General features: G+C 42.3%; 5 protein-coding genes across 12 annotated transcripts; 3 read left to right on the top strand and 2 right to left on the bottom strand.

Annotated features, from left to right (window-relative positions):
* Positions 1–3,771: 3,771 nt before the first annotated feature.
* Positions 3,772–73,495, top strand: SMURF2 (SMAD specific E3 ubiquitin protein ligase 2). The gene is made up of 19 exons (XM_053375308.1): positions 3,772–4,400; positions 39,927–39,965; positions 40,975–41,083; positions 46,253–46,386; positions 46,596–46,661; positions 50,311–50,395; positions 51,512–51,595; positions 53,090–53,292; positions 55,781–55,865; positions 57,687–57,845; positions 60,926–61,133; positions 62,128–62,231; positions 66,651–66,765; positions 67,422–67,600; positions 68,201–68,338; positions 68,691–68,811; positions 71,186–71,387; positions 72,365–72,440; positions 72,929–73,495. Exons 1-19 carry the CDS (start codon positions 4,349–4,351, stop codon positions 73,026–73,028), a joined length of 2,259 nt encoding a protein of 752 aa, XP_053231283.1. The 5' UTR covers positions 3,772–4,348; the 3' UTR covers positions 73,029–73,495.
* A 4,820-nt stretch (positions 73,496–78,315) lies between these two features.
* CEP95 (centrosomal protein 95) lies at positions 78,316–105,826 on the bottom strand. 3 transcript variants are annotated; one of them, XM_053375307.1, is made up of 22 exons: positions 105,701–105,826; positions 102,199–102,327; positions 101,687–101,794; positions 99,060–99,173; positions 97,903–98,014; positions 97,192–97,307; positions 94,552–94,659; positions 93,908–94,113; positions 92,072–92,144; positions 90,330–90,418; positions 89,029–89,147; positions 88,322–88,457; positions 86,925–87,048; positions 85,098–85,279; positions 82,997–83,089; positions 82,588–82,738; positions 81,368–81,528; positions 80,607–80,681; positions 79,989–80,141; positions 79,081–79,227; positions 78,925–78,996; positions 78,316–78,709 (listed from the first exon to the last, which is right to left on the bottom strand). In XM_053375307.1, exons 1-22 carry the CDS (start codon positions 105,717–105,719, stop codon positions 78,530–78,532), a joined length of 2,667 nt encoding a protein of 888 aa, XP_053231282.1. In that variant the 5' UTR covers positions 105,720–105,826; the 3' UTR covers positions 78,316–78,529. The 3 variants fall into 3 exon arrangements, with proteins under 3 accessions (XP_053231282.1, XP_053231280.1, XP_053231281.1); XM_053375305.1 differs by lacking the exon at positions 105,701–105,826 and adding an exon at positions 104,315–104,387; XM_053375306.1 differs by lacking the exon at positions 105,701–105,826 and adding an exon at positions 104,315–104,387 and having other exon boundaries at positions 97,903–98,011.
* A 5,034-nt stretch (positions 105,827–110,860) lies between these two features.
* Positions 110,861–117,598, top strand: DDX5 (DEAD-box helicase 5). Of its 4 annotated transcripts, none has more exons than XM_053375317.1 (13): positions 110,861–111,015; positions 112,211–112,376; positions 112,496–112,592; positions 112,687–112,820; positions 112,907–112,972; positions 113,616–113,757; positions 113,882–114,042; positions 114,153–114,325; positions 114,463–114,573; positions 115,000–115,064; positions 115,160–115,219; positions 116,401–116,625; positions 116,931–117,598. In XM_053375317.1, exons 1-13 carry the CDS (start codon positions 110,984–110,986, stop codon positions 117,302–117,304), a joined length of 1,806 nt encoding a protein of 601 aa, XP_053231292.1. In that variant the 5' UTR covers positions 110,861–110,983; the 3' UTR covers positions 117,305–117,598. The 4 variants fall into 4 exon arrangements, with proteins under 4 accessions (XP_053231292.1, XP_053231291.1, XP_053231290.1 ...); XM_053375316.1 differs by having other exon boundaries at positions 110,866–110,991; positions 115,003–115,064; XM_053375315.1 differs by having other exon boundaries at positions 110,866–110,991.
* Positions 117,599–124,287: 6,689 nt separating this feature from the next.
* Positions 124,288–131,526, top strand: POLG2 (DNA polymerase gamma 2, accessory subunit). Of its 2 annotated transcripts, none has more exons than XR_008328741.1 (8): positions 124,288–124,994; positions 125,260–125,380; positions 125,532–125,637; positions 127,213–127,386; positions 127,913–128,053; positions 128,733–128,826; positions 129,404–129,504; positions 131,328–131,526. XR_008328741.1 is itself a non-coding variant. In XM_053375319.1 (8 exons), the coding sequence occupies exons 1-8, from the start codon at positions 124,397–124,399 to the stop codon at positions 131,491–131,493; spliced, it is 1,488 nt and encodes a 495-aa protein (XP_053231294.1). In that variant the 5' UTR covers positions 124,290–124,396; the 3' UTR covers positions 131,494–131,526. The 2 variants fall into 2 exon arrangements, 1 of the variants encoding a protein (XP_053231294.1); XM_053375319.1 differs by having other exon boundaries at positions 124,290–124,994; positions 128,733–128,813.
* On the bottom strand, positions 131,300–142,331 carry LOC128407231 (allergin-1-like). 2 transcript variants are annotated; one of them, XM_053375324.1, is made up of 8 exons: positions 142,261–142,331; positions 142,114–142,170; positions 139,660–139,974; positions 138,847–138,969; positions 136,414–136,497; positions 135,044–135,106; positions 133,050–133,109; positions 131,300–132,284 (listed from the first exon to the last, which is right to left on the bottom strand). In XM_053375324.1, the coding sequence occupies exons 1-7, from the start codon at positions 142,301–142,303 to the stop codon at positions 133,054–133,056; spliced, it is 741 nt and encodes a 246-aa protein (XP_053231299.1). In that variant the 5' UTR covers positions 142,304–142,331; the 3' UTR covers positions 131,300–132,284; positions 133,050–133,053. The 2 variants fall into 2 exon arrangements, with proteins under 2 accessions (XP_053231299.1, XP_053231300.1); XM_053375325.1 differs by lacking the exon at positions 138,847–138,969.
* Positions 142,332–142,788: the final 457 nt, after the last annotated feature.

Here is a 142,788-nt window from a genome sequence, read left to right as displayed (position 1 = left end):
ATATATGGACCTATGCTACAGGCAGAGTAATCCAATATGACAATACGAAATTATGCCATAGACAGATCACCACCATTTTTTACCAGTGTATAGAGGGAGATCTGCCTAACTCCCATCTCTATGAGCATAGCTGTCAACGTTTCCCTTTTTTAAAGGGAAATTCCCTTATTCCAAATAGGATTCCTCGCAAGAAAAGGGAAAAGTTAACAGCTATGTCTATGAGATGGGTAGGGCTTACACCACTTTCGAAAGCTACTCAGCTGACATAACTGTAGCATAGGATTGCTTCCCAACTTTATGAGCTAACAGCAAGAGCGTAACAATTGTTCAGAAATGGGAAGCCATCATTTAATTCTGAAATATAGCTCCTCAAAGAATGAGATACTAATGCACCTGAAAAGATATATTAAAAAATAACAATAACAATAATTTTATTATTTATACCCCGTCCATCTGGCTGGGTTTCCCCAGCCACTCTGAGCGGCTGCATGGCTTGGAAGACATGAAACTCATCAAAGGAAGTAGATGCAGCTAACTGGTCCATCTAGCATACTGTAGGACTGTTTATTTCAATGGCCAGAGGGTGTAGCAAAGACTTGATTTATACTAGCCTGTCACTTTAAGATCTCATTCTTCATTCCCTCCAAACAGGTCAGATTTATCCTTGAATATACTGAATAGGTTCTGCTTGGCAAAGGAAATGGAGTAATGGGAAGTAGTTAACACTGTAATCTTTCCCATCTTTCTGCTTCCAAGAGGTGTCAAAAAACATCTCTGCAACTGACTCCTGCTTGACTAGACACAAGCACTTGTCAATCAACTCACCTGGGTCAGAAACTCTTAATTTAAATGACTGTTTCCAAAAAGTAATTTGTCCCTCAAATGATGATCTGCTACAGGAGATCAGAAATCTGCCTGTAAGTAGCTGCAATAGGATCGTCTTCAACGGAACTGAAACATTTCCTCCCTTTTTAAAGTACAATTGTGCCTTTACCTTTGTCCTCCTTTCTTTTCATTCAAAATAGACTTCTTAAAATTGGTGTTTGGCTCATGGGTACATTTCTGCTAGCCTCAAAGGAAATGTTCCCTTCTAGTGCCTGGATTGACTTCGTTCATGCTACAGGTGTTTTTAGGTGGGGGTTTGGCAGTGAAAAGCAGGCTACACCAGCCTCTGAAGAGAGACAGGCAAGCTGGATATTCTGTTTTCTCATGTATTTGCCTTGGATCGCAGGAAAGAACTCTCCTCTGTTTGGCATGACTGGCCTACCTAAAGTGGAAGTTGGGGAAGAAAGGGAGCAAAATCTCCCCCTCCTTGCTTTATCAGCTTTGAGATCTAACTAGAGAAGGGTTAAACGTGGTACCAGGGCCAGTCCACCCAGTGGGCAGCAGGATCCCCAGAGGCAACAGATCCCAATGTAGATCTTTTACCTCCCTCCTCGTTTCTGATGTAGATCATCCCTCCTTCCCTGGCAGGGAGGGGAATGCCATTTCATGGTTCATCTCTGGTGCCAAAATGTCTTTGGTCAGCCCTGCCTGGTACCTCCTATATACAATGCACCGTGTGCCCTCTAGCACTGAGCTAAGGCTCCACCCCAACACCTTCTGAAGCACCTCATCCTTTGCCAGGCTCAGGTAAGTGACCTGCAGTTTGCCAGGTGAGAACAGTTCAACGGAAGCAGAGAACATGTGGTTCTACAGAGGTGCAGCTAGACTACAACTCCCATGACCCCTGACCACCGGCCCTGTTGGTTGTGAAGCAGGTAGGAGTTGGGAGTCCAACAGCATCTGGGAAACAAAGGATGAGCTGGTTAAAGTTTCAATGACCCACTGGGCAATGGACATAGGGCATGATATGGATTTAAACCTCTGGGAGAAACTTTGGAAGAACAATTTAAAATCTGCTGCATGCTACACATTGAAAGAGAATTATATGAAAATGATTCACAGGTGGTATTCAACCCCAAGTAGACTGGCTAATCAGAATCGGATTTGTGTTGGAAATGTAAAGAAATGGAGCTTAAAGAATACTGGGAAATGATTTATAATGAGATGAAAAAAATGTTTAAAGCTACCTTCCGGAAAAGACCGGAGGCATTTTTGTTAGGAATTGTTCAGACAGATGTTCCTAGGTGCCAGAAATCCTGCAATCCTGTGGACACCTGACTAGGATCAGGTAAGTACCACTTGTAAAAAGCGCATCAAAAGCTTTGGAATTCAGAGGAATCTTTATTTGCATCAGACACTAGCCACAGCAATAAAATAAAATACAACGTACTGAAGATAGAGGTAAAACTGGAGGTTTACATCAATAATCAAATAATAGATCAAAATAAAAACAACCACCCAATAACCCCCCCCAAATACCCCACATTTTAAAAGAGCATAGTATGTCAATCAAATCAACCAAAGGCCTGGTTAAAAATGAACGTTTTTGCCTGGCACCTAAAGTTGTATAATGAAGGCGCCAGGCGAATTTCCCTGGGGAAAGCACTCCACAGTGGGGAGCCACTGCAGAGAAGGCCCGTCCTTGTGTTGCCACCCTCTAGATCTCTTGAGGAGGCACGCGAAGAAGGGCCTCAGAAGATGACGTCAGGGTCCGGGTAGGTTCATATGGAAAGAGGTGGACCTTGAGATATTGTGGTCCTGAGCCGTTTAAGGCTTTATAGGTCAAAACCAGCACTTTGAACTGGGCCCCGAAACTCAATGGTAGCCGATATGCTCAAACTGTCTTGCTCCAGCGAGCAACCTGGCTGCCAGATTCTGCACTAGCTGAAGTTTCCAAATCATCTTCAGGGGCAGCCCTACATATAACGCATTATCATTGTGTTGCTTGATATTGTAGAGGGGCTGTCTGATGAACTAATGTGCTTTGCTGAAGCCCAGTGTGAAGAACTTGTGGCGGCGATAAACCAAGAAAGCAAAAGCTTTGGTGCCTGAAGCTTCTTCTTCTTCTTCCTTTGGTGATCACTTGTAGCCAAGCAAGATTGTTTTCCATGAACACGGTCTTAACGGTGTGTCCATAAGTGGAGGCCAATTCTGGATGTTCTCCAATTGGAGCGCTCGCAGGCGAGTGTTTCCCAATTGCTGGTGTTTATACTACATTTTTAAAAATTTACCTTGATCTGTAAACCCTTTTTGTTGACCACCAACATTATGCTTTCCATTCTTAAGTTCAGAATAGAGTAGCTGCCCTAGAAGACGATAATCAGACATCCGAACAACACAACCAGTCCAACGAAGTTGATGTTGAAGAATCATTGCTTTGACACTGGTGATATTTGCTTCTTCCAGTACCCTGGCATTAGTTCACCTGTTTTCCCCAGTGATACGTAATTTTTTTTGGAGACACCATTGATGCAATCTTTTGAGGAGTTGGCGTTTATAAGTGGTCCAAACATACAGTAAGCTTAGTAGCACGATAACTTTGTAAACGAGAATTTTGGTTTCCCTGTGAACATCCCGGTCCTTAAACACTCTGCGCTTCTGTCAGGACAAAACTGCGCTCGCCGATGCCAGATTTTGGCACTGGCCCTTGTGGAAAGGTAGGAGAAGCTATCAACACTTTCCAACTTTACACCACCATTGAGTTGGGTTTGTGGCACTGCAGAGGGCTTGTTGGTGCAGCTCTTTGGCTTTTTGGGGGGATGTCGAGGGACAGGCCCAGCTTTCCTAGGAAGCTTCTGCTGTTCCCCAAGTGGAGCGCTGGCAGATTGTTTCCCCATTGTGGGCGTTTATATGACATTTTTTGAGAGAGTCTTTAAGCTTCTTTTGTTGGACAGCCGGCATCACGGAGCTGGCCGTGCCTGGAGTTCTCGCAAAGCGCGCTGGGGGTCGGGCCCCCATCGATGTTCTTCCGCGCGGCCTCGGGAGGCTCCAGAACGAGGGGGCCTTTCACCGAAGGGCCGCCCGCGACGCCTCGCCGCCGCCGCCTTGAAAGGGGGGCCCTGTCGTTACTGCTGCTCCTCCACGAGGAGGCGAGGCCTGTGAGGAACTGGGCCTGAGGCGGCGAAGCGGGAGGGGGGGGGAGAGAGCGAAGCGGCCGGCCGGCCTTGGCGCGAGCGACTCCGCCGCTCCCCCCTCAGGCTTCTCCCCCGTCTGCCGCTTTGTTGTACTCGCCGCCTCAGCCTCGGGCGGGAAGGGAAGGGCAAGGCGGCTGCGCCTCCGCCTCCTGACGCTCATGGCGACAGTGGGCACATCCGGGCTTTTCTCCATTCGGCGTCGTGAGGCGCGTCCAGCCCGACTCCATTAGAGGCTCTCTCTCTTTCCCTTTCCCTCCCGCGCCGCCCCCGTCCCCGGCGGCAGGGAAGGAGGGTTACCGCCGGGCTCTCGGGAGGGATTCCCGGGGGTCATGTCCAACCAAGGGGCGAGGAGGAACGGGCCCGTCAAGCTGCGACTGACAGGTGAGAGGAGCCGTTGCGCGCGGCGGGGCGGGCGGGCAGGCAGGCGGCGCGCACGCTTCGCTCCCGATACACACGTTACGAGGAGGAGAGCGAGGCCCGAGGGGCCTCGTTTGCCTTGTGGGGTGGGGTATGGGGGGGGAAAGCGGGTCGGCTTTGACAATGGAAGGGCCACCCGAGAAGAAAGAGGCGTTGTGTGGGGGAAGAAGGGTGTTGCGAGGGGAATATAATTCACGTCTGTGGAGAAGCCGTTCGGAAGTTGCGGGACGCTGAAGAGGGCGGTGGGGGTGGGGAGAGAAAAGGGCCCCAGGTTTGGTGAGGAAAGGAGAGAGAATTTCGCCGTTTGTTTTCAAAAACAATAATAAGGGAAACGTGAGGTGTTTGTGTGTGTTTGTGTTTCAACCCACTGGCCGGGAGCCTCGAGGAGCGAGCTGCTTCCCCCACTGCCTTGTGTATGTGAGACTCTCTCGAAAGCTTCCAGGCCTCGGCAGAAAAGTAAGCTCTTCACCCCACGCTCCCACCCCGCGATCTCAGCTATCGTGAGTGGGGGGGTGAAGAGTTTGCCGAGGGGTGCGAGCTTCCAGGTGCAACGGTTGCTGCACACGACGCCCTGAAGGGACGCATCCTGCAAAGCGTCGGACTCTTCCGATAAAGCCAGTCTGAAACTCCAGGGCTCGAGCATCGTGAGAGGTTTTTCCTTTCTCTATCTCTCCAGCATCTGGATTGCTCAACCGGTTCGTTAGGATGTGAGGCCGCTTTGGGACGTGGGTTTAAGTGTAAGTTGTGAAGCAAGGGCAGGGTTAGAGAGAGTTTGATCCTTTTCCTCTGGCAGCTTAAACTTGAATGAGTCTCTGCCGCTTTGCGCCCTTGTTTTCGCCCTGCTGGAAATCCACTTCCGCAAAGGAAGGTTGTGTAAGGTTGTGCCTTGATGAGATGGAGAGGGCAAGAGCACGAACCTTTTGGGTATTTTCTTTCTTTCCAAAAGTGGATATATATATGTATGTGTTTGGGTCTCTAAAGAAGTCTGGAGATGGAAGGAAAGGCTTTTTGGAACAAGCTGGTTTGACTGGAATGTGCAATAGCTGTGGTTCTGTTTTGATGCTTATGCTACCATAGCGCAGAGCAAAAACGTGCTTTTAAGCTTTGCAAATCATATTTTTTCAAGTTTATTACTGTTACTATTACTATTATTAATTTTTACAAAGTAATTAAAAAAAGTGCCACCCCACACCCGAGACCATCCATCGTAACTACCCAGCCTCCCAACACATCAACACCTCTTGAGATGGTTTGACCCCTTTCCGTTTTAACAGTACAAATTCTACAAATACCTTCCATATCTCCTCAAAATAATTTCTCCTCATATTCTCTGTCTTAACCTTAATAGCACATCTTTGAAAATCTTCAGATGCCTTGCTTGGAAAATGTTTTGAGGCAGTTGTCTTGTAGGACTCCTACTTCAGTTTCTATTTCCACCTCACTTGTTAGGATTTAGGATTCATATCCATGCTTGTTTGTTACAGTAAAAAAAGACTTTTTTAAACAAAAAAGATATGTGTTTTTAAGCCAGTGTCTCGGGAAAATGATGATAGCACTTTCTTTCTACTGTATACTGTATTTCAGGTAAACCTTGTGAAATACGGTCGCTTACATAAAATATTTAAAAAGTAAGCATAAATTAAAACTAACAAAACACACATATGTATGCCCTGGATTAATTTTATATGAAAGTTAGATTGCATCTCCCCTCAGGGCAAGATTGTTTTCAGGTAGCACTATGATAGCTGTAAATCATTATTAAAAGCAGACCTGTACTCAGCCAGGCAGAGGTTGTTCTTACTAATAGCTTGTATTATCATCAACCATTTTTGAATGGTACCATCTTGCAGTCTCTATAATCTCTTGTGCATTTTACTAACATATACATTCTTGTTTGTGTGGCTCTAGTTCTAATTCTGCAAGAACATAATTGGGAAATTTCCAAAGTTGATATATGCATATTTATTGGGGGGGGGGACTTGTGGCCCTGCACATGTTGTTGGACTTCCATCAACCACAGCCAGCATAGCCCAATCGTCAGGGGTGATGGGAGCATCATTTGTTGTTGTTTAGTCGTTTAGTCATGTCCTACTCTTTGTGACCCCATAAACCAGAGCATGCCAGGCACTCCTGTCTTCCACTGCCTCCCGCAGTTTGGTCAAACTCATGTTAGTAGCTTCGAGAACACTGTCCAACCATCTCGTCCTCTGTCGTCCCCTTCTCCTTGTGCCCTCCATCTTTCCCAACATCAGGGTCTTTTCCAGGGAGTCTTCTCTTCTCATGAGGTGGCCAAAGTATTGGAGCCTCAGCTTCAGGATCTGTCCTTCCAGTGAGCACTTAGGGCTGATTTCCTTAAGAATGGATAGGTTTGATCTTCTTGCAGTCCATGGGACTTTCAAGAGTCTCCTCCAGTACCATAATTCAGAAGCATCAATTCTTTGGTGATCAGCCTTCTTTGTGGTCCATATGATGTCCAGCATCATATGCAGAGCCAAAGAAATCAGGTAAAGCTGCAGAAAGAAGTTTGGGCAAATGCACTTTGTGGAGCGCAACATCCTTGGTCTAAAACTTGGCTGAAGGACTGTTTTGCAGCTGGTATTGCCGCTGCTCTGGAGAAGGAACAGTGAAGTTCAACAAAGACTGGATTTACCAAAGACGTGCTTTACAATCTTTTTAAACCAGCAAGTGGATAGGTAGTCATTACGTCTGTCCCTTCCCCTTGCACATTTTCTAATGCTCTCAGATTTGTAATTTTGGAACTATAGTAGCTTGTCTCAGGGAAGGATTAATTAGTATTCAAAGTACATAACACTACTTAAGTATTAGAAAAAAATTATAGGTAATTGTAAAATTATAGACATCAAGCAGATACCCTATGACCTTTTAAAATGTGTGTTTTTTGGGGGGGTGTTATTGGGTTGTTCATTTTATTTTGATTATATATTTTGTGGTTTTATATTTTGATTTTGTTCTGTGAACTTCCCTGAGACCTCCAGGTATTGGGCAGTATATAAATTCAATGAATGAATGAATGAATGAATGCAGACAAAAACCCTTAATACCATTAAGATTAAATATTCTGTATTTTGGCTAACTTTAAATGTGCATGTCATGCATCACATTCTTTTTTGTAGGGAAGCTTTAAATGCATAAGGAAAGTTGCTATAGAAAAAATATTGTTAAGTATTTGAAAGTAAGTAATATTGAACTCAGTGGGACACCTAAGTAAACATGTATAGGAGTGGCTGAAAGTGGTTTTCTTAGGGTTTGCTTTAGAATATCTAAATCTCTTGTACTTTGTGGTTTTGATAATCCATTTTGGTATGAAACATACTTCAGGAACTTCTAAATGCTAAAACTTTATTGAGCTAAAGTTCTTCCTTGAGTGTGATTAGAAGTAGTTTACTATAAGAATGTTGACATATCTAGTTTTAGTGTTTTTAAATTTTATGAGGCTAGCAGTCTTCTGTTTTGGCTTCAACCTTTTTTTCTTGTCCTGGTTCAGTTCTGTAAGCAATATGTAGTATTTATTTATTTCACATTTATTATCTCGGTATTTGATAGTATAGACTGTGAAAACTGGATTGGAAAAACTGGATTCAATTAGCAGTTTTCAAGACGTAAACATTAAAAGTTTTAGATGGAAACATTGTTTTGACTGACTGGATAAATGACAGGATAGTGTTTGATGTGAGGCCAGGAACTGATTTGGAGCTAATACCCAACTTCTATGTCCATCTTGAGGAGCCAAATAAAATATTTAGCCTAGGCCTGATTTAGAAGAAAAGGTTGATTCTTTTGAGGCTTTAAGAATGTTCTGAGAAATGTTTGGCATACCTTTGCACTAAGTGTTTAACAGTTTATTTAGATCTCTGTTTTATAACCACTGTAGAGACATAACTTTGAATTTTACTGGATGTCCAGCTTATTCATAGTTCTGTATCTTTGTTCACTGTGTGTCTTATTTACTTGTCAAAACGTCAGTGTGCAGTCTACAACAAGTTGCCATGTGTTTGGCTGCTGACAATGCACCGATATATGAAAATAACACTAAGAATATTATTAGAATGAGAATAGGTTTCTGGTTGTGCACTATATTTCAAGCAGATCTGAACTTGCACTTTTACTACTGTTGATTTATGGGGATGGGTCACCATCTGCCTTCTGTAACTGGATGTTGAAAATGGGCTAGCTGTTTGAGAGGGCTATGTGCCCCCCACCCCCAAAAATTGACTACTGAATTAAGTTGGATATCCAAAATACTATGAAAAACTACGTTGTATATAATGTATTTTAGTTTTAAAACAGAGTTTTGCTTTGCTGCCTATACTGAAACTGCAGCATTCAGAAGTGTTTCATTGCAGATGAAAAGTAAGGCTGAAATCCTATTTAACTTGGTGGGATTTACTTATGCATAAGATTGTGCTGCATGTATCATGAAAATGCTCTAAATTGAGATAGCAGTAATTAAGTGTTTGGGATGGTAATTGTATGGTAAAGTATCAATCTGGATGAAATGTGCTGGTTAGATGTTTTGATGCTTTAGGTTTACACAGGTAAATACTGTGGATATTTTCCTTTCAATTCCAGTATGAATTCATGGGTCCATAAGGATGCTGACTCCTAACCTTAGCGGTGAAGTATTTGTGCTTTTTAAATAGATGTGGTGTATCATTAAGGACAACATCAGAACTATTGGATAGCCACTTAGTTAATGAGACTGTGCTGCTGCTGGTGAAGCTTTAGTATAATCATATTAGATTCTTAGTTCTCTTTTAAAGGCAACTGAAAGGGATTTTTTTTTATTGGGGAAGCAGATGCCATTGAGGAATATATCCTAATAAGGACTATATCACACATACTTCCATACTTCACGTGAAAAATCCTGACTTTTCCCATCCAGTAACATGTATGGACTATAATGTGAATGCAGACTTGACAGCAATTCCTGTGATTCTGTTGGCTAGAGAAAGAGCAGTTTCAAAAGTAGGACAGTCAGGATTGCTAAAGTGTAGAGTAAAATGTCTTCTCTAAACCTTCTTTTAGGTTCTTCTTCATTACATTATTTATAAACAACTAGTGTTTTCCCCCTTCTATAACTTTGTCTATACCATTTGTAATTTCATATCTTCTTTCTTTTTAAAAAAACCCATAGCATTTCTCTTTTCTCCCTCCAGGGACTTAAAAAAAACCCTTTAAAAATGAATTTCTAATATCAAACATTAAAAAAAAATACAACAAAATGAAGAAATAGAATAAATATATACCATGAGAACATTTTAACTCCAAAGGACTGGACCCCCAAATCAGTAAAGAACTCACCCCCTCAATCCAGACAGTGTAAGTAGATAGAGCAAGTGATTAGAAATTGAGACATATAAGGACCTGAAAGATTTGATGGGGAAATGATGGCACAAACATTAAAATAATAGAAGAAACAATATCATACTTACTTAAAATTATTATGCATTCCATATCCTAGCATAATATGGTGGGTTTTCCTTTTCCTTTTACAAATGTAATAAAACTATACCAATCTTTAATGCATTTATCTGATTTTGAAGAGTCATATACTCTGATTTCATGAATTAGTTTTTCCATATATTCTAAATAGCATAGGTAAATAGGTAATAGGTAAATACCATACCTTATGGTGCCACAAGGTTAAAGTAGTTCCCTTTAAATCTTGCCAGTACTTAGTGATTGTTATATGTTATATGCCAGTACTTAGTGATTTAATTTCCACGAAAAGAGCTGCAAAAAAGGGGGGAAGGAACAAAGAGTCAATGAATACTATGTAAAATTCAGTCAGTCCCTTTTTCTCAGCTGTCATTATCAGTTTCGGCTTCTTCATATTTGTCATCATATTTATTATGGATTTGTTGCCCAGATTGAAACAAGCAGTCTCTCATGAGCTTATATCCCTAGGAGAAATATGAAAACATAAAGCTTCTGATTTTTTTATTGTTAACCCAAAGACCCGAGACAATCTCAAAAGATTCCAGTTCCTTCTTAAAGGGGATGTTGTCAAAGGGTCTGTAACCAATAAGGCCAGGTCATCCTCACACAGATTTAATACGTGGGTTCATCTTATAATACTATTATACAAAATAATTTAACAAAATTAGTAAGCTTTATTGTTCTTAGAAACACCAAATTTTCAATAGCAATTGAAAGGTACCCTCCTTTTTCCAATTATAACTGATAGATATTATAATCACCAGAAAATTATGTTTCATTTATGTGACCAAAAAGAATGTGCAAGGGATCTACTGGGAGTTAATAGCCTGTAATGTCCCTGCTCCTGCCAACCTAGCAGTTCGAAAGTACGCCAAAGTGTGAGTAGATAAATAGGTACCGCTCCGACGGGAAGGTAAACAGCGTTTCTGTGCGCTGCTCTGGCCACGTGACCCGGAAGCTGTCTGCGGACAAACGCCGGCTCCCTAGGCCAATAAAGTGAGATGAGCGCCGCAACCCCAGAGTCGTCCGTGACTGGACCTAATGGTAAGGGGTCCCTTTACCTTAATGTATTCTATATGATCCACAATGATTTCAAAATGCATTTCTTTTAGGACAAACCCAATATATATTGAGAGTGGCTAACTTATGGCATTCAAATGTTGTTAGACTACAGCTTCCATACTCTCCAACCATTTGCCAACTAAATGTTGCTGTTTGTTTTCTATACTTTATATACCTTTCTTCTATTAGGAATGAGGAATCTGTGGCCGTCCAGATGCTTGATTCCATCTGTCCCAGCCATCCTGGCCAATGGTCAGGGATGACGAAAGCTGTAGTGCAACAACACCTGGAGGATCATAGCTTAGCCAGTCTTGTAATATATATTGATGAGATCCGCTCTGTCTGCTTGGCAGTGCCAACAAGTGTCCTTTGTTCCTGGGTATATTCTACTTGGTTTCAGTGGTGTTAGATACCATCTATAAAAGCTTTTATGGGAACTTTCCTTAAGGTAGGCTTGCCATATTTCAAACAGTGAAAATACACAGAAAAGTTGTTGAGCTTCTTTTGGCAAAGTTGTTGAGCAGTTTTTTAGGTATTTTTATGGAAAGTCACCAAAAACGGCACTGCTGATATGGGCTGCTATACATCCAAATTTTCCCAGACATTTTAACGATTTCTGCCCGGACACTACTGACGACTGCAGAATTCCAGATATGTCCGGGAAATCCCAGACATATAGCAACCTTACTTAAGGTTCATGCTTGAAGTCATTTGTGGGAATTTTATATACCTTTCCAGCTGCCTAGAGAAGTATTTATCTGTAGATCTCTCTCCAATTTAACTTCATAGGGATTTGGGTGCAGGTGTGACTCAAATAAGAGTTTACAATGCAATTCTCAAAATTCATTTATGTAGGGGGCAGTATTAGCCATGGCTGATGTTAATTTAGCCCTATGACTAAGCATAGTTGAGGTTGGCAAGGGAGGGAAGAATTTTCATGTTCATGCGGAGAGCAGCTAGCTGATATGATACCAGGGAAGAATAAGGTCAAAGACAGGAAATGCTTCCTCAGGAACTTCTGTTCCTATACCAGATTGGTTTTTGTTTTTGTTCACTGCTTAAGCGCTTTCTTGCAATCAAGTGGTATATAAATTTTGTAAAATAAAATAAAATGCTAAGCCAGTGTTTGTGTCCCATTTCTGCTCCTTTCTCACTGAACCTGCAACTGAAAAAACCCTTCCTTCCTTTGGAATCTTTGCCACCCTCTCCTTTCTATATTTTTTTCTGTCATGAATTAAGGATATCTCAGGGTGGATATCTCAGGAATTAAGGATATCTCAGGTTTAAACTGGTGATTGAAATCATGATTTAAATTACCCTGGAAAAAAAGAGATGCTTAAATTAGCAATTTAAGTCAACTTTCTGATTTTGAAAATCATAAAACAACTGCAACTTGCTAGTTCCTGGCCACCAGTATAAACCCAATTTATAAATAAATTTATAAATAAAAAACTAGCATACTATGGCTTGTGTTTGTTCATCAAATTAGGATTATAGATCAGGATTCCTGACATTACATCTGAACCAAGCTTAGATTCCTTACATTAAAATGCTATATTTGGATTAAACTGATGCAGGTTATGGTGTGAGTAAGTCCCTAAAGCAGCACTGTGTGTGGTATCTTTCTGCGAACTTGTGGACACAAATTGTAGTGCTGGTTTCATCCTCTAGTGCCATATATGGGCCAGTACATCTGAGATTGTTGCTAAAAGTCTTATTACTGAGGGTCTTATTTATATTCCAAGCAAGGAAAACAAAGGCCCTTGAGAGGAGTAAGACCTCACTAGCTCTCCTATGCCTGTGAAATTTGCTCATCTTTGCATATCTCTTAGAAATGTTGTCTTAAAAATTTTTTTTTGAACTGGCTGTTGGTGGCTGGGGTTTTAACATTTGTTATGCACATTCATGTGTTTGTTTTCAGAAATAGGACATGGTAGAAAACATGGCAACTAAAATCTTGTTTCCTACAGCAAAAAATGTGTGTGTGCGAAACAGTGTAGGAGTATTTCTAAGATGTGAGATGCATTTAGCAGGTGTTTGCTTTCTGGAGAAGTGGAAGAGTAAAAAAGACTTTGGATGGAAGAACAGGACTGGCTGAAAATATGTGCAACTGTGCCAAGGTGTTTGTGGACACAATTTAACTGTATAAGAAATGTGGCAGACTGCCATTGGGAATTACAGCCTTGTGTCAGATGCCCCATATCCCCCATAGTTTCCTTGTGTCCTGACACCATTACGTTTGTTTGCTGTTTTGCTCCACAGGAGTGTGGGTAATTCAAAGTGTAATGGTCATCTACAGTTATGCAGTCTTAAATCATTTCTGAGGTTAAAGTGACATGTGACATTTGTGGGAAAGCTAGGGATAAGTAACTCATGAATAAATATTGATAATGAATTAAACCTCTCCTTCTCCCATCCACATTTTCTGTGATTTTAGAATGATTGAGTTTTGATATTAAGTGTTTTAGTTAAATAGATATGTTGTTCAGAATGACATAATCTCCTCTCCCCCTTTGTACAATGTGAGTTGAAGTAAACCAGTAGATCACAGTGCTAATGATTGACTAAGCTGACTGAACAGATAGAGTATATTTCTTTATTTGCTGTATGTGTATAATATAGAGAGAGCAATAATTTATGGATAACACATAGAGTATGGTTCAGGAATTATCCTTGATTGTGCTAAGTGGGTCCAAAATGCTGGGGAATGTCTCCTGGTTCTTAAGGAGGAAAAAGCAGGTTTCTGAATACACTGCTGATCTCAGCTGATTGCTGTAGTTGCATTCCATTTTGTATACCGGTAGTTGTTAAAACATCTGTGCTTGTTGTAAAAGCACAAGTCGCCACAGTGAATATAGTAAGACTGCCGCAGTCTTTCAAACAGAATGAAAAAGGTTACTAAACAACTTATACTGTCTAGAAAGTAGCAAAAGTGACTTCAGACTTACTTTTGTGTCTGTTAATGTGTGGTAACTACAAAGTTAATAGTAGTTTCCTTTGCCTTAGCTCTCTAATTTCCTGTCCACCAGTATCAGTTGCTCTAAGCAGCCACTTCTTTTATTTTGAACAATATTATGTAATACTGTATGTATGATTTTCCTCCTTCTGTTTTATTTTGGTCTTGGAATAAAAGCTAGAAGCACCTTTTATCAGTGCCTAAAGTGCCTTTAATCAACTGCAGTTGGTATGACAGCTACAGTGCTTCCTGGACTGGGAAAGCTTGGCCACAGTAGTTCATGCGTTTGATTCTTCAAGACTGGTTCACTGCAGTGTACTCTATGTAGGACTTGCCTTGTGCTTGATCTGAAAGCTGCTGTCAGGGCAGAATCTCGGAGCACGTTTGCTGACAGTGAGATCTTTTAGAATAGAACATCTGTGCTCAGAGTCTTATACTGGTTCCTGATTTGCTACTGGACCAAGTTCAAGTTGTGACTATTAGTATATAAAACCCTTAACAGCTTGGGGCTAGTTTACCTTTGAGGTCGCCTTCCCCCATATGTACCCGCTTGACTGTTTCAATCTGTGGAACTGGCACTGTTACAAGGTGCCACATAATATTTATTCCACATTTGCAATAAATCAGTCTTTTAGTGTGAGAACACCTAGACTTCGGAACTCCCTGTCTATTGACATCAGTTTAAACAAACCTACTCAGGTATGTAGAATGCTAATGTGTATTTTAATCTATTTTTAGTTTGTCACTGATTATAGTTTTTTTGAATGCTTTAAATAGTTTTTTTAAACTGTTTTTCAAATTATATTTTATTATTTTCTAAAACGTATATGAACAATAAAACACAATTTAGCCTGCAGCATATGAAACATAACTGGATTTCATAAAGTTTACATTAGAGTTACAAAAATAGATGTCCAGATTTGATACAATGTGTCAGTGTCAAAGTCTATCTGGAGGTGAATGACTGTATCCTCAAAGTATTTCACTGAATGATCACAGTCATTCTTTGGGGGTACCAGAGGATTATCTGCCATTACTGGCCATTTTGTGATACAATAGGAGGTAAATTGTTTCAGTGCTTAAAATATTTGGGGGCATTGCTGAAATTGTTTCTGTGAATAACCCTAAAAATGTACCATATTTACTCGGATCTAATGCACAATTGAATCTAATGCGCACCTCAATTTTCAAAACCTTGAAACCAAATAATATTTGCTGGTGAATGTAAATGTGCCATTAAATCTAACACGTGCCCTAATTTTTGCGAAGTAGTTTGGCCAAAAGGTGCACATTACATTCGAGGAAATACGGTAATTTAATTTCAAGAGAATCAAGTTATTGGTTGGCTTCCATGGTTTTCTCAGTTGTCTATGTTTCAATTCTTAATAGAAAAATGCCTTTATTATTATTTTTATAACAAGATTTTTTTTATTTCCTTCAGTCTTGCATGCCTTACATTATTAACTTGAAAACACTTTACAGAGTGTCTATTACCGCATGGCTACAAATAAGAATAAACCACAATTCAGTTTCATTTTCCATAATTCATCAGGTTTGTTAAACCAGTTTCAGAAGCATAATTCAAAGCCTGCTTTTTTGCAACTGAAGTTTGTTTGAGATCACAGAAGCTTGTACACAGAACCCTAAACAGTGGTTGATTCCTATGTGTGAACAAGGCTAATTGATTTTACCAGACAGAGTTAAAGGAGCCTTTTCTATTTAAACGAAGAACCAGTTTGTTCAGTTCTCATTTATGAATATTTACCCTCTACTTATGTATTTTGTTTTCACCTCATAAAAATGTAGTCTTCCCAGTAACTATGAGGTATTGTTTCAACATATCAGTCATGGACATTTCTTTTTTGCTTGCTGCTTTGGATTTGTGGTAGCAGAGTAAAAGAGAAGCACTGGAAAGAAGACAATAGCATTGTTCAGCATACAGATTCCTGTATTCTCATATTTGATCTCTCAAACTGTCATGGGCGCTGTATCGGAATATTAAAAAAAACCCTATGTGTTGCATTCAATACTTCATGAATAGATTTCTGCTCACACAATAGGACTTCCCTTCTCCTGCAGCCTCCCCACCCCCCATAGGGTACCCAACAAGCCTTTTCCACTCATACAGTGGTAGCATTGGATACAACCCAGTTCCTTCATAGGTAGAATGTGCAAAATGAATGCAGTACATCAAAGAGATGCACGGTTGGTTGTAAGAATAAAATTATGTAAGTGATACTCAACTTAATTGTAACTTAACATGGTTTAGTAGCCAGATTTGCACCATCATTGAGGAAATATATGAAGTGGAAAATCTATTTTACATCAGCACTTTTCTTGAAGATTTGAACCACCATTATTTAAATTGATCCACTCTGTGTGTGGAGGACTCTGTGGATTGGTGTGGAGATTGTGCAGGTCAAAAAGCAGTTGGTGGGAGCCTCTGATAGACCTCAATCCCCTTCCACAATGAACCCTTCCATTTGTACAAGGGACCCTCTGGGTACAACCAAGAACGATAAGGCTAAATTGTTTCTTATTCTAGATTTCAATATTTTTAGGCAGTTGGGACAGAGGTAGAGGGTGTCTTGGAGGCTTTCAGGAAGATGTCTAGACAAGCTTTGCTAATAAAAATGGGCATTTCATTGTAGAACGATACCCCTTTAAAGTTGTTACCTTGAGCCTGATGTGGTGATGCAAAAAATGAATTTTGGTACTGCTTTGGCCTTACATGTTTTCTCACTCCCAAAGTTGGGCTGAATCCAAATGTTCCCTTCCTACAACAGAGGAAGAAATGTACTAATCAAAAGGCATTTAAGGGTATTTATTATTGGAGATGCAAAAATATAACTTGTGTTTCCAGCTTTCAAGACAAGCCATTTCATCAGTTATCCTTCTAGTGCACTTGCATGGCATGAATCAAGGTTCACATTTCCATATGTGTATTTGAGTTTAATCACAGCAATAGCTATCATTGCTTCTAAGTAGCTGGTTTATCCAAGGCCCTTAAGGTACAATGATGGGCCCTCTAAAAGTATCCAGATTGGAGTTAGGTCAGTAATACAGAAACAGGTTTAGTTTTGTGAAACAGACGCTAATGACTTGTAAAACCTAAGTGTTGCTACATGTTGGTTCTCTTTAAAGTATGACTTTGTAGATTTAGCTTAGTTATGTTTAAACAGATGGGCTGCCAAATTCCTTCAGTCTGTACAGAGTGTAATTTTTTAATGCTCTTTCTCCTCTCCTCTCCTCTCCTCTCCTACTCTCTAAGCTTCTGTCCACACACACAAAAATAAAGATGAACTATTCAGCTGACAAGAATAACCCTAAGAAACTCCGATTTTACACTTTTCTGTATAGCGCCGCCTTCAGAATTAGTGTCTTAAATCAGATACAGTCAATAAATTATTATTTTTTTTCTGTTGGGGAAAAGCTGGGATTTATTCAAATTTTTCAGACTAAGGAAAACTAGAGTACAATATTTGGAAAATGGCGAACTAGGATTATTCTAAAGTGCTTCTGTCACTTTAGCAGAAAGGGATGATTAATGATGTCTGATAAAACAGCACAAGGTCTGGTCTGTCAATTGGCAGTAGGAGTTTTTACTTAAAACCAGGTATACAGAAGTAGTTAACCTATAACAAGGATACAGGAAAAGCCTCACAAGTCAGCCATGTAGGCAGAAAGGATGCCAAATGGGAAATGATTCACCGTCTCCGAATGGGATGAGCAATGAGCAGAAACAGTTTAAATTTCAGACTTTGGGCTGGATTCAACTAACTGGTCCTGCTAGCGGAAGTTTGCATAAGAACTTCCGCTATTGCAGTGGGGTTTCCCCTGTCTCCTCTCCATGGGTGCCCCCCAAATTGGCTGGGGGGGGGTCAGGAGAACCTCCAAAACTGCATGCGAGGGGAGGAGAGGGGAGATCTATCAGGCAAGCAGAAATGCTTGTATTTCCCAAGCATTCGGCTTACTTCTATGTTGAATTTCTACCTTATCATTTAGTGCATTACTAACCAAATGCAGTGGTACCTCCGGTTGCGGATGGGATCTGTTCCGGAGGTACAGTTGGATCCTGAGGTTTCTGCAACCTGTGGACCGCTTCTGCGCATGCGCGTGGTGAAACCCAGTAAAATACTTCCAGGTTTGCTGCATATGCATCCCGAAGTTTACGTAACCAGAGTTACGACTGTATATGATAATGCCTGTATCCATCTTACCCTATGTCTCAGTGTGCCCTGTGCTTCAAAATTCTTAATGAAACATGGATGAAAGGCTAGTGTAGTAGCGGCAAAGAAATCAGTTTAGTTTGTGTGAGGTATATATTTTTACATTCAGAAGATGTTCGTGGCCTTTGTAAATTATGCATGTGGTGAAAACCACACAATATAACATGCCAGCTATTCAGATGACAATCAGACTCTCAGATTCATTGTTTCAGAATGTGGAATCTTCCTGAGTTTCAGTCATGTATGTGCATGCAACACATGCGTAGACAAGTGCACAAACCTTTAAGAGTGTGTGCATCTCAATCTTGCACATCTTTACTTGAAAAGAAGTTCTGCTTGTGAAGAAAGACCCTGATCTGCCCCACCATTTCTCTAAGGCAGCTTGTTGCATATGTCCTGCTAGCCTCTTCAAACACATGTTGGGGAAAGAGGGAGAGAATTAAGGCAAGCTTCATTCTACCCCCACCCCACTTGGAACCCCTTTTGCAATCTCTGCACCTTCCTCCTCATTTCAGTAGTTTCCTTCATCTTGTAATTCCCAGAAGGATCCTGGGCCGCCATTCTAGACTCACTTAACCCAAGAGGCTTAATCCCATTGAACTCAGTGAACAGAGGGACAGTTAAATCATTTTGGACTCTTGCCCTTGTGAGGGTCTTACGGGGGAGGCGGGCCCTGGACTTTTCACTTACTTCAATAGGTGGATGACCGCTGAGAAGCCCTCCTACTTATTCTGCTGAGGGGGGGGGGACACTTGGATTTCTGCCCCACCCTGAGAATATCACTGTCAGTGGAATTATGGAATTGTATAGCAGGAAGCATCCCCAAGGATCCCAACCCCCTTCAATGCAAGAATCTCAACAAATAGTCCCCCATCCTATTTGAAACCATACCTGAAACTGCTTAGCTTTGCAAATGTGCTAGCAGTTTTGTTGCTGCAGGAGGCAAGTATATCTAACAGGATTGCAGAATGAGGGAGAGCCTGCCTCCTATCTTTAGTTGCAATTTTAGGAAGAAGAAAAAAGCAGGGGAAGAAGAGAGTAAAAACAAAACGCCCCTGCCCTACAGTCTTGGTAATACATTTTTCTTGATGGAGGTGTTGATAGCCACTTCAAGCTACCCATTGCAAATTTTGCTATAACAGAGGTGTCCGAAATACTATCCTTTCCCTTCCCTTCTTCATGTTGAGAGAGGGAGAATTGTCAAGAAAGCCCCCCGCCCCCAAACAATGACAACAAAACATACAATACAGATGAATGTGCTTCACCTGCGGTTTGCTTTCTTGCAAATCCAGACATGGTTGGATACTGAAAAAGATGATTTAATCAATGAACTAAATACACAGAATTAAATGCTGCAGCTATGATCACCGAAATAAATTGTCTTCAGCACCACATTGTCTTGTATAAGGAAGTCAGTACTGATGAGCAGATTGTTAACTGGACAGCTTTAGATTTGCTTCGGTGGGTGTACAAGTGGAAGCTGCAAGAGAGTTTGACAAACTTTGTTAGACATTTCATTACTCAATTTTTGTGAGTAAACTAGAACAACTATATTGTAGTGAGTAGGGTAAAATTAGTGCGGTTTTGGAGCCACAGTGCTCTGGTTTATTTTGTATTCTGTTTTGACCTTTTGCCTGATTTTGATCTACCTTTTATTGTTAATAACATTTCCTGATTTGACCGCTGAAGGTTGTGTGATTTCCAAGTTCAGGGTTTTAGAATCCCCATGAACCTAGATGCTTGGAATTCATGCTACTGAAAGTTTAAGATTGGAGTTGTGAGATGAGCATGCTCTTCCGAGATCTGGGAGCAGGGGCATCTTACCCATAGAGGCTAGTGGCGTGGGGCGCCAGGGCGGCAAGTTCTGCAGGGTGCCAAGGCAGAGGCTGAACGCAGCACCTCCCGGCATCAGCTCGCCACCCTCGCCCGCCTCCACCATGTCGCGCCGAAGCAGCGCCGTGCCTGGAGCCTTCGTTTGCTGTGGCCACCGTGGCACGAAGCAGCCAGCTGAGCTGGGAAGTGCTGCGTCCAGCCTCCACCTCTTCCCCGCTGGAGGAGCCGCCCTCCAGCCGCTGTCCGCCTCCTCCAGATCCACCGGCAGCGCCGTCCTCCCTAATAAACTCTGGGAAAGGGGGGGGGGCGCTGGAGGGAGCTTTGCAGCATGGTGCCGGATATGCTTACGACGGCCCTGTCTGGGAGACACTTAGGGAGTGTGGACTGCTCTTCAAAATATGGCAATTCTAGACTGTAAGGGCAAGAATAATGGTAGAGGAGTATAAAATTCAGTGCAACAGTTGTGCTAGCAGAAACTTCCTGTTGCACAACAAGCATCAGGGCCACACAGCAGTCTGTTGCACAGCCAGCCATGAGAAGTATGCTGACTTCATGTGCATTCTTTTTTGGAAGTCATTCTGCTAGTATAGGTAGTACTAAGGGCACTATATTGAATTCCTCCCCCTCTGTGCAATGGGACGTATTCACAGGAAGGTGTGCTTAGTATTATACCATTAAATCTTCAGGATCTATTCTAGGAGATGCCATGTTCAGATAACTGATGGGCAAATCAGGGGTAACATGTCTTTTGCTGCTGCTGTGCCCAGCAGACCAGCTGACTGCAGCCAGGCAGGTGGAGATGCTAGGTGTCAAGTGTGGCGATGGACATCTCCATCCAGTTACAAAAGGCCAGTTGCAAAATGCGCCTGGCGCCTGGCTAATTTCGAACGCTTACCAGGAAATTGTTCTTCACAATGTCGGAATCAGGCCTTTAGTTGTTGTGGCACCCACCCTTTGGAATTTAATCCCTTTGAATATTAGGCATTTATGTTGTCTTTTGGGCACCTGCTGAAGACCTTCCCTTCCAACAAGCCTTTTAAGTTGTGGTCTTTCCCAGTCTGCATATGCGTTATAATTATTTTTAATAATTTTTTTAATTGTTTGTTAACCTTGGGCTTGTTGGGAGGAAGGGTGGGAGACAAATTTAATAAATAAATAAGTTAGCATTTTATTTGATTTGCAGCTGGTCATGGCACAAGGAAATGAACACTCACTCATACTCAGGAAGTTCAATTATAGAATCATAGACTTGGGGAGTTATTTCTAAGTGTCTGATTATGTAGTTACAAATCCATATGGCAGGTTGATTTTTGTGGGAAGGCATCTACAGTTATGTTGAACACAGAAAATATCAGACACGTGTTATAGACACACTCAGTGAGGAAAATGACAACATCCTTAGCTAATCTCAGACCTCTCACATTATTAGAAATAATCTCATATCTACATACATCAGGGTGTCTAGATGATGTGCATTTATCATGTTGCTTTAGTTGCTATATTCCTATAATTTAAAAGTTCTGTCAAAAGGTTTTCTCCAGTAATGTATAGTAAAGCAAAATGTATAATATATCCTTGTACTCTGAGGTTTTTTGCTTCAGGAAGAGGCAAACAAATAAGTGGGAAGGCACAATAATGTCTTACTGTGTCTTTGCTTCGCTTCTAGAAGAGAGAAAGGAGGAGAAAATAGGGGTCTGCTGCTTTCAGTAGCAGTCATGTGGCTTCCACATTCTTTTTTTCTCCCTTAGAGTAGTTACTAAGATCACAAACATGAAAATGGAACACTGAAGGTAGTGGATTTTTGTCTTTTGTGGAATTGAAGGAGGAAGAGGAAGGGAATCTGCAAAATTATAAACTTTGTTTTTTCTTAAAGAAAAGAGAACCTTGATCTTGGCAGGGAAATGGGAGGAAACTTTCCTATTCCTGAAGAATTTATCTGTAAATGTAAATATACACTGGTTAATATTTAAGCCATTTACCTTTTCACACAAGCTCTGTGAATCCATGCTATGTATTGCAAAGAGAGCATAGTTTCTAGAACTACTGCAGGTAGTCTCTTAAGCTTCTGTACCGCTATTATAAATATTTCAGTAAAATGTCATTAGTTGTATCCAGTAACAACTAGATTGCTAGGATTTTTTGTGTCTTTCTATTCAGGATCCAGCATAACCCGTCCAAATCTTATTGTCAAAAAGCTTTCTTTTTAAACTGTATATTAGAGTGTGCTTAAAAAAAAAAGGTGTAATCTCTCTCCTGGTTTTAAAACGTAACCCATGAGCAAGTCTTAGAGTGACATTTGATGTTAGTCGCCCTTGGAGTAGACCCACTAAGTAACAAGTCCATAAATTTCAATAGGCCAATTTTGAGTATGACTTAGTTGGATATTACCCTGAGAGTTGAAGGTATCTCTTGGGTCATATAAAATATGAATAGTATTTGAATTTTTGAAAGTCACTTCCATGCTAATCCTGGGAGGTAGCTATGTAATATTGTAAATAAGTTTTGAGAAACAAAAATGCAAAACAGTACAATTCAGTCCTGATTTCTGAGGGAGATGCAAAAAGATAAAATTCCTAAAACTCTTGTGTGAATGGGTCATCCCAATACGAGGCAGCACTGAAATTCTTTCTTAAAAGAATACAAACTTAATTCATTCCGGTGGTCCGTCCACAACCAGAAAAGTCTGTATCCAGAAGCGCTGCTTCTGCTCACATGTGCGACGTGATAGAGCGTTTCTGCATGCACACACGGTGTGAAACCTGGAAGTATACACTTCCAGGTTTGCCACGTTCACAACCCAAAGTTTACATATCCGGAGGGATACATAAGTAGAGGTACGACTGTATAATGGAGTCTAGATTTATTTATTTCTACATTTAGCCGTCTCCCCTAGAGATTTTCATTAAGGGGACAGAACGTTGTCTGTTTCATACACTTTCCTTACCATTATCCCAAAGATGCTGTCTTTTAGATCTTAAAACATCCTTTGAATGACTACAAGCAACCTCATTGTTCAGTGTAATATGAGAACCACTGTATTATATTCAGAATTTAAGGAATAGCACTGACACCTATGGGTGCCCACTTCTGCAAAGGATGGTAAATACCAGCTGCAATGCCCTATTGTCCAGAAGGTGTAAAATTGCTCTCAACTTAATTTTAAAAGTGAATTTGTTTAAGTATCCTGCCTTGTTACCATAATGCCCCCTGAGTGGCCTATAAATGATAGTTCCATCAATACTTAAAATTTCAAAAATGTTAAAACTGCTTAAAAAAAATTACAAAGCATAGTGGAGCAAGAAAAGAAGTAAAAAATTGAGTTCAGTCAACTACTCCGAAGCACTTGGGCATATGCAACCATATATTTCTGATAGTGAACTAATTGTTCAGAAGGAACCTGATTTGGAGAGAAAGTTCCATAAACAGGGTGCTGCCACTGAGATGACCCTGTCCTTTCTGGGCACCCCCTAATGTCTCTCCTCACTCAGTAGTTGTCTTTTTTTGTATATATTTTTTATATTTGCCACACTTTCTCTACTGAAAACTGAGGAATCAAACAGTAAGTTTCAAAATAACGTAAGTATCATGGCACTTTCAATGTTGTTTCTCTAGAAGAAAGAAGAGATGTGTAATGGAGAGGCCAATCTATCAGTTTCAAAAGCAATATTGTTGACTGCTATTTTGCTCCCAAAAGGCTGTTGCCTCCAAGTATAGTAGTTAGCTAGTTCAAATTCCCGCGACAGAGTGAGCTCCCATTGTTCTGTCCCAGCTCCTGCCAACCTAGCAGTTTGAAAGCATGCCATTGCAAGTAGATAAATAGGTACCGCTGCGGCGGGAAGGTAAACGGCATTTCCATGCGCTCTGGCTTCTGTTACAGTGTTCTGTTGTGCCACAAGCAGTTTAGTCCTGCTGGCCACATGACCCAGAAAGCTGTCTGCGGACAAATGCCAGCTCCCTCGGCCTGAAAGCGAGATGAGCACCACAACCCCATAGTCCACTTTGACTGGACTTAACCGTTCAGGGGTCCTTTACCTTACCTTACCTAGTTACCTAGTTGTCTAGTTTCCTTTAAGGAACTGAAAGGCTGAGACTATTTAAATAAAGTTTACCAATGGAGATTGAATATTATCTACACAAAAGGTAAGCAATTTCATTTGCTTAGGCAATCGGAGTTCAGTGTTCATTCTGAAAGATGCATTTTGTTGCCTTAGCTTATAGTTGTGATGGTTTTAGTAAGTGTCTTCTGATTAAATAAAATAAACATAATCCAATTTAAACAGTATGCGTAAGGTTAAATGGGAGCTAGCATGAGCAACACAACTCATCGCTTATTCAAACACATGGGTAGTTTGACAGATACTATGTATCTCACACTGCAGTTTTCCAAGAACCTAGAAGTTGTTGTTTAGTCGTTTAGTCGTGTCCGACTCTTCGTGACCCCATGGACCAGAGCACTCCTGTCTTCCACTGCCTCCCGCAGTTTGGTCAAACTCATGTTTGTAGCTTCGAGAACACTGTCCAACCATCTCGTCCTCTGTTGTCCCTTTCTCCTTGTGCCCTCCATCTTTCCCAGCATCAGGGTCTTTTCCAGGGAGTCTTCTCTTCTCATGAGGTGGCCAAAGTATTGGAGCCTCAGCTTCACGATCTGTCCTTCCAGTGAGCACTCAGGGCTGATTTCCTTAAGAATGGATACGTTTGATCTTCTTGCAGTCCATGGGACTCTCAAGAGTCTCCTCCAGCACCTAGAAGTAGCAATTAGTAATTTCTAGACGGGGGTCTTCAAACTTTTTGAACCGCAGGCCAGTTCACTGTCCCTCAGACACTGTTGGGGGCCAGACTATCGTTTGAAAAAAATATGAACAAATATTTAACTCACCTGCTTTTGAAGGTTTGTGGCCTTCCCATTCCCCAGCCTTATGGCAAAAACGCAGGGAGGCTTTGCTACAGCTGGCTGGAAGCATGTCCCATCTTTAGCTGGCACTGAATCCTCGAGATGCCTGTCTCTCCCTGGAGCCTTCCTGCAGAGGAGGAAGTTCGCCTCCCCACATGAGTGGTTGTGTGCTGCTTTCTGGCAGGTGAGCCATTTTTGGCAAACCCCCCCCCCAACAATCAAGCGGCCAATGCTGAAAATCGGTCATCCGCTGAAACGAAGCGCGAGCCCAAGATTGTAAGCGGCGATTAGCTGCTTGATTGTTGGGGGGGGATTCTGAAATCGCTCACCCACCTAAACACAGCACACAACCACTGACGGTGGGCATGAGGAGGAGGAGTCCAAGAGCGACCCTGCCAGGCGGCGCCCTATTGGTTGGCGCCAAAGCCCGTCAAACGCGTTGTGGTGCTCGGATTGGCTCTTTCCTTTTTTTTTTTAAAATAAATTTTTATTAATTTTCCAACACATATTAAATAACAATACAAGACAGTACAAAAACGAACACACATATAAACATGTATAATTTCTTAACCTTCTTTTCCTTAAACCTTCCTTCAGCGACTTCCCCATACCTCCTTTTTCTGCATCCTTGTTTTAAATTTTTCCAGCAACCTCTAATTTTATTTACTTATGGCACTTCCTTTAAATCCTTTTTCCCATGTCCAATTGTTTATCGCTGCAATTCTATTTTGCATTACTCAAAACATTTTAGCACTCATTAATTTTACAACAGTTCTTAAGGTAAACTTTAAATTTCTTCCAGTCTTCTTCCACCGTCTCTTTCCCTTGGTCTCGGATTCTGCCGGTCATCTCAGCCAGTCCCATGTAGTCGATCACCTTCGTCTGCCATTCTTCCAGTGTGGGTAGTTCTTGTGTCTTCCAGTACTTTGCTAAAAGTACTCTTGCTGCTGTTGTCGCATACATAAAAAACATCCTATCTTTCTTTGACACCAATTGGCCTACCATGCCCAAGAGAAAGGCCTCTGGTTTCTTCACAAAAGTGCATTTAAGCACCTTTTTCATTTCATTATAGATCCTTTCCCAGAAAGCCTTAATCCTTGGGCATGTCCACCAAAGGTGATAAAAAGTACCTTCAGTTTCATTACATTTCCAGCATTTGTTATTGGGCAAATGGTAAATTTTTGCAAGCTTGACTGGGGTCATGTACCACCTATAAATCATTTTCATAATATTCTCTCTTAAGGCATTACATGCCGTAAACTTTATACCGGTGGTCCATAACTGTTCCCAGTCTGCAAACATAATGTCATGTCCAATGTCCTGTGCCCATTTAATCATAGCTGATTTAACCATCTCATCCTGTGTGTTCCATTTCAACAGCAAGTTATACATTCTTGACAGATTCTTAGTACTGGGTTCCAAGAGCTCTGTTTCTAATTTCGACCTTTCCACCTGAAAGCCAATTTTCCTGTCCTGTTTAAAAACTTCATTTATCTGGTAATAATGGAGCCAATCTCTTACTTTGGACTTCAATTTCTCATAACTTTGCAATTTAACTTTTCCCTCCTCATACTCTATAATTTCCCAATATTTCGGCCATTTAGATTCCATGTTTAATTTTTTCACTTCCTTAGCTTCCATCGGTGACAACCACCTGGGTGTTTTGTTTTCCAACAAGTCTTTATATCTAATCCATACATTATATAGGGCTTTTCTAACAATATGATTTTTGAAACCTTGGTGGATCTTGACCTTGTCGTACCATATATATGCATGCCAGCCAAATCTATTATTAAACCCTTCCAAGTCCAAAATGTCTGTATTTTCAAGAAGCAGCCAATTTTTCAGCCAGCAAAAAGCCGCTGATTCATAGTACAGTTTTAAGTCCGGCAGGGCAAACCCCCCTCTTTCTTTTGCGTCAGTTAGTATCTTAAATTTTATTCTGGGCTTTTTGCCCTGCCAGACAAATCTAGATATATATTTTTGCCACCTCTTGAAACAATCCATTTTGTCCACAATCTGCAATGTTTGAAACAAAAATAACATTCTCGGCAAGACATTCATCTTAATAACAGCAATTCGGCCTAACAAGAAAAGTCTCAAACTTGACCATATTTCTAAATCTTTTTTCACTTCTGCCCAACATTTCTCATAGTTATCTTTAAATAGGTTCACATTCTTAGATGTCAGATTTATCCCCAGGTATTTCACCTTCTTTGCTATCAATAAACCAGTATCATTCTGGAATTTCTCTCTTTCTGCACTTGTTAAATTTTTATCCAATACTTTCGTTTTCTGTTTATTCAGCTTAAAGCCTGCTACTTGACCAAATACTTGTATTAACTCTAAAACTCTTCTCGTACTAGTGTCTGGCTCTTGTAAAGTTAAAACTAGATCATCTGCAATCGGATTGGCTCTTTCCATGTTAAACAGCGGCGGGTTCTGCAATGGCCGGGCAGGCTGGGTTCAAGACCCTGGCGGGTTAGATCTGGCCTGCGGACCGTACTTTGAGGACCCCTAGACCTCATGTAGTGCCTGCTCATGTTGCTTGATAGGCAAATATTCAGAAAGATTGCTTTGATATACTGGGATTTTGAATCTTTCAGCAGGCATGATGTATTCATATACACTAAACAGCAACAAGCAGTGGAAATTTCCTCTGTTTGCTGAATATCCTAGATTTTTTAAATGCTAAATAGGGGTTGACCTTACCTGGGATGTTGCTTGTGCCTTTTCCCCATGCTAGTCAAAAGTGCCAGCAAATTGTGCACAGGGGGAGTGAACTCTGGAGTGCGAAACCAACAACAATGGCATCAAATACTTGTGAAATCCTGTTCATATGAGGTGCTCTTTGGTTTCAGGATTTAAACACTTTACAGAGTTGCCATTGGTGGGGAAGCGGACATCTGAAAGAACTTTTAGAGACAAAGACTTTATTTCTCAAGTTTTTATAGAAGGTGCTTTCAAGTTTAATTTCCAGTGTTCTTTTTGACAACTGTATTAAATTAGCGAGCAGAACTAGTACAAAAATGACATGAATTCATCATTGATCGCATTGAAGAAATATGAATGTATTATGTCTCTGGGAATTCAGTGTGCATGTTTTCTTTTTCTTTTAATTTTGGCTTAGAAAGTAGAAAATGGGAGGAGGAGTGGAAAAGGAAGCCTTTTGTTTACTTCAAAACAATACTGTGAAGTAGACATGATGTTTAAAACAGGAGTCTAAACATGGCAAATGTAGGCAGACTGTGTCCACAAGTTACTCAGGAATCCTAAGTGCAGATTGCTGGAGTCTGATATTTCTTAAGGAAATTCAGATTTACTTTTAAGAGGAAATTTACCCCAGAATTTTATCACTGAATTAGAAGACTGGCATTGTTCATATGCGTCTATAAAAATACTGTAATTTACCAGTAACTGAAATTTGCTTGAAAGCTCTTCCGTCTTCCTCCCCTTTTTGGTGTCCTATGCAAAGTTTAAAATATTTATTTTTTTAAAAAATTATAAGCTTAATAATATACTTAAAAACACTCCATTATCAAGTGGTCACTGTTACACTTTGCAGTACCTTAGTAATATCATTTGATTTAGGTGCTGGAATGCTATAATGTTCAGAAAACAATTCTGATTTATTTAGGCCTGGATTTTTTTTAAAAAGTTACAATATGCTCTTGTAGTTAGGCAGTTCTGTGTAACTGCAAGTCACATTTTTATTTTGTATGAGATGAGCACCGCAACCCCAGAGTCGGTCACGACTGGACCTAATGGTCAGGGGTCCCTTTACCTTTACCTATGCACACTTGTGTAGGAACTTAAAGTACAAATAGAAATCTAATTAGATTATTTATTATTTAAAACTAGTCTTTGTTTGGTAATTTCAAATATTCCTAGAAATTGCTGCCCCTGACCTTGCCTGTGTCCCACCACTTCGTCCAGATACATACATAGCAACACTTGTCTCAGCAGGCTGGCTTCATGGCAGTGCCCTACTGTGCCAACAGCTCCTGAAATCCCACTCAGATTTATGTTTGGAGCATAATCCAGCCAGAGGAAAGATTTAAGCAGATGCTTAACTCTTTCACCTAAGCATCAGTGCTAACTAAGACTAGCTGGTAGCCTACAAACTTTACTATAGTTCCTATAAGGAAGTTTAATGTTTAGCGCATTGTTGTAGTATCCATACTGTCAACTTTTCTCTTTTCTTGTGAGGAATCCTATACAGAATAAGGGAATTTCCCTTTAAAAAAGGGAAAAGTTGGCAGCTATGGCAGTATGATTAGTTAAGAATAACATGCTTTTAACACACAATTACAAATATGGTAGTTGGGTGCATATGCTTTGTAGTTCCACATTAAATTAGCTCTTTTAGAGATTAGATGACTAGGCTGTATTGCAGGATGCAAGATCTTGTACTCAGGACCCGTTAAATACCCATTGGCAATCCAATGAGATGGAGATATGCATGAAAGTGTATCTTTTGACTTGGTTTTCCAAAGAACAACACTATACTACACAAGCTGTTTTTCCAACTCCCCTGACTTTGAACAGTGGTTTGCCTTGTGGCATGTAATGCCTTGGTGCTTGGGAGTTTCACTGATAGTGGATTTGCTGTGTTTCTATATCATGAGTTAGAAGATAGGTTAGAGGATGTTTACTCTGACACAGTAGGAGGTATTTTCAAAATTATACTTCTTACATTTTTAGGAATATCCTGTATTTAAATTAGAGCAATCGTGGGAGGAATATTATAAACTGGCAGAAATGAATCTGATACAAAAAAAGTCCCTAAGTAATTGAAAAGTGATTTGAATCTAGTAAACTTAATAGCGCTTTTTCACCTGCCCCTTCTGGAAGCAGCTCCAGCACCCATGGAAAAGGTGCTCCTAGGGGGCTGAGAGACCCTCTAGAGCAGTGGGGGCAAACCTATGGCACGCTGCGTGCCAGAGGGGGCACTCAAAGCCCTCCCTGTGGGCGCGTGCGCCGTCGCCCCAGCACAGAGCCTTCAGAAGGCGAGGGCAGCTCGTTGAGTCCTCAGCTCGACTTGTGTCTGAGTAGAAGCTCCTCGGGTGGGGTGTTGGGGGTGGGGGTGTGCAAAATGGAGCCACAACCTCCAGGGGGCACGTTTTCCCTTGGGGAGCCTCCGCTGTGAGTGGGGAGGGCTTAGCGCTATGCACGTGCTCAGAAGCGCGCTGCCGCGTTGGTGGGCTGCCATCAACCGTTTGGATCAGCCGTCTTCCTCCTCCTCCTGCTGTGAGGTTGAGGCTTTACACCAGAGGTCAGCAAACTTCTTCAGCAGGGGGCCCGGTCCACTGTCCCTCAGACCTTGTGGGGGGGCTGGACTTTATTTTGAAAAGAAAAAAAGAACGAATTCCTATACCCCACAAATAGCCCAGAGATGCATTTTAAATAAAATGACACATTCTACTCATGTACTCAGGCTGATTCCTGGACTGTCCGCGGGCCAGATTTAGAAGGCAATTGGGCCGGATCTGGCCCCCAGGCCTTAGTTTGCCTACCCATGCTTTACACACGCTCCATTTGGGGCCAATAGGAGTGGAGTCAGAAGTGGAGTGGAGGCTTTGCGCATCCCAGCTCAGCTGCCCAATCCCACTCCTTGCGTGCAAGCAGGAGCAGGGTGGGCATCTCTCAGCTGGGAAGTACTAAGCCTCCACTTTGAAGAGATTTCCCCACCCTGCTCCCGCTTGCTTGTAAGTAGGAGCTGGATCAGGCAGCTCAGCTGGGGAGCGCGAAGCCTCCACTTCTGACAGATCCCCGCTTCCACTCCTGCTTGCACGCAAGTAGGAGCTGGAGCGGGCAGCGCAGCTGAGGAGTGCCTGGCTGCTTTCAGGTGGTGCAGGGGCTCTCAGATGCAGCTTCTGGGCTGTCTCCACCTTCCCCAACCTCAGCAATTATTCAGCCTGGCTGCCTTCACGGGGTTGCAGGGGATCTGATGCGGAGGTGGGGGCTCCTTTAAACTTCTGTGTTGAGGGAAGTGCAGCCATGAACCCCTCAATGGAAAGTGTGACGGAGCCTGCACCACCCCAGCTGAGCAGCCCCAATCCAGCTCCTGTTCCCGTGCAAGCAGCAATGCTGCTCAGCAGAGCAGCCCGCAAGCCTGCAAGCAGGAGCAGGCTGGGGGGGGAACGGGGGGGTGGCGGCAACATCCCTTGTCTACTCGCTTGCTGCCCCAGCCCAGCCTTGCCTCTGGAGCTGGAGGAGGGGGTGGTTGCTGTTGTGGCTGCGGCGGCAGAGGCACCCAGCGCTGGAGGGCGGCAGGTGCCTGCTCACTTGTTGCTGGGCCCGTCTTCCCTCACTCTGAAAATGGAAGTTATACTCAGAACAAAGCACGTTCCGCTTCCGTAAAAAGTTGGAAAACCGGAACATTCATTTCCAGTTTGAAGTGTTTGGGTTCCAAATAGTTCGAGAACTAAGCTGTTCAAAAACCGAGGTACCGCTGTATCGCTCCACTCTCTCCCCACATGGATGTACCAACCTCCCCTTCTAAACTAAGGTCCTTCTAAGGTCCATCAGTAAGTCGATCCGGGTCGCTGGTAGAAGCACTTTTGTTCGGCGGCAGCCGCTTCTGCGCATGCGCGAATCGCAGCAAATCCGGTACAGTGGTACCTCAGGTTACAGATGCTTCGGGTTACAAACTCCACTAACCAGGAAGTGATTGTTCCAGGTTAAGAACTTTGCCCCAGGATAAGAACAGAAATTGTGTGCCAGCGGCGCAGCAGCAGCAGCAGCAAGAGGCCCCATTAGCGAAAGCGCGCCTCAGGTTAAGAACCGTTTCAGGTTAAGAACGGACCTCTGGAACGAATTAAGTTCTTAACCCGAGGTACCACTGTATTTACTTCTGGGTTTGCCGTGGTCGCAACTTGGATCGGGCCCAAGTAGGGGTGGTTGTAAGTAGAGGGTCTACTGTATTCAGGTTAAATTGCCGTGTTGGCACTTTGCAATAAATAAGTGGGTTTTGGGTTGCAGTTTGGGCACTCGGTCTCTAAAAGGTTTGCCATCACTGCTCTAGAGACTCTGTGATGTTACATAGTGGATGTAGCAGGAAAGGAGACTTGGTATAAAGTGGAGAACCCTCCCTTGAGCTGTCATTTCATTGGATTCAAGCCATTGCGTGAAGGGTGGGGAGCTGTTGCAGTTGGTAGACGGAACATTTCTCAACAAATTTAATTCACTTTTGCCACATGTTTTCTAGAAAGGAGAATATTAATGGCTAAAGTTTTATTGTCAAGTGTTTCCAGCTAGCTACAATTCCCTTTAGAAAGCTTGGTTCATATCATCTCTGGAATTGTGATGTGCTCTGGAAGGCAAATCACAGAAAAAATGTAAGTGGCTGTGTAGCTTGCCAGCAGTTCAGCAAAAACATAGGAATTTGGTTAGAAGTACTGAAAAAAAGCCTAGGGTATTCTCTGTGCTCTCTTCTGAAGTTTTTCTTCTTCTAAGAAACCTCTTCTATAAAGCCTGGTAAAATGTCGCAAACATTTAAACATGTATTATCAACGTGTTTAAATTGCCAGTGTTGCTCTTAGGTTTCAGAAGCATATTTTGAAATAGAGAATTTCCTATTTTTTTCCTCTCTTTTCTCTCCAGCGCACCCCCACCCCCTGCCCAAGTAGCTTCATTCCAATCAGCAGTGTAATTGGAATGCAACCACAGTCTGGAGGAGGAAAGGAAATTTTTGGCAAGAGGCAGCAGAGCAGTTGGGAGATTTATTCAGATTAAAGCATAGTCTATTCATTATCAGCGCAGCGCACATTAACAGCAGTGTAGCATTGTGTTTCTACAGCTGGGACCTATTTTTAATTATTATATTCCTTGCATAATGCATGCAAAACAGCTGGGAACCAATCAGCAAAAGCCATGGTAATGACTTTCAGTGAAAGATTATTTTGGATAGCCTAGGGATTTCCCACCCACCCCCCTCAAGCTTGTAGTGCAGAACTTGCCCTTTTTTGTCTTGTCCTCTTTCTTACCAATTTTAAAATGCATCCTTTGAGAAGCAAGAATAATGTTGTATTATTGAATCTTTTGTTTTATTTTGGTGGAGCTAATGATCGACTTCACAAAGATTCAGTTGTTTTCCTGCAGTGATGACATCAGAAAACTAGAGGATTAGAAAACAAATTTATCTTTGGACCAAGTTATTTTTTTCTGCTGTAATGTTGTTGTTTGCCAGCATGAAATTTGTTACTTTCAGACATTAGTAATAACAATAATGTAACAGTTCATAGATCAGCCTTATGTTTCAACAGTGGATAAGACTTAATGACTGTCTTTGATTTTTTTGTTTTAAAATGGTGTAAAATTATAAAAATGAAAACAGGATTATAAACATTTGTTCTATGTTAATTGATGTTAAGCATGTTAATTGTATGGAGTGTTGACACTAAAGACATTTTAATTTAAGGTCTTCTAAGTTATTTACGGTATATGGGCCTTTAAAAATTCCAAGTGCTCGGTTGCCCAGGTTTCTAAAACCATGATGCTGGTGCCTGCATATGTAAACATTTTCTCAGTTTGTTCCTTGAAATTGGATATATTTCTCCAGACATATTATTGATTACATTTCAGGGCTTTTTTATGCAGTGTTTTAGCATGGAAACTTTAGTAAGCGCTGCATAAGAAAATCTACAAGAAAAAGTATAATTTTAATAATGTTAGTTGCATTCCATTTTTAATGAAAAGAAGCTGTCACTCAAACTACCCCCAGAAAAGTGCTTCTCATTCAATTAAATGTTCACCAAAATATTCTTGCTTGGATTATTTCTGCTTCTGTAGACTTTTAGTTTTGAAAAATATTCAATGTCAAGTAAGCTGTTTGCCTGAGGCAAGTTGCAGTTACCCTGGATGGAAAACGGTAAATTCATGTAGGCAGTCATCATCTGAGCTTGGCCTTGAGGCTTAACTGTGTTTGTTTTTAACTTTGAACAAACCACACCTGTAAGCTATGGGTTTTTTGTTGTTAAATTTAACTGTGTTGTAGTGTTAGGGGTGAGTCTGGTCCTTGTGTTGTTCTAAGGGGGAAAGCATCGTGTGTCACCTCGGAAAGCAGATGAGTGCATGCATTTGCTTGTGGTATGTGGATTGGGCAAGTAGGGTGACTGTCTCCTGAACAATTATTTGCAAGGATTGAATTAAACATTAGAGTGTAGGGTAGACTCTACAGTGTACCTAACAAATTCCAAATTCTCAGTGGGAACGCAACTATTTAAATCCAGATACATGGGTTCCTTAAAATTGCAACCCCTCCCTCCCTTTTCCTTCTTTAATGGCATTGTACTTTCTGCCTCCAGCGATATTTGTTCAGATTGATTGTTCAGCATGTTGTTTATAGTCAGTAAGAACAGCAGTTTCAAAAATGGTTCCGCCTCTATCGACTTTTTTCTCTCTACTACCTGCCCCCTGATTTTGTGGTGCTTTGCAAGAAAGGAACATGCAGAACTACACCTGCAACAAATGTTGCTTAGAGAGAGCTTCTGTGCCCCCCGCCCCATAAACTAAAGCTTTACTTGATTATAGTAAAAAGGCTCATTTACTCGTTTTTTGTTCTGGTGCCCTTCTACAATTGGGAACAAAAGATAATAGTAATGTTGGTTTCTGGCAATTAATAATGAGTTCTCTTGCTTCCTCCAGTGTCTCAAAAAGGCACCTACATTAAAATTGTTTGTTTGTTCAAATGTTTGACAGCTCTAGCTTTTATGAATTTCCTTTTGGAAAGTTTGATTGTAGGATTCCTGGTGTGGAGGCAAGGGAAGACAATGGCACTCATTTTTTAAAGGCAAATGATTTTTAAAAAATTTCTAAGGACCTAAAAAAATATTGGGTACCTTCCCATTAATCTGGAGACACTGTAAATTGCCATAGCTGTAGATAGAATGTTGGGTAATGTGGACATGTGTTCTTTAAAAGTCAAGTTGGATGGAGTTTTCGTTTAGTCCTTGAGCATGAACCAGAAACAGAATGCCATATTTAGGATCCCAAAGGAATTTTCCTTGGGTCAAATTAAGGAGAATATGATTGCCTTCAGTGTGTAGTGTATGCCCTTGTTTGATTACGTCATCTGCAGTTCTGCTGGTATCTTTCTGTGGAACACCTACTCTGCTTGTGACATACTTAAGGTTAGGATTGTATAGACCCGGCTTGCCATAGAGGTTTAGACCTTGTACTCCTTACATGTTGTCACTTTATAATATGAACCAATCTCCAAAGAAAGTTCTATTAAAATATAGGGATTGGATTCAGAGACTCCCTGCGTGGAGTTCTGCTCACAGGATGTTTCTGCCACGTGTTTCTTCCCTCCCCACACCCCAATTATGAACAAAATGTGTGAAATTGCAATGTATACTTGTCAGGATTGTAGTAAATGTTTGGAATTAATATGCATATTTGGAATGAATAAGCAATATCTGTTCAGACTAGCAAGAATGAAAATATTTATTTGAGTGTGGGCGAGATGCTCTAAAAATACTGTTCCCTCTAAATGACTAGGAGAGGCTCCTAACACTACCAGATAATTTCTCTTCACTGTAAGATGCAAATGAAATTGTCGTTCATTGCCCACAACTCAAGGGGTATAACATTTTGTGTGTGTGTGTTCAGATCACTATGTTCCATGCACACAGTTGGCGGCACATAGCCCATTGGACAGTGTTGTTCTCTCCCCTTTCTTGACTCTTCATTGTTGACACACAACCCTCTCTCAACACTTTGAAGTGGGTGCTTGTTACCACCATTTTAGCATTGTGGGTGTATGTTTGTTTTTACGAGTTTCAAATTGGTGCACATGCACTGTTCTTAATTTTGTGTGTGTATTCCACCACAGTGCAATTGCACAGCTCTGAGAACTGGATGTTTTTACAAACCGTTTGTGGCAGAGGGCAAGAGGATTACAGTCTTACTTTCCAATAAACATTATTGCATTCAGACTTCAGGTCCTGAGTTTTTCTAGTAAGTTTCACCACCCAACTAGGAAACTTGCCCACTTGTTTTTTCTAGTCAGTTTCACACCACACCGTTCGTTAATATTGTTATTCCACTCTTACTATAATCTAAAAAAGAAAGGACAGGGAAGCAAGCAGTGCTGTGGGAGTTGAGGACAGCTCATACCAAGAGAAGAAGCAATCAATTAAACTTTTTGAGAGCCGAGATCCATAAGCAAAACATTGCAAAGGAGCCAAAAAAGCAAAGCTCTTTAGGGAAAGGACTTTCAGTAAAAGAAGCGAAATGGTTCTACAACTGGTTGATGGCAAGAAACCTGATGGCAATAAATAAAGGAAGGGCCTCACCAACACGTCATCCAATTTCCCCAGGGACCACTTCTCTCACCTTACCTCAGTTGTACATTTTTCTGTTTGCACCTGGAGAGAGATTGCTATGTTGCTCTTTCCCTCCATAATGGATTTTTCTGTGGTAAGAAAAAAGATGCAGCAGTGGGAAAATACAAGTTTTGTACAAATGGATCATAACAACTTGCTCCCTTTGGTGTAATTAAAAGAAGCAAACCATAGCAATTGGACAATAAGCATATTGTCTGGAAGCACTCTATGAAAACAATGACTGCAACCATAACTGAGGTCAAAGCCCTGGTCATTTTAATGGAATGATGCAAGTGTGTGGAGAAATGGGGCATGCGTTTGAGGAAGAATAAGAAAGAAGACAAAAATACATTTCGGATGTGTTAATATATTAGTTCTATATCTTCTTCTTTCTTCTTTCTTTGGTGATCACTTGTAGCCAAGTAAGATTGTCTTCCATGAACACAGTCTTAATGGTGTGTCCATAGGTGGCTGTGGATTCCAATTCTGGATCCACATGTCTTTTCACAGTGGGGTCATAGGTTTCTGGGCAGGAGTTGCTCATGGTGAGGGTTTTGCCAAATGTGCCTTCCTCTTTGCTTGTTTCTGCCTTTCATCCTGAGTTTGAGTGTCTTCAGACACCATTACACCTTTGGTAAAGGCTGTTCTCCAATTGGAGCGCTCGCAGGCCAGTGTTTCACAGTTGTCGTTGTTGTCATTTTTAAAGATTTGCCTTGAAGAGAGTCTTTAAACCTCTTTTGTTGACCATCAGCATTACGCTTTCCATTTTTAAGTTCAGTATAGCATAGTTGCTTTGGAAGACAATAATCAGGCATCCAAACAACATGACCAGTCCTGCGAAGTTGATGTTGAAGAATCGTTACTTCGACACTGGTGATTTTTGCTTCTTCCAGTACACTGGCATTAGTTCACCTGTCTTCCCAAATGATATGTAATTTTTTTGGGAGGCACCGTTGATGGAATCTTTAGAGGAGTTGGAGATGGCGTTTATAAGTGGTCTGTGTTCCACAAGCATACAGTAAGGTTGGTAGTACAATAATTTTGTAAACAAGCATTTTGGTTTCCCTGTGAATGTCCCAGTCCTCAAACACTCTAAACTTCAGTCAGGAGAAAGCTGTACTTGCAGAGCTCAGGCAGTGCTGGATTTTGGCATCTTTGTGGAAAGATAGCTGCCTAGGTAGGAGAAGTGATCAACATTTTCCAACATTACACCATTAAATTAGATTTGTGGCATTGCAGACGGGTTGTTTTGTGCTTGTTGGTGCAGCACTTTTGGTTTTTTGGATGTTGAGCAATAGACCAAGCCTTTTGTAAGCTTATGCAAAGATATTTAGGATGGCTTGGAGGTCATCCTCTGAGTGTGCGCACACTACGTTTTCATCAGCATATTGAAGCTCTGTGGTGGAAGTTATGGTCACCTTACTCTTTGCTTTCAGCCTACTCAAGTTAAAGAGCTTTCCATCTGTTTGATATACGATTTCTACCCCAGTGGGGAATCTCCCTTCGACAATGTGTAGGATCCTGGCAATGAAAATAATAGAGTTGGGGCGATAACACATCCCTGTTTATCACCTGATCCCACTGTGAATGGTTCTATATACTGGTACATCTTCACAGATCATGGTTTTCTATTATGCAAATGAGTTCAGATTTGTGGTGTTAAATTGCCTGGCTTGCTGGCTTAACACTAGTATGTCCTGTGTACTAAGGAAATAGTGTTTGCTATAAAATAAACAACTGGTGAACTTTTCTCCAAGTCACAATCATTCAACCTTCTCCCCCAATTGTCATTGCCATTATACATAGCCCTCTACCCAGTAGCATAAGCAAAAAGACAATTGTCTCTCTGAGGATCTTCATTTACGGTACATTTCATAAAGAGAAAAGCAAGAGAGGAGCGTGGTGTTAGTAGAAAGGAATGAAAATGAGGATGTGAGTTGGGGTTGATCCCTAGTCCTTAACTCAAATTTTATTTTAGCTGAAGTCTTCAAGGGAAAGGTGACTTTTGAGAAGGGACTTGAAGAAAGAACTATTCAAGGAGTGTAGCAGTGAGTTTCAGCAGAATAGATAGCGTCATCTAAGTGGGCAGGAGACACTGAATTGTCTAGAGGGTGGTAAAGTTGCAGGGACAATAATTATAGGCAAGAGCATAATTGGAAATAAGGATAGAGAGACCAATACTGGTTAAGGCTCTAGATAACTATGAATGTATAAACAATGCATTTTTGCTGGATCTGGAAGGGGATGAGAAACTGATGTCAAGATTTGGGAAAGACGATCACATGATCTGATCAGGAGAAGTTAGTTATTTTGTTAATAGAGTCTGTTTTGGGGTGTGGAGATAAAAGATCAGGGACAAGAAGGTTGCAGTAGTCAAGATAGCAGATATTTGAAGTATGAAGTAGATTTTTAGCTAAGAAGAGGGAGATGGAGTAACATAATTCAGGTAATATGCACAGAGAAGCAATAGGACTTGGTAGTGGATTGAATACTGAGAGCAAAGGAAAGGGAGAAATCAAAGATAAAGCCTGGGTTTCATGCTTGGTCAGCAAAATGGATGGTGACAATATCAGTTGATACGGGGAACAGTTGAAGAAATTACTTGGCACAGTTGAGTCTTGGATGCATAGAATTTGAGACAATGGTAATATCCATTCAGAAATGTTGGAAATCCTTCTAGGATTTGGTCAGGCTATATAAAGCATATTCTGAATTGAAATGTTCTGTTTAGGCATTGATTGACCTCTCCTCTGTGAGTTTATCTGGTCCCCTTTTAAAGCCATCTGAATCAGTGACCATCAATATATCTTTTGAGCATGAACTCCATAACACAAATAGAACACTATAATAATAAGCAGAAGCTTTTATTTTCAGGCGGTCTTTGCATGTGGGTGTCTTTAGAAAGTCTGTCTTCAAACATAAGTCATTTTTGGACAGATAGTGACATTTAGTACTAATTTGTTAGCTTCCACTGATGAAAATTGAACCACAACTACAAGATATACAGGATACATGTTAGTAGATTATATGTAGATAAACTATTTGTATTCCATCTGGTGTGCTCTGTGTTTTTATTTGCAAATGAAAACTGGGGATTTTTAAAAGATTTTTTTAAAAAACATGGTTTGTTTAAATCAGGAGATTCAGAATATGCAGGCCATATTTACATGTGGGTGGGACCAACCACCTGTCAATCACCTGACATCATAGGATACCAGGGGATTCAAAGTTCAGTCTGGAAGCAGGGAGAGGCTTATTTCCAATCTTAGCACTGTAGTTCCACAATATGGATTAACACCAGGTGTTTTCAGACTGTTACTGTCTGCTCTTTATTATTTAAGATTGCACCTAAAAATCTGATAAAATCTGACAAAAAGTCTGATAAAATCCTGTGAACATTTCTAATAAATCATATACAGATGTGGGCCTGGTGTGCATGTCACATTAAACCATAGGGTTTTTTATTTTTAAAAAACCTATGGTTTATTGTGAATGTTCAGAAATGAACCATAAGCCTAGGTTTGGATGTCCCAACAAGCCAGACTTCTTTTTGGTGGCATGGCAGTGGTAGGAACAGGGAATGAGAACTCTTTGCATTCACATTTAAGTCATAGTTTATAAATGTGGATTAACGTGATGTTTAGCAATACAGTACATGTGATTGTGTTGCTGTTCTTTTGTAAATGCTTTGTAGATAAATCTTCATAATGTGTTTTGTTTTTCTTACAGTTCTGTGTGCAAAAAACTTGGTGAAAAAAGATTTTTTCCGTAAGTAAATGTTTATGTATTTGTATCTGAATTCTGTTACACAAGGTTTGAATGTCTCTTTGCCTTGGCTACCATGTGGTAATCAGCCAGCTAAGTCAGAGAGCACTAATGTGATTTTAAATGCATGGCCACAATTTTTGTGGGAATCTAAGGTTCAAGGCAATGATCCAAAGGGCTATGCATGTTTATTGCACAAACAATGCACACAGTTGGGGTTTTTTTGTAGTATTGCCTTTTTAGAAGCTGTTATCTCAAAACATGAAAAGAACTCAGAAAGAAAGGTGGAAATTGTTAGGAGAGGAGCTGAACAGGGGGACAGCAGACTAGTGTGAAAAATGCTTTCATTCAGGCTTCCCTTTAGTAAATGTGGTGTGAGATCATGTAACAAGCCTTGGTTCTGGCTGTAGTCTCTTGTGTACTATGTAATATTTATAAATTTGTAAATTGTTATATACATTACTTAGTCTGTGGTTACATAATCAGGTGTATTGATTTTGGAACTATTGAAAGAGTCTTCCCATTCTTTGAAGTATTTTAGTGAGAACATTTGTAAAGAACCACTTTTCTTCTAGTATTTGGGATCATGACCTACTGTGTCTTGAGGCACCTATGCCACGAGTCCAAGCAAGCAAACTCTGAATGGCATGTGAGTTGTAATAAATAAGTAAATAGAAAGGCCAGGCTTATGGACTGCCTTATGGATTTTATTGTAGAAAAAGCACCAGGGGGTCTCTCTTTTTCCTTTTTTTCCAATGTTACATTTGGCAACAATGCTGAAAGGTTTGATGCCTTCAAGAAGAGAGATGACCGAGTATAGAAGCAAGCTGAAAGGCCTTCTTAAAATTCCTTGGATAATGTAAGAATACTAGTACTGTTCAGTGAAAAAGAGATACCTTGGAAGAATCAAAATATGTTATAAAAAGCCAATATTTGGCAGCCATTCATGATTAAGATGACCTAATTTAATTATACTCCCACCCTATTATGTATTTTTCCTCCCTTCTGACAGGGCTTCCTGATCCATTTGCTAAAGTGGTGGTTGACGGATCTGGCCAGTGCCATTCTACAGATACTGTGAAGAATACCCTTGATCCAAAGTGGAATCAGCATTATGACTTGTAGGTGTTGATAGGAGTGATCACAATATAGCTAGAATTTGAGCTGGGCATTGATTGATAGACTAGAAATGTATAGCATTAGGTAGCCCCTGATAATTTATCTGAGAGTTGGTAAATGTTTATTAGCTTTTAAAAGCTTTAAAAGCGCAGTAACTAGCTAGTTCTTTTGTGGTGCTTTTACATCTGTAGCTATCGAAGTGCTTAATGGACACGGTGAGTATCTTTATTCTTCTGACAATTGATGAACACAGGCATGGGATGAACAGCTGTGCTACCATACATACACATGAACGTGCACACACCTCTTTCTGGTCTCTCAGTTTATTTGTGCAGTATGTTACTGGCATAAAATTAGTTATGCTTTTATTGTAACATTCTCTTTCATACATACGTAAAATATTCTGCATCTACTTGCATTATAGCCCAAGAAGACTCAAGATCCTAGAAACAGGATTGCAGAGTTGGAAGGGACCATGACGGTCCCAACCGCCTGCAATGCAGGAATCTTTTTGCCCAGTGTGGGCCTCGAACCCACAACCTTGAGATTAAGAATCTCGTGCTTTACCAACTGAGCTGAACAGAAGGAAAATTGGTGAGGGAAATGCTAGACTGTATTCTGCACCACACAGGGGAATGCGAGGTCCAGGAGCAGTGAACAGGCTGAGTCCGGTAGTGGGTTAAACATGGCCACAACTTTATCGGTTACAACATATCAGAACTTTGCATGCATAGGGCAAAACTCCTCCTGTCGGACAGCCTGCCCACTGGCAGATGTTTCTTCCGTAGCCTGCCTGCAGGGGAAAGAGCCGCTGGGCACATAGAGTCTCGACTCACTGCAATGCAGACTGCTCTGGTTGGCCCCATCCACAACATGACTGTGTGGCAGCCAACCTCAGCCCTCTGAGTGAAGCTGTTGGCACCTGCAGCTTGGCACAAATCTATATCCCAGAAGTGGACTGTATAAGTCTCTCTCCAGTCTGCTCCTCAGGCCTCCTGTCAGACAGCTAGCCAAAGCCTCTGATTAGCCCCAACTGGGGTCAGGGGTCTGTCTGGTTGTCCCCTTATCTGCCTTGGTAGCTGATTCTGTAGAGCATAATACTCTTAATCTTAGGGTCATGAGTTCAAGTCTCATGTTGGGTAAAAGATTCCTGCATTGCAGGGAGTTGGACGAGATGACCTTTTTGTTCCCTTTGGACTCTACATTTCTATGATTCTCCATTTTCTCTGCAGACAGCATAAATGAGGCTAGCTGTGGCAATGACGTTGTCCAGGAAGTTCTGCTGTTTATACTTAAATAGTTGCAGCAGAGGGGCAAATGTTGCAGTTCCGTATTAGTCTGGGTTTGTGATTCCCTAGAGTCACAAGGCTTTAGTACAAGGTGACCCAACTTTTCATACCAAGTGGGCCACAAGAGTACCTTGACACTGAATGCACACTGCCTTGTCATCCAGTGGGAGCTGATGAAGTCAAAATTTGACACACCCACCCTCCCCTCTTGCTGCCTTCCCAAAGCGGGTTGAGCAATGCACCGGGCTTTTTGAAGGAGGCCCTAGGGCTGGGGCGGGGGGCGACAGATGTTACTGAGGGCCTCAGGGCTGTATGTTGGACCACCCTGGTTTACTAAGTGCTTGGGTCCCCAGCTCAAATGTTTGTATGTTGACAAATGTATGTTAACAGCATACATCGCTACGTCAGGACAAAAGTCCTGGGAGTAAGTCCAGTTGGATCTAATGGGCTTACTTCTGAGCAACCATGCATAGGACTTTGCTGATGATCTTTGCTTTTAAGTAACCTTACAGTAATTAAGGGTGTTGATGGAGCAAGGATGCAACCCCCCCCCCCAAAAAAAACCTGCCATGTCATTTAAATGTATTTATTTCAACATAACTTGGCCTTCTGTAACCTGATGAGCGTCAGCTGTTTCAGACTACAACTCCCATCAGCTGTGCACTGGATAGAGTTGATGGGAGTTGTAGTATAAAAATCAAATCTGGTGGGCAGCAGGTTGCAGAAGGCTCACGTAACTCTTGCAAGTTTCCGACTCTTTGTGGAGAACATATATTCAGTATTTCTTTTCATTCACAGAAGGCTAAAAAAATAACATAGTACAGATAATATGTAGTTTTCTGCCAAACATTGGCGATTAACCCAGAAATCTGTGATTATCTGCTGTACTATCCATTTCATACAGTAGATTCTGAAAGTATAATAATGTTTACCCTAACAACACACTGTTGCATGGGAATGCTGGTCTCTGACCTATGACACATTCATTGTTATAGGAAATAACTTGCTTGGCAGTCAGTGAACATTTCCCCCCTTATGGATACTGAAACTATGGCTGTGTACACAGTACACATTTAAACCACATAGTTTCCTACAAAGAAGTGTGGGAACTGTAGTTTGCCCCCAGAGTTATAATTCACAGCGCCCTCAACAAACTACAGATCCCAGGATTCTTTAGGGAAAGTAATGTGCTTTAAATGTGTGGTGTGTACACAGCCTAACTGTGAAATGGATTTGTTGTGATGTGAAACAATGTTTAAATTGTGTTGCATGTACTTGGATTTCTGTAAACTCTTTTAAATTATATTTTGACATTACAAGAGGCATGAAATTAATGTAATATCTAACTACGGTTTTGATGAGAGGGAACTGAAATAAAAAGATGATAGAATTAGTTCAGACTAGTTAGTGGAAAAATCTAGGAGCTCTTCCAGAATTATGTCCTCTTTTATGTCATCAACTTGAATGTCAACAAAATGTTGCCCATTTTTGTTAAGCACTCCTCTAATGCAATCTTCTTATTTCCCATTTATTGTATGTTTTATAGTTTTTCCAGTGCTTAAAGAATGGCATGCCTCTGTCTGTAGAATTTTCAAAAAAACAAGCATGACATTGGTTAGATCAATTTGATGTTGTAAATGGAGATGTCAAGGCAATAAAAAGCTTTTGTCAGAGAGGATTAAAAATCAGTTTCTGTTGGTTTCTTGCTCGCTACTGTAGATAGAAATATTGTTTCTATCCTGACAAGCAAAGTGGGCTTGTCCAACACAGATTTTTCATACTTAGTGGCTGCCTACATTTGGTTTCCCCCTCCCAAACAGAGTTCTGTCACAGATTTTTAGTTGGGTGTAGAACACAGTTGGTTAACCAGTTTGTTGAAAATCAGATCCAGTGAAACAAATATATTGATTTATTGTCTAGATTTGAAACTAGTTTCTGGGACACTGGCATTCATAACTTTGTCTTTGCTCACATACATGCTTCCATTATCCAAATTTATGTCAAAGATTAGAAGATGTGCAGCGTTAGATGGATAAATAATGAGAGAGTCAAGAGAATGATTGGTCTTAGCTGCTATTTGATACAATTTCTGGTTTTTCATTTTTTGTCGTTGTTTCGTTTCAGTTTGATTCAAAATAAAGATACATACTTTTATCAGCCTTCAAGTGAACAGTAGGCTAGACGAAAAGCTTTTTTTCCAAAAAGCTCAACGCAACCATAAAGGAAATGTTTTTCTTCCTCTGGAAAAACATTATTTACTTGGCAAGACGACTTTGCATTGATTCCTATGCTAAACACAGGGACTGTGTGTCCTTTAGCAATTCCTCAGTTTCTTTGAACCAGCTAGATCCAATAGGCATAGCAGCCTCTATCCTGAACAAACAAGACTTGCGCAGAACATTGTAATAGCTGAAAACGTAAATATATTTATAAAGTTATGTATTAAATACATTTACCATATGCCTTCATGTTATGAATTTTTTTAAGAGCACTGGAAAAGGCTTTACAGTGAGCACAGTTTTTATTTAGCGCCCTGTAACTTGTTATGGTTTTAAAGCAGGCGGACAGAATATGAAACAAGATCAGCTTCACTTTTCCTATTGCTTATCTGGCACTTTTGACTTCTGAATAGAAGTCAAAAGCGTATTTTTCGCTCTATAAGACGCACCAGACCACAAGACGCACCTAGTTTTTGGAAGAGGAAAACAAGAAAAAAAATATTCTGAATCTCAGAAGCCAGAACAGCAAGAGGGATCGCTGCGCAGTGAAAGCAGCAATCCCTCTTGCTGTTCTGGCTTCTGGGATAGCTGTGCAGGCTGCATTCGCTCCATAAGACGCACACACATTTCCCCTTACTTTTTAGGAGGGAAAAAGTGAGTCTTATAGAGCAAAAAATACGGTATATTGGAATAGTCATGGTGGATGAAATCAAAATATGACCTGTCAGAAAACTACATTAATCCCTGTTTATGTTGCTGACAACTAATAATTTATTGCCTCCCTCTTTGGGGAGGAATGGTGGGATTTAAATTAAATAACTAAATAAATAAAATTAAATAACTGAATAATACAAAGCTGTGCATTGCTTTTAATCTAAATATAACTAGAGTTCAATTTCACCCCCTGCTCAGTAGCACCGTTCCCTCCTGTGATTGTTTGCTGATTGTTATGCAAGCTGCCAACAGAAATCTTGGGCCTTTTTTTGCATGTAGGCCTTCAGATAGTGTGGAGCAGGGCGGGGGCAGCAGTGAGGTGGGAGGAAGTGTTCCCTGAACTTGAAAAAAAATTACCCTTGTAAGTCTTGGAAGGTACAACAGGGTTTTGGTCTGCCAGTCCTGACAGCTTCATTTATGGTTAGATAACTAAAGATATATTACAGCTCTGCGGGTGGGGGAAGTAGATAATTTAAATGGGTGAATGTAGGAGGATATGCTTTTAGTAAGTGGAATACTTGGATGTTTGTACTGACAGGGAATGTGTAATGGAAGAAGACTGCTAAACATCTCTCAGGGAGAACCATAATTCTTAAATTTTATATCCCCCCCAGGATTAAACACCCAATGATATACCAGCCATTTGCACTTAGACATACTGTCATTGTCTAGCCAAAGGACGACCGTGTTTGATTTACGCAAGACATTTTGAAAAGCTCTTTTGAAATTCCTTCGTGTAAAATCTGTTTTACAAATAAATTACTTGAGGAGCTTTTGCCAATCTGTAGCATGCAGTTCCTGTGAATCTGACCTCTTCTGCCAGGGGAAACCATGTTTACACTTCTTAGCTGCAAAAACACACTGAAGTAAAAAAAGAAAGTGTATTCCATAGACTGTCCAAAGAATGCAGTTAACAATTTGTGTTGCTCCAATTCTTGTCCTTTTTCAGATACATTGGGAAGTCAGATTCGATAACGATCAGTGTATGGAACCACAAGAAAATTCATAAAAAACAGGGAGCTGGTTTTCTGGGCTGCGTAAGACTTCTTTCCAATGCCATAAACCGCCTTAAAGACACTGGTTGTGAGTAGACCCTGCTTTGGAATGAGCTTTTTAGAATTTAAAATTTATTATTGTATAAAAGCAATTTTTTTATGAAAACAAGCATGCTTTCCCCTCATTTAATAAAGTACAGACATGTTTAGGCAAAGAATGATGCACGAAACTTTATAGTATATGCGGGTATTAAGTGATTGTCGTAGATTGTAAGCTGTGCTGTTTCCCCCCCATAGATCAGAGGTTGGATCTGTGCAAACTTGGGCCAAATGACAATGATACCGTTAGGGGACAGATTGTAGGTAAGTGCAGATTTGATTTTGCTAATTTGAATATGTGGTTTTAACACGTAGTTAAAATACCAAAGATTTTAGCATCTGAATTTGAAAAAGTGTGCACGCAGAGGCCCGTTCCCCCATTACTGACATGTGTTTGGGCTCCTGTGTAGAGAGCCTGCAATCTTGAGAGGCATGGGATTTGATGAATAACTACTCAATTTTGGCAGAAAATCCCACTTACATTGTGTGACGCAGCTGCCATAGCTACCAAACATGGGCAAAACTTTGGCAAGGCTGTCATGGTACAGACTTGGCTGTAGTTATGATTTTATTATATATTGCATTTATATCCTATCTTTTCCCCCTCCTCAGTTAATCCCCGTAACAAACCAGTGAGGTTAGGCTGAGTGGCAGTGACTGAACCGAGGTCACTCCTTGAGCTTCATGGCCAAGTGGGGAATTTGAACCCTGGGCTCCTAGGACCTAGTCCAACGCACTGACCACTATACCACACTGTGTCTTACTAGGTTGTTCCTGCCTCTTTTCCTCCTCCTGCATATGGGACACGTGAGGCAGGACAGCCTTTTGGAGAGCTGTACAGTACAAAGGTTTACAGTGTCCAAAAGAGGATCCTGGGAAAAAAATTGGAACATGCTGGGAATCACAAGATTGGACTCCAGTCTGTTTGGGGGCTTCTTGTTGGCATCTAATTGGCCTCTGTGAAAAGAGGATGCTGAGCTGTGGATCTGATCAAGCCGGTTCTAATATTGTTCTTAGAAATGGAGCATACTAAACCAGGTTGTATCCAGTATTCACAGAAGATTCTTTGATCCAGTGAAGTATTCCATGAACAAAAGCAGAAGTGCGGTATTTCTTCAGATTCTCCCGCAACCCCCTGTTTACGTCCCAAACTATTCTCAAGGGTTATCCAAGTCTCTGTAGCAGATTGTGGGGGGCGGGGAGTGGGGAGCGCAGAAGGAAAGAGGAATAATAGCCTCTCCCTGTTCTATTCATGAAAATGTCTGCTAGCTTAAATTACCTTCTGTGAATGGAAAGATGGCATTGGATGCAATCTTCTAAATCTGTGTATCATCTTCCTTGCATTTATGTTTGTGAACACTATCTTGATTTTCTTCACGGATAATAGAATGAACTCCATTGCGAGCCTTTCCTAACGTGTTACTATTACTACCTTTATTTGATTGGGAAAATGTCTAGCACCCATAGATTTTGCAATGATGATGTATCAGGCAGGGATTAAGGTTCTTTTCGGAGATTTAAAGTTCAACCTACTTTGAATGCTTTTGAAGCTTCATTAATTTTCAGTGGGAGAGAGATAAGCAGAGTACTATTTCCCCATTGAAACCAGTAGGCCTTAACATTGCTTAACTTGAGCTGGATCAAATCCATTATATTTCAGCCCTTGAAAACCTACCTGCTGCCTATGTGAGTGTTTTGTTTGAATAGGAACAGACAAAAGTTACGTTTGCAAATGTTGCTCTGGTGCTTTCAAGTGATGGTGCCCTGAAAGAGGAAGCTATTTGACAACATCATTGTGAAAAATCACACATTATATATTATACATTATGTTTTTAGACCATTGCTGCATCTATGATAAAAAAGAACAACAGTGGATTTTACCTAAAAGGTCCTTGGATGGAATGAATTTCCATTTATAGGAGGAGACTTCACAAAATGGAGCCTTTGGATCCAAGCCAGAATATCTTACAGTTTGATTTACTGTATTTTTTGCTCTATAAGACTCACTTTTTCCCTCCTAAAAAGTAAGGGGAAATGCGTGTGCGTCTTATGCAGCGAATGCCGGCTGCACAGCTATCCCAGAAGCCAGAAGAGCAAGAGGGATTGCTGCTTTCACTGTGCAGCGATCCCTCTTGCTGTTCTGGCTTCTGAGATTCAGAATATTTTTTTTCTTGTTTTCCTCCTCCAAAAACTAGGTGCGTCTTATGGTCTGGTGCGTCTTATACAGCGAAAAATACGGTAATTTTAAGAGCTCACTTATGTACTTAAGTAGTTGAGGTGAAATGATTTGACTTAAATGATGCAACAAAGCAAAGTACTAGATTATGTTAATTGATGTCTTGGTTATCTCATAACATTTGCATACTCAGGTCTGCCTGGAGAATGTTGCCACTTGGGCAAGTGGATCTGCAAGGTTTTTGTTTGCAAATGGTGCCTCCCATTCAGAAAGTTGGCGTGTCTTTTGGTTGCAAGGGGGCCCAGCTTCTCTTATTATCTTTTGCTGGACAGGTGCTCATTTTGGTCTAGACACAAGCATTCACTTCCAATCTAAACAGGATTAGGAAAAGCACATTAATCTTAATGCCACAGAAACCACAAATAATGTCGTGTGTTCAGTTTCATTCTTGACTAACCTGTTTATAAAATAAACCTAGCTACTTAGGCTTTCACAGGCAGCCTTTATTTTACTGTTTACAGCACTTCAGGCACAAAATTGCCAGGCTGATGTTCTATTGCGAAAAATCTTCAGGCATAAGAAATACTACCAAATGGACAAAGCTTGCCATTTTTAAAAGGGATGTTCGTATGTATTTTTTCTGGAACTGTGAGCTGCGTATTTGGACCCTTCTTACTTCTACAGTGTTCTCTGTCCAGCACTTCTTATAGGCGTATTTAATGTCTAAAAGTAATACACTGCTTTGTTTCCATAATGCTGATCAAGAATCTAAATACGGTTCCATCTTGTAAAATACAAGTGCCAGTCCATATTAAAGGGCAAAGTAATTCTAAATTCAGTGAGGATTCCATATTTTACGGATTCTTGAAGCCATGTTTACTATTGGTGCTGTGGTCTTTACAGAAACATACTCTTCTCCCTATAGGGTTCTTGTCAGTGGAGGGTAGACCCCAAATATTAAGGAGTGATGAGTTGGTTGAGATCCTACTTCATTTTTAAGTACAAGCCAATCAGCCAAACCTCTCTGTGGAGGGAATTCAACAAACAGGGCACCACCACTGAAGGCTTTTTCTCTGGTTGCCACCCACCTTACCTTAGATGGCAGAGGTACCTCCAGAGATGACTTCAGCATATGGGAATATTAGTAGGTGTTCCTCATGTACCTGGGTCCTAAGCTTTATAGGGCTTTAAAAGCCAGTATTCTGAACTATGTTTGGAAACAGACCAGAAGCCAAGTGAATTTATTTCAATACTATTGACCAATCATGGTCAACAGGCGCAGCTGTTGTAGTCTACTGAGGCAGCCTCATGGACAACCACACCTAGATGTCACCAAGTGAAGCTGCAGCTGGTATACCAGCCTCAGTGGATGAAATGCACTCTTACCAGAGAGGATACCTGGATCCTGGGTTCATGTATCATGGGAACCCAAGGTTATTGCAGCTTTTTGGTCCCGCTTGTTCAAAGACAGCAGCAAAGTTGGAATGATTAAGTAGAGTGCCCCAGTACGCTGCTTATTCCCAATAAACCAGAATAAACTATCAATCCTGCCTCAGTGCGGCATTTTAATGGGGCCAGTCTCATCATGTCTCTGTTGAAATGGTGTGTAAAAAATAATCAACTGAAAAGAAGGCTTTTACTGTATCAACAAGTTGTGTCATTTCTTTCCAAATACAGTCGTGATTTGAATTGTATTGTCGTACCTCTAATTTTGGCCTTTGTTTGTTTGTTTGCTAGTAAGTCTTCAATCCAGAGACCGGATAGGTACTGGAGGGCAAGTTGTAGACTGCAGTAGATTATTTGACAATGATCTACCTGATGGGTAAGGTAACATTTTTACATTTCATAAATGCCGTTTACATATTTGTCTGATATTTGCAGTGATGAAAAATGGAGGGAAGAATACTAGTGTGTTCTAAAAAAATATTTACATGTAGACTTATTTTGGAGTTAGAGATGCCAACCAGCAATTTAACTTCATGAAAATACTGGACTACAAACTCCCATTATCCCTGAACATTTGCCATGGCTGGTGAGATTTGAAGTTCAAAATATCTGGACAGCATTGGTTGGAGAAGACAACTTCACCAACAGAAGAAACTGTGTGTGTGTGTGTGTGTGTGTGTGTGCGTGTGTGCGTGTGTGTGGTGAATCCTGTTAAAACTGAAACTAAATCCTGATAAGATAGACACAGTAAGTCCCCATATCCAGTAACTTGTATGTTTGCTTACCCGCAACACTGCTGTCCCTGAAAGAGCAGGTATGTGGTTTGGGGGTGCTGCTAGATTTATCACTTTCAGTTGATGGGCGAATGACCTTGATAGCAAGGAGTACCTATTACTAACTATGGCTGCTTTGCCAACCGCCGGCTTTCTGGATAGAGTCAGTTCAGCAACTATGATATATGCACTGCTAACCTCATGATCTTCTAGGTGGCATTGTAAAGCCCCAAACAACTTGGGTCAATGTTAGCTAAAGTACTGTCCTTCTCTGTACAGCCCTCTATACTGTCAGATATATGGAGAAGGCCTTTCTGATGGTGCATTCTGCAATATGCAAAGCGCCACCTACTGGCAACATAAAAGAGGGCCTTATCCCTGGTGGCTCCTACCCTTAGCAATGTCCTCTCCTGTGACTTGGGAGGTACCAGTAGTTGGGCACTTCTGAAGTTTAGTAGTAGCCGTGTTGTAGAAGTTGATTAGTAGCCCTGATGCTACTGCCCTATATTATGGCTTGTCTCTGTAACATTAATATTATTTTTAACACTATATTTCTTTTTATCTTTGTAAAAATACATTTAAATAAAAATGAGTAGTATAAAAATAGTGTGGATAGTTAGCCAAACGTAATGTTCATGTTATGGTGTCTGTTGGCTAAAGATTTATTTAAAACAAACTTCTTCTAAATATGGTGATTTTCTTTCAATGTATAATTCTAGTTGGGAAGAAAGGAGGACGGCCTCTGGAAGAATTCAGTATTTAAATCATATTACACGAACAACACAGTGGGAGCGACCAACACGGTAAGAATTATGAGAGAACACTGTACAGTAAATTTTTCAGTGACTCAAGCTGAGCACTTGAGCTTCTTGTGGATTTAATTGGTAGGAGCCCATCATTCCCTGAAATTGTTGCTAGTTATTACCTCTGTTCCACACCTCCAAATACAGGTTCCTCCCAAATATTGCTCCTATAATGTAAATCCTTCCTCTATCCCTCTTACAGAGTCGGATGTGGATAGAACGGACTTGCAATGCATTACTAGAGTTTATAAATGGGACACAGGTGGCGCTGTGGTTGGCAGTTAGAATCTGTGCGACCAGATGAGCTCCCGTTGCTCTTCCCAGCTTCTGCCAACCTAGCAGTTTGAAAGCACACCAGTGCAAGTAGATAAATAGGTACTGCTGTGGTGGGGAAGTAAACAGCGTTTCTGTGCGCTCTGGTTTCCGTCATGGTGCTCCGTTGCTCCAGGAGCAGCTTAGTCATGCTGGCCACATAACCTGGAAAGTGTCTGTGGACAAACGCCGGCTCCCTCGGTCTGAAAGTGAGATGAGCGCTGCAACCCTATACTCGCCTTTGACTGGACTTAACTATCCAGGGGTTCTTTACCTTTATCTACCTTTTCCTGACTAGAGTTTATATTGCAAGGCCATTCCCACAAACCCCTCACCCCTGCCCCACAGATAGGGTTCTGGCCCACTGGCCCCCAAAGGTTCCCTGCCCCTCACAAATGAAAACTGTAAAATAAGAAGGCAATGTTGGCATTACTGTTTTGTATTAGATAAATGACACTTGGTTATGAGCCAGGTTAGTATAGTTTTCCTTGTGGAAAGTAATTTAGTAATATGGGAGAAGGGAATTGGGAATTGGGACTGGTCCATATTTGAGTTGCTGCCATCAGGCCATTATTTCATTCAGTGAGGATTAGTCTGTACATTAGTTGTCACACATCAGTTTTCTGTTGGCTCCTTACTTGGTTTTAAGTATTACTTATTATGTTGTTAGATTGTGCATCTGTTGAATATATTGTCAGGTCCCTTATCGCTGCACGCTCTCCCACTTGCTCCGTTTGTAATAGGATACAAGCAGGGCATATGTTTCTCTGCAAAGTAGCTCTGGGCATCTTGTGGCCACAAGCAGCCCTTGATTTTTATTACCATGCTTCTGAATAGCATTAGAATCCAAACTTGTGTGTTGCCTCAGCATGTGTATTATATCAGTGATGCATAACTTTTTAATTGAAGCTACCCACAGTTTAGGAGTCACCAGTGCGATGACCGCAGGCATCCATGTACTCATAGAGGACTTTGCTCAGAATTCCCTGCCCTTGCTGATGAAATGAGTCTTGAAAGAAGGGTGATTTTATAGCCAGAGAGTACGGTTGTGGGTGTGTGGTTGCCTAGAACGATTTCTCCCGTTTGCAAATTGCCCCATGTGTCCAAAAAGGTTGGCAATCTATGGTTTAGAGACAGTTCTCTAAAGCAGAGAGGTCTCAAAAACATTATTACTGTTAACAGGCCAGCATCGGAATATTCAAGTCCAGGTCGACCACTGAGCTGCTTTGTGGATGAGAACACACCGCTTACGGGAATAAACGGCGCAACATGTGGACAGGCATCAGATCCCAGGCTAGCAGAGAGAAGAGTGAGGTCTCAGAGGCACAGGAATTACATGAGCAGGACCCATCTACATACGCCTCCAGATTTACCGGAAGGATATGGTACGCATTTTTAAAACAGCGTAACTGTCTGTCTGTTTTTCAAAGGCTATGTACTTCAAAGGACTATTATTCTGAAGATCTAATGAGAGGGATTTCCCCCTTCACGCTTTCATGATACTGGTCTCAGTCCAGCTCTGGTAATTTAATTACTGTATGGGTGTAGTATACTGCTGGAGCTTTGCTGTGTGAGAGAAAAATCCTGTTAATTCCTATTCTGACCATTGCTTCTTTTCCTTGAACCATGGAGTGGTGCAATTCACTAGTCCAGATCTCAGGCTTCTAATTTAATCAGTCTCAATGCAAGGCGAGGGAAGAACAGAAAACTTTTTGAACAGAATAGGTGATATTACCGAGAGAGAGCGTACCACATTTTGTGTATGTTTCTTTCTCAAAGGCTTAAAGGTGTTATTTTTTAAAAAACGAAACAACGTTTATGTTTATTGTCCAGAAAAGCACACTCCTGTTATATCTCGTGTCAAGATTTTATCATGTGTTGTAAGTAGATGCTTTCCAATGTACATGTGTAGGAAAATCTGTGTTATAATTGAAATGCATTCCCAAATTAAGCACGTCTGAGGGACTGGTAATAAAGATTAAAATATTTTATCTGAATTCAGCTTCTGGTAGCTTTGCTCACAGAACATAAAACCTTCTCTGCCGCAGTGGTTTCTGAATCGTAATTATGTAGCAATAGCAACAGTTTTAAAGCTTTCCTGCGCCTAAATTATGCTTGGTGTAAAACTTGGTATTTTGGGTGAAAAGACTTGAGAACTTGGTCTGATCACAAATTCCTAGGCTCAGAAGCACCCAGTTTTTAAATTCTTAGTTTATGACTACCCAGATGAGCCACTATTTTGCACCTGGCTCTGGTTGGTGTACCTCTCCAATCCCTTGTATAGACATTGTAGAGGAATAAAATGGGCAGGTGTTAATGAAACATCCAGGAAGACATGTTAATGAACAGAGTCTTTGCAGCAGATGGTGATAGAGACATATGGCACAGAGTATCAATAGATGATATGAGGGAACTGGGAATGGCCTTAGAGAACTGCATTAAATGCTAACCACTTCCAGGTTACGTCCCACCATTAATGCCATTGCATGAAAGGCAGTGCAGAAATACAAGAAACAAAGCTTTTCTCACTCTTTGAGAGAAAGTTTTGGTGTGCATTTTTCATTGTATCCTTGAAGGCTAATAAACACCTTTAAAATACCTAGCTGTCTGAGGATTCTAAGAGACATATCCTGTAGTACAAAGCAATGGGTTGGAACTGACCAAAGTGTGTTACTTTGGGCCTATTGAAATTAATGGAACAAGTTAGCAATGGCTAATTCAGTCTGGATCCAGTCCAGGGTATTTTATGGTATGCCCATAAGTATGCAAATTTCTAACTTTCTGCTTAATATGATCCTCTATCATTACACCAGTTTAGGTAAAATTTAGGGCTTCGGGTGGCGCTGGGGTCTAAACCACTAAGCCTCTTGGGCTTGCCGATCGGAAGGTTGGTGCTTTGAAGACATGTGATGGGGTGAGCTCCCGTTGCTCTGTCCCAACTCCTGCCAACCTAGCAGTTCAAAAGCATACCAGTGCAAGCAGATAAATAGGTACCGCTGTGGTGGGAAGGTAAACTGCATTTCCGTGTCCTGTTGTGCCAGAAGCAGTTTAGTCTTGCTGGCCACATGACCTGGAAATCTGTCTGTGGAGAAACACCGGCTCCCTCGGCCTGAAAGTGAGATGAGCGACGCACCCCATAGTCGTCTTTGACTGGACTTAACTGTCCAGGGGTCCTTTATCTTTAACTTTTTATACCAGTTTGAGAATGTAACTCCATATGTGTTAAAAATTCTCAGGAAAAAATAACTCGTGCATTATTATACTACCCTTGACTTCCAAAGAAATTCTTCACAATTTTCAGTTCATAAAATATTTCAAAATCCTTTGAGACCCACTTTAAGTTGCAGTTCACTTCTATTGCTATGGCTCAGTGTTTCCACGTAATCTTCCTCTCTGTGTATATGTCTCCTGCCCTATGATCTAATCATAAGGCGAATACATGAAAACGTTACCTCTAAAGTGAGAGTTTCAACCCCACCCCAAGCTGCTCCAGAGGATTAGGGGAACCCCCAGAATAGATGAGGGGTACAGGGGAAAGAGGGGGAAATGTCCTGCTGAGTCGGCAGAAACGCGTTTTGCTAAGGGAACAATTTTGTTGGATCCAGCCCAGAATACAATAGCCAACTGGGAAAATATATTGTTTAAAAAATAAGCTACCTCTACTCTTGCTTTGCTCTGGCTGTTAAAGCTAGACCAAGCACGAAAGTCTTTTTAACTGTTCTTTGCAAAGACATTCAGGTTTTGGCAAATCTCGAGGGGAAGGGAATTTATAGAGTTATTTCAAGTCTGTGAACTTGTTAACCTTTTGCATGGGATTTTCATTAGTAAACGAAGCAATCTTTTGTTTCCACATTGGCACGTCTGAATGAACAGAGCAAAGGACAACTCAGCAAGGGCAGGTGTATTTCCTGCATACTCAGACTGGTGTAAGCACATGGCATGATCCACGCGTACCGAGGTAAGTGGATAATCTGTCCTTTGATGCTGTAAGTTAAATAAAGTTGCTGTACAAATCAAATTAGTAATATATACATTGGCTATAATAGCCTGTTGGCAGGAGATATGTTATCTATGAACCTGTGCAAGCCCAGATTTTGGAAGTGGTATCAGAAAATTCAGACTCCTAAGAAGCTCTGATATAATTTAAAGCAAGAGAAACAGAAAGCTTATAGCCCCAGACTCTGAAGCAATGTAGTGTTTGCAGTGCTTAGTGAATTCACAGAGATCTGAGAGGGACAGAGTAAGACTTTTCACTGATCAGATTTTAGTGCCTTCCATCCTTTCCCTTTCTGTGTCAAGTGAGTAGTTTAAAACAGACCTGTGCGGAACTTTTGCATATTTTTATCAACTTGCCTCAGAATTCTAAGGGAGGTTTTTTGGGCACAGAATATTCAAATATTTTTTAACAGTGTGCACAGTGCTGGCTGGTGACTGAAATGTTGATTATGCATTTTTTCTTTTAATATTAATTGGCACGGGCATAAAATAATTTCGGTAAATCACCTGCTGTGTACATATTTAGAGCTAACTTGTTCAGTTCCTTGCAGCGCTAGCATGGTGTAGTGATCTGAGTGTTTGACTTGGACCGATGAGATCCGAGTTCATATCCCCACTCGACCATGAATCTCATTAAGAGACCTTGGGCTAGTCCCTGTCTCTCATCCTACCCTTCTTTACAGGGTGGTAGTGAGGGCAAAATTTTGGGGGAGAGCCATGTAGGCTATCTTGAGCTCCTTGGAAGGAAGATGGGATATGAATGATATAAACATTGCTACAGGTTAGGATGTTTAATCTCTCTAGTAGATTGGGAGGTCCTGTCCAGTGAAAGCTGTGTTATACGGAGCTTTAGTGATGGAGTGCCTGAAATCACTAGCCCCAGATCCCCCTGCCTGATTTGAGGCAATTTCTTCCCTTTCCACAGCAGCTCTGTACAGGCTCCCTACTCCCCAGGAGAGCATTTGTGTGGGGGGGGGGACAGGAGGAGGGAAAGAGAGACTGAGGGCTCAGCTGCTACACAGCTGCAAATAAAATGTTTTAAGTGTGTTTTAAGTGCAACATACAATGTGACACTAGATAGCGATGGTGAGCCTTAAGGAAAATTCAATGTATTTTTTAAAATGCTTTGGTTTTTAAAAAACAAACAAAAAAAACCAACACCCCATTTTCAGAACGATTTTTATGTGTTTGTAGATTCCACCTGACTGTGTGATTGCCTTCTTTCTAGTCATGCAATAGCTGGACACAACCCTTCTGGGATTATGATTTTTTACGACATCTAGTGGCTAGTTTTCTTAGTTGGCGAAAATTGTCTGTGGCACACATGCATAAATCTTCATGGAAAACACCAGTATTGACAAATGTGTCTGTCCGCCTTCCACTGTTTCTAAAAAGAACAGAACTATTCCGATGTCCTTTAAAAACTGGCATTAAGAACATGCAGCTCCTGTAGGAAAAAGGATTTTGTTTTCGTTTTAAGTCAGTATCCCATTAATTACTGATGTAGTTATTTTCTTCTTAAAGCAAAAAACATAGGTTGTGCGATAACAGTTTTTCCAAGACCAGTGTAGCGGGATGTTTTTCTGAGAGTAGGTTTTGCTTTTCCTTTGGTGGGCTTGCTCCTTGAGAGTAGACATTCCAGCTGTATAGATCAAGTTTCCGAAACAATGCATACTCTCAGGCTTCATGGAATTGTAATGTTACTTTTACACTGGTTTGGCTCAGAGGCCAAATACTGAGGGTTTTTTTTCTCTCTCTCTCATTTTTATGTTTGTTTTTGCAGGGATCTTAGCAACATCAATTGTGAAGAGCTTGGTCCTTTGCCTCCTGGATGGGAGATCCGGAATACAGCAACAGGCAGAGTTTATTTTGTTGACCATAACAACAGAACAACGCAATTCACAGATCCACGGCTATCGGCTAACTTGCACCTGGTTCTAAAGTGAGTTCATGATGTCACCAGCACATGCAGATTAATGTTTTGGAGCACGAAAGTGGTTCTCTGGGAATGTGCAATGGGTTGATTCTGCCACCTTGGGTTATATAACTCCTTTGTGTTGACTTAAGATCTCTTGAGACTTTGTAGTCCTGGGGAGAAGCAATCTGAAATATATATTATTGAGGGAGTATGTGGAAGAATAATTACACAACAAGGTATTGCAGAAGCTTAGTGATTTGCATTGTCTGCCTTTAATATTTTAAACCAATACAAAATAAGTGCTTTGAAATATTCTTGGCAGCAAGATTTTTTGGTTTCACTTTGAAAGAACTGATTCAGTTGCCCTTGAGGAAGAGTTTTAATCTGAAACGCATAGGGCAATAAAATGGCCTTGTCGTCACCATCTGAGCTCTTCTTTCCATTCACTTTGCGTTTAATGCCTTCCTTGCTTTACTCTGTTAGCCATGTTTCCAAAAGCAGAAGAGACTATATAAATCAAAATTGCCATTGTCTAGACAGAACGATCCGTTTGTTCAGACACTCCTGGAATTTTATTTCATTGTTCTTCGCTTTAACACCTTTTAAATGCTATTTTGGGAAACACCTGCATAGCATTAAGTAAATACTCCACAAAAGCTGGGTGGTTAGAATGTGACTGGGCATAAGAATCCACAGAGCTAGACTAGTGATGAGAATCTGGAACCACTTTTTTATAGGAAGGGAGGCTGTGGAAGGTAAAAAAGTAAAAGTTAAATTGTCTTCAGTATATCTGAAAACGCTTAGTGTACCTTATGTGCAAATATGCACATAGTTTTGGAATCTATTTCTTACAGAATCAAATTTGTTTGGAAATTTCGGGGGGGGTGGGGATTTTACTCAGATCCATTAAAATTAATGACAACTAACTTAGGCCCACTGATTTTAATGGGTCTACTCTGAGTAAACATTAGTTAATTAAAATCTCAGGGCTGTGGTCATCTCTTGGCTAGAATGTCAAGCGAATTCAAATATAACGTGTGATATTTGAGGAGTCTGTAGTTACCTACTGAAGAAGAATAATGTAATTTTAAAAAATATATATTACTATTCTAAGATAGTAATTTGCATTTGTTGTTGTTTTTAATTTTCAGTTTCCTAGCAGTAACCAATTGACACCTATAAAATTGTGATCCTTATAGATTTCCAAGATAGCTGTGACAACCTTCAGGTTGTCTTTCAGTAGGATAAACCTCAAGCTGTAAAATCACAGATCTTTTTTGCACTTTTCAGCCTATTGCTACAACATTTAAGCTTTTTCATTCATACATCTGCCTTTCATTATGACAGGATTTCAGAAATCCAACCAATAGTCCGATAGTGTCATCAGCAAAGTCCTCAGTCTGATAAATTTTCTTCAGTGTGTGTTACTGTCTGCTACAGTAAGGCGAGATATGTGTAGATGATTTCTCCCTTCTTTTCACTAAAGAGGAGATAATTTTTGTGGTTTCAATATATCCAAAGCTTTAGATTAGTTAAAAAAACACAAATGTATGTCTCAGTGAAATTATATATGGCTTCAGTTGCCTGTCCAACCTCAAAGTTTGTAAATTTAGCGTGTAATGTTAAATTTAGGGAACTCTAAATTTAAGAATTGTGCAGTGGAAGAACAGAACCTTCAGAGCTCAGTGTAAAAAAAAAGAAGCCAATTTTTAAATTATTCAGCATAAAGTGGACTGGGTGTAAATAATTTGTTGCTGACATACTGAGTGCTTTCAGGGTCTGCTGTCCAGGCAGACGGATGGATAACTGAGCAAAAGGCATGACTCGTTATCATGGCAAGTGTAAGTCAATCCCACTGTACCCCAACCCAAGGGCATAGCTGGAAACAGATCTTCATGGTGGATGTGGACCAATTAGCCAAGCCCCAAGAACCAACATTGCCTTGCCAGTTGCAGTTTATTTTGGAGCAGAACAAATTGAAATCCCTGGTTTGGACATAATGTTAAGCAAGGAGTTGTGGTTCACTTCCCACACTCAACACTAGGACAGAGTGAAGCAGGAGCAACCTGGGCATTCCCAGTAAACCATTAACGAGAGCTTCATTTGCATGTCACAATGAATCACAGTTAAGTGCTATGCAGATCTCAGGTGGTACTAAGGGCTGCTGGGAAAAAGGAACACACAATGGTGTGTCCCCCCCCCCCAAAGATTTTGTTGCGCTAATATGGCTTTTTCAACTTTTCTTGTAGGCAACATAGCTACTTTTACTTTCAGTAAGGATGCCGAGGCCCGCTGTTCATAGCAAAATTTTACATCTTTTCTGAGTTTACATGCAGCCCTGACCTGTGTGTTGAAGAATTTTGCAGAACTGCAGATTAAGCTGAACCATTTAACCTGGAGATTGCCTTCCTTGCAGCCACTTCAACGCTCCTTTCCCTGCGCAGAACATACTGTGCAGCAAAATTTGGCATGACAAATCTCCAGGAACATTCACGTAGAAAATATTTTTTATAAAGGTTTCCCCCCCTTCCCCAGTTGCAACCTGAACTTCATTTCAATACATTTTTTAGAATAGCTAATAAAAAATAGTCATTTATTTGTGTCTTTTAGTGCATGTCAATCTGTTTCCCTTTTCACCTTACCAATCTGCTTACAATCCTGTGGTCCCGACTAGCCCAGGTACAATCTTTGTCAAATGTTCTGTACAAGCGTTTTTGTAAGCAAATTCTTCTTTAAAATGTAAGGTTGCATCAAATTTAAATTGGCTGTGCCTCGACCTAACCCTGAACATTCACATGAACATCGATAAAACATGCAAAACAAATATGAAAGAGCTTTTGAGCAGCGGGTTGTCAATATGGTGCTGCAATCTGCTTAGCAGAAATGTTCAAAACCCCTCAAAGCTGGTTGAAAACGATCAAGACAGACAGATGGATATGTTCTTAGTCTCCTTTAGGAAACATTAGTGGAAAAGCAGGACACTCACATAGAAACCATTGTTACACTTGCCTCAAAATGTTGGTTGAAAGGCATATTAATTTATTGGGGGGGGGAGGAATAATGGGAAGTCTTGAATTACTGACAGCAGCTGCCATTCTTTTCAGTCGTCAGAACCAACTTAAGGATCAACAACAGCAGCAGCAGCAGGTAGTATCGCTTTGCCAGCTTCCAGATGAGGCCGAGTGCCTGACTGTGCCCAGGTATAAGCGGGACCTTGTGCAGAAACTCAAGATTCTGAGACAGGAGCTATCCCAGCAGCAGCCCCAAGCTGGACACTGCCGCATAGAAGTCTCCAGGGAAGAAATTTTTGAGGTAACTTTCGGTAGAGTTATCTTAGGTGTTAAATAATGTGGGGGAACATCCTGCCGCCGGGATGGTTCTTGCTTTTTTTGGCAATGTAAATGGGCAAAGATTATGTGGAAACATCTGAACTACAGCACACTTTTTGAGATTTCATGGTGAGCATGTGATAAAGTGAGGAGGCTGAATCTTATTTCGTTGTGTATAACCGACATGTATCGTCAGGCATCGTTTTACTGAATCTAAGGCTGCAGTCCTATACCTGCTTTCTTGGAAGCACAATCTATAATTTAAAGCAGGGGTCAGCAAACTTTTTCAGCAGGGGGCCAGTCCTCTGTCCCTCAGACCTTGTGGGGGCTGGACTATTTTGGGGGTGGGAATGAATGAATTCCTATGCCCCATAAATAACGCAGAGATGCATTTTAAATAAAAGCACACATTCTACTCATGTAAAAACATGCTGATTACCAGACCGTCCATGGGCCAGATTCAGAAGGCGATTGGGCCAGATCCGGCCCCCGGGCCTGAGTTTGCCTACCCATGATTTAAAGCAAGCGTCTGTGTTTTACATCGGGCTGCGCAAACTTGAGAGGGTTTCGGTGTACTAATGTATGAACTGCCCCCTTTCCTTGTGGCTGTAAGGAATAAACGTCCAGCCATGATGGACCAGGATTGCTTCTTGTGCTCTCATTCAGCAGGAATTGTGAAAACCTTCGCACCACAAACGTATTATGCCAAACTACTTTTCAAGTACACCCAGAATAATCTCAAAACATTAGCAATTCATGTAAGCTGTGCAAGAAAATGGGCAAGATACCCCTGCAGGTTAAAAGGCATTTTTAAGTGCATGTAGCAATGACAAAAGATGCCTGCTTATATATTATGATGCCACCTGCTGTAAGTTTTGGATACTCCGATTTGTTCTTTCTTTAGAATCATGAGCAGAGGAACATCAGAGTAAAGACTATGATAATATTGTTAAATGTATTATCTGGTGTAATTCCAGGAGTCCTACAGACAAGTCATGAAGATGAGGCCCAAAGACCTGTGGAAGAGATTAATGATAAAATTTCGTGGGGAAGAAGGCCTTGACTATGGAGGAGTTGCCAGGTAAATAATAATAATGTGCTACCTAAAATGCCTTAGGTCTGCCTCCTAAGCCAGGATCAAGCAGCATCCAGAGTTGCTGTTGAAATAAATTCTGATACTTGGAGATTGATCTGAAGGCCCTGACAACAGCAGAGCTCAGCAATATATGGCAAGTCTGGGGAGAGAGGGAAAAACAGGCATGCTGGTTCTCTCCCTACCCCTATCCTGGCTCCCCAAGTTCATTCATCTCTAGCAGTAGCCTGTATTCAAAGCCCAACCCCTTATTTTGATTGTCAGGAATGAATGCATTAGCATATATTTACTCTTAGAAAATGAGCCACAATTTTTCTTACTCTCAGAAGAACCTCTCTATGGTTGGAAGTAATTTATGGTCCTACTGACATTGAGACTCAAGGCATGTTATCTGCCAACACTCAACATACTACAAATGGTAAAATTTGATTAATAATGGGGAAATCAATTGTTGCATGTAAGGGTTTAACGGATTATGTTAGAGCTTTGTCAACTCTGTTGAGCATATCCGTTTCAAGGTAACAGGCTGGATAAAACTGTTCTGTGAATGGTGGTCTTCTTCCACTCCCGGAATGGAATCTTGGCTCCAATATGTTGTGATTTTCCCCCATCTAGTTAGTATAGATTAGAGAACAGAAGGTTTGCAGGTTAAGAATTGCATTCTGTGTTAATAATTTCTTGCAAGAAGGAAGGTCCGTGTAGGCTTCAAACAAACAAGGAAATGGGAATGACCTTTCCCTGCTTGCTGCATACCATGAAATCTTTTCTGCTGTGTGTTTGGACTAAACATTCAGTTGCCGCAATTCCAAGTAGCAGAATAGGGCTGGGGAGTGCAACACTACATTTTCAGAATCAGCAATGCAAGTAGGCTCTGACCTCTGATTGTGAAACAATATTATGTGAAGTGTTTTCAGTGTGCTGTGGCTTTTCTGTTCACAAAAGGGACTGTGCGAAAGAGCATAAGCTACAGCCTGGAACATGAGAAGGAAGGGAAGCAAATCACCCAAGCACCAACCCCTCCTTTTTCTTCACCACTGCCACCAAGTGGATGTCTTTAGTAGGAGGGAACTATTTCTACAGTTTGAATAGCTATCCATAAGATCAAACATATGCATCCTGCTATACCTCTTCTATAATGTTTTCCTAACTAAGCCAATACTCATCAATTTGCATCCCTTAATTGAGCTTCTGCATCCCTTCGTAGTTCTCTCCTGCAGTATCCAACTCTGCTCTCTTAACATTTTTCATGGTTTCGGTCCTTTTCTCACTTGCAGCTTCTCAACTCCCGCTCTTGAAGTTTCCGACTCCGCAACCTTTTGACCAACTAGGCTGCTTCCTAGCTTGACTTACACATGATATTTTCACTTCTCCACCAAATATGTTAGCGAATCAGGAGGAGAGGAGTGTTTCAGTTGTGTTTCTATTCCCCCTTAATTGTCAGGATAAATCTTTGACCCTTCTGTGCGGACCTGAGCAAGATACCCCTTGGCACTTTTAACTCGCCTTGAACTTTTGATTCCCATATGCACAAAACCCTTTAAAACCAAAAGTAACCATTTTGCAGCCCAAGTTTTCCAACCAGAAGCCCACCACAAAATTCTATTCCTTCACAGACTATTCCTTTTCAGTGCCCACAAAGCCCTCTTCAGCCAAGGCCTTCCCTTATCAGCCCCACACCTGATGTCTGGTTTAGGGCAGGTGGAAATGGTTTGCCCAAAACTGCCTCAAAGCATGTAGGGTAACAGGGATGAAGGTTGGCAATTAATTTCAGATTTCAGGTGCATTTCTTATCACATTGTTTGAACGGAATTCTTTTTTTTTACATCCAGATATGTTAAGACTGCCACTCAGGGGTAGTTTTTATTCTTCAATATCTGCCCTCAACTTCGCTGCTCAGAGGTCCCTAGCAGATGTTTTTATTGGGTTTCTTCTGACATCACCAGTGGGTCTTTTCTCTCTTTCCTCCCCCTAACTCCACTGGCAGACCACAGGATATGAGCCTCCCTCTCCTTAAATTCCAAAGCACCTGCATTTACCTCCAGCTTTCATTATGGACACCTAATAGTTGAACAAATGCTTGTAGTTCAGTTACTTATCAATTCCAAAGACCAGAAGCAGAGGAGTGTTCTCTTGGGTGATCTGAGGAGTCTGCCATCAATTCCATTTGGCATAAGCTGGCCTGTTGGCAATGAGCTTTAGTGACCTGTGCCAGGAAAGTAAATCTCAGAAGCGCTGTGAAATTCTGTGAATTTTTTTGCTGTTAGCTATACCAATATTTACCAACTGGAGCAAATTTATTTAGCACTTTAAATTTTAAGCTTTTAAAGTAATAGTCCTTCAGGTAATGGGTATATTTCAGCATACTGTTAATATCTGTTCAGTACAGTGCATTAAACTGCATTCAGTGTGACTATCACAATCTGAAGAAGGTATCTGAAGAAGGGTGCATGCACACGAAAGCTTATACCCAGAACAAACTTAGTTGGTCTTTAAGGTGCTATATATATATATCACAATCAGAGTTCTATTCACACTATGCTGAAACAGTAGAAGGTCTGTATTCAGTTAATTTAAAGCCTTCCAAAAGAACTGTGAATTAGAATGTCGATTAAGCTCTTAAGTTTCACATTTAACAATATATAGATACTCCAACTTTGTTTATGATTGGAACAATGATCTTAAAAACTTTCTTTACATATTTTTTATTCTTTTTACTTCTTGTACATTTGCAAATCTGTATGTTTTGTTAATAAATGAAAGACAACAATGGCTCCCTTTATCTAAAAAATTATTGTCTTTTCACCCCTGCTTGAATCATGCCATAACCTTCAAGTGTCCCAATTCCCCTGGCACATTCCTGGAATTTCAGAAGCCCCCCTGGTTTCTGATTTGATTCTGGGATGTCCCATTTCCCCCCTCCAGCGCCACCATGGAGCTGAAGGAGGAGGATGAGCCGGTGCTTGCAATTGCAGTGGTCCTGCAAGGGTATCTTATACAGTGGTACCTTGGGTTACATACGCTTCAGGTTACAGACTCTGCTAACCCAGAAATAGTACCTTGGGTTAAGAACTTTGCTTCAGGATGAGAACAGAAATTGCGCAGCGGCGGCAGCGGGAAGCCCCATTAGCTAAAGTGGTACCTCAGGTTAAGAACAGTTTCAGTTTAAGAATGGACTTCCAGAACGAATTAACCCTCTGCGCAACCCTCTTATTGGCCCCTCTGCTGCCGCCACTGTCATGGCGGCCTGAGGTGCGGCGCAGGCGGAGGAAGCGAGCAGAGAGGTAAGGGAGCAAGCAACTGCCAGGTAGTGGCTGCGGCAGGGGAAGCAGCCAGCTGACTCGTGCAGCGGCATGGCACACAAAGGGATGCACCTTTTGGCACCGTGCTCCGGCTTGCGTGGGAACGCGGCACCAAAAGACACGCATCCTGATTTTCATCTCAGGAACATCAGAAGGTTGGTCTCCCATATGTCCAGACATTTTCCCGGACATTTCCGGGATTTCAAAGGCGGAATTGATGCCTCAGGGGGTGGTGGTTCCCAAAATGTGTTGCTTTTTCCTGGATCTTAGGCAAGTCAATCGGAAAATAGTGGGTATCTTGGGGTTTTTTCTTTTAATTTTTTTTTTAAAATAAAAGCTCAATGACTTTCCGGGTGTCCTGGTTTTTACTTTTTGAAATATGGCAACCCTACTACCACTGGTCTACACAGATAGGCAGTAGCTCTCCAGGGTTTTGGACCAGGGCTCTCCAGTCACCAGAGACACTAGGGATTGAACTAGAGAACTTTGGCATGCAAAACAGGGGCTCTAGTTACCATCATGCCAAACTTTGGGGTTTGTCTAAAAAACAAGCTCCACAGCTTTGGGGTTTCCTTTTAAAAAAGCAAGCTCCAATTCTGGGGATGTCCTGGTTTTTACTTTTTGAAATATGGCAACCCTATTGGAGGGTAAGTCACGTTCTATATAAGTTTTTCTTTGTCCCTGCTTCCTTCCCTGTGTGGTTCTTTGTTTTACATCTTTTTATTCTGGTGCAAGGTACGGAAATAGTTGCTTCCTTTCTTTTTGCCCCCTCAAATCCCCCCCCCCAATTCAAGCCCATCTTCAACACCCTGTTAATAAAGGGCACACAACCGATTACTGTGCACAGCTAGTGCAGTTATACAGCACACAGCTTTTGACATATGCAACTAAAGAGATTGGACACGTCAGCAAGACATTGAGAGAAATAGTTGAGAGAAATTGAAACAAGAAATTCTGAAAATGTGCTTATGACACAGTTGTGAATAAATGCTGTTCCCATTACCACATTCTGTTGTCATTGATTGAGAAATTATTTATCACTGAAGACCAGTGTTTTTCTGCATCAGTTTAACAGTGTTTGACCCTTAAAATGTTTTCTTTTCTTCAGGGAATGGCTCTATTTGCTCTCCCATGAAATGCTGAATCCGTATTATGGCCTCTTCCAGTATTCGCGTGATGACATCTATACACTACAGATAAACCCAGATTCTGCTGTTAACCCGGTATGGAAATGTACCCCATGTTTGTGGCCAGCAGTTCCTTTTTAATAGTTTTGGTGTGCTAGCTTTATGCAAATCTGAATTACTTTAGTGACGCTCAACAACTTTTTTAGAACAGATAGAAACTGCTTTGGGAGTTCCCTTTTTTGTTTTTGCTTTGAAGTGCAGGGTATAATCATGAAAATTAATGAATGCTGCAGGTTTGTTAAACCTTAGACAAGAAATAAAGGTGTTAAGTTGTAGCAGGAAACTTTGAGGTCAAATATAAGAGGAAATGTTGTAATCCTAAGAATAGCTGTTTAGAGGAAGTGTTTTCAAGTGAAAGTGGAAGTTTATACAACACTAGGGGCTCCACCTTTGCTCACAAGCCAGTATTGTGATGCAGCACAACAAATCCTGCAATAGGGGCTGTACAGTCTCATATAGATAGATAGATAGATAGATAGATAGATAGATAGATAGTCTTGATGGAAGTGAAGCAGGCACCTTAACATATTTTAAAGCTTTTTATTTTATTTTTCGGACTCTTCATTGTAACTTTTAAGTAAATCTTACTGCATACTAAAGAAAAGGTTCTTGTTGAAAAATCTGAATGCTTCATCAGTTTTGGAATCAAGCCAAGAACCCCGGCATGAGTACATTTTTTCCTTCAATTCTAGGAACACTTATCCTACTTCCATTTTGTTGGACGGATCATGGGGATGGCTGTGTTTCACGGACATTATATTGATGGGGGCTTCACATTGCCTTTTTACAAGCAGTTGCTAGGAAAGCCAATTACGTTGGATGACATGGAATTGGTTGACCCAGATCTTCACAACAGCTTAGTATGGATACTGTATGTACTGATCTCTTTGAAATGATGCTTATTATTTAGAATGGTTGTATTCTGCTTTAATTCATTTGCTATAAATGGGCAGGCTGTGAATAGAATTTTTGCTGGGGGGAAAAAAAACTATAGGTAAGCCATGGGAACTTAAGTCTTCTAATCCAAATCATTATTAGAAAGACTGGGACAGATGTAACGTGACACATTTGGTAGCCCCATTGGGGAAGCCTGCCAGTTTTAGGCAATCTGAGCCACGATGGGGTGACTTGAGGTATGTGTGTGTATTTTGCATAGGACTGGCTAGGGAACCAGCCATAGTCTTCTATAGAACGTTCTTCTTAGTTGTGTCCTGGTACATAGGGTCTGTCCTCCCTTGTTACTTCTGAGCATTCCACAAGCTTTGTAATCAGAGGGGATTTTTATCATGGAATAAAATAATTTTGGGGTACTTTTATGTTAAAGAATACACACCCTCCAAAGTATTGGATTCATAGAGGCAGTATAAGCAATTTTATTTATATATATATTTTTAATGGCAGGCTATAGGATGTATGGTTAGGTATGCCTGAGACGTTTAGAATTCATATAATTTTGCTTTCTCTACTTCAGTGAGAACGATACTACCGGAGTCTTGGACCATACATTTTGTGTGGAACATAATGCGTACGGTGAAATTATACAACATGAACTGAAACCTAATGGCAAAAGCATTCCTGTCACAGAGGAGAGTAAAAAGGAATACGTCAGGTATCAAAAACTATAGTCTTAAAAAACCCCAAAAGGTTTCTGTTACAGTGCTCTGTGCAGAGGGTAATACGGTATGCTTAAATTAATAGAGTGACTTTGTCATGTTAATGGCTGCTTAACTTTGGCCCTACAGATGTTGCTGAACTATAACTCCCTTTATCTCTGACTATGTTGGCTGGGGTTGATGGGAGTTTTAGTCCAACTATTCCAACAACATTTGCACGGCCTCTAGCCTGTCTATGTAGATGCTTGGTTGAATAGTTTGTAGTAATGTTTGCAGCTTGGGATCAAGCATCTAAGTTGTTGAGTGGGAAGACACTCCTTTGCAAATAGGACTTGTAATTTATTGCAGGCTTTATGTAAACTGGCGATTTTTACGAGGGATTGAAGCTCAGTTTCTGGCTCTGCAGAAGGGATTTAATGAAGTAATCCCACAACATCTGCTGAAGACATTTGATGAGAAGGAGCTAGAGGTCAGTACATTAATGATATGCTAGGTCATCAAGTGTAATAAGAAAAAAAGCATTCTTCTTAAATTTTGCGTATGCAAAGTTGATCCCCAATGCTTCTAGGGATGGAGGATTTGCAGTAATTTTAACCATAGTTAACATACCAAATCACCAAAGGGTTGGGATTCCTTTTTTCTTTACATTTTGTAGACAGGCTTCTTAATAATACTCTTGTCTTGCTAGTTAATGACTTTAAAATGCTATTTTTGATAGAATACATCACATACTTTGGAGGGCTATTTTTTATTACCCTTAGCATTATTTTGAGTGTTTTACAATTCCTTTAAGAAACAGATTCTTAATATTGTACAATAAGTGCTGGATGATAAAAGTTGAAATAGTAAAATTTTGTAGTTCTTAATGGTTGGGCAGAAAAAAACCTAAATTGTGCGGTGTGAGTCAAATGATACCTTGGAAACTAAAATGTGTCTCTGTAGGAAAGTATTTTCTGGTAACCATAGATAAACATATTCTATTTCCTGTAGAGAACATATTGGGGAGGGTGTCTGAGCCACCCTACTATTAGTCCCATTTGCTGAAGATAGCACAGAACATGCAAGACACCCATGGGAACTCTTTCATTGCCCTCTTCTTCTTCGGCGATCACTCGTAGCCGAGTAAGATTGTCTTCCATGAACACGGTCTTAACAGTGAGTCTGTAAGTGACTGTGGAGGCCAATTCTGGATCCACATGTCCTTCCACAGTGGGGACATAGGTTTCCGGGCAGGAGTTGATCACGGTGAGGATTTGCCAAGCATGCTCTTAGCTCATTCCTCCCTTTTGTCCTGAGTTTGAGCATCTTCAAAAGTCCATGACACCTTTGGTAAAGGCTACTCTCCGTCTGGAGCGCTCGCAGGCCAGTGTTTTCCAGTTGTTGGTGTTTATACTACATTTTTTTAGATTTGTCTTGAGAGAGTCTTTAAACCTCTTTTGTTGACCACCAGCATTACACTTTCCATTTTTAAGTTTGGAATAGAGTACAGTGGTGCCTCGCAAGACAAAAATAATCCGTTCCGCAAGTCTCTTCGTCTAGCGGTTTTTTTGTCTTGCGAAGCAAGTCCATTAGCGGCTTAGCGGTTTAGCGCTATTAGCGGTTTAGCGGCTTAGCGGCTATTAAAGGCTTAGTGGCTTAGCGGCTAAAAGGCTATTGGCGGCTTAGCGGCTATTAAAGGCTTAGCAGCTTAGCGGCTAAAAGGCTATTAGTGGCTTAGCGGCTTAGAAAAAGGGGGGAGTGAAAAAAATCGCAAGACTCGCAAGACATTTCCGTCTTGCGAAGCAAGCCCATAGGGAAAATCGTCTTGCAAAGCGCATCGAAAAATGGAAAACCCTTTCGTCTAGCGGGTTTTTCGTCTTGCGAGGCATTCGTCTTGCGGGGCACCACTGTAGTTGCTTTGGAAGACAATAATCGGACAGGAGAGAGGCACAAGTCCACACCTCTCGTTTTTATTGTCCTGTGCATGTGTGCCAGCCAAGCAGGGCATGTGAGAGAGGCAAACACACATGCGACTTTTATATGCTTTGCTCCTGGTTGGGGCAGATGGGGAATTCACGGTGCATGAGAGATGGGGTGATAATGGCACATGGATACACCCATTTCCAGTGGCGTAGCGTGGGGGGTGCAGGGGGGGCCGGTCGCACCGGGCGCAACACCTGGGGGTTAGGGTTAGGGGGCGCAAATCCACGGGTTAGGGGGCACAAATTACTTGCCTTGCCCCGGGTGCTGACAACCCACGCTACGCCACTGCCCATTTCCCCTATACAAAACCCATGAAGACCTTATTCTTGGCTAGGCTGCCTTTCTCCCTTTGCTGCCCTTGCTCCCAACCACTCATCTCAACCCTTTTAAATGTTGCATGCTATAATACCCCCCCCCCCTCTTTCCGGGAAGGGATGATGGAGATGCATGGCTGTCGGGTTAGAAAGTTGTAGGGGAATAGAATGTGTGGGAGAAGGAAAAATCAGCCCAAGAAACCTGCATATAAGCCAAAAGGGGCCTGGGTAGGAAGGGCTTGCTGTGGATCAGGATCTGTTCGCTGCTCACCTTCAGTGAAATCTGTTTCTTATTTCTAAGACTTCTATAATGCACAGATAAAGCTGACTATATTGTTTGCTATTCCACTTAGAAAACTAGGGTTATGTGCTTTGCAAGCTTAAACTAACTTGTCATTTCCTACTGGCCAACATTTCATATAACAAAAGTTTTTTAGAAAAATAAAAGTTTTGTCATTTAGAGGGATAACTTTCTATTTGTAGCAGATTTGCGGGGGTGGGGGTGGGGTGGCGTGTATTGACTTCATGCAGTCCTCCACTGACTGATATTTGTACCGTTATGAACAGCTCATCATTTGTGGCCTTGGGAAGATAGATGTTAATGACTGGAAGGCCAACACCAGGTTAAAACACTGCACGCCAGACAGCAACATTGTGAAGTGGTTTTGGAAAGCCGTGGAGCTCTTTGATGAAGAAAGGAGAGCCCGATTACTGCAGTTTGTGACTGGGTCATCCAGAGTACCTCTGCAGGGTTTCAAAGCATTACAAGGTTAAAAAAAAAGCACAAAAGCAAATTTCTTTTGAATCGCTGTCCACAGTCCCAAGTTACTGCTTTTTCAGTTTTGTAACATTTGTGATATATTCAGAGTACATTATGAAATGCATAGCTATGACTTTCCGTCAAAAGTCTTAAATCTGTAGGCTTGTGTGTGTTTTTGTTTGGTATGCCCGATGCCCTGGTTTTCCAATTGCATCTACTAGTCCAACTACTGCAACATTTTATCATAAATATATTGATAACTGTTGTTCCTGGCTCTGTGTGATTTTCTGGCTGTTATAAGACCTGGCAGCACATGATACTCAATTCAGAGGGCCTCTTAAGATAGCCTACTTCACAGCATAGCTGTCAAGCGTCCCTTATTTGGCGGGACAGTCCCTTATCCCAGCGCCATGTCCCATTGCTGTCCCTTATTGATGATGTCCCTTAAATAAGCTACTGAAGGTAATGGGGCCCTTTCTATGTCCAGCTGTCCTTTGTCAACAACAAATTGTTGCTGTTTTTTTGTGTTGAATATATGCTATATGGTAATTTATGGACCTAATAGGTATCTAAAGCCATTTGCACGCAACAAAATATGTATTTCATCAAAGTAATCGTTGATCCCTTATTTTGGCTGCTGATCCCTTATTTTCAAATCTGTAAGTTGACAGCTATGCCTTACAGCTCTTGTAACATGGTAAGGGGCAGTCAAAAGCCCTTTGCGTGTCTGTGTATCAGAGCCATCGTTTTCACTTACTGAAAGGAATGGAAGGTTGGGGGTATATGGTTTCTAGTATTCACTTTTCTAATACGTTCTAGAAAGCCTTAAATCGGCACGTATCAAATTGGAGATGTACAGGTCACACTCCATGGATGCTGCTTTGTCTGTCACCTTCCAAAGCTTGCTTCTCTGCCCAGTCTTTTACATGTTTTGGTTGTGCTCCAAAGTACTGGACGTTAATGCCCAATTTCTGTTCCAATTGCAGGTGCTGCTGGTCCAAGACTATTCACAATTCACCAGATTGATGCTAGCACAAATAACCTGCCAAAAGCTCACACTTGGTAAGCTTTATAGATGCATTACTATGCTCATTCTTTTCTACATGGAGACTATTGAATTTGCAACTAATTAGAGAAGAAATTCATTAATAATCCAGCTTCAGAAATAGGTTATTATGAATAATCTACCTGCATATAATTAGCATATCATCAAAACCATTAGAAGAAAGAAATAAGCATTTATGATTTTTCTTTCTGCACATCGTAGCCTAGTCATCAGTAGATTCTCTGTGTTACGTTTTTGTGGGAAACTGTTTTTTTCCAGCAGTCTTGATCCATTCATTACTTACAAACACCATGTGTGTTTTTAATTCTTTGTCAAAACGGATCAACATAGGCATAGTTCTATTTAGAAGACAATGTTAGCGGTGGGGGAGGTAACTGTGTTCTTTTAACTGTAGCAGCCTGCTTGAAGTATATTACTTATTACGTAAATTCGGTGTGCATATATTATTTGAAAGCCTATTAAAGCTTTTGTTCTCTGCATGCAGCTTCAATCGAATAGACATTCCTCCTTATGAAAGCTATGAGAAGCTCTATGAAAAGCTGCTAACCGCCATTGAAGAAACATGTGGGTTTGCTGTGGAATGAACATTTGCAGACTTACCTGGGACTGTATTTATACTCCGTCAAGCAGAAAATCCTCTCCTCAGCCATGACACAGTTAAATGCTTGAAATATAGGAAACTTCTTCCCCCCACTCCCTTTTCTACTTTAGGACGATATGAGGGAAAGGACAATTTTTGGAGTTCTTCATTCAAGAAAATGTCCTGTGGCTCCTGCCAAGGAATCATTCAGCTGCTATTAAAAACAAGTATCTTGAATATACAGAATGCTGACTTTTCCTTCCTTTCAACAGCAGTATTCTTCTCTCAAAAAGACGACTACTATTTTTGTAAAAGGTGATCTGATCTATTTGCTTACCTGATTTCTATTCTCACAGGTCCAAGATATAGCTGTCGGTACAAGTCACGTTCCAGCCTACTTAAGTAAACATGTGATACTGAACAGCATCTATACCTGCTATTTTTTTAAATAAAATATTTTGATTATTCTAATTTTTTCATATAATTGGCTAAGCAAATCATAACCCTTTTAAATTAAGGCCACTTAACGTACAAACTGTGTTTTCTTATAGTGAATGATTTAATTCTCTGTTATGAGTTAAACTTCAATGTTACTTGTGTAAGGATTTTTATATTTCTCAAGCATGAATTACAGGTTTTGGCTCCTGTTTTTCTCTTGTCCAGTTTCTTTAGCAGAATCCTAGTCGGAGTTAACTTGCACTGTATTTGGTACAGTACTTTGTGGTAAACGTGGAAACCCCCCTTTTTTAAAGCATCTAGCATTTTTTAAAATGAACGTTTTTGTAAAAAGTCAATACTTGAGTTTTTTTTAATTTGCTTTCCATTTTAAATGGAACTTGCTGCATTTTGTAAACTCCTAAATGTATGTTGATGATATCAACAGCCTTCTGCCAGGTCGTCAGTTCATTTTTCAAAACTCTCTGTGGATGTCATACCAACCAAAGTTTTTCTGTTCCGATACAGTGAATCTGCATTGTATATTAGTTGTTTCAAAACAATATTATCAGGTTAAAACGTCTTTATTTTAAATGGCTTGTGACATATGGGTTTGTGCTAGCTACAACTAAGGGAAAAAATAGTGATGCAATGGACTTAAAAGCAGAGCTTCTGTAAATTTTCTGATGTGCTCCAATAAATAGCTGACTGGAGCACCCCAGAAATCATCCTTGCATTGAGGGTAAATATATGCAAAATAGTTAAAATAAAGGGGGCACGTTTAGATGAAATATATTGCACTGTTAATCAGCAGTCATGCAAGGAATTATATACCAATAACTAAAGTGGTTGAGCTTGTAACTTGGGGATAGCTCATAAGTACACTTCTCTTTGCAATAGTGTGTTTAGTTGCTGTGAAAAGTGCAGCTTCTCTTGTTGAAATCATTGCTGGTTGTTTCTGGTACGCTGGCAAGCACAGATATTTCTTCATAGTTTTATGTACCCAACTGTGTGGAGAGGAAAGCGGAACTTGCATGTGCAAACTAGCTCTTGCTGAACAACATTGAGAACGTCTAGCGAACTGTCAGCACAGTCGTTCGGTTGCTCATCTTCTCATGCAAAAGCAAGGAATGACAAACAACAGCAAGGCATATGGTAGTAATTAATCACAAGTAACCATCTAAAACCACCCACTTTTTCTGTGTGAATGATCGATCAAGTGTGCCACGTATATGGAGGCAACAGATTGAAAACTATTAGCACAGCCTTGCTTATATTGAAGGTTTTGTTGGAGATGGCCTTTTTCCTTGTGTAAAATTGGGATAAGAGAAAGCAAGTTAAGTCAAAAGGACATTCGCTAGATGTAGACGTGTGTAGCCTGCTCTGACTTGAATCTGGCAGGTTGTACGTTAACAACCAGTCTTGTAGGCTCAAGATGTAGAAGTGGGAGAGGCGAGGGTGAACGATCATTTCCATTTGTTGCATTGGTTCCGAAACAGCCTCGCTCCTACGTCGTATTGAATTATGAAGCAATTACACAAATTAGCCATAGTAAAAATAATAAAAAATGGTGGTCTGTTTAGGATTAGATTGTCCAGCATTTGGAATAGCTAAGTCTGACTTCGTCTTCCTTTGCTCATGGACTGCAGCAGAACTGTAAGTCTACATTGATTGCTCCGAGTAGACTTAAGGCGGATTTTGGAATGCAAGCCTAAGCCCCAGTTAGGGAATCTGCTCTGGTTCTAGGCTGGCAGATACGATCCTTTCTATCGGAGCAGATCCATCTGCTTCCACTGTTCTTTCAGGTTTCAGGAATAGCATTGCGTTGATTTCTCTCTACTGTTGTCTTAAATTAAAAGCTGGTAGAATACTGGTTTCCATATCCACAGCCGTGCGCGGCTACTGTTCTGCATATCTTTCAGGAGTTGTCATTCTGCCTGTGCACAGGTTGATGTAGGGCTTCTTGTTAACCATGTTTTGTACCAGGCCTTACTTGCTGCTTGTCAGCTGTGTACTTCCTTCTCTGAAAAATTATCACTTGATCCAAGATGATAGCCTCGCCCTTACCTCATGGGAAGATGCCTCTTGTTCTGCATTAGATTGTGCTGAATGTTGTGGCCTCCACTGCTCATCTTACAATATCTTGTATTATTTCATAAGGAGATGTAGCCTAATAACCACAGAACGATTAACGAGAGCCTGTGACAGACCGCACTGACAGGTCTCCGGGAAGGAGTTCGCGTTACAGGGTTTTGATAAGGCGGACTCGAGTCGGGTCTGAGATCAAAACTTGAGAGCAATTTCATTGTCGTCCTGCTTTAAACACATTGTGTCCAGAGATTCTTCCGTCATTACAGGGCTAACTTTGCAAAATCTGATTCTAATAGGCAAAACACGAACATTTCTGCATATTGCTTTGACTGCTACGCTGAGCAGACTGATGCAAATTGAATATCGGGTCTCCTGAGTGCCTTCTTATCTGCATAACCATTAAAATGCTTTAAATCACACAACCTGTCAGAAGCTTCTCTAGACCCATTGAGTGTAGTCCCACGGCCATGCCACTTTTCCTGTCGACAAGTGCTAAACCCAATATTATGTTAAGACCTTTGGATTTTCAACCCAGATTTAAATGTGAATATTTATTTCCAGCTTGTCCCTCTTCCTACACGGTTTTTTCATCCATCCTAAATTTGCATTAAGTGGTTAAGAGAGATGCATTAAATGGTTATAAGAGAGATGTCACCTCACATTTCCATGCTTCCTTTTCAGAAATGAATGTTTTTTAAATATAGTGACTATTTTGCAGGATTCAGATATACAGTACTCAGTTGTGTTTCAGATTTAATTTTTAGATGTAAAGTTTTGTAATGGTGCTTTGTACAGTATGTATTCTATTTTTTTGCACATAGGTTCAGTTTCCCTAAACCGATCATATTTTAACCAAAATGTTGTGTTGTACTGGAGTCCAGAGCACACAGGATGTCCCCCCCCAACACTACATCTGTTAAACCTCTGGTGCATTAAAACTGGCTGCATTAATGGAAGTAAAAGCATTGCTTCTATATCATACATCATAATGTAGCATGACCCCGTTGCTTCAGACTTTAAACCGCACCATATAGATAACAGGTGCAGTTTGTACTTAACACAATCTCTTTATTAGATTTCTGACTCTGCCAAATTCTAAGAGCTTTGTCTATAGCTAAAACTAGTCTATATTTGGTATGATTTTTCCTTCTTCCACAGACTGACAGGTGGGGTTTTTTTGTTTTTTTAGTTGCATTTCTATTGTATTTATTGCAGAGTGTTTTTAGCATTGATATACATTGTATTTTCACCAAGCTGTTACATGAGCTTTAACAATACATCTGTATAAAACGTTTTTTGTTTTTTTTAAAAAAAGTATGTACTCATGCAGAAGTTGAGCAATAAAATTGTATGCTGTTTGCACTGTCACAGCATCAATGGTTTTAAAAAAACCTGGTTTTTTGCATTTACTTCATTTTTAAGTAAAAGCAACACTGGTGATCGTGTAATTTAGTTTGTGTGTTTTTAAAGAGGATACGTGCAGAGGCTCCCTGGATACGCTTAACAGCAGCTTTATGTGGAGGAAAAATAATCGCTTGCAACAGCTGTAACCACTGTATTACATGAAGAAAAAATGGAATTTTTGAAGGTCAGTTCATTGATCGTTAATACGTGGACGTAAGAAGAACCTGCTGGATCCAGCCAATGGCCAATCTAACCCAGCATCCTGTTCCCACAGTGGCCAAGCAGGTACCTATGGGGAAAGCAGGATATTCACACTTGTGATTCCTGGCAACTAGTATTCAGAAGGATACCGCCACCAACAGTTGGGGGTAGAACACAGTCATTGTGCTTAGTAGGCTGGTCCTCCATGAATTTGCCTAATCCTTGTTTGAAGTTAGTGGACATCACTGTTTCTTGTGAGAGAGAATGTTTTAATTCTAAGTACAGTGGTACCTCGGGTTACATATGCTTCAGGTTACAGACGCTTCAGGTTACAGACTCTGCTAACCCAGAAATAGTGCTTCGGGTTAAGAACTTTGCTTCAGGATGAGAACAGAAATCGCGCAGCAGCGGTGCGGCGGCAGCAGGAGGCCCCATTAGCTAAAGTGGTGCTTCAGGTTAAGAACGGACCTCCAGAATGAATTAAGTACTTAACCCGAGGTACCACTGTATGTGCTGCACGAAGTTCTTTGGGTTGTCGTATTTCAAAATGTAAAAACCACTGATTTATTTGTTTGTTTGCTTGCCAAAGATCCAGGAAAAACTGCCCCCTTCCAGAAATCCCTCCTGGACACCACTTCCACCTTTGAGCTCCCGGTAATGTTCGGGGAAATCCGGATGTATGGCAGCCCTATTTTTTGCTTTCCTTCTCTGTCCTGAATCTGCCAACATTCAGCTTCCTTAGATATCCCAGAGTTCTAGTGTTGAGAGAGAGGGAGAGAAGCTTGTCTCTCCTCTCCTTATGCCATGCATAATTTTATATAACCCTATCATGTCTCCTCCTTCTCTCCAGTCCAAAATATTGTAAACTTTCCTCATAGAGGGTTTTTTCCATCACCTTTTTCTGAATCTCTTCCAGCTCATTTTGAGGTGAGGAGACCAGAAAAGTACACAGTGTTCCAAGTGTGGTCATAAAATATCGCATTTACTCTAATGTAATGTGCACCTTTTTGGGGGGCGAAATTGATATTAAATTTGCTAGAATTTATCTTTTAAACATGCCCAGTCTTGATTTAAATGCACCATCAGTTAGCTATACTTAAGCAATAAGATTAATAAGATTAATATTCAGATGCACCTGAAAGAAAGCTTCACTGGCTTAGTTTTGACGGTTGAGAAGGTAACCTTTATTGAAAAAGTCATTTTTTAAAAAATCATTTTGAAAAGATCAGTTCAATATTTCCGTGACACTGTAACAGTCTATGGATTCTGGGCAGCAAAACAAGCTACTAACTTCATACTACAGGTTGCGTACTGCCCAGTATCATTTTTAAATATAAAAAGCATATTTGCCAGAAACAAGAGGCATTCCAACACTTAAAGGAACTGGTAGTTTTTGCTATATTGAAAGGAAGCCACTAGGAGTCTGGTTTTTAGGCGATCAGCTTCCAGTTCTCGGAAGAATGAATCATCATCATCACGTGTGATCATGTCCTGCAGTTCTTTAATCTCCTTCTCCATCTTTGATCTCAGCTCACGTTTCACTTTGTTTAATGTCTGAAAGAGACCATTAGGATTAAGTCTAGTACAAGGTTTCCCTAACATGGGTCTCCAGTTGTTTTTTTTGGACTACAATTCCCATCATCCTTGACCACTGCTCCTGCTAGCTAGGGATGATGGGAGATGTAGTCCAACTGCAGCTGGAGGAGTTTGGGAAACACTGGTCCAGTAGTTGGTCAACAAGGCAAAAAGTTTAGAGCAATAAGACTTACTGTTGCCTGTGCTTTCTCTCTGGTTTGGATTTCTCGACGTTCTTCAGAAACAGCTTCTGCCAGCATTGAAAACTAAGCAGAGCACAAGAAAAACAAATTAATTAGGTGAAGATAACGTTAGTTTATCCTTGTGTTGTAAGGAAGAAGCAAGCCTACCTGGTCCTTATAGTAGCACTCCATGGCCTCTAGCTCAGCCTGATGTTCTCTCTTCTGCTCAGCACGCTTGTCCTTGGCATACGATCTCAGCTCATGCAGTCTCTGCTTCTGAATTTCCAAGCCTTCTTCAAACAGGTTTTTAAATATCTGCCAAACAAAACATGGCATCCGCACACATAAGAACAGCCCCGTTCAGGAAAACCTCAGGTGACCAAGTGAAGAAAGCTAGTTGCGCTCAAACCTATTATTTCCGAGGGAACGTAACCTGCTTTGCAACAGGCGCGCAAGTCGGTTTACTTCCTTGGCCATGGATCAGTAGCTACAACGTGTCAACTAAAATTTTTTTTAGCTTATTAAATAAGACTTGGTGATTACATAGTTCATTATGTGAAAGTGCATTTGCGTGTTCCTAAAAGGCACCTTTGAGATGCTCAAAGTAGTGTAGGAACTTAAGCTAACAAAATCACAATTCATTTTACTTTATTGACAGGCTTCCCCCTAGCTCTTAATCTCAAAGGAGATTACAAAGGAAATATCTATGTGTTATCACCATCACAAAGCTGATCTCCAGTGGGCAGGCCTCATCTCACCCTGCTAAGGAATGGGTAAGCTAGATCATGTGGTACCTTGCAAACTAGTGTCACAACCCCAACAGCACCAGCACACCTAAGTGCAAGAAATAGCCATATGATGGCAGCCTACTCACATGATGAAGACATTCCTAAGTTATCAGAGTGGTGGGAGAGCTGTCCATGGAGAAGGAGGAGCTATGCAGCTGCGATCAGAGCATGTTGGAAAACATGGAAGCTGGCCTGCAGTCTCAATACAGTCCTTAGAATCTCAGCTGGACTTCCTGGGAGGAAGAGCAGGAGTCCCCCTTCCTGCGGCGCAGGTTCCCCTCAACTTACACGTTCCTCGCGTGTCCTGGCTCTCATCATCTTTGCCCGCAGCTGAACTCTGTAATCCTGGTAGTACTTTTTGGCTCGGACAATTTGCTGTCGTCTCTCCTTCATTTTGTTCTGGGCACATTTCTGCCGATTAATGTGTTGCTTCAACTCTTGCTAAAGACAAAAACCGAGAAACACAATTCAAGTTTCCCTAAGGAGAAGAGAGAAGGTATTAACTATTTTCTGAAATAGGTGCAGCGACCAGAAAAGATGAATTGACTTCTTGATCTTCTAGAGGAACTATAGCTGGACAAAAGAGTTTAGGAGGGAAGGCCATTTTTCAGAAGATCGGCTGTCCAGTTTTTCACTCCCATTTGCTGCAGGACTATCAAGCACAATGTCCAGCTGAGCAATTGGTAAATCCCGAAACTAGATGAGCGTGTGGCAATATGCTTCATCCAGCAGAATTGGGGGTGTCTGAGGACCTGGCTTGCCCAACTTGAAAGCATTGCTCTGAGAAAATAACTCACGACCTACCAAACCAAGTGCAGTAGTCTCCCCCCCCCCAAAGAAAAAACGTTTGTGGTCCCAAGCAGGTGCCCTAACCAGCCCCACCTCCTGCAAGATCTCTGAACGTACCAGTCTCCTGTTATGAGCCTGCTCTTTCTTAATGAGGTCAACAAGCAGTTCATGCCTTTTCAATGTTTCTAGTGCCTAAAAGTGGAGGGAAGTAAAGAAACCTGATTAATATTGGTTTTGCACATGTCAATCTTCTGCATACTATAATGAACTCATGTAACACCTTAAAAAAAAATGTGCCCTTCCTCCTTTTTTTACCCATCATGTTTGGATCTACAGTTTCTCTCAGAAACTCTTTCTGTATGCTATGTCTCCCTCTGTGAGCAAGAAGGCAGTCACACTGAAAGCCGATCCGCTTCCAAGAGGAAAGGCGCATGCCACTCTAAAATCCCCTTCTGCTTTCCTCCAGCCACCCTCTCTCATCTCTCACCACAGCAGGAATTAGCTGAGCCCTGCCACAAAGGTACCTAGCTGCATGGTCCGGTTCTCTCTTTGCTTCCCATCTCTTTTATGCCCCAAACTCCTCATCTCATCAGAACTAGCTCCTTGTGGAAAGAATCTGCTCAGGTGGAATCTGGAAAAGCCCCCCCCCCTTTTTTACAGCCATATCAGTCCTGCAGCGAAGAAAAACCAAGCAGAAGACTTGGGTACCGATCAGCACATTTTGCAATGCCATCTTATGTACATTTACTCAAAAGCAATCCTTCTCCCGCCCCTCTGGAAGGCATGCATAGGATTGGAGCCTAATATGGCTGGTACACACGACCCCACCTGATCTTTAAAAGACCGTGACCCTCCTTGCCCTGAGAAGAGTAACTCACTTCACTCTGCAGTTTGAATTTGTTTTTACTGCCGGTTGACTTCAGATGGTCTATCTGTGCCAGCTGCTGGTGCCACATCTTGTTCATGACAGGGCGGGAAATGTGTAGGTGGGGAAAATCCTCCAAGAGCAGAGGCAAGAGGTCGTTCTCCTTGACCTTCACTGCAAGAGAGAGAAAGGCAGGTGTCAGCCACTCAGCTCTGGAAGACAAGGGAAGGGCGGCATAGCCTGAGGTCCCAGTCCTCAAGCTGTCAGCAACTTGTCTAAGGAAGATGTTGCAGGTCTATGCCCCTGGAGAATAAATATGTATGGAGGGCATTGTTAAAAAGGAAAAAAGGAAAATAACTGCCCAAATGTGTGGGTAGGACCTAGCTATTATGTTCCATGCATGTAACGCTATCAGCTACTTTGCTGCAGGAAGAAACAAACTCTGCAAAGAAAAATGGTGGGCATTGGAAAAATTAAGCCCAGGATCACATTGTCATGTCTGTGCTTTGTCTCAAAGCGGTTTTTCCCTTTAAAAAAAAAAAAGCTGTCAGATTCTGTTAGACGTGTGCATGTAATGTGCAAATTAGTCTCTCAAATACCATATTGCTGCATGCAATACCTCAAAATAGGGAGCTACGCACTTATTGCAGGTGTCACACTTGACCAACAAAGCTGGAGTCGCTTGGACTGTGACTTTTCACCACAAATGGAGAACATGCAAGGTGAAAAGTGAGTGTGCAATTTATGGAGCGTGCTCTTTTCTTTGACAGCATCCCCTCCCAGCGTTCTTGTGGCGACCACCACAATTGCAGCCTCTGTTTTCCTAGTCAGCTACAGGTGTGGAGCAGAGAAAAACAGTTTTGCCCATATTGGCACAGATGCTTTCAGTATCTTTCGGAAGAACATCAAGCTGTATAAGCACGGCTGGCATATGTTGCTTGGGCGCTTAATATTAAAGCAACAAACCCTTGCCAGTGACTACACTAAACTCAGAAGAGCTCCCGGAGCAGAGAGGAGTGTGGTGGTGGGAGCCTTGGCTTCTCTGATGGCTTTTGGGAAAGGGGTTGGGATGAGCTGTGTGCCCTTGGTTAGAAACTGGTACATGAATTTGCTTCCCTTACACAAGTCTAGACATATGGAGGTCATAAGGCAAGAAGCCAGTATTCTTGGCCTTCAGCCGACGCTTTCAAAAGGTGCCAAGCTTTCTACTAAGGAGCTCTCTGTAGTTCTTACTTGGAGCTGCTTTCTTTGGCTTTGCAAACCCTCCTCTTGAAATCCACTGGCTGAGTTTGGGATTCCGAGGACCATTTTTTCTAGAATAAATCTTTGCTGCTTGCGAGGCTCTTGGAGGTTCTTTAAATAATTTCTCCTTGTATTTTTGTTCCTGGATGCAGACAGACACGAAGAACAAGTTACTGAAAGGCAAGCATTTCCAAAAATAGCCACTGGCTACTTGTAAGGAGATTTACGCGGACTGGGCCAAATTCTTCCTGTAGGGCAAATGGATTCTGAGCAAGGAAGAGGAGCATTTCTATGCACCTTGAAAGAGAGGAAATCCACCCTCAGATCCCAGGAATTCAGAGACCAGTGCAAGAGAGGCACACCACCCCCAAATCCTTCATTCTCTTCTGCTCCCCCTTACAATTTCTTTCGCCTTGGCTTTCAGCTCTGCCAGTTCGAATCTCTCACGAGCCTCGTAAGCTCTTAATTCATCCTCGTAGGCTTTGGTCAAGAGCTGGAAGGCAAAAAAACAAAGCCTGGTCAATGTCCACAACAAGTGTGTCGATTTAGCAAAACATTCTATGCCACTTTTCCACATTTCTACTCCCAGGGCAGCTAAACATCAATTAAACCATATTAAAACAGCAAGTCAACATACCAAAGCAGAATCCAAACATAAAGGTATAGAAGCTTCACAGAAGAATAAAAGGTCTGGGTTTTTTCAAGGCCTGGGAAAATAGACTGGCCCCAAAACACAGCTGCCAGACGAGCCTCCCCAAGGAAAACGCAGCACAGCTAAGGCAGGGCAGCTCTTGCCAGTTGCTGCAACTCTCCTCTCAGAAGGCCAGAGCACTGAGAGGAGGCCCGAAAAAGGTTAGCTTTAATGCACAGGCAGAGAAATGCAGGGTACCAAAGTCCCAAACCATGTAGAGCTTTAAAAAGGTAAGGGTAAAGGGACGCCTGACCCTTAGGTCCCGCCGTGGCCGACTCTGGGGTTGCAGCGCTCATCTCGCTTTATTGGCTGAGGGAGCCGGCATACAGCTTCTGGGTCATGTGGCCAGCATGAATAAGCCGCTTCTGGCGAACCAGAGCAGCGCACAGAAACGCCGTTTACCTTCCTGCCAGAGCGGGACCTATTTATCTACTCGCACTTTGATGTGCTTTCAAACTGCTAGGTTGGCAGGAGCAGGGACCGAGCAACGGGAGCTCACCCCGTTGCAGGGATTCGAACCACCGACCTTATGATGGCAAGTCCTAGGCTCTGTGTTTTAACCCACAATGCCACCTGCATCCCTTTAAAAAAGCAGGGGTCAGGAATTGGAACAGTGCTCAGAAACAGACCCAACAGCCAGATTGGCCCTTGTATGACTCACACCAATTAAGCCCAATACCACCAGTGCAGAGAACAGTGACGAAGTAGAGGCTTAGGTTTGCAGGATGATGCTTGTATTGTTACGTGTCAGCAAAAATATATTCAGCACTGCAGTTCTGTTGGGCCAATGGACTTCTCTGTGTGCATCTAAGGTTCCCCTTCCTCCCCCTGCACACCTTCAAAATCAGCTCCACAGGGGTTAGGGGAACCCCCTGGAGTAGACTGTGGGGTCATAAAGGAAGGGCAAGTCTCATAATCCCAGCAGAATTACATGTATGGAGCACTGGGTACAACCCACCCATAAAAACAAAGCAATTGGCACAATGAAACTGAATGTGTCTCCCCACAAAGTGAGAGCTATGTTTGCTGCAGCTAATACTGGGAATGTTAATGCATATGGCGTTGCCAATCCATATATATATGGATAATACCAAGCTGGCACATATGAACATTTCAAAGAGCTAGTTACTTAATAGCTAACAGCACCAGGAGGCTGCAGCCCACTGGACCCCCCCTGCCTCCCCAAAGCATCAGATGTGGGAAGGAATTTTGCTAAGGCCTGAACCAAACCTTTGCCTGTACTGGGCTGGGTCTTGCAATGCTAATCTGGACATAAGATCCTTTTCAAGAAGTTAGAAAGCCAAACAATCCAGAAACATGGCGGCAAAGATTAACAGCCAGTCAAACTCTGACGCAGTTTAGAAGAGGGTATTTGATAAGGGAAAGCATCAGAAGTCAGCACATCAGAGGAATAAAAGCTGAAGAATTATTTAAGCTGTTTTATTATTTGGCTGCTTAAGTACAGGCTAGAAAGCTGATTATAGGTGCCAAAGCACTTTGCTCAAGCCGTGTAACAAATTCAAAACAGAATTGAATGCCTCTTGTTTTCCAGGGTGTCTGTGTCACATCACAACTCTAGCAAATTCACAGGGTGGATGTTGAAGCAAACAACAGATCTCTGGGCATGCTCCCCCCCCCTTTTAAAAAAAAGAAAACCTTACAACCTCCCCTTTGGGCAAGCAAATAAACCATCTGCATCCCTAGTGCAAGAGACCTGGGAAGGCTCTTCAGTGCTAGGTATGCTTACCTGCTATTGAGGCTATCGGCCGTTCACCCAGAAGGCTGCATCTTGAAATCCTGCTGCCCTTACCTTTGCTCTTAACTTCCTCTGGTCTTTTTCCTTTTGCACACGGTCTCGCATTCTTCCCATTGGCCCTCGTACATCTTTCCAAAGTGCACCACCCGATTCAGGGGTTAGGTGGTGGCTTGACGGAGGGGGTGAAGCAGAAAGTGACCGCCGTCTGCTGGGTGCCCTTCCGAAACGTAGCACACCTGCGAAAGGAACCAGCTCTGAGTGTTTCTAGCAGCAGCAGCAGAAACAAGAGGCGCTTGCAGACATGCTCTTATTTGGTTCACACATAATGTGAAGCCAGATTGGCTTTGTGCAGAAAAAAGCTAGCTCCTGCTTTGCTCCTCCTTTGGTCCTGCTGCTGCAAGCTAAGCCACAGCTTGGCTTAGCCTGTAGTCTGAACCCAGGCTCATGGTTTGTCTTGCACCAGACAAACCATGAGCTGTGAAATGAGGTTTGTTCATTGGAACAAAGCAAAGCATGTCCCTGGGTTTGGACAGCATGCTAAGCCAAAGCATAGTTTAGCTCAGGGGTCAGCAAACTTTTTCAGCAGGGGGCCGGTCCACTGTCCCTCAGACCTTGTGCAGGGCCAGACTATATTTTGGAGGGGGGGGGAAAGAACAAATTCCTATGCCCCACAAATAACCCAGAGATGCATTTTAAATTAAAGCACACATTCTACTACAGTGGTACCTCGGGTTAAGTACTTAATTCGTTCTGGAGGTCTGTTCTTAACCTGAAACTGTTCTTAACCTGAAGCACCACTTTAGCTAATGGGGCTTCTTGCTGCTGCTGCACAGCCGGAGCACAATTTCTGTTCTTATCCTGAAGCAAAGTTCTTAACCTGAAGCACTATTTCTGGGTTAGCGGAGTCTGTAACCTGAAGCGTATGTAACCTGAAGCGTATGTAATCCAAGGTACCACTGTAATGTAAAAACACACTGATTCCCAGACCGTCCACAGGCCGGATTTAGAAGGCGATTGGGCTGGATCTGGCCCCTGGGCCTTAGTTTGCCTACCCATGGTTTAGCTCATAGCAATTCAGCACAGCTGAAGGAGGGTCAAAGCAGCTGTACTTCCTCAGGGAGCCACACAGTTGTGAATTTGTGTTAACCTAGGGCTGCCATATTTCAAAAAGTAAAATTCCTGACACCCGCAAAGCTGTTGAGATATTTTTTTTAAAGAAACCCACCAAAATTGTTAAGCTTTTTTAGGGAAAACTGTCACAAAAATTGTGATTTTAAGCTTCTGAAGCGGTTTCTGCTGCTTTTTCTATTGCGTAGCCATACATCTGGGTTTCCCCTGACATTTTGCCAATTCAGCAAAATTCCCCCCAATGTCATTTTTACACCCAAAAACCAGGGCATGTCAGGAATTTTCCTGACATATGGCAAGCCTATGTTAAGCCATGGTTTATATTAACATCGTGTGCCAGCTGAGCCATAGAGGAGTGAGAGCTCTTTACGGTGAATGCCCTTCAGTTGCCAGTGGGACTCTCTGGGACCAAATACTCTACTGCCTCATATTCCAATACAACATTCCTTCCTTTCACTTTAGGCCTTGGATCCACACTTTGCCAATCAAGGCTCAGCAGCAGGCTTGCAATTTATTGAAGGAAGTCCAAATGCACATGCAGAAGGAACAGCTGGTTTTCGCCTGGAGGGTGTTTCTTTAAGGTGTTGGGACACACAGCATTGGTGGGTTATGCTGCCCCTCTTGTGGCCATCTGCATCCTCTGTCTTTCACCACAAGAGGGCAGCATAATCCACCACGAAGTGCGCACATCACCTGTCAAAGAAAGGGGCAGGTCACCAGGATGTCGTCAAACTTAACACTCTGAACTGTTACCCAATTCTGGTTTCCTTCGGCGGTAATCCATGATGCTATCGCTGTGCTGAGAAAGATTATCTTCATCGGCTGATGACTCTTCCTCCTCCTCCTTGCTTTGCTCGCCCAGAGCATGCTTTAACATCTGTCATTTAAAGAGATTCCCCCCATCTGTCAAAAATGCACTCCAATAGCACAACCTAGAACTAACTGTTAATAGTAATAATAATAATAATAATAATAATAATAATAATAATAATAATAATTTATTATTTATACCCCGCCCATCTGGCTGGGTTTCCCCAGCTACTCTGGGCAGCTCCCAACAGAATGTTAAAAACACGACGAAACATCAAACATTAAAAGCTTCCCTAAACAGGGCTGCCTTCAGGTGTCTTCTAAAAATCAGGTGGTTATTTCCTTGACATCTGATGGGAGGGCGTTCAAAACATCCGTCTGAAAACTCCGGCCTCAAATATATGGATAGTGTCATATTTACTACCAAAACCAAGGTTGACACCTTGCGGTAACTTGCTTGAATTTAATGCAGCCTGGTCTATGCATGCGGCAGAATGGTTGGCAGAATCACGAGGTGGCAGAACGGACTGTGCCGCTACAGTACTACTACAGAATGCAGGCAGGAATGCTTCCGAGTACTGCAGGAGAGTTTTCTGCAAGCATCTGGGTGGCAATTGCGAGAACAGGATGCTGGACTAGGGGGACCTCTGGCCTGATCCAGCAGGCTCTTATGTCCTTAAACTTCTCATTATTTTGGGTAGCAGTTTTAAAACTGGACTGTCTCTCTTTGGAAAAAGTCAATACAAGGAAGGAGTAATTCACCTAACATGCTACATATATTGATTTTATTAGAATGTTTAGTAAAGCCCGGGGACGCGGGTGGCGCTGTGGGTTAAACCACAGAGCCTAGGACTTGCCGATCAGAAGGTCAGCGGTTCGAATCCCCACGATGGGGTGAGCTCCCGTTGCTAAGTCCCAGCTCCTGTCAACCTAGCAGTTCAAAAGCACATCAAAGTGCAAGTAGATAAATAGGTACCGCTCCGGCGGGAAGGTAAACGGCGTTTCCGTGCGCTGCTCTGGTTCGCCAGAAGTGGCTTAGTCATGCTGGCCACATGACTCGGAAGCTGTACGCTGGCTTCCTTGGCCAATAAAGCGAGATGAGCGCCGCAACCCCAGAGTCGCCCACGACTGGACCTAATGGTCAGGGGTCCCTTTACCTTTAGTAAAGCCCAGGGTGGACACCAAATGGTTTCCCATCTGGTCCTTGGATACCAGGGGCTACTAAAGGATTTTAAATTCATCCCACCCCTTTAACTAGGTTTTCTCACAAGTTGTTGACAACAGGAGAGCTGCACTATATTGGGAGAAGGTGCTGTCAAGAATAGATGGGGCTTACTTACTCCTTCTAGTTCGTTCATCCGGCGGGACAGTTTGTCCGACATCTCCTTCAGCTCCTGTTCAGACAGCTTTTCCTTTGCCGTTTGGTGTGAAGAAGCTTCCTCTGCAAGCGAGTCTGTGATGGAGCGTTCTTTCTGGCTGAGAAACCACATGGGGTCAACAGGCTGAAAATGAATATTGCTTTTTCTATCAAAGACCTCATTTCAGCAACACTCGGACAGCATTCCCAGGAGTTCATCTTGGCAGCGATACAATGAGAGTTCATACATGGACCCCAGGGATCACACCGGCCTCCCTAAATATTTAGCTACATATCTGACATGCTATTTCTTCTGATGAGGGGGAAAAACTTGCGTTGCAAGAATCAGTACCCAGGTTGCATGAACGGGCTTTTGAGGAAATAAATGAAGAATATGACAACTGTTATTAGCATGTATCACCTTAAGCTGCTGATAACATCGCTGGTTTGGGAGGAAGAGGCAAATATTGAGGTTTTAAGACAGGAGGAAATAACCTTTTTTTGTTGTTGTTGAGGACTACATTCCCCTTGGAGGGAACCTACGTGGAACAGAGCCAGATCATCAGCATTTCAAATACCCTCCTTTTCTCTCTCACTACCTCATACTTAATAATCTTGGTAGTTCCCCACCTCTGTCTTAAACAATGCAAGAAAACCTTTAGGACCTCAGACAATCTAGGAAGTGCATACCTTTTCCCAGGAAGCAGATTCCTTTGTTTTGGTCTTGTGCTTTGCTTTGTTGCAAACTGTGGCAACCTGTCCTTCTCAAAGCAAGAAGCTGGTGTGTATGGAACATTCTCATTCCTTTCCTTTTAGATGAGAGGGAGGGAAAAAAAGCTCTCACTGAAGAAGTCAAGAATAAATTAAAGAGAATGCCTGGTGTTAAAACTGAGCAGTGAGTACCACACCATATACTGAGGGGCTGCCAAATGGAATTGCTGGTAATATTAGGGCATTAGCAGTCCTTCAAAGAATGATATTCATTTACAGTGGTACCTCGGGCAAAGAACTTAATTGGCTATCCTCTCAGTCTCCTCTTTTCCAGGCTAAACATACCCAACTCCTTCAACTGTTCCTCATAAGGCTGAGTTTCCTGACCCTTTATAATCTTTGTTGCCCTCCTCTGCACAAGTTCCAGCTTGTCAACATCCTTTTTAAATTGTGGTGCCCAGAACCGGACACAGTATTCCAGGTGTGGTCTGACCAAGGCACAATAGAGTGGTACTATTACTTCCCTTGATGTGGACACTGTGCTTCTGTTGATGCAACCTAGTATAGTGTTAGCTATTTTTGCTGCTGCATCACACTGTTCAAATACAGTCATACCTCTTGTTACGTTTGAACAGTTATGTCTTTTCAGGTTGCATCCTGTGGTGACCTGGAAGTACCAGAAAGGGTTACTTTTGGGTTTCGCCACTCGCGCATGTGCAGAAGCGCGGCAAATCGTGACCTGCGCATGCGCAGGTTGCGTTCCTTTCAGGTTGCGAACGGGGCTCCGGAACGGATCCCGTTTGCAACCAGAGGTACCACTGTACTATAATCCAAATACTATAAACATGTAAGGTAAAAGATAAAGAACTCCTGGATGGTTAAGTCCAGTCAAAGGTGACTATGATGTTGCAGCGTTCATCTCGCTTTCAGGCCGAGGGACCTGGTGTTTGTCCAAATATAGCTTTCCGGGTCATGTGGCCAGCAAGACTAAACCGCTTCTGGCGCAACAGAACACGGTGACAGAAGCCAGAGCACACAGAAATGCCGTTTACCTTCCTGCTGCAGTGGTACCTATTTATCTATTTGCACTGGTGTGCTTTCGAACTGCTAGGTTGGCAGAAACTGGGAGAGAGCAACGGGAGCTTACCCTGTCATGGGAATTCGAACTACCAATTTTCTGACTGGCAAGCCCAAGAGGCTCAGTGGTTTAGACCACAGCGCCACCTGTGTCCCTATATAAACATGTATCTACACCCAACAGGGTATGAATTAACAGCTACCTTTCCTGCATCATCTATGGTGTCTTCTAGCACTGGCTCATCAGCTTCTTCATTCACACCAGTTTCAGATGCAGGTTCATTATCTACAGCTGGAAGAGCCAACAGCAGAAGCCACAAGAAATTAGTTTACATAATTCACTTCTTTATAAACACAACTAGAGACAAACCCAAGTCCCAAAAAACTAAACACACTTGTCACAGCATATGCAAACAGGATAACACAGTGACTAGGTAAAGGTAAAGGGACCCCCGACCATTAGGTCCAGTTGTGACCGACTCTGGGGTTGCGGCGCTCATCTCGCTTTATTGGCCGAGGGAGCTGGCGTACAGCTTCTGGGTCATGTGGCCAGCATGACTAAGCCGCTTCTGGCAAACCAGAGCAGCGCACGGAAACGCCGTTTAACTTCCCACCACATCGATACCTCTTTATCTACTTGCACTTTGATGTGCTTTCGAATTTTTTTTTGCTAATGTTAGTTCAGTGATGTAATTACCCAAGAAGGTGAGCAGGGAAAAGAAAGGCTTAAAGGTGAAAGGTAAGCAAATGTTCTGTCCAACAAGAATTGGTGCCTTTGTTAATGGTGCACTCAAACTGTGTGTTAAAGTGATGAAGTGTGTCAACATGTTGCCCTCCAAATGCTGGACTCCAATTTCCATCAGCCTCAGCCAATGGCCAGGGATGATGGGAGTTGCAGCAACATCAGTACAGTGGTATCTCAGCTTCGGGTTACGTGTTTTCAGGTTGCGGACCACAGGAAACTCGGAAGTACCAGAAAAGGTTACTTCCGAGTTTCACTGCTTGCACATGTGCAGAAGCGCCAAATCGCGTCATGCACATGTGCAGACGCAGCGCTGCAGGTTACGAACGCTGCGAGTTGCGGACGTGCCTCTGTCACGGATTACGTCCGCAACCCGAGGTTCCACTGTACTGGTTTACAATGCAATCCTATATAATCTGCCAAAGAAAGTACAGACACTGAGTTCAGTGGGACCAGCTTCTGGTTTGCTGAAAAGTCCCTTTGGGATAATGCAGAGCTCTTTGAGGGAAGTGAGTTTCTAACAGAATTCGCCATACCATTATAAAAACTTCACTTCCCAAGATATACTTGGGAAGGTGAAAAATGAAACTGAACATAAGCATACAGTGATGTTCCCTGGAAAATGAGAACATTTGCAGAGTGCATTAAAAAGAAAGAAAGAAAGATCCACAAGTAGCCGCTTTTACAAGCACTTTTCAAAAGTCTGTTTCTCCCTATGTCAGTAGCTTTAATTAGAGCACGGGTGTCAAACACAAGGCCCGCGGGCCGAATCCGGCCCGCCAGACCTCGTCATGTGGCCCGTGTAGCCGCCGGCGGCTGCCAGCCTTCACCTTTTATTCTCGCTTTTTTTTTTTGACACAAGAAAGCCGCCTCTTCAGCACATGCGCGGCAGCCTACAAGCCAGAGAATGTCTGACCTCTAGCGGCGGTGGCCGTTCTACACAGGAAACCTCCACTTTACATGCATTCAGGAAACCGCCACTTGTTTTTATATTGAGCGTATGCCATCCTGTGATGTGACAGACCCAATGGCTACCTGAACCCTTCTCTCCTGTACTGTAAGTCCTACAGATACAACCGGCCCTTTGAGGGTGACCAAACTGCTGATGCGGCCCCCGATGAATTTGAGTTAGACACCCCTGAATTAGAGTAATAGAAGAGATATCAAGATTACACTTTTCAATAACTCAAGGAATGTTCTTACCGGAAGTGATTGTGGATAAAGAAAGGATGTCACTTGAGAGAGTTCCAGACTCTTCCCCAAGGGGCTCTGCAGGCTGTTAAAAAAAGTGGGACATGCAAATTTTGTGCGGCGTTTGCTTGTTTGTTTGTTTTTAATGCATATACGAGCGACTCCCTGTTTGCATGAGGGTTGCATTCCAGGTCATCGTGCGTGTCAACAGTCGCATGCCAATCAAACGCCTGCAAAATGGTCACTGCTTGTGCATAAAATATTATCCAAACCGTAAAAATAACCAGATGTATTAACACCACATTAAAATTTCTTTGCATTTGGTGTAGGCCTTGTCATTTCTCATCTAAATAGCTAATAGCATCAACGGTATATTATGACCGACACACACACTCCAAAAGTAAGTGAAATAATTGCCAATTCTCCTAACAGGCTATTCACCTTATTCATCCCTTCTCTTCCATCCAGATATGACACCAACTGAGTTTGCTTCAATATACAGAGAACACCCCTGATTCTCCTTGTGCAATTAGAAAGGCTTTTGCTTACTTCCATTTACTAGTCATCTCATTCCTTGGTACTGCTAGTAGATTAATCATTGCCTTTTGATGTCCTGTTCAAACAATATCTTCTATATCATCTAAATGACCTATTGCTTTAAGAGGAACTCACTATGAAGATGTGCCTCTTCCCACACCATTTGGGCAGTGTTAGAAACTGAGATATTAAAGCTAGGAGCCAAATGGCACCTTAAACCTAGGCTGTGGGCCCAACAATGGAATGTCTAGGCATGCTTTTTTATAACAAGAATACAAAGCTGAAAATGAATGAACTGCAGCTAAAATCTTATGTTCATTTTTCACATGGTCTAGTCTTTCCTCTGCCCACCCCCCCTAATATTCTTAAGAGGGTCTCTTCTCCAGTCTTCAGAGAGTAGCTGGAAGTGGGGAGGCAGAAAAAGGTCCTCCTTTCCTTCTATTCTGCAGTTTTAATCTGAAAATCTTAGGTGCAGTACTGCGCCCAGTGCTCAGAAACTGCATGTGCTAATGAAATTCCCTGTTGCAAAATGTGTCTAGAACAATGGGAGTTTCAAACACAGCATTTGGGACTCTATCACGATTCTTATATATTGGTTTTATCTTAAATCAGCAGGCAGGCGTGGTAGTGGTATAACACGCTTAGACAGCGTACTATAACTCAGTCAGAAATACACTCTTCCACCTTTGTTCTGAAAGCGAAACACACCATATTTTTTGCTCTATAAGACACACCAGACCATAAGATGCACCTAGCTTTTGGAGGAGGGAGGAAAACAAGAAAAAAAATATTTTGAATCCCAGAAGCCAGAACAGCAAGAGGGATCGCTGTGCAGTGAAAGCAGCGATCCCTCTTGCTGTTCTGGCTTCTGGGATAGCCGCACCAAGCCTCTTCAGGGCAGGGGGAGCGTTCCTCCCGTTGCCCTGAAGAGGCTTCGCAAAAGCAACGCAAAGCCTCTTGAGTGAAGAGGGAGGAGCGCTCCCGCTGCACTCAAGAGGCTTTGTGTGGCTATCCCTGAAGCCAGAAGAGCAAGAAGAATCAGTCTGCAGTGATCCCTCTTGCTCTTCTGGCTTCAGCGATAGCTGCGCAGCCTGCATTCGCTCCATAAGACGCACACACATTCCCCCTTACTTTTTAGGAGGGAAAAAGTGTGTCTTATAGAGCGAAAAATACGGTACATATTGAGCTTCCTGGACACAGGAAGGCCTAGCAGCGTTAACCTGGAAGCAGTTCAGATTAAGGATCCCAAGGCAATGCATTTCTACAAAGGCTGACAATACTAATAGAAACAAAGGAAGCTTCAGCACTTACATCAGAGGACGCAAGTCTGCAAGGTTTAGCCGGTGGCGGCGAACGTCTGCCTGAACTCCCAGCGCCTCTTTCAGTTAGGTAAGAGGGCCTGGATGCGGAAGGCTGGAATGGTGGCTGCAAAGGAATAGCTGGGCGGATTGGTTCCCCAAGCTTTTTTGCATTAGAACACAACTGCTCCTTAGACGACAAAGCAGATTTGGCTGTTCCTTAGGAAAGACAAGCAGTATAGAGGTTCAGTCCATGTACTTTTAACAAAAGGGGGGGGCATATAATTATTATAATTAATCACTCCGCTGGGAAGTTTCCCTTAGAAATTTTGGGCCCAATGCTGGAAGCAAGCGATTTATGGGATTTCATAGAATTGATTAGGATATTTCCCCCACAGGTCCTATCAACTTAGCCTATCCAGACTTTTCACACACAAAAAGAATGGCTTTATTTAACTGAATAAGATGCACAGGTAAGATGCAACATAGTAACAAACTTAAGCCAGTTCTCTTTCCCCCACCAGATCACCAAAGAAAGATCAAACCCAGGTGGTAAAACAAAGGGAACCCTTACTTGATTAAAATACAATGGACACAAGAAAAGGCCAGTAATATATTTTAAATATATATTTCTGAGGTTCTTTGGTATACACTCACCTTGAGTTTCTCTGACAAGAGCTCTTCTGCCACTAGATGGTCCCCCAAAAGCCACAAGATCTTCAGGTTTTGTAATCTTCTTTGAGATGTCTCTTTCTGTAGGTAACTCTGTAAGAAATTGAAATTTTAAGAGTAGCATTTGGAGGTGACTATGTGCAGAGGGAGCGCGCGAGTCAAACATTTGTGTTTGACTATTTCACTGCTAATTACGAAGGAGATATATTATCCAAACAGACTACTGCTGTAACAGGGAGCAGAAAAAGAGAATAAAATATTAAGTTGGCACTTATGTGCAAGGAATCCCGCACATAGCAAATCCTGCCAATTCCACCGTGCTGCAGCCCCGAGTGCTTCATCCCATTGCATTTCATAAGGTCTTTTAACCCTCAGGAGCAGCTTGGGATATATGTGTGGATGCTGAGAGCAGGAATAGGAAGGAGGAGCCAGGTAAGCCCCATAGTATGACAGCTCCCCTGGCACTTTTGGGGTTCAACCCAGTGAGTGATCCTAAAAGTTACCATATTGTAAGTACCCTTATGGAAGGGACGCGGGTGGCGCTGTGGGTTAAACCACAGAGCCTAGGACTTGCCGATCAGAAGGTCGGCAGTTCAAATACCCGCGACAGGGTGAGCTCCTGTTGCCCGGTCCCTGCTCCTGCCAACCTAGCAGTTCGAAAGCACGTCAAAGTGCAAGTAGATAAATAGGTACTGCTCCGGCGGGAAGGTAAACGGCGTTTCCATGCGCTGCTCTGGTTTGCCAGAAGCGGCTTAGTCATTCTGGCCACATGACCCGGAAGCTGTACACCAGCTCCCTCGGCCAATAAAGCGAGATGAGTGCTGCAACCCCAGAGTCGGTCACAACTGGACCTAATGGTCAGGGGCCCCTTTACCTTTAAGTACCCTTATACATTTATTTAATTTAATTTCTACAGTGGTACCTTAGGTTACATACGCTTCAGGTTACAGATGCTTCAGGTTACAGACTCCGCTAACCCAGAAATAGTACCTCAGGTTAATAATTTTACCTCAGGATGAGAACAGAAATCATGCAGTTGTGGTGCGGCGGCAGCAGCAGCGGGAGGCCCCATTAACTAAAGTGGTGCTTCAGGTTAAGAACCGTTTCAGGTTAAGAACGGACCTCCGGAACGAATTAAGTATTTAACCCGAGGTACCACTGTACACTACTCTCCATCCAAAGATTACAGGGCGGTTTTCAATATAAAAACCACAAAGATACATACCATAATAATGCGCCCCCCCCCAGTTTAAAAGGTCACAGACTGTTTAATTAGCCAAAGGCCTGGGAGAAGAGGAATGCTTCTGCATGGAGCCTGAATATATGTAAGGAAGGCACCAGGCAAGCCTCCCTTGGGAGAGCATTTCACAAGCGGGGAGACACCGCAGAAACATCCCATTCTCGTCTTGCTGCCCTCCAGACCTCTTGCAGAAGAGGCACACCAATAACAGCCTCAGATCATGACTGCAGGGTCCAGGTCAGTTCATATGGGAAGAGGTGTTCCTTGTGGCATTGTAGTCCTGAACAATATCTCGAAAATATGCATGCTAAGGTTTGGGGAACATGCAAAAGCCAGTGTAAATGTTCAAAACTGATGGGTTTAAATGCAGATCCAACAACTAAAAATATTTAGTAAGCTAGTAATTTAATCAACCAGTCAGTGTGGTATCTGACTAACACCTCAGCAAGTTACCATTTTTATCAACCAGCTCGTTCCATTTAATCACAAAATGTCCAAGAACCCAGAGAGAGAAACTGACAGAGAAATGTAGACGGTAGTGTGTAAATAAGTCCTGGATGAGTCCAAACCCAGCAATGAACTCTGGAAGTTGGGAAATTTACAATATTTCCAAGTCAGCAAGTAGTAGTATTTCCATAAATGACGATTAAGATATGATCTTCCCGCAAAAGAGGGGCCAAAAGGGACCACTGGTTTCCCCACATAACCTTGTGACTCGGCATATTGTTGCATGAATCTGACATAAACATTATACCCCGTACTTCTGCTAATACTATCTGCAGCAGAGATGGGTGTTTTTATTTATAGCCTGCCAAATGTGTTGATTCCAAGTATTAGTTACTTGTGGAGTTATATAGACTACTCAAATGAATTACATCTCTCAGCTTCACGTTTCAGGCCATTAAGATGCTGGTTTCAATTGTATGCTAATAAGCAGAAATGGTGGGGATCTCAAACTTTGTTCAACCTCTTACACTATTTCGATCCTTGAGCACCAACTTCTAATTGACACCAGGATCTACCAAAAAAAAAAAAATGCAATCTGAATTTTTTCATTTGTGTTTGTAGTTAAACGGTTACAATTTATTCCATCTGCTGATCAGAGTGACTGACCTTGTGACTCTTCCGGTTTTTTACTACTGCGCTAGAAGATATTACAACGAACCATAGATTTCATAATCGTCTGTCTCATGCCTGTTCATCTCAAGTAATTTGTGAATGTGGGGAGAGAAATTGCCAATTCCCTGTAGCAAGCTGCTGCATACCAACAGTTTTTGATTGCGGGGAAAGTGCCTGCACAGGGAAGAAACTATTTAAAGTGGTCTCCACATGGCAGCCATTCAGTTACTCGGATCTGGCTGCTCTTGTGCGTTGCTTGAACTCACCTTCATTTCTTAGAGAAAACAAATAAGCAGTGTCGCCAAGCTTAATGAGCTCACTTGTAGATTCCGAACCGTCTACCTCGTATGATGGAATGTCTATCTCTGACGACCGAGAAGACCTAAACAGAATGCAAGGAAGTAAATTTGTTTACTTGACTTGGCCACAAGGTGGTGCTTCTAGCTGAGAGGCGCACACTTCCAACACCCAGGATCACCGCTACATGTTTATCAACTGAAGTTGGCTATGACACCACATTAACTGGAGAAAACGCATTTTCCCAGGTGACAACTACGTTTAGCCATTCTACACAACTGGGAACAGGGACAGCATCTGGCAATCGGTTGCACCAGTGGGTTGGTTGCAGAGCCAATGTCATGTCATGGCATTGCAGTTGAGGAAGAAAACTGCAGCAATACCCTCTCTGAGAAGCCAAGCAGAAATGTTGAGTTCAGTGCATTCCATCAGCTTGCAGAGGCCCTAACATATCAGAAATGCAGAAGCAGTTGTGGAGCAAGCAATGGTGGGGAGCGAGAAGAAGATAGGTGTTAACTGTATGCTTCACAACTAAAGTGGTGCCCATGGTCATTGAAAGGCCATAGTCTAAAATTACCTAGCCTCACCTAGGGAAGCAGGGAACAGTGGCACTAACATGTTGCACACTTTGCAACCTAGTAAAGACTTGGGAAGCTAAGGGAACTATGAACCTGCCTTACCCCGAGGCAGACGGAAGTGTCAGGGAGGGAACTGGCACATCATGAACACCACCTTCTTCCTCTTCAAGACCGGTAGTCTGGACTTCATCTTCAGCCCTCTGGTTAAGATCTTCTGTTCATAAACAAAACTATTATGAGCAAGGAGCAAGACAGACTTCTGCCTGCCACAGAGATGACCGTGACAATACCAATCCCCTCCTCAGCCCACACATCTGCAGTGGCATATGACTAACGCAGCAAAATATTTATTCTGGCACAGAAGCTTATACGATGCACTGTCTGTTTATGTAAGGTGTGCTGGCACTGTTGTAAAAACCCAGTTTCATCCAGTACCAGCCACTTTGAGCTTTAAATCTGACAGGCTTGATTGCTTTGCAACCAATATTGTTAAATAAAAAATACTTGCTAAGAAATTTAGCATTGTTTTACTCCATATTTTGTGGTTTTATATTTTGATTTTGTTCTGTGAACCACCCTGAGACCTCTGGGTACAGGGCGGTATAAAGGTAAAGGTACCCATGCCTGTACGGGCCAGTCGTGTCCAACTCTAGGGTTGTGCGCCCATCTCACTTAAGAGGCCGAGGGCCAGCGCTGTCCGGAGACACTTCCGGGTCACGTGGCCAGCGTGACGAAGCTGCTCTGGTGAGCCGGCACCAGCTCAGCACACGGAAACGCCATTTACCTTCCCGCTAGAAAGCGGTCCCTATTTATCTACTTGCACTTAAGAGTGCTTTCAAACTGCTAGGTGGGCAGGAGCTGGGACCGAACGACTGGAGCTCACCCCGCCGCGGGGATTCAAACCGCCGACCATGCGATCGGCAAGCCCTAGGCGCTGAGGTTTTACCCACAGCGCCACCCGCGTCCCACAGGGCGGTATATGAATTCAATAACTAATAATAAGCTTTTTCTTTCTTTTCTATTATTTACTATGCTCTTATTTTTTTTGTTCCTGTAATTACAGCCTGACAGTGACTGAGAGGCACTGCAAGTCCTTTCACTTTCTGCCAACATACTGGTGCTAAGCAAGGCATTGAAAGCGCTCTTTCTTTTTAAGAATACCTCCTAGGTGCAAAAAGTGATACAGCTACATACAAATAAACAGAATATGCTATCTGCACAGAGGAAGCACATGCCATTGATTATGCCCCTTCTCTCACCGCCATTCTGAGAAGCCGTCTCACTGATTTCTTCTGTCAGGTACTCGAGCAAGCCATCAAATATTTCCAAGAGATTTCTGATGGACTCCTTATTTCCTCTCACAATGTTCTCCCCTTGAGAAAAATCAGTGTTAATAGATTGGCAGAGAATGCGGGGGGTGGGGGGGACATGGGTAGTGTATGCCTTTCACAACCAGGAGAATGATGGGCAGGGCTGGGCTCCATACAAATGGCTCAAAGTTGTGCGTCTCCACCCCCATCGTTCAGCCTGAATACTGAGATCCAGCGCCGAGGGCCTTCTGGCGGTTCCCTCATTGCGAGAAATGAGGTTACAGGGAACCAGACAGAGGGCCTTCTCGGTAGTGGTGCCCGCCCTGTGGAACGCCCTCCCTTCAGATGTGAAGGAAATAAGCAGCTATCTTCTCTTTAAAAGACATCTGAAGGCAGCCCTGTTTAGGGAAGTTTTTAATAGCTGATGCTGTATTGTTTTTAACACTCAATTGGAAGCCAGCCCAGAGTGGCTGGGGAAACTCAGCCAGGTGGGTGGGGTATAAATAAATTATTATTATTATTATTATTATTATTATTATTATTATTATTAAATCAAGCCTAATGCAACAGTCAGCATAAAGCGATCCGTGTTGTGGATTGTTCTCTCTGCTCATTACGATTAGATGAAGTAAAGGGAAATTCACAGTGAGAGAAAATCATGCAGAGGATGTTTTCCTTTCTCATTCCAAATCCCTCAGAATGCCTTTTTAAAAAATTTGGAAGCCCTTGGAAAGCATCTGAGGCTGCTCCATGGAGCATAGAGTTGGAAAGGAAACTCACAACAGGCTTCAAGTAATCTCACCTCTGAGTCACAGTTCTAAAATGGAAGGAAAGGGTAGCAGCAGGGAATGTCAACTCTGTGGCTTTAATGAGCTGCATTAGAACACTTGGGGCACAATACTGCATGCCAAGAATTCTTGTAAGCTCCATCTCCCCAACAAGGTGCAACTGTTTTGCTAGGAGATGGATAACCGTTTCTGACATAAGTATATTTGTATGCCTTGGTGGGGGCTTGACCCTCCTCACGGTGCTAACAACAGAGATCCATGAACAAACCCATTATCCAAAGCAGTGACATTTCCTCTTTAGATAACTGCTGGTATAGAGAGTCAGTCAGAAAGAAATGCAACTGGTATTGTGTCCCAAATGTCTTTAACACACCAACAAAATCCTTGCACTAACAGAGCTACTTCATGGGATACTGCCCTCTGAATGTGTTTTAACTAATGAAAGATTTAGGTCCGAAATCTTTCAGTAAGTCGGATAGATTTTAGGAAGGCCCTATCAATTTGTCTTACTGGGAAAAGGTGCTTCATTGAGCAGCATGATCCCCTGTGTGCTTTTACGCAGAAGCACAGGTACGCATTCCCTATTTGTTTAGGATTGCAGCCCAGGTCACACATTTCCAGTAAGTGAAAACATTGATTAAAAATGTGGGAGGAGGAAATTGCCAAGTTCATACAGAGACTAAATATTGGTCCCTAAGGGGACAGGGTTATATCCTACAGAGTTATCGCAGAAGCACTCCCCCAATCTCTCTCTCCTTCCCTTGCCCACAATATGCTCTGTTGGTTCCCAAACCAAGTCACATGGAGTTCCTCAGAAACCTGGACTGCAGTTCTTTATATACCGCAGGTTCAGGAGGCAATAGGGATACATGTAGCATATCAAGGTGATACTTTTAGTATCTTATCAACATAAGCCAACTTATCTTATCAAGCCCGTATCAACTTGAGACCAGTTTAACTACGAGATTGCTTTACCCCACAGGTGCCCACTTAAACCCTTTGATTAGCAGAATTGGTACTACTACAAGAGCCACGTAATACCCCTTCTGCATCTGTAAAAACTTGATCATTTAGTTTGGCAGCGCCTAAACTTCAGAACTCCCTGCTTATTGAGATCAAGCAGGTGCCATCACTGTACAGTGGACGCTCAAGTTGCGAATGTGATCCGTGCAGGAAGCACATTCGCAACCCATATCTGAGCACGTGCAGGTTGCGAATCAGTGCTTCTGCGCATGTGCAAAGCGCGATCTAGCACTTAGGCGTATGCGCGACCGCCGAAACCCAGAAGTAACCCGTTCCGGTACTTCTGGGTTTCGGCAGTCCGTAACCCGAAAAAATGCAACCTTAAGCGTCTGTATCCTGAAGTATGACTGTATTCTTTTTGGCGCTTGCTAAAAGCATTATTGTTTAGAAAAGCCTATCCAGATGCTTAGATAGTTGAGGTGATCTTAATCTGCTTTAGTACTTTAACTTTTTTGTAAATTTTTCTCAATTTTATCTTTTTGTAAACCACTTTGAACTTTTTTTAAATAATTAAGTGAATTCATAAAGGTTAATGAACTTAATGAAATAAATAAATATTGCACTGTCAGACTTACATACATCCAGCATAATTAAATTATTGCCCGCACCAACCATGAAAGTACATATAATTTTTTATTATTAATTTTTTCAATAGCAAAAATAGAATCATAGAATGGTAGAGTTGGCAGGGCCCCCCGAGGATCATCTAGTTCAACTCCCTGCAATGCAGGAATCTCAACTAGATCACAAATGATAGGTACCCACCAGTTATATGTGATAAGCTGATCTGCAAGTAGTCCAAAGCCAAAGAATCTATTACTGCCTGCACATTATGGGCATCGTCTTCAGGGCAAAGAGGTGTGGCTATGACATCTATAAAATAATGGGAGTGCATCATGCTATTATTTCACAGAACGGTATACTGCGTAAGCTGCTTTCCATGTAATCTGAGAGCAAGTCTGCACAAACCCCCATGAGTCACTTGGCAGAAATCTATATAACAGTGGATTGTGTATAATCGTTCAGAGCTTTCTTGTGCCAATGTTGTTAAAAAGAAGTTTAGAGCAAAGTTTCCATTTGTGTTTAGTTACAATTGGGGGTATATTCATATATATATATTTCTCATTATGTTATTAAAAGCTCTTGGATATAGAACATATGATGCCTATTTAAGTCCAAATCTCACAGCATTACTATTTATTTCAAATATACATAGACAACAGGAAGAAAACATTACCCTAGAAAACCAAGACATTGTAGGAGGCATGCATTCTTACCTGGCACTCTCTCTCCCAGTATCGATTCATAAAGATGAATAAACACTTTAGCTCCACAGTCAGAGAGATTGCTAACATGCAGATCTATGTTACATTTTGTCAGGAGATCATTGGCAACATTGACCCATTCTATTAAAATAAAAGAGATGAAACATTATGGCTTTTCAGAGAATGTGTTTGCATAAAGAAGGCTACACAATCTTCTATCAAGGACCCAAAAAGGATTTAACAAATTTTTTTAATCTCCATCAAAAATAAGTTTTCTGAAATAATGGGTGCAAAATTGCCATTTATCTCATAATGCATATATTACATAATCTCCAGCAATTGAACTGGTAGGCCTATTTGTTAATTACCACTGCAGTAGCCCATGATGAATCAACATTCTCACCAATCTTGTTGGGTAGGGAAAGTGGCGTTTAGAGGTCAAGATCAAACTCGCATAGAAGTATCAAGTTTAGTAATTAAAAATAGATTTTTAAAAATATATTATTACATTTTTAAAATAACTCTCCAGTCTAGACCTTATCATTCATCTTATTACAAATGTATGTAAAATACTAGCTTAAAATGTAGCATGTGTTTCTTCTGTCAGCCTGGTATGATATTGCAGACAATTCAGGAAGGAAAATGTGGCAGTGTTGCTTCTTTTAATGATCAATTTATTATCTTCAGATTCCTTTTTTTGATGCTTAGAGGGATTACTAGAAAGATAAAAGGTAATATGATAGTTGATTGCACAATTCTCTTCAGGCTGCATGCCATCCAAATGTAAGAATTTGATCTTTTCACATTTGTCTTTCCTATATTTTTTCAGCTGTAAGCCCTTTGGAAACAGCAATGAAAAGTATTTTTTTTCTACCCAACACTAACCATGCTGATAGGGAATCTGCAGGTCAAATTAAGCACCCAAGGCTGCCTAATTTGGCCTGTGAGGCCATTTTCATTCACACCAATTAGATGCGGGACTTGTATAGTTGTGGGTGCCAATGAAGAACCAGGAACATAAAGCTCAGTGTGTGCTCCTGATTGTTCCTTCTCACCAGGCGTTTGCATTCCTGAGTAGATCCAACTATTGCCAAAAGTAATTGCACTTGCCAACCGGGCATTAAGTGGTGTGTCAATCATTTTATAGTAATAATAATTCACTGACAAATTTAAGCAATGCCAGATGTCAGCCTTGCTGCAAAAACACAATCAGGAGAGCATGGCTTAGAATCATAACTTCAGGTGACTGACAGGTGGGTGGCCCCACCCTCCTGACAAATGTGGCCTGACAAAAGTGGCTCCCCATCCCTGACCTAGCATTTTGTTGTGTCTATAACATGCAGTAGGAAGCCAAAACTAAAATATATTTTGATGAATGATAAAGGTTGTGATGCCACTGTGACCATTTTAGTTTAGCTTTTGCAGGCATTGTTTTAATGATATAGACCACTTTGGGTATCAAAACATTGGTGAGCTACTATATTTAGATTGTGATGTACTAAATCTTATTTCTGAGTATAAATAAATGGTTTAAGGAAAAAAAATATTAGTGAGCCTGCAAACTTTTAGCCAATTTCCAGTTTCTGAAACAAACTCTGTTAAAAGACTACTACCTAATTTGGGATGCATTCTGTTCTCAAATATATGGAAATGTGATAAACCTTGCCAGATAATATAAGTTCTTGGATATCATGTTGCAATTGCATACTTGTTTTTGTACAGTCACTGTCAAAACCTGTCGGAAGGCACTGCAAGCAACAGATCTCTCAGAGCAATGCCAAATATACTCTTAGATTAGTGCCAAGTGAGGAAGCCAAGACAAAAACCAAGACAGCACTATGTGCTCAGTTTTCTAAGAACATGAGCTTCCCCCCTCCCAGTGCAATCCTATACAGATATACTCAAAATTAAGTGCAAATAACTTCAGTCGGGCTCATTCACAGGCAAGAGTGTTATTCATACACATAAGATACCTTGTAAAGGCACAAATTAAAGAGAAAACATACACAACCAACGAAAGCTTGCTTATATTGCTAAATGGAAACATACATGTTATTACAAATATAATGAAAAAATGCTTGTTTCCGATGTGCTAAAAGAAGCAGCATTTTATCAGGTGTTTAGTTACCTGAAGGCAAGGAATCAATCTTATATTTATTGTAAGCACTCACAATTGGAATAGCCATAGGGATTGATTCCCTTTTAACTGTGCATTGTTAAGAGAACAAAATTCCTCTAAGAGTAGCTTTCTCATATGTGTCATCAGACAACTTAAAAGAATTATTTACCAGCACTTCACAGGCAAGAGCGATAAAGACATGCAATAGATTGGTCACATATATGTGCTTCTTGGGCACCTTGTGTTTTCCTAGATGAGGGCCCTCCTCACCATACCTGATGAAGTTGTTTCAAATCCACAGACACTTATACCATACTAGATAGACTTAACATATAGCTCTCTTGACTTTGCCAGTGTGGAGTCAAGATTGTATGCCTAGAGATGAATTACAGGGATGTGTGGTGCAGAATTCCCCTCCAATAAATTCATTATTAGCAACCATTCATGGATACTGATTGCAAGTACAATACTGGGCAACCCAGTATTTGTGTTGATTGGAAGTTCGGCTTCTTCCCACATTGCAGTTCAAAAGCAGTTCGAAAGTAGATAAATAGGTACCGCTGCAGCGGGAAGGTAAACAGCGTTTCTGTGCGCTCTGGCAAGGTGTCCCATTGTGCCAGAAGCGGTTTAGTCAGGCTGGCCGCATGACCCAGGAAAGCTGTCTGTGGACAAACGCTAGCTCCCTCGGCCTGAAAATCGAAATGAGCACTGCAACCCCATAGTTGCCTTTAACCGGACTTAACCATCCAGGGGTCCTTTACCAATTTACCTTTTCTGGGTTGTTTCAAAGTTGGTTAGGTCTTTTTTATAAAAAAAGGGAAAATAACCATGTTAAATTAGATCACACTGTAGTACAGCACCAGAAGATTTCCAGACAGGAACGGGGCTGGGAGGATCTGATGCTTTTAAGAGAAAACTCACATCACAGACGACTGAGCTGTGTTTCCATCGAGATAGGGGCTGATGTGGCCCCGCTGTTTTACATAGGTAAAAAGGTAAAGGACCGCTGGATGGTGAAGTCCAGCGGGCAGAAGCTGGGACGGAGCAATGTTTGGAGTTCACCCCGTCGCGCGGATTCGAACCGCCGACCTTCCGAACAGCAAGCCCAAGAGACTCGACGGTTTTGCTCGCTCCCGTGCTAAGGGAGAGCCATACGGAAAGCATTATTACCACAGGGAACGGGAGCCTGTGGACCCTCCACCCCGGAGCTGTTGAACCCCGACTCCTGTCAGCTGAGGGGCAACAGGTGTAATGAGAACGTGGGAATGGGGTGAGGGGGGGAAATGGGTGTCGCCCTCCCTACTCCCGCCTCCGAAATTAGGGTCCCTCGCCTTCGGGGGGGGTTCCTTCCTGCGCCCCCCCCCGCCCGGAACTCGTCGGAGCGGGCCCGCCCACCTCTTTCAGCGGCGCCCATCTTGGGACGCGGAGGCGACTTAATCTCCCGCAGCCGGGCCCAAACGAGCGGCCCCCTCACCTCCCGCTTCCTTCGCCCTTAAGCGATGCCCAGGGATATTTAAACGATTGGCCCGCTCTACGGCCTTTTGCTCTGCGATTGGCCAGCCGGGAGCGGAAGAGGCAGGACTTCCTCTTGTCTCTGTCGGCTCGCGCCTTCCCCGCCCCCCCTCCCGCCCGCCTTGTTGCCGCGGCTGTTTATTTTCCAGGCCGCTCCAGTTGCCGTGGCAACGGCGGCGGGGGAATTGATGGCGGGATGGAGCGGGAACGAGCCTCCCGTTTTACCTTGTTCGATTTGCGTCCTGGTTTTTTTGCCCTGCCTTTCCTTCGGGGGCTCTCAGGGCGTCCTCCCCTCTCCCACGCGCTCTTTATCCGCACAACAACCCTGTGAGGTGGGCTAGGGAGACAGCGAGCCGCCTAAGGTCACACACAGAGACACAAAAACACCATGCGGCCCAGCTAGGGTTGCCATGCGTCCTCTTTTTCCAGGACGCATCCTCCTTTTTAAGGTAAAGGGACCCCTGACCAATAGGTCCAGTCGTGGCCGACTCTGGGGTTGCGGCGCTCATCTCGCTTTATCGGCCGAGGGAGCCGGCGTACAGCTTCCGGGTCATGTGGCCAGCATGACTAAGCCGCTTCTGGCGAACCAGAGCAGCGCACAGAAACACCGTTTACCTTCCCACCGGAGCGGTGCCTATTTATCTACTTGCACTTTGATGTGTTTTTGAACTGCTAGGTTGACAGGAGCAGGGACCGAGCAACGGGAGCTCACCCCGTCGCGGGGATTCAAACCGCGACCTTTTGATCGGCAAGTCCTAGGCTCTGGTTTAACCCACAGCACCACCCGCATCTCCTTTTTACGGGTATGTAAAAGGAGAGTCGTCATAGTTAAAAGTAGAAGTCAGCAAAGGTGTCCTCTTTTTTTGCAGACCTAGGCCACTGCCCAGTGGTGCCTGGGTCCACCGCCAGGTTTCCAGACAGGGCAGAAGAAACCTCTTGTCTTCGGATGGTGGCATTCGTGTCGATTTTGAAAGATGTAAACCAGCAGAACAGGCCCCTTGGCAGACATCATTTTGGATGATCAATGTGCCAGCCTTGAGAGCGCCTGCTCCTGCTGCCAACTAGCCACGGAGCACATGTTTTTAGGTTGGAAGGCAATGGAAGGTGGGCAGGAGAATAAAGGCATGCGTGGCACATTGGGCTCACGTGACTTACTGGGAGCCAAGTCGAGCCTAGCAAGGTCAAAACTGCAGGAGTCTTGGAAGGCGATTCCTCTGAGAAAAAGAACAGTTTTCAGCATTTCATCAGTGGGATCTGAGGAGTTTTCTTGATATTTGATTTTAGAGTGTATGCAAAATTGGAATTCTGCTATATCCCATCCCAGGCCTTTGCCGTTTGTTCCTAATGTTCCATTGGAGTCTATAAAATTAACCTTAACCATTTCTATTCTCTAGCTGTTGTAGAACCATTTTGCTCAAATGCCTATTCCAAAGAAATAAATTTGAGAAGCGTGATAGTTCCCCCCCAAAAAAATATTCATTTGTGACTTCACAATTCACTATTTTATCCATTCACATTTAACATTGTCCAGAAACGTAACACTTGATATTAGTTTTATAACCTTTGTACGCTAATGAATTTTGATAATAATGGTTTTGGATTTAGCATCCATGTTGTAGTTGAGTTCAGTCACAACAGAGATAAAGCTAAAGACTGAAAACACTTGATTAAAATGAGTCTAATGTCTCATAACATTATTGTATTTCCTTTAGTCCAGGAAATGCCAGCAACACATACTTGCTGAACTACACAATTGTGTGTAGTTTTGCAGTATCCCAAAGTAACATTGTCCTGGGCATTGCCCAAGTACTGATCCTATATCTTGACTTATGGTAGGTTGTACTTGGAGTAGACCCATTATTATCAATGAATATGGCTAACTTGGGTCCATTCATTTCAGCATTGGCTACAACCTTGTGTAACCCAGGTATGTACTTCATGGGTATTTGTGGATACAGCACTGTCACTTGAGGCTTTGGTGGTGAGAAGTGTCTCTTTCCAGTTTCAAGTAGTTCACCAGCTACAACCGTTCCTGGACAGGGATAGTCTGACCACAGTGGTCTATGCCTTGGTAACTTTCTTTTTTGATTATTGCAATAAATTATCCTTGAAGCCAGAGAGTCAATTAGTGCTGAATGCAATTACCAGATGTTTAATAGGTATGGATAGCATGGTTCATATTTCACTGATCCTTAAAACAACTGCATTGGCTGCATATTCAATTACAAGCCCAATCTAAGGTGCTGATATTACCTTTAAAGCCATAGCTACATTGCAACTAAAAACACGAAGTGGTACCTCTCCTTGTAGTAGTCTGCTGGTGCTTTAAGATCCAGGGGTGTGGTGGATTTCTCTGTTATAATTTATGCTGTACTGATAGGACTAATAAAGTCCAGGCTACAAACTTTTGAAGAAATAAAGCCTTATGCTTGGGGAATTTATCTGGGACCTGTTGCATACTGGAGCTAGTGCCGAGTTTTTGCTTTCATTTTCCTTATGTGGTTATTGCTTTGATGATGCAATCCCTTAGTTTGTTGTAAGCCTTTAGCTGACACGTCAACTAGTGTATACACATCCACATACACAGTGTCTATGATCATTTGAAATTCCCAAGGTAGGTATAGTGTGGGGGTACAGGGGTGTATGTGGGTGCTAAATCACCAGTATTAGAACTGCTGATTTTATACACCTGACTTCAGCTCTCCTTTTCCAAAAATGGATTCTGCACTTACATGGTGTTGTTCGTAGCTGCTGTTGGGAGTCCCACTGGTATCTTTATCCAGAGGCGTGAAGGTCTTCTGGGAAATCTGATAATTGCTGTACTGTTACTCTGCTTTTTGGCTTTGTTTGTTGCTTTGTTTGTTGTATGGGTATTCTTTGCTTGGTTCTGTGCACTTTCAATGTCTATTCCAATCATCATTTTTCCTTTATAATACTAATATTCCTGGCACTCCAGTCATGTTCTGCAGCCTTACTCAAACTGAATTGATTCCTGGATAATACCAAAATAGGTTTCGGATGAGTAAATAAAAATAATAAAATGTGGGGGGGAGGAGGAGTTATTGTTTTTATTTTTTTTTGTCTTTTTTATCTTGTATATGTTGTGAACAGCTCTGAGAGCTACAGATAAAGGGAAGTATACAAATTTTATTATTATTATTATTATTATTATTAATAATAATAATTTTGTGCTGCCATCTTGTTTCCAATGGGTAGTCTTTAGATAGGTTCTCATCAAACATTTAAAGCACATCCGATACACATCATTCCTCCAAAAAACCCTGAGACCATAGCTATAATTCCCAGCACCTTTAAAAAACCTAGTTATCAGGATTCTTTGGGGAAGTCATGTGTTTTTAAAGTGTGTTAGATGTGCTTTAAATATAGGATGTGGATTAGCCTCGAGTTTCCTGTGAGTTGTGTGAGAGCAGAATGCTATGGTCTTATGCCATGTGTCTTATTTATTTTTAAATACCCGTTTTGGCTCACCCTCCATCAGATGACCCCAGGGCAGTTAAAAACACAAATGTATGCACTCTCTTTCCTTTCTACAGCTCATATGCACTTGTGGTAGTGACCTCTGCAATGACTCTTTTCAGTGCTGCAAGTTGGCCTGTTACATTCCAGTATTGTGATGGATGCTGTCATCATCCAGAAGGGTGTGCCCTTCCCCTCTCCTATCCTGTGTTAAGTCCTCTCTGCTGCTGCTTTTGTACCACTGATGCCATCCACATAACCTGTTGTTTCATGTTCTGAACTACATTCAAGTCAAAATAAATTGTCACTATTGCTACATGTTTTGGCAAGCAAAAAGGGAAGAGAGCGGGGTGCTTGGGAATGGGGAAATGAGCCTGTTGCCTTGGGGCAACACTATTGCTGCAGAAAGATCACTCTGCAGTTGAAATTTAGAAGCAACTTCGCTGAAGAGGAGCACAATGCACAAAATTAATAGGATCGGGTTCTCATGGGTCAGGGATGCAAGACTTTTATATTACTGCTGTTAAGTGCAGTGCAGTTAGGGGTTCTTGCCCTGGCAACAGGATTGGACTTTCCAAAGTGGGTACCATGGAGAGTAGGCCTTTTGTTAGTGGGCAGAACCTGAGTTTGCTAGAAGGCTGATCGCCAAAGAATTGATGCTTTTGAATTATGGTGCTGGAGGAGACTCTTGAGAGTCCCATGGACTGCAAGAAGATCAAACCTCTCCACTCTTAAGGAAATCAGCCCTGAGTGCTCACTGGAAGGGCAGATCCTGAAGCTGAGGCTCCAATACTTTGGCTACCTCATGAGAAGAGAAGACTCCCTGGAAAAGACCCTGATGTTGGGAAAGATGGAGGGCACAAGGAGAAGGGGACGACAGAGGACGAGATGGCTGGACAGTGTTCTCAAACCTACGAACATGAGTTTGACCAAGCTGCGGGAGGCAGTGGAAGACAGGAGTGCCTGGCGTGCTCTGGTCCATGGGGTCACAAAGAGTCGGACATAACTAAACAATAAATAGATTGTGGGGGCAGCTGCCCCTCCCTTGGCTACGCCCATAGCGGATGCTGCACTTTTCCTGGAAATCTACGCGCTATGAAGGGCTTCCTTCATTACCATCGCTTTGAAAGGCTCCCTAAGCCGGGAAGGGTTCACCATTACCGTTAATCGCACGGTATTTCTCTTCCCGGGGGCGCAGGCAGCTCGCTCCCTAAGGTGTGCTGGGGCGACCCTCCTTTCGGCTTTAAATGGGGGGAGTAGCGTAAAGTGGGAGTGGGGGAGGAAAGCCCTACGGGTCTTTTTAGGCCGAGACTGTTCCTGGGCCGGCGTTGATGGCAGGCCGGACAAGGAGAGCCGCTTCCGTTTGGCCTAGTTTACAACCACCCGGCACGCCGGCCGGCCGGCTTCGAGGACGAGAACGGGCGCATGCGCGCCCCCTTCCCTGCCCCGCCTTTCGAGGAACAGCAGAGGAGAATCTTGCGGGGGCGGGGGAAGAGGGCGCGAACGAGCTCGTCGCTGACGTCACGAGCCGGCTTCCCGGCATTCGCGGCGGCGCCGGGTATATAACCGGCATCCGCCCGTCCGGACCCTCCCCATTCAGTCGCCCTCGTCATCGGCGTTTCGCTTGTGGACCGTCCGTGCCGTTTCATCCTCGACGTCTTGATCGCCGCCGTCGCCGTCGCCGTCAGCATGCCTGGGTATTCCAGTGAGAGGGACCGCGGGTGAGCCTGAGGGGCTCGGTTCACTTAACACGCGGCCGGCTCCCCGAGGCTCCCGCCTTAAAATACCGTCTGGGGCTGGGATGGCGGGGGTCGTTAAAATGGCGGCGGCGAGAAGCAGCCGTTTCCCGGCGACCGCTCGAAGCGCGCGGAATGAGGGGAGGGGGCGGAGGAAGAAGGATGACCGACCGCCTGAGGGACGTCGTCGCTGGCCGAGGCCCGATAGTTAGGATGGGCGGGGGGGCGGGGGGGCGGGGGGGGGCGAGAAGCGGGAGGTTAATTTGACGATGGTGTTCCGCTGAGGGGGGGAGAGAAAAACGGGCGATTTAGGCGGGGGGCGGGCAAGAGAAGCGCAGCGGGCAGGAGGCAGAAAAGGACGTGCGGACTGGGATTTATCTTCTCGCCGAAACCGGTTTCCCCTCCCCCTTTTTTTTGTCTCTGGACTCGGGCGGATGTCAATGGCTGGCCCCGCCATGCGGCGACCGAGGGGGAAATCAAAATGCCGGCGGCTGCCTTTGTTCCTCCTCCGTCTGCTTCTCTCTATCCCCGCCCCGGCGTCAAAATGGACGCGCCGACTAGAAAATGTGGCGTAGACGGAAAAGACAAAAGCGGGAGGGAGGGGGGAGACGCCTCTCGGCCTCCTTTGTGTGCGGCTTGGCGCGTTTGGGCGGGCGGCCTCCCCCAGCGCCACCCCTCGCCCCTGCCACGCGCCCCGGACAAAAAGCCCAGTCTAGAAATGGGATTAATTTAGGGGAACGAAGGCTAGGCGGGGGGTAGGCTAAGCGGGATTTAGAAGCCCTTTTGGGTGCGCGCAGGCGCCTTAAGCGCCGTGCTTCGAATTTCTCCCCCGGCTCTGAATGAAGCGTTAAGATATGTGTCTAAAAAGAGAAGTAGCCTAATCCCGCCGCTTGAAAAAGCTAGCTTCTTACCGGAACCGTGTAGGTTTCATAACCATCCCCGCCCACTTAGGAGCCTGACGCAAAGAGGGAGTGCCCGGCAATTACCGACGGCGACGTTTGTTTTTGTAGCGTTAACCCAACTTCAGTTCTCTTTTCTAGTATCTTACCAGTTCTGAACCTTACTGTGTTTTTAACTTTTGGGTTGGAAGCTATGGGGTACACAGATGCCAGCGATCGTTTTTTAATATGTCCCTTAACCATGGCTACTTACGACACTGAATTAAAATTTGCTTTGGCAGGTTTGGTGGCCCTCGTTTTGGAGGAAGTCGAGGGGGATCTTTAGGTGGGAAGAAGTTTGGGAACCCTGGAGAAAAGCTTACAAAGAAAAAATGGAATCTAGATGAGCTTCCTAAATTTGAGAAGAACTTCTACCAGGAACATCCTGATGTTGCCAGACGTCCTATGGTATGAAAACTACTAACTTTGTAGACAATGTTGCTTGAATTGTGCTGTAATTAAAGCGTGTTTAAATCACTGTTTTAGTGAATATTATGCCTGATGAGTCGTGGTTTTTTTATTTGCAGCAAGAGATTGAACAATACAGAGCAGGAAAAGAGATCACAGTTAAAGGCCACAATTGTCCAAAACCAGTTATGAATTTCTATGAAGCTAACTTTCCAGGTAAGTAGTAAATTTATTGGTAGTAAATGCATATTTGTATATACCTCTTTAATAAAGTTGTTGGACTTAACTAGCATACTTCCTTGTATTTTAGCAAACGTTATGGAAGTTATTCAGAGACAGAACTTTACGGAACCAACTGCTATTCAGGCACAAGGTTGGCCTGTTGCCTTGAGTGGACTGGATATGGTTGGCGTAGCACAAACTGGATCGGGGAAAACACTGTCTGTAAGTACTTCTGTTTAGCTGTTCAGATGATTTAAATGAATGATATTTTTTTCCTTGAACTAAGATCCTTCCTTTTCCCCCAACAGTATTTGTTGCCTGCTATAGTACACATAAACCATCAGCCATTCCTAGAACGAGGAGATGGGCCCATTGTAAGTATTGAGCAACATGAAATTTGTTGTGTGGCGGGGTAACGAGAACTTAAACTTGGATGTCATGGCTGTAGAAACTTGTATTTGTGATAGGATCGAGCTGAAAGTTTGGATTTTTGATCTTAGGGCTCAAATGTTGGGGATGCAGCTTGAACAGGAGGACTAGAACAGAGATCTCTGTTAAAGTTCTGCGAATAAATAATGGGAGAATGTCTATTTCATTATCTTTTTAAGCTATTGAGTCTTCTCAGCAGCTTCCATTTTTTTCCTAGAGTGCCACAGAACAGTACTGCCACTGCAGTATTGATGAGTTTTGCTTTGCTCCCTATGACCTTCCAGTGGCCAAAATCCCTGTTACAGTAGTATAAACACAGTTCATTACATCTTCTATAGCAGTTGTTGAAGCCATATGATTTATTTGTCAATCACAAACTTGTAGACAGATGGAAAACCGCTAACCAAAAGGCATAAAGTCGTAATGAGCTTTACTTCCAGAAGTGAATCTGCACCAGTGTGTTTACTTTACTTTCAAGAATGAAGTAAAGAATGAAGTAAAAAATAAAATGTTATATCATTTTCAGTGCAATCTGTACCAGTAACTACCCAGAGTACAGTATGACTATATTTGTACTTCTGTTCACAGTGTTTGGTGCTGGCACCAACTCGAGAGCTGGCTCAGCAGGTGCAGCAAGTGGCTGCAGAATATGGCAGAGCCTGCCGTTTGAAGTCTACTTGTATTTATGGAGGTGCTCCTAAGGGACCACAAATACGTGACCTGGAAAGAGGTATGAAAATGACAGCTGAGCAACGTTCTAGTATGTTAAGCCTCACCATGATAGCTTATAAGCTACAAAGAGTGTAAAATCATTTTGAGAAATGACTACTAAGTAACTTACATTTTGCTTTCAGGTGTGGAGATTTGCATTGCAACACCTGGTAGGCTCATAGACTTCTTGGAAGCTGGAAAAACCAATCTCCGGCGATGCACTTACCTCGTTCTTGATGAAGCTGACAGAATGCTTGATATGGGATTTGAGCCTCAGATTCGAAAAATTGTAGAACAGATTAGAGTAAGTTCACACTTTCATTGGACACAGTCGGGAAGTTGTGCCCAGGAACTTGCTAGTTCTAGGAGCTGGGCAACTGACAGAATGTTAAAAAAATATCAATTTACTTCCAGCCTGACAGGCAGACTCTGATGTGGAGTGCAACATGGCCCAAAGAAGTTAGGCAGCTTGCAGAAGATTTCTTAAAAGAACATGTACACATCAACATTGGCGCATTGGAACTAAGTGCAAACCACAATATTCTGCAGATAGTGGATGTATGTCATGATGTAGAGAAAGATGATAAGTAAGTAAAATTGGAAATGCTTTCGGTTGAAAGAACAGTTGAAGCATTCTGCAGATCTTTAAATGATTTATACACAAGTCATTTGCATTAATCCCATATTTCTGAAAGTTTTTGATACTACTGTTTCCTTACAACAGGCTTATTCGGTTGATGGAAGAAATAATGAGTGAGAAAGAAAACAAAACTATTGTCTTTGTGGAGACCAAAAGAAGATGTGATGATCTTACTAGAAAAATGAGGAGAGATGGGTAAATATTTCCAGTGAACCAAATTAGCATAGGCACTTGAAGGAATAATTCAGTTAATTAAATATGAAAAAAATTGTATACCTGAAATGGGAGGGGTAGCCTATTCCGTGGTACCCATGCTGGTGCTGCAGAACCCAAAGCAGTTATGTGTCCCCACCATAATTCCAGAACTGTCAGGTCAAGATTAATGTAATTCTATATTTCAAGAGTAATGTTTTCCAGTAGATTTTTATGAAGTGTGAATTTTGTAGCAGGATAAAGATTATAGAAGTGTTTTCCTGATAAAAGTGGAAGAACTTGCTGGGGTAGCGGTGCCATGTGCGTTTAGTGGCTGTGCAGGACAAAATAAAAGGTCACTGCTAATGTATTACTGGTTAATTTTAGTGACTTTGATAAAAGATACTTATGTGACGGTAAATATTACTGCAGGTGGCCAGCAATGGGTATCCATGGTGACAAAAGTCAACAGGAACGTGACTGGGTTCTAAATGGTGAGTAATTCAGAACGGCTTCTAAATTGATGAATTCAGAGGGTTATTCTGCTAGAATACCAAATGTTTTTTAAAAACGGTTTTCTTTGTTTCAGAATTCAAACACGGAAAGGCTCCTATCCTGATTGCTACAGATGTTGCCTCCAGAGGTCTAGGTTAGTACAACTATTTTGGGTGACAGACAACTTTAAAGAAAGTTCGTTGCTTTCTTTAACCTCTGCATTTTTCTAAGTTTTTTCACATAAAGGTGCAGTCTTTGTGGCAAGGCCTAGGCATGACAATCGGAGGACTCGAGGGGGATGGAGGACTAGTGGAAGTGATCGTCTGGACGCTTCCAGTCCAATAGAGAGGTGAAAGTTGAACATTGTGTGCCAGTAATCTTCAAAAGGCAAAGACAAAAACTACGAGCCCATAAACTGTTCTCTCAAACGGTAGCATCATTCACGGTTCACTTTTGCCCGGTTATTTCTACTGTTCCATGCTTTGCATGACTGCCATGGTGCACTGCTGTTTAGTCTGTGTGCATACTGTTTGCTGTGGTCCGTGAGTCTTTGGATTTCAGTGAGTTTGCTGAAATGTCGAAGAATAATTAAACTACAGTGATCTCTGGTTTTTTTTCCAACCTTTGAAATGGAGAGAGAGCAGCTTTAAAATGTACTGAGCCTTGTACAAATTGGTGAGTACTGGCACATGAAATTTGAAAGTCCACCTCTCAATTTTACAAGTTGGGGTGGGAAAAGCAGTGGCTTTTCAAACCTGGAGTTCCTCCGTCACCTATACCCTAACCGTCATGTCGAGACCTGCCAGAGAGAGACACACACTCAAGTGAACGCTGGCTTCTTGGAAGCGCTTGCCTAGACGAGACACAGTGCATGAAAACAACTTGATGACCTTTCGGGGACAGGTATGTTTTTCTTGCAGCTGCGGTTGAAAGGTCTTGGCAAGACAAGCAGTGTGGCCCTCTATTAGAGCTTCTGGTGTGTGGCAAGACCTCATTTTTTTTATACCGAGGTCCTTGGGAGCACACGGAAGAGGCTACTGTGAACTTATTTGGTCTTACTGCAAGAAGCATTCAGATGTCACTTGACTTGTTAGGGGCACTCTGGTAAGGATTTAGATCACGGGGTGAATTGCAAAGAGGTTCAGAGGAGGGAGAGCATCCATGATCTCAGGTGTTGTGGTTTTTATTTTTATTTTTTTCAGGAATAGATAATTAACATTCTTTACAGCAGTTACCATCTTAAAATCTATTACTGTCTAACTTGCTTTTTCATCTGGCTGTTGTGGTGTGCAAAATTTTGTACATTGCTTTTTGCCGCACTGCAACACTTTACAGATGTGGAAGATGTGAAATTTGTCATCAATTATGACTACCCTAACTCCTCTGAGGACTATATCCACCGAATTGGACGAACTGCCCGCAGTACCAAAACAGGCACAGCATACACATTCTTTACACCTAACAATATAAAGCAAGTAAGCGACCTCATCTCTGTACTTCGTGAAGCAAATCAGGCAATCAACCCAAAATTGCTCCAGTTGGTTGAAGACAGAGGTTCAGGTAAGTCTTATTTCTAGCATTTGATTCTTCCATTGCATGTGTTATTTAATGGACATCAGAATTCCTTTTTGCCCTAAAATGGATCTTCCTTGTATTATCACAGTACAAAATAACTCTTTAACAGTAGCTTTCAGTGCTTAAATATGTAACCAGTAAAGTTGTGTTCAGTTCTAGTCCTATTCCTTTGTGGTTGTATCGTTTTTAAGCTTTTTCAAAATACAACTTTTGCCTTGCTCCTGTTATGAGTTGGAGGTCCCAGATTGCAACAAGGAGTTTTCTTAACTTGCCTTCTAATTTTTCTGCAGGTCGTTCCAGAGGTGACCGACGTGACAGATACTCTGCGGGCAAAAGAGGTGGATTTGGTTTTAGAGAGAGGGAAAACTTTGAAAGAACCTATGGTGCAGTGGGCAAGAGAGACTTCGGTGCAAAAGCTCAGAATGGTGGCTATGGTGCTCAAGGTTTTGGTAACGGAACTGCCTTTGGAAACAACTTTGGAGGAGCTGGCATGCAGGGTGGATTTAGGGCTGGCACACCAGCTTACCAGAATGGTTATGATCAGCAGTATGGGAATAACATGGCAAACATGCACGGTGCAATGAACCAGCAGCAGTATGCGTACCCTGCAACTGGCACCACGCCAATGATAGGTTATCCAATGCCAGCAAACTATACCCAATAACTTAGAAGTATATTTAAGTGTCTTGTTTTTCATAATTGCTCTTTATATTGTGTGTTGAGACAGGATAGTTATTTAAAATCTTATGGAACATGCAGACGTGTCTGCAGTGCAGCTGTTAACTATGGTGCACTTTTCCGCTATTTAAGTTGAATATTCTCTACATTCCTGAACAATTTTTAGTTTTTTGTACTAGAAAATGCAGCCAGTGTTTTCACAAAGTAAATGTACAGTGATTTGAAATACAGCAACTGGGGGCAATGCATGGCCTTCCAATAAAGATATTTGAAAACACAATTGGTGTTCTATGTGATTCTGAGCACAAATAAATTAAGGAAGCTGACGATCAGTGGTGAACGCTTTCTATCTAATGGGGGGAGGGGAGGGGACTCATACTCGGAAGGACAAGAAAAGCTTCATGAAGTGGCTTACCCCTGCCGTTTAACTACTTTGAGCTCTTCATTTTGCTCTGGTTGCTATACAATTAAATGGTTGAAAATGATGGGTTGGTGTGGACTGGCAGTAGCTCCCACAATGTTAATGTTTTGATCAGTCCTTCATGTCTTAACTGCCCCCCCCCCCCCATCCACACATTTTTCTTGGTGGTTTAGGAGACAAAATATCATTTCTCAAACTTGGTGTAACACAAAGCCTTTGCAGCAACAGGGAAACCTGATGGGCTAATAAAGTAACAGTAACCAAATTTCCAGTGTCAAAGCTCCCCTGCCCAGCCTGTGGTGGAAGGCAGGATGATGAACCGTAGCTTTGTGTTGGATTTCCTTTGCTAAAAATATTTCATAACCTCAGGATTTTGACATAGTGATCTCATACATGCTTTGCCTTGCATTTCCAGTTAACTGGTTCACCCATAATAGGATTACTCGGATTCGCTGTAACTTAACAATGTCTGATTTCCCTCCATCCTTGATAACAAGCTCAGCAGGTTTAATGCTGCTCCATAAGCTCCACCTAATGGAAGTAGGTTATAACCATGATTTAACAAATCGTGTATGATGGAAATTTCCACTGGCCTGCTGATGAGTCAGAGTGCCAAACGAGAATAATTAATGCTGGCAAAGCAGCCTTCCATACTTCATCCAGTGGAGTGTACTTTTAAATCTGGTTTACTGGTTGGTGACTCAACAAGAGGCAGTCAACCACAACAAGTTTTTTTTGTTTTTTTTTGGCTTTATACCTAAATCTCCAGTGCAGGGCCCTAAGGGGTCTGGAGTTTTGGCATTAGACCCACAAGTTTCAGCCAAATGACTTCAGAGACATGTAACACTGCTATGCAAAGTTTACACAGACAATGTTCTGAATTGGAAGTGCGTATCTGACTAATCTGTTAACAGATCCCAAGATGGTGAAAGAAGGAAGGAACATGTTGCTTATGCAGGAGAGTTTCACACTCTTGTTACCAGCTCCTGTTAGCTGTCCCAGCTACCTATCTGATCTGGCTCCCTTGCTGTGAAACACGCCTCCTCTCAATATGTATCAGCTGTTATCACTGCTGCAGCCTTCTATTTGTACTCTTTACTAAGGGCCCTTGCTTTGATCAGCTTGCTAGCTGTACCCCTTTAACCCAGATCTCTCCCTTGGCATCCCCCCCAACTTCAGTCCAGCAGCAGTGTCAGCAAATCTGCACACTTATCAGTGCAGGTCATCTTGAGCTTAGAGCAGCATCCTTCAGTACTTGCTTGAAGACCTGGCAGGGAGATCTCGTTCATCCCTCTAGGTAAGCCCCACTTAGTTTAATGGGGCTTGCTTCCCAGTGACTGCATAGGTACAGATACAATATTGGAGGCAGCACTAAAAGTGCTGCTCTGCTCCCTAGTCAACACACATTTGTCCACATCAGTAACACATGAACTGAGCTATGGTGATGAAATCAGAGGAACAACTAGAAAAGAAGACACAAAGGTACACCTTTGGTTGCAGCAAAGACCAAGCTAATTTAATTGCTACTTCAAAACTGGTTCCAAATAAGCATTGAGCTGAATGCAGATGTGCCTTCTCCACTTGCAGACATGGTAGTGTTGATACTACAGTACCATCAGTACAGCAGGAACATGTGTGACGTGCCAGCACCGGAGGAGGGAAAAACTTAAAATACATAGCAGTTTTCAAAATATACAGAGGCAATTGTACTTCATTCAGCAGAGCTTTACTGCTACTGAAGGCAAATTAGCATAATGGTCACAAATACAATACATGCAGGATTGGCACAGTCCATAAAATCCAGTTGCAGCACTTACTATAAAAGGTAAAGGTACTCCTGCCCGTACGGGCCAGTTGTGTCCGACTAGGGTTGTGCGCTCATCTCACTTAAGAGGCCGGGAGCCGGCACCGTCTGAAGACACTTCCGGGTCACGTGGCCAGTGTGATGCAGCTGCTCTGGCGAGCCAGCACCAGCGCAGCACACGGAAACGCCGTTTACCTTCCCGCTATAAAGCGGTACCTATTTTATCTACTTGCACTTAGGGGTGCTTTCGAACTGCTAGGTGGGCAGGAGCTGGGACCGAAAGACGGGAGCTCACCCCGCCGCGGGGATTCGAACCGCCGACCATACGATCGGCAAGTCCTAGGCACTGAGGTTTTACCCACAGCGCCACCCGCATCCCTGGCACTTACAATAAAACTTGCAAAAACATTTATAAGACTAAACCTTAACACGATAGCATGCAGAAACAACACTAGAACAAAGAGACAGAAAACAAAGTGAGTGAAAACCCAGGCTCCTCCTGGCCTGACTTATAGTAAGTACAACCTTGACAGAAAGATAAACCAGTTTAAACCAGCTGTACTCAGCTTCCCATAAGAAAAAATCCAAACAAGAACCTGCGTGTTTCTTTCACATAGAAAGAAAACCACCTAGAATCCTCTTGAATTAATCAGAATAGGAAAAATCTCTACACATCAGATCATTACTTTCTGTACTAAGAAATGAAAACTGACATTCCCTCTATTTATTAGGTGCAGGAATTATAAAACACCTATAGAAAAACATTGTATGCACACCTTCCTTCCCCAATAATAAAACCTAGCCTTTTGTTGCTACACCTGCAATTCAGCAGCAGAAAAACAGCCTTACAAGGTGCTTCTGTTACTCTAACCTTCCTGCCTCTATGTTCCTAAAGCTTTAGCAATCACGGAGATCAATGGGATCTGACACAAAACTTTCTTTTCCTGTCTTTACTAGCAATCACAGCACACCACAGTCCTCATTCTACTTTTAATTTGAAAGCTGCCATAGCTGAGTGTCTTGTCTCCATCAATGCCTACTGCATTCAATCTGGAACCAGAACTGTGGCCATGGTTTCATTTACTCTTGTCTTGGATGCTTCCCAATGGCATGCAAAATGTTTCTACTGAACCATTTTTTTACCTAAATGAGGCACCCCTTGGTTCTAATTGAGAACACATTTTAAAATACATCTGGGGTGCAAATGGGCACTGTGCAAATAAATCAATACAGAAACTCGAGATTTCATCACAACTGTGATTGGACAGCATTAGCAAAGAGAGGAACTCATGATCTTCCTAACTCAGGTCTTTTGTAATCCATTACTGTATGAGGGATGCAGGTAGCACTGTGGGTTACACCACAGAGCCTAGGACTTGCCAATCAGAAGGCTGACAGTTCGAATCCCCCGCGACGGGGTGAGCTCCCGTTGCCTGGTCCCTGCTCCTGCTAACCTAGCAGTTCAAAAGCACATCTAAGTGCAAATAGATAAATACGTACTGCTCCGGCGAGAAGGTAAATGGCGTTTCCGTGTGCTGCTCTGATTTGCCAGAAGCAGCTTAGTCATGCTGGCCACATGACCTGGAAGCTGTACGCCGGCTCCCTTGGCCAATAAAGCGAGATGAGTGCCGCAACCCCAGAGTCGGGCACGACTAGACCTAATGGTCAGGGGTTCCTTTACCTTTTACTATATCTCCATAATGCAAGTTGGAGGAGACTAACTGAAAAAGTGGTTTACAACAGCCCTTTAATGTATAATTGAGGTCAGGTTGTGGGCAGGAGACTGCTTTTCAACATTGCAATGTACTCTGCTTCTATTACCATATTGGAAATGAGTATGAGAGAAGCTTATAACATCCCTGCAGTGTTGTCCATTGTTACTCCCACATTTCAAGTTGAGGATCCCGAGAGAGAAGCTTATGATACTGTAAACACTAGAGGTCAAATGTGGGGTTGAGATTTGTATGGCTTTCCACTCAAAATTCATCCATATAATCCCCTCCCATCGAGTTACAACAAATTCGGTCTACATTCATTCATTGATGTATTAATAGTCTGCTCTTTCATTGTATGTCAAGGCGGTATACAGTATATACATGGTCATAATAAAACCAGTAATTTTTTTACAAACAAATTGTAAACAAATTAAGACATTAGCAGGATTATTGTAAAAACTTGCAGTTTCTAAAACATATATGAAACAGATGAGGAAAAGAATAAATAGAGTTAACCGGGATATTCAGAAGTAGAAAAGGAAGGTAAATTCATGGAACCTCTGAAAGGGGGGAGGGAAGTCGAGGTTTGATAGGTGAGCATTGTTTTAATTTTTTTGTTGAAATGCTTATTTGTAAAAAATGAAAACTATAAACTTGTAAAAAATAAAATCAGTAAAGCACAAATTAAAAGCATTGATAGTGGCTGGTTAAAAGAGGCAGGGAATTGTGTTGTAAAGGCCTGTTCAAACAATAGTTTTCAGGAGAAAAACCTAAAATGCAAGGATAGCTCTCACCAAACCGCAGGCCTCCTGTGACACATATAGCACCCAGCTAGGTTCATAGGCCTCCTACTGCTTTGACTGCTGAGTTGTTGACAGACACCACTTTGAAATACCCCAAAAGGAGGTTGCAATCTTATCCCCACTTACCTGGGAGCCAGCCCTTTTGAACTCAGTATGTATTAATGTGCTGCTCTGGTTCGCCAGAAGCGGATTAGTCATGCTGGCCACATGACCTGGAAGCTCCATCAGCCAATAAAGCAAGATGAGTGCTGCAACCCCAGAGTCAGTCACGACTGGACCTAATGGTCAGGGGTCCCTTTACCTAAGTATTAATGCATACATATGATTGTGCTGAAAAGGTCTTGCATGAAAAACAAAGACTAATGTCTTCCCCTAAGATGAATTTGCAAAGCTAGCAGGTTTAACATACAGAATAAGAGAACAAGAAGAGACTATATAAAGAGGAGTGGAAAATCTTTGCTGAGTATTTGAAAAATAACTGTACAGCTGAAGATGCAGCAATAGGATAAATTCAACAGTGTGATAAATATTTGAATGATGTAAACTGGAGAACTGACTAAAAGCGTTACAGTAAAATATGCAGGAATGTTAGGCAAATAAAATGAACCATGGAAGGAGGGAGGTCACTGAATATATGCTATTATGTGGTATATGAATTCTAAGGTCTCAAATATAGGATAAATGCTCATAAATATACAATGCAAACACACATACATAAGTATATAAACCATGTGTCTGAAATAGTACAGGAGATCAATTCTGAAGCCATTTTGGCTCTCCCAAATTGACCTCAAATATTTCTCTGCAAGGAGGAAGGAAATGGGAAAAGCTTTCCAATTGTCTTTGGATTGTAGGGGCTTACACCTCCCTGCAAATACTGTCTGGCAAGTATCTGATAAGCTGAGAAAACTATCAATATGTGTAAGAGATTAAGGAACTAGGTATTTACCATCTTCAAGGAATGGCCCTACATAGAAAATGCAAACAAGTAAGGCATTTTCAGGTATCCTGGCAGACAGGAGAGAAGCAACACTCAATTTTCTGCCCGAGACCCGCCTCCTGTGATGTATTTATGATGTTTTGGGGTGGTGGTCTTGGGCTACAGGGCGGGCAATTTCAAAAGTCTTTATAGGAGCTTTGCACACCATTGTTCTATGTTTCTCTTGCCTCCTTGCTAGGAGGGAGGGGACTCTGTTGCAACAGAAAAATAAAGATTTGCCTTACAGTCATACCTCATGTTACGTTTGCTTCATGTTACATTCTTTCAGCTTATGTCCCGCAGCAACCCAGAAGTACCGGAAAGGGTTACTTCTGGGTTTCCCCGCTTGCGCATGCGCAGACGCGCAAAATGACATCACGCACATGTGCAGAAGCGGCAAATTGCAACCCATGCGTGCGCGGACGCGTCGCTGCGGGTTGCACTCTTTTCATGTTGCGAACGGTATCCGTTCCGGAGGTACCACTGTACTTTCCACTGGATCTGGCCCCCATCCATTCATCTCTGACCAATCATAAACTTTAGAGGACTCAGTCCCCTGGGGAGTTGGCCAGCAAAAGCCAACTACCTCTATTTTTACAGATGTAAAATGTTTGAAATGTATAATTTGAAAACTTAATAAAAATAAAAAACCAAGAATCCTGACAGCATACAAATTAATCTGGTTTACCTGACCTGGCTGCAGCCAAGCACAGACAACCAACCACACCCTGCCCCCCAATACCTCAGTAACAAGGAAATGTAATAAACGTATAGAAAGAGAACCAACCCAGTTGACGCTGACACAAAACCCCACATTTACACTATACAAAATAATATAAGCCTTTCCCCCCTCCTTCCCCCCCTCTTCCCCAATCTTATACTGTACTCAACACACAAGCCTCACAAAAAAGGTAGCTGATTTGTAAGAAAGGCTGTACAACCTGAAAAAAAGACAAGGCATGTACCTTTGTAAACCAAGAAAATCTTTAATATTTTTTTAAAAAACCCACACACAACAACCTTGTGAGGTAGGTTAGGCAGAGAGAAGAATTTCATTGCTTATGTGGGGATTGGCTCTTCCCAAACATATTCTGACACTCTGAGGTAAGATTATAATAGGAAAAAAACCAAAACCTTATTCTCCCTACAGGCCACACAGGAGCGGGAAACCCCCCTCCCCCTCTGAAACCGGAAACCAGCCCAGTGGTTGCGTCTAGGAAGTTACGTCTCTATACACCCGCCTCTGCGTTCCAACCCACGGGGTCTGAGAAGCAGCGCAAGCGCTACGCGGCTCGCCTGTTGTTTCTTTTTTTAAAAAGGGGCGGGGCCAGCAGAGCGCCGCCGCGCTTAAGAGACATGTTATCCCGCCGCTTCGTTTCCTTCTTCAGCACCGGTGGCGGAGCGCGGTGCTGCGGTCTCCGCAGGGTCCAAAAGCCCGTCCGACGCGGGTGGCCGGAGGGAGAGAGGCTCCTGACAGGAGAGCGCGGGGGGCAGCCGCCGGGGCGTTTCCTGAGCGGCTCTGCGGGCCCTGTGTCTTCATCCCCCGGCAGCGCCGACGAGGAGCCCCGCGGCTTTCCCGAAGCGCTCCTGGGCTTGTGTCGGAGGAGGCGCTTCCTGCGAGGAGCCGAAGGTCCCCAGAAGCTCACCTGGGACTCTCACCTGAGCGGGGAGCAGCCGGGCTTGGGGCCTCTGGGGGTCGAGCTGAGGAAGAACCTCGCCGCCCGGTGGTGGGAGTCCGTGGTCACGTCCAGGGAGCAGGTGCTGGGGGTGGATGGCCCGCTCTGCCGCTCTCCCCTCGCGGGCCAAGGGCCGCCCGCCGAGGCTCTCCTTGCGCTGCGCCCCAGAGGCGTTCGGGAAATGTTGGAGAATGACCAGCTAAGCAAAGAGCAGGTGCTGGCCTCTCTGAGGAAGATGCTGGAGGCGTCTGGGGTGCTGCGGGACAGCCTCCTTCACGGTATGGCTCTCTCTCTCTCTCTCTTTCCAGAATGCCGTTGTTGTTGTTGTTTAGTCGCTTAGTCGTGTCCGACTCTTCGTGACCCCGTGGACCAGAGCATGCCAGGCACTCCTGTCTTCCACTGCCTCCCGCAGTTTGGTCAAACTCATGCTGGTAGCTTCGAGAACACTGTCCAACCATCTCCATTATAAAACAGATTAACATATAGGAGCTGTTAACACTTCCTATGAATGCTGAAGCCTTTTTATTATTTATTTATTGATAGGTGCCTTACAGCAATACATTGAGTGCCTGGAACTGGTCAACAAGAGATTGCCTTTTGGGGTTGCTCAGATAGGAGTATGTTTCCATCCATTAAGAAATAATGAAAACGAGAATTACATGAGGTACTGTAGTTTACGTTCCTAAATAGGCTTCAGTAGAATATTTGGCCACAGACGCTATATCTGCATGGCTGTTCTATTTCTGGAAGAAAAATAATCTCTTCCATTTGTGTTTTAAAGTGTTAATTTGCTGGCCTCCTGCTGTTGTTTAAAGAACAGGTGAAAGCACGATGACTTCCCTAGTGTGGTACAGCTCTGCTAGAACTGCTGGACAGTGGCTGGACTACTGGTTACGTCAGCGTCTCCAGTGGTGGAGAAAGGTATTCAGTATAGTACTTGCATTATAAGCTTTTAAGGTACAAAGAGAGTGAATTGTCTGCCACTGTTTTTATATGCCCTAAGGAGGCTGCTGAAGGAGGTTAAAAGGCTGTAGGTCATTGCCCTCAATATAAAATAATGATGAACAAACCCACTTTTAGCACTCAAGTAATCATTTGCTTAATTTAAAATATAGGAAGCCAACGAGATCCTCAATTAGACTTGCAAGTAGTTCTGCCTCCCGCAGTTACTAAAAATTAGATCCAACTATATGCAAGCATACAAGGGACGTGGGTGGCGCTGTGGGTAAAAGCCTCAGCGCCTAGGGCTTGCCGATCGAAAGGTCGGCGGTTCGAATCCCCGTGGCGGGGTGCGCTCCCGTTGCTCGGTCCCAGCGCCTGCCAACCTAGCAGTTCGAAAGCACCTTTGAGTGCAAGTAGATAAATAGGGACCGCTTACTAGCGGGAAGGTAAACGGCGTTTCCGTGTGCGGCTCTGGCTCGCCAGAGCAGCGATGTCACGCTGGCCACATGAACCGGAAGTGTCTCTGGACAGCGCTGGCCCCCGGCCTCTTGAGTGAGATGGGCGCACAACCCTAGAGTCTGTCAAGACTGGCCCGTACGGGCAGGGGTACCTTTACCTTTATATGCAAGCATGTGACTTACTAAAAATTATTCTGGACTGGCAACTAACGTAGAATTATTTGCAAGCTTTCCAAACAAAACGTATAGTCCAGCAAAAGGAATGTAAGGCGTTGCTGCTGCAATCCTAGTTGGCGTTTTATACTTCAGCTGGCTACATTGTCTTTCACAGTCTGTGTATGGTTTCTTCCCACTAATGTTAGGGTAGTACTCTTGTCACCTCTGACCTCCGTTGGCATTAGTCTCCTGTACTTTGAATTATCAGCCAAGTTCTCACCCTCACACATGCTGTCCCCCCAGGAAATTACAGCTGAAATTTCCCCATATTTCTTTTACTCCACACCCTGTCTCCACTGATATACACTCCATCTGTGGCAAAGCATGCCTAAATTCATTGCATTGGAGTAGGTTGTGGAACCTGCACTGTGCCAAAGAAGCAGTTTTTGCCAGGATTTAGGCAGGGGAGGAAAGGGCTAATTTTCTCCCTTGCTCCCTGCTACAGTTCTAATAATTCCCCCAGGGCAGGGGTCATCAGCCTGTTTATGACTTGAGAGCACTTTTGCAAACTAGAGAAATTGTGGTGGGCAACACCTATTCTATTGGCTATAATGGATTGCTTATTTCATGCATAATTTCGTCAAAGATAGGGACGCTGTATTGCCCAGGAAGGAATGGTGTGGGTGCACTCGTGGGGGTCACATTGGTGACCCCAGCATAGTGGCTACTGGTTGTTGTGCATTAAATGTGTGTCTCGTTTGTCCTTGAGAGACAGCCGATATACAGACATGCCACTTCCTGTCAGAGTGAAAAGACAGCTAACTAGAGAATAAGGTTAAGCATTAATGCATATGCTTCTGTTTAGACCAGGAAAAAACACAATGTAGTTAGCATAAATGTCATCTGTACATTCATAGATCCCACTGTTACTTTTCTGTAGTTTGCAATAAGCCCGTCCAGCTTCACCAGTAGTGATCATCATGATGAAGAAGGAAGAAGAAGAAGCAATCTCTATTATAACTTTCCTTGGGGAAAGGAAGTCATAGAAACTCTGAGCAATCTAGGGGATAATGAACTGCTACAAATGTATACAGGAAAAGAATCCAGTTTACATGTAAGTTTTATTAAATTTATTTTATTTTAAGAGCATTTCTAGGCAGCTTTTCAGCCCCAAACAAGGGCAACCAAAGTGGTTTACAATATGCACAGCTTAACTAATATACATTCAAGTGAAGCAGATGGGATAAAAACTTTGCCTGGGGGACAGTTTCAAGACTATAAATGAGCAACAAAACTCGAAGTAGAAGCAATTCCCCAATTCGAAGTCACTAAGTGCAGAATTATCATGAAGGTGGCAAGCAGGAGGGTAGCAGGTGCTGAGTGGCATGTTTCTTTCATTGGAAATGAGCAAATGAAATATGTAGACACTTTTTCTCTGCTCATCACACATTCCAGCTCTTTAAGAAACACTTTTTAACCTATCTTTCCCCTTCTCCCCCACCATCACTGTGAACTCATTTTTTATTGAGTCAGCATGTCAAATGAATGGGAGATAATCTGCTTCTTTACATCTTTCTTATTGTAGAATGTATTCCTGGGTTTTAAAGATTGCCAAATGCACATTTTTGTTTCTCCTTCAGGGTCGAGATGGGAGGAAGAATGTTGTTCCTCATATCTTGTCTGTGAGTGGCAATCTGGACTGTGGAGTGTTAGCATATCTCTGTGATGGTATGCAGTTGGCTGAAAATGCTTCAGCAAGGAAGAAAGCTCTGCAGAGAAAGGTGATCTTCCTCTTAATGCATATGCAGGCCAGCTAGGAGGTTGAAAAATTAATATACACTGTGGCAGCCTATAACTAAAACACTTGGGTCACTCCTACACAGATGAAAACTAATGGGTGTTATTCTTGTGTTGGATTGTGACCTAGCATATTGTATTATGTGTTTAGGGTATTGAATTTTCTATAAAAGTTGATATTGCCCATATTCACTCACCATTATAAAGCATATTCCAGTGCCAAGTGAATGAACAGCAGCAAGCACCGGGCTCAAATGCTACTGAGTTCAGAAAGTTTGTTTTTGCCTTTGATTAAGTGCAGCTTGATGTGTTATCTGCAGCCAGAACTGTAGCTGAACTCAACTAAGGTTAGTTTAAGCAAGCCTACTTCAATTGTTAGAAGTTGTAAGCAGCCATCGCTAATGTTAACCAGTTTATAAGTTCAGACAACACAACAAACTGGTCAAGCAGCCAAGCTCCTCATTCTTGCCATACAGGAAGGGCAGGGGAAGCATGCAGTCCTGAGAATGTAAACATTTCCATTCTTTTTCTTAGGCTTAATTGGCAACGTTAATTCCCTGGCTTGGGCTCCATTTCTCCATGAACATTACATACTACCAGTGATTTGTATAGTCCTGGGACTGTTTCATGGCTGTGTATCTCTTTTACTGTTTTGTATTTCAGGTACTTAAACTTCACCCATGTTTGACGCCAATCAAAGTAGCTTTGGATGTGGGAAGAGGCCCTACAATAGAGCTGAGGCAGGTAAGCTATGAAAGTAGGTATGCTTATTTTATTCTAATGCAGGAATTTTAATGTAGATAAGCACAGCTTCAGTTCATTTGGCTCAAATGCTACATCCAATCTTTTTGTCCTAGCTGCTATGAAAGGCACTGGCCTTGTTTGGCCAACCAATGGATTACTTAAGTAGGATTGCACAAATGTGCAGGTTCTCAGAGTCACTTGCTTAGGCACGTATAAATCTTGTCCCTAGTTATTACTTTCTTGCAGGAGTTGTACTGGGGATAAACTTCACAGAGCTGATAATCCTAGGGATTAGCATTAATTGCTTAGGAAGCAAAGTAACTGTATACAAAATAAAGAGGAAAAATATTTTCATCGGTTCCTAAGTTAATTTCTATTGCCAAAAACAAGGAAATGTCAAATATATTTGAGGTAAATGAACCAAGGTTAAATTGTTGGCATTAGGTAATTTCTTTTTTGGCTTTCTCCTCCAGAATGTATCGTGAATGTTTTTACATCATTAATGCTGTCAATTAATTTATTATAATTAAAAAGCTACGTTTGTTTTCCAGTTTAACATTCCAATCACTGACAGTGTTTCCTTCTCATAGGTGTGCAAGGGATTGTTCAATGAATTGTTAGAAAATGGGATTTCTGTTTGGCCTGGATATCTCGAAACCGTGCAGTCGTCACTGGAGCAGCTTTTCGCAAAGTAAGAAACATGGGATCGTAGAGCTGTAGAGCTGGAAGAGACCACAAGGATCATCCATTCCAACCCCCTGCAATGCAGTAATATTTTGCCCAATGGCGGGGGTAAAGCTGTGATATAAAATCCAGGCACTGGTCCAGAGACCACATAACCTCTCCTGATTCAGATGTTATGGAGAAATAGTGCTGATCGCTCCCTTCCCCAAAACTTCTAATGACCACTCCCAGCAGCTTCTTATAGCTATTAAGTAGCATTAGCGATAAGAGAGTACTCTGCAGCACCCCATAATGTAACCATTAGGCAGCCAAAAAGCACTCTTCCAATGCTGCTCTCTGGACTCTGCCCAGAGGTAGGACCAGAACAACAGTAACACAGCACCCCCAGTTCCCATTCCCCAGAGCCAGTAGGATACCATGGCCAATGGTATCAAAAGCTGAAGAGAGATTAAAGAGCAGGAGCAAGGTCCCGCTCCCAATCAGCGACGCGGACTTATAAAAAATATTGGGGGGGCCCGGGAAAGCTCATGAATAATAAATAAGCTCATGAATATGCAAATAAAGTGGCGCCGCCTCCTCGTGAGCGAATAGGGGAGAGCGTGCTGCGCCTATTAATCAGCTCCAAAGGAAATTGGGTGGAGCTTTTGCTCGGGAGGGAGGGCAGGAGGCATGCAGCCCGCCCCCCCTGTGCATTTTGGGCTGGGGGAGGGGCGGCGATGGCGCTCTGCTGGAGGGGCGCCGGAGATTATTGGGGGGGCGGAGCCCCCCCAAACGAATTTTTGAGGGGGCTCGGGCCCCCTCAAGCCCCATGGAGTCGGCGCCTATGCTCCCAATGTCCCACTCTCTGCAGAGATTAGGGTTGCCATATGTCCGGAATTTCCCTGACATAGTCAGTTTTCTGCCCTTGTAAACAGTGTCTGGGCAGAAATTTTGACGAATTTCATTAATATTAGCTCAAAACATCATTTTTAGCCAAAGAAGCTCAACAACCTTTGGGTCCAGATTTTCACTTTTTGAAATATGGCAACCCTAGTGGAGGTCCTTCAACAGGGTGACCAAGGTTGACTCACTGCCATGTTTTAATAATCATTTGTTACAATATACTCAGTACACTGTCTTGCTTGCCTTTAAAAAAAATACCTGAACTGCTTTTGAGAAATTCTATTTTTTATTATCTTAGCATTGCAAATACTTTTGCAGTGGATCCTCACACTTCCGCAGCCCTTCTCTCACCAACATGCTATAGCCCTAAACTGTTTTGTGGCTCCTACACTGGCTCACAAATTGGTATAGACTTCTATTTCTGTTCTCAGGTTGGGAAAGCAAGATATGGGAATACCAAGGCTGTTCATGCTCTCTGTTGTATCCTTAAAAGTACAGGGATAGCAGGGTGGTGGCCTCTGGGAGATGAACAGGATAGTAAATGGTGGCTGGGAAAGAAGGGGCCCTGTGCAGTTTGCCCCTCATCGTCTTGTCTTAGACTCAGTGGGCAAACTGCACCTCTACATTACCTTCATCTGCTCCAGTACTGAGTGACTCACTTCCCGTGAAATTGATCTTGGGTTAACAATGGCAACATTGAATCCTGAAAATCTTTTCAACAGGTCAATTAGTAAACAAACCCTTTTCCCTCCAAGGAGAAGTGAATGCCTTATAGCAATATTTCTGTAAGTTATTTTTCAAAACCGCAAACTCCTGGAAAGTGCTGGTTTTTAAAGTACAGAATGCCTAGCGGATTCTTTCAATGTGCTTCCTCCAATATAAATTTGTCATACTGCTACTGAATACAACAAGAGCACCAGTTCCACAGGCTTGTTTTTTTGTTTGCAGGTATGATGAAATGAGTATCCTCTTCACAATCCTTGTCAGTGATACCACACTAGAGAATGGTGTGGTCCAGCTAAGGAACAGAGACACCACAATGAAAGAAATGATGCATATATCCCGATTAAAGGACTTCTTAACCAAGTACATTTCAGCAGCTAAAAACATCTGAGCTTACAATAAAGACAGATTCTCTCCTTCCTGACTTGAATGGATTTTTCCCCTGGTTGTAGCTAACAAAAGCCAGGAAAACGGACTTCTTTTTCTGATACATTGTTCTGTTTGCTAGGGGGCGCTCTTGCATCATGCGATAAGGTGAGGCAAAACCATGCAAATGGAAAGCCACAGTTTTCAGTTCATAGTAACATTACAAAACATTATCTAAGAAGCAGAGGGCAAGCAAAGATATAACGATCCTTTGATAACTAACAGTTTGGAGCCTTCCAGACCCAAGGAGATCTTAATTTTATCACAACATAGCAACATCTTCATCTAAAAGGAATTAGTGCACTGTTGATCAATAAATTTGTATTTTTATATAGTAGAAATAGGCATGGATGACTTGTGTGCAGAGGAGCAACTGTCATCTGAACATGGACCCATCCTAAGCTTGTAAGCCAAATTAATTCTGCTTCCATTTCCAACATAAGCATATATAAATGGCATTCCCATAAACTGGAATATACATTAGCTCAAGTGTCCCAGGTTCATATGCAAAATAATTCTCCATTGTAATTGAATGGGGCAGGGGGGGAGACTTGGAACCAATGAAGTGAGGTGGTGGTTTTCCACTTCCTTGATTGCTGCTGTGTCAGTATGAATAAATGCTGAACATCAGGTTGGAGACATGTAGCAGGGGCAAGCACATAATATTGAACTTGTCAAAAGGTAAAGGAAAGGTTCTAGATCTGCTGTGTCATCTTGGCTGTAGTATCTTGAGACACCTGGTATCAAACTACAGTCCTGTAAAGACAAACATACAGGGACATGGGCTTCGTTGATGAATATTCTAAAGCTACTGGGAAACAGTCAAGTTTAGATGAACAATTGGCAGCTTCCTGCTGGTTGGGTAATCTAATCAATATATGAAAAACAATTCTTAAGAGATTAGGTGGAGTGGCGGGGAGTAAGGCAGTGACTGCAAAAAAAAATTGAATGCAATATATATATTATATGAAAGGATTATTGAAAAAATGAAGGTTTCGCTGCTGTTTTTGCACTCTCAGAGTAGTATGCCTTTTGGTTTGTGGTTCCTTCCTACACCCCATATTTTTTCCCCAAGGCGTTGCAAATCACTAGAAACTATTTTTGGATATAATACTTGAGCTTCAGTTTTATAAGCTTCTTCCTCCCATTACATGTTCTGAATCCCTCTCTTTTGCATCCAAATTATGGTTTGTGCATGTCCTCCAAACCACATTTGTAAACCATAGCTTGGTTCTGGTGGTCTGTAATATAGAAGGAAGTAGAGTGTTGGGGACAACAACGATGACAAAATGAGACCAAGTCTTGCTTTTGTCTGAACCAAACTTTGGACATTACATTGGCTGAATTGGCTATCTAGCATTTAAGAGAAAAAGAGGGTACTATCTTTAACACATGACAAATAGTAAGTAAATTAAAGATTTGTGCCTACCCACTACAGTCAGAAACATGATCAAAATGGAGATAATCGGAGAATCTGGAAAAAATCCCAGTTGCTTGTGAATAACGAGGAAGGAACTGTACCTTTTTATCTTCGGATGACAACTTCTGCATACTGCACAGTACTATCCCCACCAAGGATCACTAGAATAAATAAGAAATGAACTTAACTTTTTAAAAAAAGGCTGTGTGCACACTTTATATTTGAAGCACAATATTTACATATTGTTTAGGGAAGTTTTTAACATTTAATGCTGTATTGTTTTTAACACTCAATTGGGAGCCACCCAGAGTGGCTGGGGAAACTCAGCCAGATGGGCGGGGTATAAATAATAAATTATTATTATTATTATATTACATCAAGTAATTCTGGGCACTGTAGTTTACCTCTTCCAGCATTTCCATTCTCAGCAACCCTTAACAAATTGCAGTGCCCAGAACTGTTTGAGGGAGCAAAAGTGCTTTGAATATGCTTTAAAGGCATAATGTGTACATAACCTTAGACATATCAGTTTCCATGTTGGTATATCCTGCCGTTCCATAACTATTACAGGTAGCGTCACATTAATGTGGTAATTCAGGGAAGGAGCATAGTTCCAGGTTTCAGTGGGGGACCTTCCATATCTTCCCACCTAAACTTGCAAAATGTAGGGTGCAATCCAATAGTACTTGCCATGTGCATTCTCTGCTAATTTTGGTGTCAGTTGTGGATAGCAACTTGTATCTTCAAGTGTTTGCATTTTTAAAAGACATTTTTACTATAATATGAGCTGTAAAGTTATTTGTAATATGTGTCTAAAATACATTTTTATGTGAATTTTCTCCTACCTATTTGTGGGGGCAATGCCTATTTATAAATGCTGCATTTCTTCTATGTAAAATGTTTCTTTTTCAGTAGGGCCAGAATTCCTTAAGAACTCGTTGTAAACAGAGCACAGCATCTTGTGAGATAGCAGTTTGCAGCAATCATTATAATAAGGCTGCAATCCCTCGCAAGATAACAGCTGTGTAACAACAACAACAACATCATATTTTTTTTATTTATATTGTGCCCTCCCTGGCCAAGACCGGGCTCAGGGTGGCTAACATAAAATATATAATACATTAAAACATAAGATCAAACAATCAGTTGAAATACAGATTAAAAGCAGAAGAAAATCAGAAGGCAACCCACAAATTATAACTATAACTACTTTACTATAAAGTAAAGCTCTCCACATGCAAACATGAAGTGCAAGAATATGAATGTTCCTCAATGTCACAGTAGCCCAGCCTGTTTGTAACAAGCCGAGAACTCACCGTAAAGTAGCAAAGGATGCATTGAGTACAAATCTGGAGTACTGTACCATGTTAATTAAAAAATATCTCAGCTCAATTCTTTCTCTCCTAGGAAGTAAATTCCATTGAGTTAAATAGGATATTTACAGCATAAGACTACAGCCTTAGACTGCTTATTTAGGACAGGGATGGGGAACCTGTGGCCCTCCAGATGTTGAACTACAAATCTCATTAGCCACAGCCAGCATTGCTAGAAATCAGGGGTGGTGGTAGTTAGTCCAGCAACATCTAGAGGGCATAGGTTCTCTATTACTACTTCGAGGTAAGGTATTTTGGGGTAATTCCAAAAAATCATATATATATTTCTGTACTCACTAACATAGTTGTAAGCAGTAATGAATCATAAAACTGGTTTCAAAACTGAAATGAAGCTAAATAAATATTTTCAGTACCACTAATATTGCATGGTGGGGGCTATTTCTGTTTCAATATATCATCATTTCTTAAAGGTTGCAAACAAAACTAAATGTTTCGTCCTTTTAATTTTTTTGTTTTTGAAATGAAAGTTCGTGGAGTTTTGAAAATTTTCTCATATTGGTTGAGTTTGGACATTATTTTTAATCATAATGCGCATGAGCTGCATGCTGGTAGTTCTTTTTCACTTCTTTCTTTGTTTAGTATAACTCACTAGTGCACATAACCTAATATAGTTTGCTTTTAGTAGGATTGTCCAACTCAGGAGGGCAAACCTGTATTCAATCTAGCATTGCTTTATTTAGGGAATTCAAGATAGACTTTACCATTTCTGTTGTCTTCCTCCTTGGTTTTATGTTTCACATTGCAATACGCATTTTCTTCATATACTGAATAGAATGCAAGAAAGAATAAGTGAAAAGATGAGTTAACTGGCATTTCTGGCCTGCAAAAACAGTTCAATTTTTTATATGTTCTGCCTCAAATCAGAAATTATGTTCTTCATCCTTAAATCCATGGTCTTGAAAGGTCAGGAATGTGATAGGACTATTTAACAAAACTGAAATTAAATCTCTGTTAAGATACAGGGAAATACTAAATACAGTTCTCAATTGCATGATTCTCAGGATGAGGTTTTAATGATTGATAGGAATGAAACTGGGCATATTTTGTACTCCTGGAAGTGCTAAAATTGCTTTTCTATACAGTGGTACCTCGCAAGACGAATGCCTCGCAAGACGAAAAACTCGTAAGACGAAAGAGTTTTCCGTTTCGTGAGTCGCTTCGCAAGACGAATTTCCCTATGGGCTTGCTTCGCAAGACGAAAACGTCTTGCGAGTTCTTGCGAGTTTGTTTCCTTTTTCTTAAAGCCGCTAAGTACCGTTAATAGCCGTGCTTCGCAAGACAAAAACCCGCAAGACGAAGAGACTCGCAGAACGAATTACTTTCGTCTTGCGAGGCACCTCTGTATATCCCTTTTCAGGAAAAAGTTATTAGAGTTTGGGTTTGTCGATTCTTTGCATTTACTTCTTCACATGAAAGAGTTCCTTATTCTTAGCTCTTTTCAGAAATATGTTCCATGTATATGAGAAAAGGTACCTGTAGTTGCCATGAATGCCCCTCATAAAATATCTACCTTGAGGCTTTGGAACACAGGGAGGTACAAGTCTACATAAATCTTCAGGCTCTCCTGTTCTTGAGCCTTATGATTTCAGCATTAGGCCTATTGCAACTCTTTCAGTCCTATTTTCTATTCTCTCTTCTCAGCCAGCTTTTAAAGCTCTTTGCACAAACTCCTGATAGTCAATTGGCTATACGGTTTGGCCCATTGGCACATGTCATTCTACACACTGCAGGGTCTCAAGGCAGTATATAATGTGCTGCTTCCGTATGAACTATAATGTCCTTTAAAACATGTACCTAAAATATTTTTTGTGTGTTTCCACCCCCCTACCCCCTGTGGCGATGTTACAACAAAGGATTTGTAAAATATTCATTCCCCTTGCCATATAGAGTCAGAATTCCTAGAACCAAATCTTGTTTATTTCAATAGAATACTTTGTCTTGGTTTCCCGAGTGGCTGGGTCAACCCAGTCAGATGTGTGGGGTATAAATAGTAAAATTATCATTACAGAATGGGATGTCCCCATTTTCACAGGGGAAATGTTGGGAGGGTATGGAATTGCTCGGTCTTTACCAGTATCATAAACATCACCGTTGTCACTGCTTGGGCGACGGGCTGAAAAGGCAACAGCTGGTTTGCTGCCTGTACTATGTTTTCCTGTGAAATAAAAGCAAAATACAGTGATAGGGTTAAAATGTGTTTCTGATAAGCAAGGCCTTGCTTTCCCCTGTGAAGTGCATCCTCTTCTCTTGGCTCTAGGTCACGGGTGACGAATTTGGGTCAAATTTAATGCAGTTGGGGGAGCCCAGAGAGACATGGACAAAATAATGCGCATGGGCTGAAACGGACTGAGCAATTGAAGGATGAATTGGGAGAAAGCCCTCTGAAGGTTGCATGTTCTTGCCAAGGTTGTCCCTCCCCTAATACAAGGAGGAGAAAGATGGGTGGTGGAAAGGGAGATGTAGAGAGAGGAAAAGTGGGTGGCAGTAAGAGATAATAAGCCCGATCTCCAAAGGCCCTGCCCACTGCCAGCATGCCACCCTGACAGGTTTCCCTCAAGGGATGAGGCCTACAACAAAAGGTTCCCTGCGCTTGCATTAAATACAGGAACCATTTCAACTTAGCAATCAAACAAATGTGCTACATACTTTACATACATGGGTGAGGAACCTCAGACCTTGGCTGTCAATGCAGCCCTTGACACTTATCTTTACAAGTCTCAAGGCTTTCTCTAGGACACACCCATAGGAACATAGGAAACTGCCTCATCCCATGTCAGGCCATTGGCCCATCTAGCTCCATGTTGTCTACTCTTGACTGACGGCGGGTTATCTCCAATGACATTCGAGTCAGAGAAGACCCACTGAAATGAATGAGCCGAAGTTAGTCGTGTCTATAACTTCAGGGGGTCTGTTCTAAGTAAGGAACAGGGGTAAAATCCCGGGCCTAGACGGAAAAATCAAGCGATGCTTTACGAGATTAATTTTGGCATCTTGGCGGACCAGAGAGGTAGCTACCAGGTTGCTAAACCCCGATTTTTCTACAGGCCTTTATGAATAGGATTAGGCGCACAGAGACCAGAATGACTAGGCCCCAGTTCACATTGCCACAGTGGCAAAAAGAAGCTTATTGAATGTCGCCGCCTCTTGTTTGGCCTAGAACACGTTTCAAGGCGAAGTTAACAACATGGAGTGCAGATGCGATCTGGGGTGAAAGAAAAGTAAGGAAAGGTCAGGGAAGTTAATTCAACCTAGGCTTGGTTTCAAAATCGCCGTGTGGTTCTGAGTGACATTGTGAAAGCTGTCTGTCAGATGCTCAAGCACTTTTATCAGGAGGAAAAGCTGATAATGTTTCTGTCCAAGCACAAAGATGTCGCCACACCAGCGCTACTCAAGGTAAGGAAAGATTGCTCTCTCATTATCGAATGCTTCGTTGTGAATTAGTTTGCCAGTACAGTCAGCACACCAGAATAAATCTGCATGGTTTTTTTTACTTTTCATCTTTGTGAGTGTAAAACCAAATGCGTAGCGCTTGTTCCCTCAAACCTCAAGCTAATCTTTGTGTGTACCATGTGCTAGGGTACACGACTCGCAGAAGGTTTAGGAGCGCCATGAATTTTCTGGACAGAAATACGTTTCGTCTTGCCAGGGAAGGGTTCAGCCTAGCCTCCCTTGGAAGGGAGTTGATTTGATTGAATTTATACCCGGAGGTCTCAGGGTGGTTCACAGAACAAAATCAGAATATATATATATATATATATATATATATATATATAACCAAAAAATATATATTCAAAATAAAAACAAGCCAATACCCCCCCCCCCAATACCTCAGCAGCACGCTGAGAAAGCCCTCTCTTGTATCCTTGCCAACGTGTCTCCAAGGGTGATGGGACCAAGAGAAAGGCCTCTTACCTAGATCCCAGAGATGCTTTTTAAATAAAAGGACACATTCTACTCATCTAAAAACACCAAGCAGGCTCCACAAATAACCCAGAGATTCATTTTAAATAAAAGGATACATTCCACTCATGTAAAAACATGCTGATTCCCAGACCGTCCGCAGGCCAGATTGAGAGAGCAACTGGGCCGCATCCAGCCCACGAGCCTTAGGTTGCCTACCCCTGAATTAACCTCTCAAATAAGATTAATGAACTTAACATTTCAAGCTTATTTGTGCAGTTCATTATTTTTTGCACTCTTGCAGTGACGGTAGCTAAAGCAGAGAGGTCACTGGGCACTTTGGCATGTGTTCAAAATTGCCTCAGGTCAAAAATGGGTCAAGAACACATCACAAATTTTGGAACGTTGGTTACTGAATCAAAACAGGAAAGAAAACTAAACTTTAATTATAACATTTAAACATTTCCTAATAGAAAAATCTGCACAGGACTGTTAAATGTGTTGTAGGCAGATAGACTGATGGCCAGTAGTGTGATATCAGAAATTAAAGTCTAAAAAACAACAAAAAGGGATCCTCATATAGGTAAAGCAGAGTCATACTTACTTGCTTTACACCAAGGAAGAATCAGCAGTGCAATTGCTGCACTTACTGCTAGCAGCAACAGCAGCAGAAGCAAGGGAGGCACAATGTATGCTACCAAGTTTTTATTCTTTTTCTCTTCTGCCACTGGGAGAAATATAATCAGATGGATGTTAGGTAAACATGGATGAGGTTCCTGTCCAAATGGGATGCATTTTTAAGTAAAATGAAACAACAGCAGCAACTAAATAGATTCTAGATTACAATTACAAATAGTTCTCCAATTCCTAGGAATAGATTTGTGAGGAGGCTGCAAGGGGGAAGAAACTTCCATTTCCTCATAAGCAGAACTCTCTGCCGTTCACAGAAAGGAAGTTAGCCTAAGCCAATGCTTTTTAACCATGGGTGCAGCCTTAAGCCTGTCAGTAGGGATGACTGTTCTCATACAAGCCATATTCCATTCAAAGCTCTGCTGGGCAATCCCTGGTTTTTGCTGGTGTTTAGTCCCAGGTTGTTGTTTTTGTGTGTGTGTCCCATTCTTATGCCTTTAAGTGCATTTTCCTTTTAACCTTTAGTTTGCTCTTTAGCCATGGATGTTCATATGGCAAATGTAGACTCTGGCCCTGCGCGCAGAGGTCTTTCTTTTTGAATTTGGGTGCACTGGCTTTTCAAGTGCAAATGTTACCTGTCATGACAGGCGCTTGGGTTCTTACAAGCTGTAGGTTCTCAGCATGGCAGGCTCATAATTGATGAGAACACAATGAGGATTCCCAACTGACACTTTTGAAGATCACACCCTAAAACCAGAACTCTCTAGATATTAGAAAATACACATACCTCTTAATGTAATGTTGAGTCCACGGCTGTATCGGGTATCATTAAATCTTTGAGCTTTACATTTATATTCACCCAGATCGCTGGTCAACATGACTGTGAGGTTAAACACAGCCCTTTCTTCTGTCCTGTTCGTTGTTACAAAGCCTACAGCCTTAGTCCGGTTTCTCATAAGTGTGTAGTTAATTGGCAGCCAATCAGTCTTTGAGTAGTAGCACACCAGGATCACATTCCCACCTATGATGGTTTCGTTTGGATGGCTGCAAATGCTGACAACAGCTTTGGACCCTGAGCAAGTAGCGAAATTGTCAGGTACATCTATAATGAGAAGTCAAGAAGCAAACAACTCCTTAGAATATGCTGTGTGCTGAACTGGAAAATGCATTCGGGCACTGTTGCTCTGCTGTCCAGCAGCTGGTTTTTGTGTTGTGGCATCAAGTGCCTGTGGAACACGGTATTTCCATATAGACATCCTGATCAAATTCACTAGACCATGAATTGATAAGATAACCTCTGGAAGATATCTAAGTGTCTTCTGGCAATGAATTCCATTAATTCCAAATGGCAGTGGGGGGATTTGGAGCAGGGGAAATGATATTCTCAAACGTATTCTGTCCTAGTGCTTCTCTACTCCAATCCTGACCCTACCCAGCCTTCCTCCATCCCTTCCATAAGGGCAAAGACACTGCAGAGAGGGAGAATCAGCTTTCAGGAGTAAGTTGGAGTGGACATTGTAAACCGGGGGGGGGGGGAGAGAAGAGAGGTAGAACACCCTGTGTATTTGATCTACCTCATGGGTAGGCAAACTAAGGCCTGGGGGCCAGATCCGGCCCAATCACCTTCTAAATCCAGCCTGTGGACGGCCTGGGAATTAGCATGTTTTTACATGAGTGGAATGTGTCCTTTTATTTAGAATGCACCTCTGGGTTATTTGTGGGGCCTGCCTGGTGTTTTTACATGAGTAGAATGTGTGATTTTATTTAAAATGCATGTCTGGGTTATTTGTGGGGCATAGGAATTCATCCCCCCCAAATATAGTCCAGCCCCCCTCAAGGTCTGAGGGACAGTGGACCTGGCCCCCTGCTGAAAAAGTTTGCCGACCCCTGCCCTACTTCAAATCCCCCTCTCAAATCAACATTTCCCAAAGTAAAACAATCCCTGCTGTGTCAGAACTTTAATGTACATCTTTGTGTGTATCACATAACCAACCCCGAGGTCTTTACCAGTTATCAAAAGCTTGGGCAGAATAGTATTAGCAGTAGGGAATTGTAGCAATTCACTTATATTCTGCTCTTGTACAGACACACTCAGAGAGTGGTTTACAGCAAAAAAGAGAGAAATACATAACCATAAAATACATTGAAACCTATGCTACAAATTAACAGCAGCAATGTCACAATATATAGCTGTAAAACCCAGCACATAGACAAAATCCCTACTTGACAAGCTCCTTTTCCGTAATCCTTAATCAAAACTTTAGATCAGATGTGAACAGATGATTCTATATTTTCTGCTCAGATTGGTGTTCGATACAAAGAGGTTTCCAGGAAAGAGAAAGGTGAAGAAAGACCTCAGGACCTTATGAGGCTGGACTTTTCCACCCCTCTCCCCAAGTGATATACCATTAACTCTCTTGTGGGATGGACTTCAGGTGAGAGAGAGAGGGAGGGAGGCAGTCCGCCTTATTTTCCTCCACCAGAACAAATGTTTCTTAACCTTTTTAAACCCACATCCACTTTTAGCTAACATAAATATCCCACAGCCCTTCAAACCTAGCTCTCCTAATTCTTTTTTTTTTTAATTTCCAAGTGGATTGAAATTTTGTGACTTTTAATTTTGTACTTATAGTGTTTTTGAAAACACCCCTCCCCCCAAATAGCTTCATACACTCCTTTGGGGGTGTCTAGTTGAGAAACACAGACCTTCACTATCTTCTCCCCCACCACAGGGCTATTCTACCACCAACTTCCCTGTGAGAAGGATCCTGATGACCTTTTCTATTTTGATATTGTTTGTTGTGGGTTTTTAAAACAATTTAAATGAGATATAAGTAACTGAAATAAAGTAGAATTATTGCACTAAGTAAGTAAGAACTATTGCAATGCGCCAAGGCTAAGATGATTTACTGATCTTATAAACATACAGTGGTACCTCGGGTCAAGTACTTAATTCGTTCCAGAGGTCTGTTCTTAACCTGAAACTGTTCTTAACCTGAAGCACCACTTTAGCTAATGGGGCCTCCTGCTGCCGCCACGCTGCCAGAGCCCGATTTCTGTTCTCATCCTGAAGCAAAGTTCTTAACCCGAGGTACTATTTCTGGGTTAGCGGCGTCTGTAACCTGAAGCGTATGTAACCTGAAGTGTAAGTAACCTGAGGTACCACTATATAATTGAACATACCATCTATTCTAGTATAGCATTTTGAATCTCACTACTGTAAGTTGAAGGAGAAACTTACCTTTTTGATCAACATTCTTACCACCCCCGTGATCCAGGTTGGGTAGACTTGAATGAGCTGAAAGAAGAAAAAAGAACATTGAGTGAGGTTAATCAAATGGGCAGCATTGTAGAAATAGGCACCACTAATAACAGGAATATTTCATACCACATACTAAAGGGAGACACACAAACACTAAGCACTTCAGCATTTTTAACAAGAATGGAGAAGTGGTTTAGTTTTCATCCTCAAAGCAGTGGTTCTGCTAAATAAGTATTGTCTGAATAACGTTGAGCAATAAATATGAGGAAGCTGATTTAGGGGAAATAGATTTCTGTTTGCTGAAAGAAAATTTATCTTGTGTTCAGATTCAAGCTTGATCGTTCTGATGATCAAACATACATACTACCTAGTATTCAGAAAGTGAGTTGTGAGCGATCTCAGGCTGTGATGTACTGTATAAATGATCTGAGAAAGATCAGCCTCCGATGCAAACTGCATTGCTTCACCCGCACAGCCCTTTGTAGCTTGAGTTGCTGGCTCAGACAGCTATTTTGCATGTATGTAGAAGGGGGAAGCTGGACTGTAGTGCAGCTGGAAGAAAAGGAGAACAGAAGAGAAAGGGTAGGAAATGACGTTTTGCTTAGAAAATGACTTTCAAGTCAGCACAGGCACTTGGGTGTTGTACAGGCATCC

Source organism: Podarcis raffonei, chromosome 2, assembly GCF_027172205.1.
Source record: "Podarcis raffonei isolate rPodRaf1 chromosome 2, rPodRaf1.pri, whole genome shotgun sequence".
NCBI lineage: Eukaryota > Metazoa > Chordata > Lepidosauria > Squamata > Lacertidae > Podarcis > Podarcis raffonei.
This window is presented reverse-complemented; position numbering and strand designations above follow the sequence as displayed.

Excerpts from the sequence above, each read along its gene's own strand:
- POLG2 (XM_053375319.1), top strand. The coding sequence starts at position 124,397 with ATGTTATCCCGCCGCTTCGTTTCCTTCTTCAGCACCGGTGGCGGAGCG. Across the intron at positions 128,814-129,403 it reads CTACAATAGAGCTGAGGCAG|GTGTGCAAGGGATTGTTCAA; the intron begins GTAAGCTATGAA and ends TCCTTCTCATAG. Across the intron at positions 129,505-131,327 it reads CTGGAGCAGCTTTTCGCAAA|GTATGATGAAATGAGTATCC; the intron begins GTAAGAAACATG and ends TTTTGTTTGCAG.
- LOC128407231 (XM_053375324.1), bottom strand. The coding sequence starts at position 142,303 with ATGCTGAAGTGCTTAGTGTTTGTGTGTCTCCCTTTAGTATGTG. Across the intron at positions 142,171-142,260 it reads GTGTCTCCCTTTAGTATGTG|CTCATTCAAGTCTACCCAAC; the intron begins GTATGAAATATT and ends TTCTTCTTTCAG. Across the intron at positions 133,110-135,043 it reads GGAGGAAGACAACAGAAATG|TGATCCTTGGTGGGGATAGT; the intron begins GTAAAGTCTATC and ends TATTTATTCTAG.
- SMURF2 (XM_053375308.1), top strand. The coding sequence starts at position 4,349 with ATGTCCAACCAAGGGGCGAGGAGGAACGGGCCCGTCAAGCTGCGACTG. Across the intron at positions 67,601-68,200 it reads AACAGCTTAGTATGGATACT|TGAGAACGATACTACCGGAG; the intron begins GTATGTACTGAT and ends TCTCTACTTCAG. Across the intron at positions 68,812-71,185 it reads TTGATGAGAAGGAGCTAGAG|CTCATCATTTGTGGCCTTGG; the intron begins GTCAGTACATTA and ends CGTTATGAACAG.
- CEP95 (XM_053375305.1), bottom strand. The coding sequence starts at position 104,372 with ATGGCTATTCCAATTGTGAGTGCTTACAATAAATATAAGATTGATTCC. Across the intron at positions 99,174-101,686 it reads CAGCTTATCACATATAACTG|GGGAGAACATTGTGAGAGGA; the intron begins GTGGGTACCTAT and ends ATTTTTCTCAAG. Across the intron at positions 97,308-97,902 it reads ACACTTCCGTCTGCCTCGGG|GTCTTCTCGGTCGTCAGAGA; the intron begins GTAAGGCAGGTT and ends CATTCTGTTTAG.
- DDX5 (XM_053375317.1), top strand. The coding sequence starts at position 110,984 with ATGCCTGGGTATTCCAGTGAGAGGGACCGCGG. Across the intron at positions 111,016-112,210 it reads TCCAGTGAGAGGGACCGCGG|GTTTGGTGGCCCTCGTTTTG; the intron begins GTGAGCCTGAGG and ends TTGCTTTGGCAG. Across the intron at positions 114,043-114,152 it reads AAATTGTAGAACAGATTAGA|CCTGACAGGCAGACTCTGAT; the intron begins GTAAGTTCACAC and ends ATTTACTTCCAG.